We start from the raw sequence: 143,566 nt of genomic DNA, 5'->3' as shown, positions 1-143,566 counted from the left end.
AAAGTCTATAGGAGTCAATCCCAATCTCTTCTATTATGCATAAATCGCATTGTTCTTAACAAGGAAGTTTTTTACATTGAATATAAACATTAAAGGGTTTGTAAAGAGGTTTTATAAAAAAAATTTTATTTGTACAGGGAAGACTGATAGCATCGACCTGCACCATTCCAAGCTTCAATCAGATGTCTGTTGTTCCTGCAATTTAACTAAAACTAGGTGTTTGATGACGCAAATAAAGATAATATGCTTATCACTTTAGGTCTTTAGATTAGTGACGTCACCAAACACTTATTTCAATGGAATTGCAGGAACCGAAGGTCTGACTGAAAACCTGGCAAATTGATGCTATTAGTGTCCCCGATACACATAAAAAAAAAAAATAAAAATCCTCTTTACAATCCCTTTAAAATTAATGTCGAACATTGTAGTTCAGATAGGGACCTGAATTATTAAAAACTGTTAAAGTAGCCATCCTACATGGATAGCAAACTTACCACTTGGTTCTTGGCCAGACTTCTAGGCATCGATGTATACCAGTCTATCCTGAACATGTCGGTCGAGATCAGAACTCACCACCACAATTTGTTCAAGCAAATGTAACGCTCTAATCGCAGATTTCATGGCATAATTTCTCTTATCAAAATGGAACAATAGCGCATACAGAACTATCGTATTTTATCGGGTAGCAGATTGCTTGGTACAATGATAGTTTTCTGTGGTCAGAATAGGAATAGGGCATACCAAACTATCGTATCAACCTAGCTGTATACTAGATTGCTTGGTACAATGATAGTTTTCTGTGGTCAGAATAGGTCTATAGCATACCAAACTATCGTATCCAGCTAGCTAGTAGATTACTTGACATAATTTCAGTTTAATATGATCAGAATTTGATTAGTGTATCCGACAAGCTAACATTGCTCGAGCTTTTGTTAGAATTTGGTAGCCAACGTCAAAGTCACTGTGGGTCATAAATTCGCATTTTTTCTATCCGTCACGCCACCTTTAATTTGTTAATTTGCTGACACTAAACTGTCTTTATTTGTGTAATTTTTCATTAATTATCTATTAGATTTCTAAAACTGATTATGATAATAATTTATTGGCTATTGAATTTTTCCAGGGGTCGCCTTTTATTTTATTGAAGACCGACACAAATATTGGATCTAGACCTAAGAAAGTTATCATATTTTTTGAATGTATGCGTGGACAGGCTTTTACTTCATTGGTAACAATTCTAGAACAAGTTGTGAAAGTCCAGTTAGATCGGGACACTCTAAGAACTTATATAGACACAGCTTTCACTGGTTAAAGTTTTAAGCTGTATCTATATACCTTACTTACAATTACTAAATGCCATTCAAAGACTATAAGAAGTTGTTATATTCTTTTCGATTTTTGAAAAGTTTTGAAAGTGATGAAAAAATTAGACCGTTAGTTATTCAAGGACCACACGCGTAGATGGAATTGGACCCATAAAAGTTTTATATAATTTTTGTCAGTGATTGATTAAGGGTGATGGAGAAAACATATTTTATATCCGTTGTTTTGTTATTTATATATTTTATGGAAACAATCAACACAAACACGACTTTTTTAATTAAAAAATCAGAATTCGACAATAGAATAATACGAAAATTTGTCTTGGAGCAAGTGAATAACACAGAAACGGTGACCACTTGCGTATATCGTTGTGTTCGCGATCTGAACTGCGTGTCGTTTTTTTATAATCAAAACCAGAAAAGATGTCAGACGAATTCAGTGGGGTTCATCACCCCAGGGGACGGGGAAGAGGAAAGTGGAACCAAATATTACAGTCTTTATGAAGGTTTGTAATAATTTCTTGTTTAGCTTTCCAATGTTCTACAAAGGCGTAGTTTGTTTCTATTGACTAAAAGTAAACTCGACTTGAAAGGTAACACGACGACGTCATATCGAACGTCAAATAGTCTGCAACACTTCACGATGACGTCATATAGTTTGCGACACCTCACGATGACGTCATATCGGAGGTCAAATAGGTTCCAATACCCCACGCTGGTATCATATCAATTGCAATGCCCCACGATGACGTCATATATCGGACTTCATATCGTCTGCAAATCTTCACGTCATTTCCCTCACGGTGGTGTCATATCAATTGCAATGCCCAACGATGACGTCATATATCGGACTTCATATCGTCTGCAAATCTTCACGTCATTTCCCTCACGTTGGTGTTATATCAATTGCAATGCCCCACGATGATGTCGCATCGTCAATTGATTGAATTTTTATGGAAGTCATCAGCTTGATTATGTCAAATTATATATGTATATAATTAGGTCTTCGGTGTTGTGATTGACAGTTTAGGCCCGCCTTTTGCGTGTCAAATAGGCAGAATTATTTTGTGAATGTCCTGTATCTTTCAGAGGGTTGCCCTGCTGATTTTATCAGAAACAGAAATCTTGACTTATGCTATAAACCTTATATAGAAACGAAAGATGACGATTTTGGGGAAGCCAGGGACCTTTGTGTGGCTAATAGTTACGTTTTAGTACGAGGTAAAACGACGGAGGACTATAAACATATATCAGACCAACTTAGAGCATCGACAGGTAAGTTCAGTTAAATACTCTATCACCACCATCTTGATTTCTACGGAGGTCTTATCTACTATTCCTAAGAATACGAAACTACGTATGGTTCTTACATGGAAATAACACACACGAACGCAGTTTGAATCTCTTCCTCAAATTTTTAAAGAGGCTGCAATATTTCAACAAAGCCTTCAAATCACAATTACAGGCTCAGAATAGGCCCGACTTTGCTCACCACCCCCCCCCCCCCCCCCCCCCCCCTTTCCACTCCCCTCAAATAGTTATAATATAATAATAATATAATAGTTATAGAACGAAATGTCCCTGGGCACCCTCGTCCCCTTGACCTTTCTGTGGCCCAAAGTGAGTCCTCATGCATCTTGTCCATAGATCTGCGATTTAAACTTTTTTTTATTTTGTAGATTATGCATCCAAAAAATTTTGGATTGACGGAAGCGATTCCCAAGTTGAAGGAGTTTGGAAATTTGACAATGGACAAAAGATGACGGCGTTTTTTTGGGCGCAAGGAGAACCAGATAACACAACATCCGGGAAAGATAACGTGTATTTGAGGAAATCGAGTAACGGTGTATATGAAATGTCGGACACGCAATATTACCTAGATGCCTATCGTATTTGTCAAGTGTTGTAAGATTTACTTTTTTGGTTCTGCTTTTTGAGAAAATAGGCGTTTTTGTTAGAATTTTACACGTTTTGTTTTATGCAAAATGGTGTAATATATCGCTGTCAACGGAATCAAAATGGTTATTTAGTCTCAGAATGTATACATGCACAAGGGAAGCTATTGCTATTACTGTTATTGTTATTGCTTGACATTGCCGATATGGATCCAATAAACAGATTCTTCTTGTAACAAAAGCAATTGTCAGTTTTCTGTGTTCCAAATATATGGCCCGTGTTGCTGAATTTGTAATTTGGAGTGTCCACATATCCTATTTGTTATTATTGCAGACTGTGACATACAACAATGAAAATACAGATAAGACTAATATAACCAGTGACTATCAGCTGATCCTACTAAATGTCGAACAGATGACATCGTGACCTGAATTTAAAACATTTATTTTTTTTAAAGGGATTTGATCGTTCAATGGTTTGATTAAGCAGCTGATAAAGCTCCATTATTATCTCAGTTGGTTTTCGCATTTTTCGTATTCTACTCCACAAAAACATAGGTCTAACGTGTACCGGAAGTACCCCCTTATCGCACCCTTTGCGGTGACAGGCCCGTAGCCAGACTTGGTTGTTCGGATAGGCAAGTAATATAACCAGAGGGGCAATGGTGGATGGTGTTTAGTTGAAGTTATGGAATTGGTCTGTTGTCAGAATTCTTCAGGGGTATGGGGGCAATTTTTCGTATTCCTTCGCAGCCCTTCAGTGCATGACATCTGTGGTCTTCATGTCTAAAACATGTACAAAAGTAGGAAGTAAAACTCCATTCCATTTCTTCCTGTATTTAACGATTAGGTTATTTTGGTTCAGCTTTTTATTAAATTCAGCGGATCCATTAAGACCGGATATGTTCAGACCACGTTTACGATAAAATATTATCAACGCCACTCGACTTGAAGAGTTTGTTATCGTTTGTTTCGCAACTACTCTCTTTTCTAGCTAATAGATTCAAATCTAACTTGTCATACAGTTGCCTTTTGATATTACAAACCTATCGTTTAATCAACCATCTGGTGACTTCACACACTTATAATTTGTTTAATTTAGATCACAGATAAGAGACTAAAAAACCAAAACATTGTATAATACGACATCAAAATAAACGGACGTTTTTTTTCAAAATGGTACATTGCCGCTCAGTTTAAATGTCGAGGAAAACTATGTACCTACACATAGCCGTACTATTCGTTGCTTCTGCTTTTCCGTTAGTGGAGAAGGTGAACCACGAAGACGAACCTACACCCCAAGATGACCCGAAAACAAAGACGGAAAGGAGCGCAGACGTTGCTGGAATGGTGGTTCTTCATAACAAATTTAACTCCAGCGTCCTGAAGGCGTTTTTGGCAAAGAAAATCCAAGCTCAAAAGACCAAGGACGTGACAGCTGGAGGTATAAAGAAATTGGTTTCCTTTAAAAACAGCACTCACTCCGATCGTAAAGTAGATATTGCGGCAGACGATAACTTTGATGACGCACCAATTGATCCGTATTTAGATGACGCAGTAGGGAGTGATTGTCAACGAGTTTTTGGATTTAAATATACCGGAATTGTTAGTGTGCATTCGTGTCCAAAGAATTTCAAAAATATCAAACTTCGAGAACTGTGTACGTCAAGAACGACCAATCTGCACAACCCCAATGGTTACGATCTGGAGGTACTTCCGGTTCAATCGGAAGAAGGAATTGTATATAAAAACCGCTACTGCGCAATATGCAACAATGCCAGCAAGCCAAAACATTGGAATATAAACTTTCTGTGCGAGGCACCAACCAGCTTGCTTTTCCAGACGGATTTTTCAACTGTGAAAGTTTTAGAGGACTACCAAAATACAAGCACCTGCGACGTTCATATTAGCCCGCCATACGACAAACCCATAGAGGAGTGCAGCATGCGCGCCAAAAGAGACAGCTCGGCAAAATGGCGCCATGGAAAACCAGAAACTGATATGTACCCCATCTCATTCAGCTTGCTCATGAATTTCGGATTTGATGGCAAAACGCACGTTATGTTTAGCACTAACGACGAAATAACCGAATCGAAAAGTCATTCAAGATGTCATGAAAACGAAATTTTCGATCCGGATCAAAATAAGTGCAGAAGAGTTAGTTGTTCGTCTGGATATAGTTTGATGGATGACGAAACGTGTGTCAAGGACGGCAGCGCCATTATCTACAACGATACGGATATTCAGAATATTAAAGATGTCGATTCTTTGACCAACAACAATAGAGTCGCAATGGTGGCGCTCGAAGTCAACGTCACCTACGACGATCTGGGTTTCGTCTTGTATGCTATCGAATTCAAGCCCATCATCATTAAAAAGTTGGCTGATTTGCTCAATATCAATTCTGAACGGATTCAAAATTTCAGCATACATTTCCTGAACCAGTCGCAATTCTCGGGACAGAACATTCGAGTCGAAACGATGCCAAAAGATGAATTCGAAAAGCAGAACCAGAAAGTCGACGTCGGAGACTTTAATATTGCCGCAGACGAAGTCTTTCTCGATTCTCCCTCAATGTCGGATCAGCAAAATGAGTCCACATCAGAGTCTAATATTGTGACAAACGATGTCAACGTTACGGGTACGGCAACGGGAACGACTACAGTTGCGGAAATCGTCCGCAAAGATCATGTGATCCTAAATCCCCAGATACTGCAGCTGAGTTTTATTCTGTTACCATCGCACGTAGACAAGTCCAAGGAATCGGTGGCGGACATCATTTCTAGAATGAACGCTCTGAGGGAGAAGAACTCGTTCAAATTTGACATGAACGGTACAACGTTTAATATTGTCCACGTGGACAAAAAGGACCCTGAGCGGAAGAATACATTCTGTAAATTTGGAGTCATGGACATGTTTTTCAACAACGATTTCGAGATCGTAAAAGACATAAAAGCTGACGGAAGTTCGCCTGTGACGCGTGTGTACATTCCTTCAAGCAACGCCCTGTACGCACCCGGCGAATACGATTTGACCCTTCTTGTAGAGGGTAATCTAGGCTTCAAATCCAATCTCACTGGAGTTGCCGGTTACGTTTTTGTCTGCATCAACCCACGGATTGTTAACCGGAATTGCGCTCAGATTAAAATTTCTCCCGAGGAGTACAAACTATTCAAAAATAAGTCCATTTTGTTTAACGAGGAAACGTACAACATGACCCAATATTCCGTTCTAGATGAGCTTCGCGGAGACTTGGAAATATGCGTACCGGATGCATATTACAAAAATGAAGAACTTCGTCGACGCCATCATCGTTTTATTCAGAGCTGTCACGATGGTTTCAGGGATTTCACACAGGCTGAGGGATACATAACGGCTATAATTGGTAGGTTGTCAGTAGTCGCCTTGTGTTCCGTTCTGGTTACGTATTGGTTGTTCAAATCATTGAGGAATCTTCCAGGTATCAACACGATGAACCTCACCTTGGCCTTGCTGATTGGAGAAACCATGTTTATTGAGGGAGAGTCGTCTGCTATACCTTGGGTCTGCTCATTGGTCGCCATATCCGTACACTATTTCTTTCTTGCGTCCTTCTTTTGGATGAACGTTATGTCGTACGACGTTTACAAAACATTTGCGAACAAATGCATCTTGACGCGGATTAGAGGAACGAAAAAGTTTTTACCACGATATGCAATGTATGCTTGGGGTTCACCCGCCATCATCGTGGCGCTCTGTGTATTTATCGAATATGGAAATGTGTTCGGATCGTTTAAGATTGGTTACGGACAAAACATGGATATGGCGACCGGAAATGACAATGTAACGGAAGTGTACAGTAATGATACGAACGAGACTTATGGCGTGAATCACTATTCAGGGTGTTGGATTACTCGTCCGGTTGCTGCTCTGATAACGTTCGGGTTGCCCATCATGGTTATTTTTGTGATCAACACTGTGTTCTTTATACGAACTATTATTTGCATCCAAGCTACAGCCAAACTGGCTCATCATACAACGAGGCGAACATTTAGTCACATGACCGGAAAGAGTGACGTTATGTTGTATGTGCGCATGTCTACGGTCATGGGCTTCACGTGGATTTTTGGGCTGGCGTCGTCCATTATAAGCTCTATTTTTACCAAGCCTGATCAGACTGTGTGTATGGCCCTACGGATTTTAAGTATTCTTTTCACAGTGTTCAATTGTGGACAGGGATTGTTCATCTTTTTCGCTTTTATCTTTAAAAGACGGGTTTTTTATTTATACAAAGGATTGTTCAAACGAATAAAAACGTCCATAGCCAAACGGAAATTTAAAAAACTTTATGCATCGTCGTCCAATACCATCTCAACTGTGACGTCACATATCTGAGCGACACAACAATATTATTTTATATTTTTTCATATTTATTGGGGCAAACATTACGAGAAATGTGCACAGAACCCCGCTATAGCAAAATATGTAAATAAAAGGTGATTTGTAAATTATGTACATACTGACATCTGTAAAATAAAGAAAATATTAGCCAATGTCTTCCTATTATATGTAAGAATATCGCGCCGTATATGGCTGTCATAGTGAATGTAATGGCATATCTCGACGTGTTTGGACTCGAATATTGCGCCTTGTATGGGATTGAATTTAGAGCCATGCTTGAGACAGGAATATCGCGCAATGCTTGGAATTGGAATATCGCGCAGTGCTTGGGATTGAAATGTCGCGCCGTACGTGGGGTCTACAGCTACGATTTGTAAATTGGAAGGAGTTACGTCATGAAAATCTTCTGAAGATGTTTCCGATATCTTTAAAATCCGTATATACCGTCTATTATTCCGTCCAATTGTTGCAGAAAGACGTAAAACTCGATTTCATTTAGAATCTGCATAAGAAACATTTGACAACAGAAACATATCTGGTGGAAAACTGAAAGTACAAAAACTGCTAATGAGAATCCTGATGTGAAAGTATTTGAGATTTTGTATTGAAATTAAAAAATCTAATAGGAGACAATCCAGCTGCGTTCGCAAAGAAAGACGAAATTGTAAAAAAATCGAAAATTAAATTTGATAACGTTATATCCTAATCCACGAATTTACTTCCTCGAAAATGTATGATTTTACAGCGTATGTTATAACGTTAGGACACCCTTCCCCACAGTATCCCCTCACCGTTATCCCCCGGCACTAAAGGGAGGGAGGGGCGGTTTTGCTAGTATACCCAATAATCTGATCCATGCGCGGCAGTGAGATAACTCAGCCGATAGTGAGCTGGGTTGTCGTCTGCAAGGCGATTAGGTGCCGTGGGTTTGAGTCTCAAAGTAAGGAAAATTCGGCTAGTGCGACAAAGTGTCGGATTCAACCCGTATAACCTTATAGCTTCCTTTCGCCTATAGACTTATCTCCCCTTGCTATCAAGTTCTGAAACAAAACCACAAGTAAATTAAATTAGATATTCTATACCAATTTCAAGGCAAGGATGAAAAAAAGATACAAAAGAAATGTGAACTCACGAAAGGTGAAGAATGGAAGATCAGATTAAATTATATGACCCAACAAAAACGATACAAAGGGAATGCAAAACCACTAATTCTAAATAAAAAATGTCAAATAAAGGCTTAGAAAGGAAAAATAAATTCTAAACAAAATTAGTCAAATGAATATGTGAGGACCAGATATGATAATATGAATCACCTCGTATGGTTGTTTTAGTAGTTAGTTACTTGCCAAGAAACTCGGCAATGGAGACACCATGTTTTACGAATCTGCTTCAGTTCTTTCTGACATTTCTGATCATAAAACCGTCTAATTCGAAAATCATTAAATGGTCCTCTGATTTAAGCAAATTTCCGCATCCTCCGGAGTCGTTCGGGAATCTACGGGAATTGGCGAGTGAATTCCAAGGATGGGATCGACTAGCCGAGTTAAATGGTTGGAAAAAAGTTCCTGACAATTTCAGTGTTAATGGAACGGCATTGGAAGCAGATGTCGAGCCTTTGGAATGTGTTCTTCACTTCGAAGGTAACTCTTGCTTCAACTCGTGCGGTATGTTTCGAAGTTTTTTTTGCTCCTGCGACGAATTTTGCTACATTTACCACTCTTGCTGCAACGACTACGAACAGAATTGTCTGAATGAAAGTAAACGTAGCTTAGATCGTTATGGCAAGTTCATTGGAGTTCCTATAGATTGTATCTCTTTGAAAGTCGGTTATGACGTAATTTCCGGTTGTCCAGAAGCGGCAAACGTCACCCTGTCGCAAAGATGCAGGGAGGCGGGAGCAGAACCGCTGTCCGTAATCCACACTGGACTTCATTTTAAGAATATTTTTTGCATGCAATGTTTTGATGTGAACGAACCAGTAGAGAAGTGGAAGATCGCCGTTGGAATGGACAGACGAGGCAAACGTTCCGCAAAGTCTTTCGATCTCAGCATGCTGTTCCGTAATCAAATTACGCAAACGCACTCGTGGGAATTTACGTCCAAGTATCTGACTCGACAGTGTGTTCCTGGGGCGATCAGCAGGTGCCCGAAGAATACACCAATCAAAGAACAGAAACTTTGTGACTATGCTCGGCATCCTTTTAAACTTCAGTATCAAGGCAGCACGAATCTGGAACTGTACAATAACGCATTTTGTGCGGATTGTAATTCCCGTTTTCTCAAAAATGTTTCTCATTGTTCCTTCCTGGGTAACGAGTATTTCAGAACAAGTAACTCTCATCTGTTCAAAATTCTGATGTCTCTGGAATCGCCCGACAGCATCATTGTAACCACCATAGAAAAGACGGCCCTCTTTCCATGGTCGAAGATCAAGTGTAACAGTATTGTGGATGACGTACCAACAGGTTGTCACATAATGGACTGCAAGGACTCTTACGAATTCGTTAACGGCGAGTGCGTTAGAAAGAAGATCGAATATTCAGAGTGCTTTTTGTTGAATTTTTTATTAACGAAGGAACAAGCGGCCGATCCGAATTTCGAAAAATTTATCAATGACATTTTAGTGGTCACTGAAGACTTTCTGAAAGGGATGAATTTAACGATTCAGAATTACACCTTGGATTCCGCTCCGTTGCTAATGTCCGGAAACGTAAGGATCGTATTGCGCTACAACTTGGTGTGGAAATGGATTCCAGATATCAACGTCTTCATCTCCTACGTAGATTATTTGGAAAGCCGAAAGGAAATTTTTGATTTAAAGGGAGAATTAGGTATCTGTACTGGCTCTCCGGATATATTAATGTGTTCGATGGCCAATTGTTTTTTGCTGTCGCACAATAAGACCATTCGTTTAGGTGGCGATATTGAAATTAGCACTGCCATGGCCAGGTCCTCTGTCAGCTGGCATAATTTCGTTATGATTCTTTTTGTTGTGTTGGTAATTGAATAATAATAATTTAAGTGGACACGATTTTTCAATAATGAACTTGAAAGGAGATCCGTGACTGAAAAACCCATGTCTTCTTCGAAAGGGATGTCAATATTTTTCAAACCATTATCTATCTGAAAAGCCATATTGTATTTAATTTGTACCCAATTTGTTTCCTTTTAATAAATAAATTTATGGATCCCTGAGGAACTGAAATTGTGATTGCCTAATTTTATTATGTCGATTACAAAAACGTATAAAACTTTACATACATTGCATAATTACAATACAAGACGATACGTAGCAGCGTTATTAAGCATGTAACTTATAAGTTATAATTCTATATAATGTCCGCGTTGGGCTTCCGTATATAATAGATTTATATGGTGAGCTCCGCCGTTACTCTCGATTTTGCGGTATCTTCTGAGCATTTAAAAATTTCAAAATGCAAACTGTATGTGAGAGTAATTGAAGATATGCACGTAATATTTCCAACCCATAATGATAGGGAAAACGTAATTGTGGAAGGCCAACGCAGCCATTACGTATTCAATCATTAATCGAGAAATTGGACAGAATTAAAGAATAAGATCAAAAGTCATAACGTTTAAGAATAAAATCACAGCAGTATGTATATTTACATGAAAAAAAGAAGAACCATCCAATTCCTCAAATACGGCCAGGAACCACAGTAATAAAACGAAAGTAGTCCTACAAAAGGGGAGTAGTTCCAGACGGCAGTTTTAAATAACAGGTTGCTCCGATTGAATTTTCTCAGGAACATAACACGAATCTGGAATATGGTCTTGGTCTGAAACGATATAAGATTTTAATAAAAAGTTTTACGTCAATGCAACTCTTTCCCCACTGTCTCTGCTTGGTAAATAATTCAACCCCGACTGAGTTTCCTCATTGCTCACTTTACTCCATCCGATATTCAAGATGGGACACCTTATGGCTAAGCAGAGTCTTTCCTCAATGCCAGTCCTCCAAACAGCCCCGTCACCATGAATGAATTGGTGCTGGGGCTCAGATTTTGTGCTCAGAATTAAGAATTGGAGGTCTAGAGAACTAGTTTCTGACAATTTTGAGGTACCAAAAAGTCTAAGTCTATATCTTTTTAGTTTTGTACAGAGACACTGTAATTTGTAAAATGAATCAATAAATCGTCACACACGGACCCCACCCAAACGACGGGGCTGCCTCCAAAGCATACATTGTTTCGTCACTGTCCTTGCAAGGTATATAATTCAACTTCCGATGAGTTATCCCGAATTCCTCCTTTTCTCCAGATGATCTTAGGGTATCCTAGAAACAGTATTAGAAGTACCCTGGAATACGGGGCCTCAACTTATCCCCCGATGCTTACCATTTGGGATGTTGGTGTTCAAGATGGTTTCAGGGCACGATTTGGGGAAGTAGAAGACGCTGTGTACAGTCCACTGACTGATGGAAGACAGTGGATTACGGTGTAAGAATGAAACCACAGCGACTGTTACGGCTAACGTAGCGTTGATAATAGACACCATATAGATGATGGTCCTGACTATGTCTACGCCTATCATTTCTCTCTTTTCTTCTGCTACATACTTCCAAACTGGAATGAATGAATGAATGAATGGATGAATGAATGACCGCATTCACGAATGAGCGCATGAATGAATGAATGATCGAAAAACCAATCTGTCAATAGATTCGTTATAGTCGCCCAGCTGACGAAGCTGCGTTTCACCTCAAATTCAAAATCTGTATTACTTTAAAAGTCGACTCCGACGCAAGGTTTCACTAAAATTCAACAATAACTAATGCTTCAACTTTCCAATGTGCATCAAAAAAACACGCTGCTTTTCTTTGAATTTTGACCATGATAACTTCAGGGCCTTCTTGACTTGGAACAACAAAAGGCACAACCCAAACCAAAAAACCACCCCTCCTCTCAGTATACCTACAAGTGTGTCTCTTGCTCTCAACAGCAATGGCGAAATCGGAGTTGGTGAAATGGGATCGTGTCAGTCGGAGATGAAGTTCTTTGTTCTCCGAGCAGAATTCATCGTTTTCTGTCACCTCACTCATACAATTAAAAGTCTGAAAAAGACAATGAACTTTATGAAAGGAATTCCGAATTGAGAAAAATCATTGCTAAGTATCATTAGGTGTTCTGGAAGAGTAAGAATATCTTAAAGATACCTGCCGCAAGCGTACCCTTTCCTAATTTCCGACTGTCGAGGGATCTAATATGCAGAGACCCCCTCCCTTACTTAAATTTGTAATCATTGATTTCTTAAATTCCCAAATGCCCGGTTTTTCGCCACTGGCGATCAACTGTACATAAAGTCCTCTAATTTGTACCTCATTATGGTTCCAGTGTGGCTGAAGAAGATTCGTAACCACCACACTCATGTCACAATCCCTAATCGGCTTCACAAACCGTAAGCAAATTTCTTCATATTCGTCGGAGGCGGTAGAGAGGAACGTGACGTCACAGACGCCCGGAAGTTCTTTGGAAATGTGGGGTCGACGATGGGAAAATACCATCACTTTTTCTCCAGAGCCTAACTTATGTTGAACATCACAACTTAGCTTGGAATCCATGTAATCTGAAAAAAAAACAAGGGCAGTAATACAATTATTGTTCGGACTACAATTAAATAATGTAAATAAATTAAATTAAATAATTGATGCACTGCATGGCAGTACTGCTCAGGAGACCAATAGGATTTCAAACGACCCCTAGCTTCTGGTGCCATCTTTTAGAATCGCTGTATTAAATAGACCTTGACACACTGACATTCTGGTAACTGGCGAACACACTGTAGACATGCCCCAAAAGACCAGTTTTCAGTTGTATTCCTGAAATTGAGACATAGCTTTACGTCCCTATAGCCCGTAGTAGCAGTAGAGTACTTACATATTCGTCTTATATGTGATATAGGCACTGCCTGGACCTTCATCGAGAATTTCAAAGACGGGCCGTCAGGAGCGGACTGTTCCGTGAACTTGACTCTGACTGAAATTGTCACCAATGATTCTGATGTACACCATTCACCAGTTCTAGCATGGCGGTTGTCGATTTTCTGAAACGGAAATTAGATGAAGTTTTACGTCCCGGGGCTACTGTTTTTGCTTTGAATTGGGAAATGCCTCTGAATGGTCAATGGATACTTCATGAATTTTCTTGAGGCCTCGCCTCTCATACCTGCGTTTTTTTAGATACAGCCCTGAACAACCCCAAAGTATTCTACGTCCCCTCCAGCCTCTTACCTTATCAGGTTCATAAGTGTTGGTCTGAAAGAGTATCTCGACATCCTTGGACAGCGCTACGTCCATGACAGAGATACAGAGACCATGGTCGACCATACCAGTTATTACAGAGACCGAGCATTCTTCATGGCGTCTGAAATCAGAGTGGTCTATGTCGGTTGACTTTAGGTACAGATTGTCGTACAGGTCCACGTCTACTAGAACCCTCGGGCATCTTTTAGTCACACCCACATATACTGAAAGGAAATTTAATGAAGTTTTACGTCTTGCTGTTCTTTAAGTTACTAATGCATTTGATAAGATTTCTTTTCTTTTCTTTTCTGATACGCTATGGTAGACAACGCCAAGCAGTGTGCGATGGAACTGAAAGTTGAAATGTCATTCTGTAAAGCAATATGGAAGTTGATTAGCCATAAAATAATGAACAAACTTACTTGTGTGGTTATTCTGACAAAAAACAGCCGAAATATAAAACAAACAGTAGAATAATATCCCTGGAATAGTTAGAAAATCCATTTTAAATCTGGCTATCGTAAAATCTTGTGGAAGTTTGGCTGTAAGTTGTTGCTGCAAGTCCGTTAGTCCGTTCCGTCCTGCAACTCTGTTTGCTACAAATCCGGACAAACTCCAAGACGCTTATACTAATCCGTCTTGGAAATCTTGTATGCGTCGTTTTTCGGTTGCGTCCCGAAACACTGCTTCGGGTCGCCTATTCCGTTCCGTTCTGAATATTCCGCTACAAGTCCGTGTTTCCGTTCCGTCTGACTAGTGGCCAATAAAAGGAGAATCTGATTCTTTACAGAATTCCAATAAATCGAATCTTCTTCATTAAATCCATTGGCACTTCTCCAAAGTATTAAAGCGATTAGGTCTCAGGTATGTGATTGGTTGACAAGAATGGTGGGGGCAACAGTTAATCAACATTTAAACGCCACGCAAGCCGATAAGCTTCTTTAGGAATAGTTGATTTATCACTATCAGCAGGATTAGCTCCTCTATTCGTTTTTTTAGCAGTGATATAACCACTATTGTGGTATCTGTGGCTTTTATCTAGAATTGGTAAGCGAAATTATCGGGGGATAGTTGCTTTATATCCCGTGTGATACCAGTCCGTCAGCCACTTTGGTATCGCCACCATAGATATGAAGAGGGCAGTACAGGGTTGGCCGCTTTAAGCATACCTAATACGACAAATATTGGGCTATCTGTATGTTTATCTAAACATTGATTAGCATAATTAGCTCCTGTACTGTTTTCTTGTTATTGTAATGAGCAACTGAAATTTGACTGCTGGAATAATTTGTGTCAGATCGGAGACAGTAACAGTCGCTAATCAATATTCAATGAATAATAAACATTCCTTCTGATAGCTGGCTTATTTTCTCATTAACATTTGATCCTCTAGCTCGGCTAGTTCGATTTTACTGATATAAGAAATCGAATGTCTCCCATACTAGGAACTGAGATCTATGGAGTTTTACGTCCGACTGAAGATAATGGTTCAGAAAAATGACACGTCATACTTTTCTCGACCTGATTTGGCCAATGAAGACGGTCGACAAAAGGTATTATCTCAACATATGTCGGGATTTAACCCTGGACCTTCGGGTAAGCGGACAAGTACTACTGAACCACCGCCATCCTACCACCCACCAGGGAAAGATTCAATCTAGGGATAGGTTGAGATAGAACATTCGGAATTTTAACCCAGTCTCCACCTGGTAGACATGCTAGCTGCAGGGGTTGATTGTCGTTCATAAGAATCATTTGGTGGAATTTGGATTACCACATAACGGTCAAGTTCGAACTGACAGGCTTTTGGGAGAAAGGGGCAAATCCTGGATAGTGTGAATTCATGGAGCTCTTCCATCCCTACTCCTCACCCTTAACCCTCTTTATCCCGTAGAAACACCACTGTGACTGACAGAATATTAACGCCTCGGAGATCGGAGATAGGATATTTATTATAATAACATATATCATCTTTCTTAAGATCGCTGTGTCACTCTACGTCACTTCCGATTTCTATTTAAAAAGATATTCGTGTCCACTTGGACATCTAATTTCCGGGTCAAAACGGCTGTTATTTTTTTACTTAGTCATTTAAAACGTTTACGTATGTCCTTTCACAAGCCCTTCGATGCGGTCGTTGATTTTAAGGTGGGTGAAGTGTATTATCTCCATACCCGACCGGGATGTTATAGCTGACTAAATCAAGTAAATAGTTGCACATTGTCGGCGTTCGAAAGCATTGACCCACCACAGTTTAACCCAATTTACAAACTAGGCTACTGAACATTTATTATGGCAAGAGTGAGACACCCGAAAGAACTGGACGTGGATTTAGAAAAATCATTTCAGGTGATCGTCGTCTACCAAACGATATACATTGATGAAAATTCCGTAAATTCCCTAAGACTGTGTCATATCAAAAAAGAGGTTAGAGGTCTCAACGGCCCCGAAATAGCTCAATAAAAAATAACGATTCATCAGTAATAAATCACCATACCGTATTTCATAAGAAAATTAGGTCTATAATTCTTAGTAACCCCCTTTCCCATCCAACATAACGGTTTCTCTGTAAATATTAAGATATAAGCTTGGTATTTACAGAGAATAGCAATATCATGGCAAATCCACTAATTGTTCCGGACATGCTCGGTTATTTCCAATGAGTTATTTCTATTTCTGAAGGAGGAAGTGTAGGCGTGTTATATTTTGTATTGACTTGAGTCAAATAAACGGTAATTGTTTATTCAATGAAATATTAGAGGTATTTCTAGTATTGAACCCTTAGAACAACAAACCAATCTTTCCAAATTTTCATTCTCAGTGAAGCGTTTGTTCCATTCTAGGTCTGTAAGTTTGAGAGAATCAAACCTTATTTCCACGAAACACAATAGTTCCTTGTCCGACTTTCAGAGCCGAGGATGAAAGGGATTTTTAGGGCCCTTGGATATTATTAGCAACATTGGCGATAGTGACGTCATAAAACACTTAGTTTCAATGGAATTGCGAGAAGCACAGACGTCTGAATGAAAATTTGAATAATGGAAATCGATGCTATCAGTGTCACCGATACACATACATAATTTAGAGAACCTCTTACAGTCCCTTTAAGATTCTTCGCCCCCCCCCCCCCCCACCTCCTGTAGTTACGGGCCAAATGCTTATTTCTTTTATATAGCATATTCTATAATATATATAATATACATGCAGTACAGTATAAACAGTATATTCGATGACTATTATCCAGCTTTCGTGGAATTTTACCCGGGAAATAAAAGTATGGAAATAACATTCTTGTTAGTAAAACTGATTTTCCGAGAAAACCGGATACGTTCTAATCATTACAAACCTACTCATGGACCATAAGCATCCGGGTTATACGTCTGCTGACCATGAGAGGTATAAAACCGCGGGCTTTGTTCACGTCTGCTCATAGTTTAAAAAAATATACGCAGGTATAACGTAGTGGTATATAGAATAGTAACAGCGCGTGCTATTTTCGAACAGGTAAGTACGAATATAGTGACATTTTGTTTGAAATTTGGGATTTAAACAACGAATTAGCAATTGACTTTTTTATACAACAGGGCAGTTGAGCAAAGAATTGGATATTTACAAGAGTTAAGGGACAGATGTAGACAGTAACGGGTCATCTTTAGGCCAACATTCGGCTTCGATTTTTGTATGCTACAGTATTCATTTGTGACTACAATGAATTTGTGTTAATGTACGATTAGACTGTAGGGTACGTTTCGGCATTATCGAAAAGTAGCGAATCGTATCTGCACTGTGTCCGGGCTTGTACCTAATGTAGACCTAGTCGTTTCCTTTATTTTCTACTGTATCGATTATCCTGCATCGTACACGTCCATGGACACCGTACCTCGTCGATTCGCGGTTAGAGTCGGAAAAACGTAGGATCAAATCGGGTCTGCATCGTGTCTAGACCTGTACATCGTGTATTCGTTTCTTCCATTTTCGATAATCCCATACCGCACGCCACAGTGAACACTAGACCTCGCCCATTCGATTCAATATATAGGATTCGCGTATTTTCATGATATGAAATAGGGTTCTACGTCCTACACTAAGTCTTATGCTCCTTGTTGGTTTAACGCCATGCAGTGTTCAATAGGGAACTTTTGTCAAGACTGAGTTATTGACCTTGATTGTTTTTCCGTCATTAGCCTCGATTGTTTTTTGTTCATTAGCCTCGATTGATTTTCGATAACCATCGATCGACAGACCGTTAATGTCCAAAGACTAGCACAGTGCTGTTGGTATACTATTAGGGCCTTCATGGTCTTCTCAATGTGTCCAGTATAATAGTATTTTGAAGTATCTTCAAGTGAAAAAATTGATGATTTTAGTACCTTAAATGTTTCGTTTTGCGTTTTTCTAAGGGTTCCCACATACTCCATCCATGATCTGACAAAATTCTTCTCTTAAATCGTGTTCAAGAAAATTCTGTCATAATTTATGCTAGAAGTGCGCCCTATCCTCCCTCAAAACAGAAAAAAAAGTACTGTAAGAAAGTGCACAAGACGCCATCAAATACTTTCTGAAGGTCATGTGGACAAGAATTTGAAAAATGTGGCCGAAATAAAAAATCGGACAAGTGACATATTCTCACGATTGTCATAATGTAGCTAATTACTTCCGCCATCTTTGCCGCATATTTTGAGTTTTTACAGGTCACTATTTAAACTTCCGACATTTAAAAATAATCTTGACCTTCAGCGTTGACATGTTCACGTATCTTAAAGTGAACCCTTACATATTTTTAATGGTACGGGTCAAACTAACCAATGCAAACAACCATAAACAATGGTAACCAAACCATTTTTTGCTCTCTTGTTCGCTTTGTTAGCATTTTTAAGTCGCATCGTTTTGTACGTGACATTCTGTGCATCTTAATGATCCCCCAATGCACCTGTCTTGTCTTGTTAACCCAAGAATTAAACTACATACATAAATATTGTTCACTCTTTTTCTTCAGAAGACAAAAAAAAAGATGGCAGCCACAAAACCAGAAGGTGTCAAAGTTGAAATCGAGTCTGAACACGCTCAAGGAAAACTTCCAGCCATTCATTTTCACGACAAGAAAAACCCGAGTACCATTGGAGTGATTATCTTACAAGAATGGTGGGGAATAAACCAACAGATTCAAGACGAAGCCGCAGATATCGCCGCAAGAGGAGAATTTTCAGCCCTGTGTCCCGACCTTTATCGAGGTCAGGTGGCTACGGATAATGAAAATGCCGGTCACTTGATGAATAATTTGGACTGGCCCGGCGCCATTAAAGACATCCAAGCCTGTGCTAAGTTTCTTCTAAGTAATGGCTGTAAGAAAGTTGGGGTGACAGGATTCTGTATGGGAGGGGCTTTAAGTATGGCCGCAGCTGCCCTTGTTCCAGAAATAGGTGCTGCTGTCCCATTCTATGGAATTCCCAGTCCTGAATTAGCCGACCCCAGCACCATCAAAGTTCCATTACAGTGCCATTTTGGCGATTGTGATGAACAGAAAGGCTTCTCGGCACCAGAGGACCAAAGTAAACTCGTATCCAAATTGAAAGCAGGAAATGTTCCATATGAGTTCCACTCGTACAAGGGTGCCGGTCATGCCTTTACCAACACCACTGGTCCAAACTATAATGCCGAGTATTACGAAGAAGGACTCAGAAAAATGTGCGACTTCTTCAAAAAACATCTCTTATAGACATAAATTCTTTTAATCCTAAGACTTTTTATTATTATTTTACTGTTGGCTTATATTTGTATGTTTTTGTTCCCATAAAAAATGTTAAAATCAAAGTTTTGTTCTCAAAGTATTCTCTTTTAGGCCTCGTCTTGAATCCTGTCATTCCAGGTGAACATAAACAGATTATGAGTTATGACGTCAGTATCGCAAACACCATTTAAACCTGATAAAATTCTGATAAAGAAATGTTGATAAGCGTCAAGGGAAAGAGAGTGTCAGACCGACAAATTTGTCTCTAGCAGTCCCTCAGGTGTGATTTACTGATATGATTTAGTCACATGATATACGGATGTAATTTGGTCACGTGATGTACAGATGTAATTCCATCACCTGATATACGGATGTAATTTGGTCCCGTGATATGCGGATGTGATTTCGTCAAGGATGTGATTTCACCAGGCTCGTAATTCACGTCTGAGGAACCGGAAGGTATAGTTTTGTCGGGCTAGGTGCAAGAATAAACTAAATGCTTCGCTGATAAACAAACAAAGACTTTCTTCCAAATAGACAAGTTTACCGATTTGCGAAAATTCATTGCAATATTCATCAAACAAAATCCAAAGACATACAGTAAATTTTACAACTGACAAATATAATAAGCATCTAAGTCGTGGTGCGTGTCTGACATTTCATATACACCGTTACTCGATTTCCTCAAATACACAAACTCTTTGGCAGAAACATTATCTGGTTCTCCTTCCGCCCAAAAAAACGCCGTCATATTTTCTCCGTTGTTAAATTTCCAAACTCCCTCCACTTCGGCATCGTTTCCGTCAATCCAAAATTTCTTGGATGCATAATCTACAAAATATGACAAATGAATGTAAACCGCTGATGTGACAACAAGGCACATCAGGGCTATATTGATAATGATGATTGATAATGATGATGCTGATTAGAATCAATGATGGTTGGTAACGATGATGTTGGTAATGATTTGTAACGATGTTGAGGAAGATAAATACGATTATTGATGATTGTTGTTGATAATGTTTGTTGGAAACGATTCTTAATGTTTGATGGCGATTGATGATGATTGGTTACGACAATGGTTGTTGATGATGATCAATATTTGTTGAATGATCAATATTTGTTGAATGATGATTGTTAGTAACGATGATGGTTGGTAATAATGATGGTTGGTAACTATGATGGTTGATAACCATGATGGTTGGTAACTATAATGGTTAGTAACAATGATGGTTGGTAATGATGATGGTTGGTAACTATGATGGTTGGTAATTATGATGGTTGGTAACTATGATGGTTGATAACGATGATGGTTGGTAACTATGATTGTTAGTAACAATAATGGTTGGTAACTATGGTGGTTGATAACAATGATGGTTGATAACAATGATGGTTGGTAACTATAATTGTTAGTAACGATGATGGTTGGTAATGATGATGGTTGGTAACTATGATGGTTGGCAATGATGATAGTTGGTAATGATGATGGTTGGTAATGATGATGGTTGGTAATGTTGATGGTTGGTAATGATGATGGTTGGTAATGATGATGGTTGGTAATGATGATAGTTGGTAATGATGATGGTTGGTGATGATGATGGTTGGTGATGATGATGGTTGGTAACGATGATGGTTGGTAATGATGATGGTTGGTAACTATGATGGTTGGCAATGATGATAGTTGGTAATGATGATGGTTGGCAATGATGATAGTTGGTAATGATGATGGTTGATAATGTTGATGGTTGATCATGGTTGTTAATGATCTACGTTGAATGATGATGATGGTGCTGATTGGGGATCAATAATTTTGACGGAGTGAATCAGAAGGTTTTAATAAGGCTCTATCTATTGTTAGGCGAATATTTGGACTGTATTCTGTATTCATTGAGATCATTAGCTAAAAAACCATGTGGGTTTTAAATATTCATCATGTTGATCGATTTTGTGTAATTAATTGATTTGTTCTCTTTTGTTTCATAGAAAATTATTTTCGAAAAGTAGGGTATTGGTATTCAAATATTTGAGCAACAAAAAATATTCAGGTAACTGAACCACAAATCCAATACTATTAAAATATTATCTTGCTTTTCTATTTCTTAAAGACAATATACACTTTTCTAATAGATCTGATGTAATTTTTTTAAAACTTAAAGCGTTCATCCATTTAGACTTTTACCTTTAAACATAGACGTTGATATGCATGGGACAAATTGTTTCTTGATATCTTTGAATTAGTGCTTTGATTGTAGACAATCCTCTAGTTTTGAACTGTTTAACCTCGATAAAGGTGATCCAGTATAAAAAGGGGTTGTAAAGAGATTTTGTAAACTTTTTTATGTGTATTGAAGGCTGGGGGTCTGAGCTATTTTGGCACCTTTTAATGCACGTATCTCTTACTTTTATATTGCAATAACAACAAACGTCTGACCGGAAAATGAAATGGGGCAAATTGAAAAAAATCTTTTTACAGTCCCTTTAATTAAATTACCTGTTGATGCACTTAGTTGGTCTGATATATGTTTATAGTCCTCTGTCGTTTTACCTCGTACCAAAACGGAGCCATTAACCACACAAGAGTTTGTGGCTATCTCAAAATCTTCACAATATGTTTCTATATAAGGTTTATAGCATAAGTCAAGTTTCCTGTTTCTGATGAAGTCGACAGGACAACCCTCTGAAAGGTACAGGATATTCACCAATTACAGGCCTATATGACATGCAAAAGCCAGGGCCAAAGTTGTCAATCACAAAACGATTACATGGGCGGGGCCATGAGTGCCAGTCAACATATTCCTATACATTTGCAATAATGACAGTGATGTAACGTCGTCGTGAGGGTATTGCTGAACGTATGACGTCATCGTGAGATATTGCGGAACGTATGACGTCATCGTGAGATATTGTAGACGATTTCTGATTCTGATTTCTACGCGTTTCGAGTAACACTTTTCCACTAAACTTCGAATCATGCGTTTATGTGGAAAAATCAACTAGAATTGTTACAAACCTTCATAAAGACTGTAATATTTGGTTCCACTTTCCTCTTCCCCGTCCCCTGGGGTGATGAACTCCACTGAATTCGTCTGACATCTTTTCTGGTTTTGATTATAAAAAAACGACACGCAGTTCAGATCGCGAACACAACGATATACGCAAGTGGTCACCGTTTCTGTGTTATTCACTTGCTCCAAGACAAATTTTCGTATTATTTTATTGTCGAATTCTGATTTTTTGATTAAAAATGTCGTGTTTGTGTTGATTGTTTCCATAAAATATATAAATAACAAAACAACGGATATAAAATATGTTTTCTCCATCAACCTTAATCAATCACTGACAAAAATTATATAAAACTTTTATGCGTTCTAATTCCAACTACGCGGGTGGTCCTTGAATGACTAACGGTCTAATTTTTTCATCACTTTCAAAACTTTGGAAAATTGAAAAGAATATTATAACTTCTTATGAGGCCCGGATCAAACTCAACTTTTCACTATCATTGCTTCTATTTTTTCATCAATTTCATTGAAAACATTACTCCCGCAAAAATTCAACAAAAATGTTATAACTTTCTTGGGTCTGGATCCATTTTTACTTGTGGTAGCTATAGTCTCGGTCTTCCAACATCGTCAATCATCGATTTTGAAATAAGTTAAAGTGCGACCCCTAGAAAAAGTCGATAATTATTTTCTTTACCAGTCTTAGAAGTCTAAAGTTGGGAAATAGACGATGTCCGGTGCGGGATTATCGATACAGTAGAAAATAGTAAAAGCGAATCGTGTTCTGGCTCGTACCTTAACTTGTTGTTCCACTTGTTACATTTTCTACTGTATCGATAATCCGGCACCGGACACCGTACATCGTCTTCTCCTAGATTAAGAAAATTACATACTTAACAAATTATAGGTGGATAGAAAACGGATAGTTGCTCACTGGACAGTTGCTTACTGGACAGTTACTCACAGGACAGTTGCTTATTGGACAGTTGCTCACAGGACACTTGTTCACTGGACAGTTACTCACAAACAAGTTGCTTACTGGACAGTTGCTCACTGGACAGTTGCTCACAGGACAGTTACTTACCGGACAGTTGCTCGACGGACAGTTGTTACATATATATAACCAAATAACCTGAAAATACTCAATTGAGATCAAAGAAAATTACAAGAAACGTTTAAATAAAGGCTTTATAATCATTAAGAAATCTTAACTTGGTCTACTTAGTCCCATTTTTTTTTTCTTTCTGGGATGGCTACTTTAACAATTTGTAATAATCAAGTTATGAATCAAATTACAACACTTGATGTTTATATGCCACACTTTTTCTAATTACATGTACTCTATACAAGTTGAAACAATGCCTCCGTACTTAAAGGGGTAGTGCGCATTTTTTTTTGACCAATAATACTTTAGTCTCAGAAACGGGAATATTTTAGCTAAGCCAATCAGTAATACAATCCACAGCTCACTGTCAAAATTTGGGCCTTCAAATCCATGTGTGTTCAGAATTATCTGCGATTGAATGTTAAAATGGCGACTTGTCAATTTTGATACTTTGTGATATGTTTAAAAAACACATATAGAAATAGTTTGAAGAATTTTTAAAGGAGTTGTGATTTATGTAAGTGTCTAGTACTTCTGAAGACTATTTACATAATATTCACGACTAAAATCAACCCCATAAAATACCGGACCTGAAACCAGTAGGATGGGAGTACAAATAGGGGAAAGACTGACTCAACGTATACAAGTTATATTTTAATATTTGTTAAGAAATAAGGTGTGAGTACAAATAATCATTTTTCTAATTGACACCCCCACCCTTTCTGTACCCCAACTGGTGCCGCCATTGATTGAGTCAGATGGTAATTAATGCACTTGATAATCAAGTATCAATTAGGCTTTTGAGGCACTAAAGCAAACAGTCGATAAGTACAAAACTGGTTTTTGTAACAATGTCAAAATAACTTTTTCTTCTTCAACTATTCTAACAAAAGTAATAGTGTTTTCACTACAAGAACTGTAAACAGCTCCGAACGTCGCACCAGTCTTTTTCCAGTGGCATTTCGTACCTTTTGGGACTTAACACCAGTTGCATATCCCTCTTAAAAATTCTTTTAATCATCTGAACTCAAGAATCATTCGGCAGTCCACGGCAGTTTCCATGAAGCTGCATCTGTTACAGAGCAATAAGCGTAACTTTCACGGTAGACCGTTTGCTACAGAATTTAACAAGATACTGGATTTGTTTTATAATTTGAAAAGCTGTCCAGCATGTCACATATCATTTAATTGAGGATAAAGAGTACATTCTGATTATGAAAATCATATTTATGTGAGATGGATACATTGAAAGTTAAAATTTGAGCCATATTTGTTCATGCATTTTTGTGTAATCGTTATCAGAAGAAAAGGAGGTGAAGCTCATAGTTCAGGAGTCCGTCAATCGCCCAAGACGGGTAAAACTTTGTTTTTGTTTTTTAAAATCACATATACGTCCATTCTCTGTAAAGAATAGTGTGTCTTCTAGGGTGAGTATGTTTACTTCCGGCATTCCACATTTGTATGTCAAACGATAGTAATATTGCAATCTGGATATAGCTCTTAGCTTTATTGCCTGTTGGGAATAATTCTGACACAAAACTAAGTATTTAAAATTCCAATGTGACTATCAGCTTACCAATTATACATTCTATAATTATTTTGGATCCATTTCGTACGTTTTTTGATATTTGAATGACCAGAATCACGTGATTCCGTGACAATTAGGACATACTTCCATATTTACATAGGTAAATAATGGCTGCCATTGAAATGTTACACAGCTATAGCAGAACTTTCACGGTAGTTTTTTTATATACGTCGTACTCAACGGGATTCTAAAGACGTTTTCTAAAATTCTGATAGGATGATTTTCACAAATTTAATTTTCAGTCAATCAGACGTCTGTGGTTATTTAACATATACTAAACAAACCACCGTACAAAAGCCAATGAATTACTTATCTGAACTCTTCTACATAATTAATGAAATATCAATTAAACAAATAATAGATATTGTCAACGAGGGAAAAACTATCAAATGAATTGAATAAAGATGGCGTGCCAGATAGAATACGTCTAATTATTGATCAGCAGGAATTCTCAAAACTACTGGCTTGTAATACACAATTGTCTTAGTATGTACAACTCTGTCTTAGTATGCTACAGCAACTCTGACCACAGACCCGTAGCTACAGGCAATGCCCCTAAATACCATTGCCCCTGCGGATATATTACTCGCCCCTAACAACAATCAATTCTAGCTGTGGGCCCGAAACTGTCACGTACAGAGCAATCTGTTATATTTGCTCTTTCAAACCCGCAAGATAAACTTATTGGGGTTTTTTCTTAGTTGATGGAAATGCATACAATATTTCAGTATTCTATATATCATTTTGAATTTTGACAACCTTTCAATTCCATATTTAATATAATATTAAATCAGCTAACGTCTTTGTTTCTTTAGTTACGTTATGGTATGTTGTTTAAAGCAATGGTTACGAATTGTGCTCAAGGGTGGTAACTCTTACTTGTAAACATAGGTGTCGCTTTACTTCCGCCATTGATTTCTTCAGACACATCTGTCAAAAATTAGTAAAATTTTGTTTATATCGTTTGACAGTCAAATACAAGATATTGAAAGCTGTTTTTTAAGATGACATGCGAGGCACCGGGCATGTCATACATTACACTGTACCTCATATCGTTACATATTGTAAATACTAATTCGCGTAGCTCAAATCACCACCATTGGAAATTGAGTCCTGTTGATGGAAAAATTGTCCCAGCAAGTGACGGTTCCAGTGAGTCTGAAGATGAGGATTTGATGAATATTTTGACAAATAAAGTTATAAAAAATGGTGGTTGGAGAGTGGAATCGAAGTCCACTCATAAAATTCCATGTACAGGCACCCAGAAAAGTCCCAATACCAAGTAAGAATGACATTTCAATCATTATGATTCTCCTATCCTAAATCAGTAATTAAATATGTGCTTTTAGTTTGGTTTTATATATTTGTCATGTGCTGTGGGAGAGATTTGACCCAAAGCTAGTGAACATACAGTTGAAATAGACAGTCTGCAGTATTTATTAGATTTCCTTGTCAGTAGCCTAAGCTTATCAAGATGATTGTTTGAATGTCAATAGTCATATCATTTTAGTTTTTAACCAAATGTAATTGTAAAAATATCATCATATAATCTCAAAATTTTCAGATTTAACTATCTTTTTTTTTCAGAAATGAAGACTCAAAAAATAGAAAATCAACAAAAATTTTGTCTTGTGGCAAACTAGTGAATAAAACAGATTATGATCATTTATTGGGAATTGCTAATCGCCACAAACATCCACATATACCAGAGCCTGAAGTGGCTTTAATATTCCACAAAAAGGGCCGTAGAACATCAGAAATAGATCTGAATGATTTAGAACAAAAATTAATTAAAGCTAAAAATGAGGTAGGTTGGTGACATGACTTTTGAAGAGGAGATTATTTCATGTTCATTGAAAGCTTAACACATAAATTACTAAAAAAACAAAAGTCTAAAAATGGGGTGGGTTTGTAACTTTTCAGAAGCAAGGTCACTTTATTATGAATGCTTTCCTATTTGGGTTGTAATTTGTTATGCATAAATACTTGAGTTATCAAGGAAATCGCCCTATTTTATTTCTTACCAAATAACTATTGCTGAGTTTAAACGACGTAAAGCACATGATCAAATTCACCCTTCTAATGTGCCTTAACTAAATCATATGACCTATAAACTTGAAACTTATGAAGCTGAAATTCAAAGCACAAAATCTATGTATGATGTTAACTTTATTGATAAATTTTAGAGGGTTGACATGATTATTAAACGATTGTTAACTCCCTTAGACTTCTGATATTTTTATTTTCAGAAACCAGATTCCAGTGAAGTTTATAATCAGATTGGCAATTTCTGGAGAATCAAAGGAAACACACAATTATCTATAGAATGCTTCCTGAAAGCTCTGACATTATCTTCTCAAGAATCTGGAATTTTACTGAACTTGGCACGAGTTTTATTCAACCTACAATATTTGGAAGATGCAATTAAATTGACGCGAGAATCGTTGAAATATCAAGACGCAAATGAAAATTCCTGGTTACAACATTTTACGTTAGGTGAAATTCTTAAAGCTTATGAACTTTTTGACGAGGCGTCGTTCCATTTTAAGCAGTGTTTAGAACTTAATCCTGAATTCCAACCTGCTAAAGCAAATCTCCGCGAAATGGAAGCAACACCAAATCCATCAATTACACAATACACAGTTTTTATCATTTTATTTTTAGTTTTAGGTGTTTTATTTGGCGTTGTATCATCAATTGAGGCCAATTTTGAAGGAAGTTCTGAAACCACGAAGGCCCCACGTCATTTTAGTCGAGCAATGGCTATGCGATCAATAAAATTAAGAATAGATCCTTCACGCTTGATTCGGTTACGCAAATTAAATTGTTAATGTTTTGTCCAGTTGTCCCACTTGTTATTGGTTTTGTTACGGTTATTTTTAAATAATATCCCCCCGAAATATATATTAGCTATTTGTAGGAAGTTATATATTAATCCTACAGCTGAGCTGTAGATATTTTGTCTTGTGTATTTTCTGTGGGCAACTTCACTCATCTCATAGGAAGATCTAGAAACAGCATGTATACGAAGTCCAAACTGATATATCTATTGCATGAATAGAGCATGACAGGTTCTCAAAGGTTATATGGATTTTATCTGAATTCGAAATATATTCAGAATGAGTGAGTCAACCCACAGAAAATGAATGAAACGAAATAACTTCAACTTTATTTTAATTTGATCAGAATATCTTATTCTTTGTCAAATTTTTAAGCTAATGAAGTTATATATTAAGTGTGAGGTTTTAAGGCTTTATTAGAAAAGTGCTATTGGTAGTAATAATAAGTCATTGCACTTAGTTTAAGATCATTGCATTCAAGGCTGTCCATTCAGTCAACAGGCTTTCATATTTCGCCCTTTGTGTTCAATTATATATTATAACATTTTTTCTGTACCTAAGGTTACAGATATATTTAAAATGCATTTAACTCTTCCTCGTAAAGGAATATAGCCTTCTGATTATTTGCTTTATCATCAGATAGAGCTCATTGCCATCCAGGCTATCCATAACACTTTTGAAAGTGAAAATACAAAGAGTGGTTTGTCTGCAATCAAAGTTAAATATACAAGCGGAATTGAATTCTTTAAAATCATGACCTCACATTATAATGCTAATGACATGGACAGACGTTTGTCCCTTTTCATTAAATTGTAAACCAACCAGGTGTATGAATGTAAATCGTAATGGATGGCTCTATCGACTGGTAAAGCAAATAACTGGATTGCGATGTTTCATAAATACAGGAATTCATGTTACCCTACAGGAATTGAATTGTGTGGATACACAGTGATCCTCTCTATATCTATTTTTGGAGATCAAATATATGCTAGCAATATGTATGTACCGTTTTATCATTGTGGCACATTTCATATGTTATTCTGATATCTGGTGATGGTTTTAGACAACCATATTAGTGAATTTCTGTTCTAAACGTCAACAATTTTTAAATCCCACCTAGTTGGTTTGGTTACGATTTTAGTCACAAGTCTTCCCAGTTTATTAACTCAATAATTTTCAACCCAGTTTATTGTTTATGATCATTATTATACAATAAACCAGTGAATTTAGATAATATTTATCATGAGTCTTTGTCCACTTGTCTGTATGTCCATTGACAGAAGCAAACTGTAAGATTTAAACTTATCTGAACGTTGTCAATCCAGTAATAATCATCAATCCAAGGGTTATAATTCGGATGACTGACAATAAATCTGTGAATTTAGAGACTATTTTCTCTAAATTTTTGCATGTTCACAATCTGCCGAGTCTGCAACACTAGACTCATTTTACATTGAGAAATACCATTGTTATTTATTGTTAATTTTTATTATGAATCATTGTCTAGTCCTAATATGCAATAGGTTCAACTCTTCTGCACCTAGTGGGCTATCAATGTTGGGGCAACACCATGCTGTGAGCATTGAGGGAAATTTTGTCAATTCCAACTGCTGAGGGATCTTTTACGTGCATAGCCTATGGCACACAGGGCATCCGTTTATCTTCTCATAGGAACAACTGGACGCTTTTTTCCAGTCCATATTTTCTCCGCATCATGACAAAGGGAAACCAGGTTGAAAATTCTGAAAGTTCATCTGGATCTTTGCCGGGATATAACCCAGGACCTCCAGGCCAATGTCTAACCGAGCCACCGCGGCTTCTAACGCTCTCCAATGACCAAAAATAAAAACTAAGGTCTTGTCAAAATGTTCTGAGTTTATTTTCACTCTTCTATCGACTTTCAAATATCAATAAATATATAACAATTTTTAACCAGCTTGGAACTGTCTTAATATCTTAACGTAACATATTGGCCATAGGGTAATGCCAAACCACATACAATTTAGTTCAGCTTTTAAAGAAATGACAAGTTCTCATGCTATAGAGTATGGTCCATCAGTGTGCAATTAGGGAAATTCAATTGAATATCTGCTATCAGGCTTGGCATCTCCTTAAAATATTGAAATGAAAGGAATCAAACTTAAAACTGCATTTTTCCTTTTTCCCCCCATAATACTGATTAGTATTCCACCCATAGCCTTTTGATAAATGTGGTTGAAGCATTAGTTTTAGATGGCATTGGTTCCCAAAAGTCAGTAACATAACCAAAAAACAACATCCACAGATAGCAACAAATTCATTTAGAGCAGAACAAGGACATTTTCTGTTATAAAAGCAAACAAAAATATCCATCCAAAAATTAAATTTATTAGATCTGCTCAAATCCTTTCCCCCAGGAAGTTTGAAGGTAACTAATATTTCCAGAGATGTACTCGAAAACAAAGTTAATGTGGCTTAGAGTGGACTCTCCTCCAAATAAATATAAATTTCAGTAACGACAAATTTTAACAGTTTTTAACGGAATCTATTATAAAATGTTCACAAAATATCATCATCTTCACACATCAAGAGTTCAGATCACCTCGTTAACATGTTGATTAATTAGCTAATTACTATCCTCATTATTGAGTGATGCCTAGTTTCTTTTTGAGCGATTCTGGCATCTCTGGTGGTGGGGGTCTTGGCAATCTAAAGAAGACTTTGACACTATCATAGATAAACCATTGAAGAGCTGTTAAGGTACCAATCATGATAATTCTGGGCATTAATCCCTTCCACATACCTGAAGAAATAAAAGGTTTGTAGAACTTGAAATATGATTTTGATTATCGAGCGCAGAGACACTAGACTAATGGCCAATCTGTAGGTAAAATTTGCCTTAAAGGTGTTTACCTGTTCTCAAACAAGCAATGCTATTTGGGAGATTGTGCCAAGAAAGCAACATTGACATACTATGGTTCACCCTGTCTTAGCCCAAAAAAACGAGTTGTAGGTTAAGAAATGCTACAGAAGTACAGACATGTGACCTAAGAAATATACATATCACCAGCACTTACCCATAAAGCCTAATCTTTTAGCGATATCCATAAAGTTACTGCCCTTGTCTTGGTTTAATTTGGATACAATAGTATCAGCAGGATGGGAAACGATGGCACAGAAAACACCAGCTGAAAAAACAAGATGAAAATATTGATTCAAGGGATATAACTCAAATTTTCCTGAATTTGGATTTGTTCTAATAGTAAGTTATCTGTTCAGATACTATCCACAGAACAACTAGTCATGGATTTCATATATTTTACTGAATATTTTTTACTTAAATGTATCCATAGGAATTCATTTGCAATAAATTTATTAGAATCTTTGCCCTTTAATTCTGTTCCAAATCTGGCAAGATCCGCATCAAAGTTTACATTGAACTTCGTTTCTAGATTAGTGAAAGGTTTCTTACCAATATAACCAGCTGCGAATGTCACCACCAGTTGTTCCCCTTTGGTGCAGTCAGATCGGGGTTTGGGTACCACAAATTTGTATATAGCTTCTACTGTTCGTTCAAAGCAAGCAAACTTCATCATGGTGTATGGGATTTGTCGGCACCATAGTGGCACTAAACCTTTGTAGAAACTGAAATGAAAATAGAGTTTTATGACCAACCTTTCTGCACCAGATTGGACTACTGAATATAGCCATTCCATGCAGTGTGAAATGAGGGAAAGTCTGCAGAACAACAGCCTTTTGTAGAAGTGAAAAAATAATACAGTTCTTTAACAACATAGCCTGAACAAAGACTGAAGTTGAATTTTATGAGGCAGTGTGCAATGAGCGAATTTTGCCACATCTTCAAACTTTTTATGACTTAATTGTCAAGGGATCTTTAACATGTATAATCAGTCATCAACTGCTCTCCCTAAGGCTAAGTATTCTCCCCGGGGCCTCAGTATCCCTAAGGTTTAGTAAATGGGCATCATAAATAAAGCCAACCAGCCCTGGGCAACGAACTGATAGACATTCTGATGCAAGATCTTGGTTGAATTTATTACTCCTAAATTTGAGTGACATACTTTTGAATGAGTGAAGCAACCCACAGAATAGAATGAAACATAAAAACTTGGTGTAAATATCAGATTGAATAATAAATTCAAACATAATCTATTGAATTTGCGTCAATTATTATTGGTAACTTGAGCGAGTGCAACTCGATAGCTTTGAATGAGTGAAGCAACCCACAGAAAAAAGGGAAACAAACACAGAAAGTCTAAGCAGCTATCTTACCCAGTCATGCCCTCTTCTTGTAAAATTCTAGGGAAACCTTCTCGTAATGTGTTACTCCAGCCTGGTTGTGTTTGGATTCGTACTTTGATAGCCTCCATGGGACATAGTGCAATATCAGCGAAGAACTCGGCTGAGGCACTGGCCGCTAAATATAATGATGTTCTCCATAAGAAAGTATTTTCCTGGAATACACAAAAAAAACAGATTTTCAAATATATATTCCACATTAATAACCTTATTATGTGTATCAGGGACACTGATATTATCAAATTGCACCATTCCAAATTTCCAATGTTCAATCAGATCCTGCAAATTCACTAAAACTCAAGTGTTTGATGACGTCACCAATCGCAAAAGGGCCTTAAGTGATATGGCATATTTCGACTGATTTTTTTTCTTCTTTTTGCATAGTTCTGATTCAAAGTCCAAGTCTGGTGTCATGTTTTCCCTTGATGAAATATAATAAATGAAGTACAAACCTCTCCTAACATTTTAGAATAGACATCCTTAAAAACTTCATAAAACCCAAATTTACACAAGCCTTGCATGGAATAACCAATAAATGTTGGTGCCCATCCTTTTCCGAGAGCCCTAAACCCTTCTTCGGCTAGCGTCACTCTAAATCCATTTACAATATTCTTATATTTGCCAGCATCTACTTGAATACGGCATTTGACCAAGTCCAAGGGTACAACGGCAGTATGTGTAATACCACAACTTAAAACACCACCAAATGCACACAGGGCAAAATATTTCGTAGAACCAAATTCACAGCTGGTTTCATCTACAAAGAAAGAAAAACATGAACTGGTCAGATCTCCAAAAAGTTAAGACTAGGAGCAACAAGGGAAAATTGGGTCAAGACTTTGACAGCCACTGGCACAATTCCTAACGTATGCAAGGTAGAGATACAATTTTGACAGCAAACAGAAGTAAATTGTCACCCATTGACATTAGCTAAGGTTATTTTGTTATTAGGCCTAACTAAAAGCTAGTGAACTGTATTTTTTCACCATAATGACAGACTGTTCAAATCAAGATACTATGGTAGCGTTCAAACTTGTCATTTTAGTCTGTACCTGTACCAAATTATACACTATGTACAAATGAGACATTTTTCTGTTGTCTAGATTGCAATGTTCACCATATGAGCATATGAAAGGTTGTTCAGGTGTCTTTTTGTCTAACTACACCTTAGATTATTGGGCTTACCTGTGCCAGACGATTAAGTCAAATAGAACTCTGATCCATTTACACTTTTGACCTTGCTTGCCTTAACTACACAAAAAAAATGTCAAGCCAATGTCTGGACCAGAACCGCAGAAAAAACGTTCAATTAAGTCTTCATAAAACTTACCTGCAACAGCTGCTGCTTTGATTCTTCTTGCTGGATTTATCTCAAGTCCGTCAAGTTTGACAGATCCATCTTCATTTTTGCCGGCTTCACAAGTTGCCCGAAATGGATTCACAAACTGGCCATTTTTTGCCGAATTTAAGAACGTGGAATACATTGTCCTGCAATAAAAACGTACAGCAATGAGTGATCAAATTTCTACAAAAATTTCTAAGCGATCTGTTGGGTCATATTGAAATAATCGGTAAAAATTTCATAAAAATGTCCTTCTTACCCTTGAAGATGGCGTGCTCGTTCAAGAGAATGGCTGGTAGTCACGTGGCTTCTCGGCTTTTATTGGTTGAAATGTAATATTACGTCACAGGATTGTCCTTTCTACTAGCGTTCGTGCGTAGTCAACTTGTCAGTTTATTTGTTCGTGATGTGTACAGAAGCGTAACCAGAAGCAATGAAATGTGAATCAAAAATGGTGTTTTTGCAATGACCTATTAATCTGGAGATTGATCACACAATAGATTAATGAAATAATGATAAACAATTTTATTTTTTTAATGAGCATTCGTTTGTCGGAATCACGACGATTCGACCCAGGGTCAAAATTTCATCCCATGATATTTGGCCAATTATAGAATTAGTAATAAAGGACTACTTGGTGTAGGATTAGCGGATTAAGGGATTATCTTAATATCTTGATAGCCTTTTGATGACCCATCAAAAAACTGTTAAACGGGATTTAAAGAAGTTATCTACCTAAACAACATTATGTGTATCGGGATATAGATAGCATAGATTTGCTCATTCCAATTTCAGTCAGATGTCTTGAAATTCCATTAAAATTCATATAATTAATAAGTTTATCTAATGCTATGTGATCTAGGCCAGTGCTTCCATCTAGACTCTTCACAATACACCAATACTATAAAACTGGGCTTTTTTTTTTAAAGGAGGTTTAGTTTAGTTGAGTTGTTGAAATGAGGTGCACATTTTCTTGTAAATTTGAAGACTCTAAACAATCCCCCATTATACACCTAGCCTCTTTTACACTCAGTAAGAAGAAATCTGGGTGTCAAACACTAAGAATCTTGAATACATTCTTCCCATATTTCCCCTATTAGAGACTTGTCTTTAACTTGGATATTTTGTTTACTCGAAGTATACAGAGGGATGTAATTCATAATATATTCTGGTTTCTACACCCATTCGGATATTTTCAATTGATTCGTAGGCCAATAAGAGAAAACATTCAAAATGAAGTAAGGCTTTGTGTGTACGATTAGCCTCTACTTTCCCCTACTATTTTAACGTTGTCAAATTTCTATTGGCTAACAACCTGCCAGCACAGCGTTATGATATCGAGGCTACTGCCGATCACTGGAGGCGGCCATTAAAATTGTAAACATTGGAGATTTTTTAATCCGATTTCATCTGCATTATTGAATGAAAATGGCAACGCATTTTCGGTTGTGCGTTTTGGCCATTGTCTTAAATGTTGTCTGCAGTGCCAATCAGGATAGCATCAACAACGATTTGGTGAATTCCAAAGTGGAAAGGAAGATCGACATCTCCAGTCATATAGTAAAAATAACGACATCCATCACTATCGAAAACAAGGGTTCATCATCAGTGAAATCTTATTTATTTGTGTTAGACAATTCATTACAAAATAAACTTTCATTTATTGGAGCTGTTGTAAGTTCATTTCAATGTTTTCTCTTATTTTTGTTTATGAATGACGTGTACCAAGCCGGCATGATGGGCCTTTTCTACCTTCTTTGTAAGGTGTTTGAAGAGCTGTCTCTGAAAATGCCACTTTTTCAAATCATTCCCCCAAAAACTCAACAGTGATTATCATAAATATAACTGGCATCTATCGAATTTGAGTCTCTGGCCCTGGTCATGTAATTTCACATAGAAATTCTTTTTTAATAAAGTACTTGTGACTTCTAATCTTGTTGCCGTTGGTTGCTTTCTTGAAATCTGCTCCTGGGATAAATTCCACCTTCCAAGATAAATTTCTCTGCCAAGGGTGCACTTATTCTCTGCACAAGGGGTTGATAAACAATAAAAAATGGCTTTTAGGTGCTCAGGGTGAGTGAGCATGACAGTCTTAGATAACAACATCTGCCACATAACTTCATAAGTTACGAGCATCTTACATCTAAGAACTGCTTTGTGAAGTTGTCAGCCCCTTCTCACTCATGAAGATTTAGAAATTATTATTTTCTTTTTCAGTCTAAATCAAGAGATGAAGAGAAAAAATTAGATGTAAAATTAACATCAGTTGCTAATCAAAAGTAAGTCGTATATAGAAGCAGATTTATATATTGAGTGCATCTAAAGCATTACAATGATTTTTACTACTCTGTCAAAACACCAGCTGAAAATTGTACAGTTGTGAAACTTTTAAGCCTATTCCTAGTATTGTTTTTACTTTCAATTTCAGAGATAAATCATTTTATCGCATTGAGTTGAGCTCACCACTGGGAAGTGGAAAAACTACAACATTAGAAGTTGAGACAGTGTTTGCCCATGTTTTGACCCCTTACCCTGCTGAGATCACACAAGCTGAGAAACAATTTGTGGTGTTTAATGGCAACCTGTATTTCTTCTCTCCGTATAAAACTACCACTCAATCTACCAGTGTCACTACTACATCTTCAAATATTGAATCATACACTCGTACCAAGCCTGTCTCTGTCAGTGATAATGTTATTAAGTACGGACCATTTGAAGCCAGAGAACCTTTCACAGAGGTAATTACATATTTCAACCCAGTTTCCAGTGATGCAGGGGCATACATGGAAAGTCATCTAGTAATAAACTGAAGGCCCTTATGCTGCAGACTGTGCATGTTTGAGATCCCTCAACAGTTAGAAATCTGCATGGTGTTATTTAACGTCTATAATTAACCAAATTGGATTTTAAAAAGTTAGACGTATAAGTCCATTTCATTTCACAAGGGTTATTTACTGGATTTCTCCATCCCTTGAATAACAAGTATGCAAATCTCTTATTCATAGCACAAAAAGATAAAAACCCTGGATCATCAATATTCATTATAGAAGGCAAGTATCCTACTCACTGAGCCAAATGAGTAAATTCAGTGTTAAATCATCATTGATTCTATTTTCTAGGCTGAATTACGAGTTCATGAAGAAAATAACAGTCCATTCCTGACAGTGACCAGTATTGAGAGAATTATTGAGATATCTCACTGGGGAAACATTGCCGTCGAGGAACATATTGATATGAGACACAGTGGCGCCACCTTGAAGGGTCCTTTCTCAAGATTCGATTATCAGAGAAATAACGATGGTGTTTCTTCCATAAAATCATTCCGAGTAAGTAGAGAAAGCCTAATTCTGGGGACACGAACGTTTTTTGTCACCGACTTGTGTGATCGCACTTACATGACAAGACTATCGTGAGAATCATTATCCAATCAGATTCTTTTTCACCTCAATCACATGATCATCATATGATTGTCGATGGTAAACGACGAACTGGAGATTTTTCTGGTTCCTTGTGTGCTCACGGCAATCTCCAAGATATGGATTTTCAATTTATTATTCAGTTTTCTTCATCAGTTCATCTTTAAAATTTCAAAACCAAATTATTTCTATTTTAGACTCAGTTCCCTGCTGCAGCTCGTGATGTCTATTACCGAGACGAGATTGGCAACGTTTCCACAAGCAATTTACGAGAACTGGAAGATTCTGTCGAGATTGAGATCCGACCACGATTTCCATTGTTTGGTGGCTGGAAAACTCAGTATTATATTGGATACAATATACCCAGCTATGAATACCTGTTCAACAGAGGTAATGGTTATCATTCTAGCCCCTTTGACTTAAATAGATTGTAAAGAGGATTTTGAACCTGTATGTGTATATGAGACACTGAAAGCATCTGTTAATTCCAATAAAGCCCAGCATTTTATGGAGGCGCTGTTGCTATGGTACTTAGGATAATGAGGTCCTTCGGTGTTAAGCATTTCTATAATTACAGAATATGGGACTTAATTGATCGTGTCTATTTGTAGGTAACGAATATGGGTTAAAAATGAGACTTATTGATCATGTCTATGATGATATGGTAGTAGATGAAGTAACTGTTAGAATAATTCTTCCTGAAGGATCCAAGTAAGTTTTCTTTTACCATAAGCTTTTTACAACAAGTTTGTCATAGAAAATATTGGTGATATTCCTAACTTTAAGCGCCTATTTGGCAAGAATATGTTTGCTTTGCTCATACACTCAGTCTTATTTTTGAAACTTGCCTTGTCTTGATGTTAGGAAGCATGAGATGAGTTCAAGTCAAATAAGAGACATTTATTGAACACTTCAAATAAAATGAAAAAAAATTAAATTTGATGTCTTGATGACGATTTTGTATCCGAAACGTGTCCGCAGCATGAGTCAATAAGAGACATTGAGTTACCTTAAACTTTAAACATTTTGTCAAGTTTTGCAATACGTGGACATTTCGCACATTTCGATCTTCATTTAATTTCCCAATTTTATTTTGTAGAGATATAGTTGTAGATCCACCATATCCAGTTAAACGTGGCTCTAATGAGCTCCATCATACTTATCTTGATACTGTCGGCAGACCTGTTATAGTTCTATATAAAACTAATTTAGTAGAACAGCATATTCAAGATTTTACTGTAAGTACACTCAATGGGTTACAAGATAAATTTAAATCTGTTTCTGTGCCAAATTTGGCTCTTGTCTTAGTGAAAATTGGCAAAATATAGTGGAGATGATATCCCATATAAAACATCATTAAATGTCTAGCCCTGTAATTTTCAAGGAGTGTGCAGTCTCAGCGATTTGAATGCTTGCTAACCCGAAGGTCTTGGATTCAGTACCTACTCTATGTTGTCTTTTATTCCAATGAGGTTCAGAGAAGTAGGGCTTAAAAACTCAATTTCATTTCATGAATTAAGATTAGTGCTGTTAGATGTAAAACTTTATTTTATCTCTATTTTCAGGTTACCTATTCATTCCAAAAGATGTTGTTATTACAAGAACCATTGTTAGTGGTTGGAGCTTTCTATCTCTTGTTTCTTATTGTTATAGTGTATGTTAGGTTGGACTTCTCCATCACTAAGGTAATGATAGAAAATTCTAATCTAGACCACAGTCGAAAAGAAATATCCATTATAAATAAACCCAAGTTTGTGTGGATTCTTTCTACCAGCTGGTCAATGGCCAACCCTCTTGGCAATGATCGTGCGTAGATTTTCTGTAGACATTTATAGGAAAGCCAATTGGCTAGCCAACTTTAATGGGTAAACGAGTCAACCAATGTCTGAACATTTGTTTTCAGTAAAAAGATGTCACAAGCACCTCAATTAATCCAACTACAGTCCTCCCCAGCAGTAGTTCTATTACACATTTTATGAACAATATTTTGTTAATTGTAGGATGAAGCCAAAGAAAGCAAGTTGAGAATTTCTAGTTTGATTAATGAAGTACAGGACGCCCAGGATAAACGAAGCGCCCTCTATCAGAGTTACGATGATGCCATCAATAAATTTAAAAGCAGTAAAGATGCAACCACGTTTGGAAGCAGTCGTAAGAAGATCAATGCAGATTATGCTAATCTCACCCAGCAGATCAGCTCCATTCAAGCTCAGCTCAAAGCTGAAGCTTCTGATGCTGCTGAGAAGGTAAAAGCTTAAAAGTATTTCCATGTAGAGCTTGAGTCATAGACTTTTATTTGAAAGGTGGGGGTTGAGGGTGTGGGATGAACTCCTTAATTACCCTGAACATTTCAATTTTTTTTTTGCCTTAAATGGTCAGAAGCATTTCTAGCCAATTTTGAATCTAATGCTACAGTTCTGAGATTACTTTAGTTTAGGGTATGTAGTCCCAACTTTGTGGTTAATATCCATGCACAAACTCAAAATGGCTACCTTATTTCCTCTGAAAGCTTAATATCCATGGACAAACTTCAAAATGGCTACCTTTTTCCCTTGAAAAGCGCCTGGTTTGTACCTCGTAGTTACTTTCTTTGGCCAAGTCCAAAATGGCCGCCAATCATTTTCATATTTCTGTGGTTTTTATAAGATCTGTTTTATATTGTAGATTGCTGAACTTCAAAAACTGGATAGCCAGTATAAAGATTTAATAAATTCTGCTATAACTTCTGCCGAGAGGCTGATATCCAATAAACTAAATAAACAACAATATCTTGAAGCAGACGCAACCAACACAACCAAGCGAGAAGAAGCAGAATCGAAGATGGAGGCTCTACGTGCTATTTTTTAATTTCGTTCATTTTGTTTTTTTTTTTATATAACAGAAAGTGTTAGACAACTGAGTCTTTCTCCAGAAACAACAAAATGGAAATTGTTAATAAATTATTTTAAGAAACTTGGGAAAAAAAGAAGAAGGTGGGAACATCTCAACTTGCAAAGTAGATGGGATAATGAAAAATGGATGGAATACCATTGGGATATGGATACTGTGCACACATGGGAAAGGCATGAATGGATGTCTCTCTGGACTATTGTTCAGATTTTGTATGCTGTCTGTTTGCATCTTTGGGATTCCGTTACTACATATACCCAAGATTTCTTAGATGATAGTGGTATGACATGGTTTATTTTTTTTTTTGCAAGAATGTTAGGATTGTCTGCCCTTGTCCTGCATTCTTTATTGTATGCTTCATTTGCTGATTTCTAAAAAAATATCACAATACAATGTTTGTTGTTACATCTCTTTTATGAGAAATCCCTTAAAGCATAGTCAAGTTTTATTTCCCTCATTACACAATGCACAGTGTCCTGGTCTTCATTAGCTCATACTGGAGCAGGAAAGCAGAAATTTGATTGGCTGCAAACTCCAGTTTCAAACCATTAGACCCCAAATCGGGATCTGCTAGTTTGCGACCAATTCCATAGAGTATGGTAGAGTAATGGTTGGGCGTCTTGTTCCACATGTGAAGTCTCGACTCTTTAAGACGATTTTGCCCTGTGAAGAATTAAATACATTATCTCCCTTGAAATGTTCATGCCTTTGGTGCTTAGAGAGGAAAACCAAGCAGTACGGACCATTTGTTTATTGAACTTGAGAATTGTGGGGGTTTAAAACTCATTATTCATCTATCATACGAAAATTAAAGTTTTGTTGGAATTCGAAAGTTCGTGCTTGGTTGTGTTTTCGAAAGTCGCTTTAAAACTTTTTACCGGCCAATTATCCTGAGTATCTTGGTAACCCTGGAAGTATGAGCATTTTTTGCGCCCCAGCTTGCATAGCATGCTTTGGAGAAACATTAGGCCTAGTTTGGCTTATCGTTTACCGCCAAGCCGACATAAGTTGCTCATCCTACATCCATGCAAGAAGCCTAGCCCTGACGATGGATATTATGTCAAAAACTGTTGCAAAAGCCAACAACATCTAAGATGAGACCTTCTAAATTATAGTCGACTATTAAATCGGTGTTATAGAAAATGCTCTCTTATAGAAGCACTGGCCAAGGTATTTGGTGAGTGAGATGTGGTTGACGATAACTTCTGCTGCACGTCAGTTTTTTTCAACGTGTTCAGATGATTGGTTATATGAGGGATGATATCAGAGTAACAGATTGTAGTATATCTGAAACGCTATGTAATTGCCGTGACCTAGAAACTTCCTTTCGAGTATTTCGATATTTCTTTGTGCCCCATCTTTTCAAGTCCTGAGATTAGAAATTTCATTTTTCCAACATTTGTATTTATAAATTATCAACATCATTATATATATAGGCCTAAAGCTACAGCCAATGATATATTTTATACTCATGGCGTCAAAGCAGCCAAATCTGGTCTAGACTGTAGCCTTGAACATCAAGGGGATTCGAACCTACGACACTCAGCTCTACAACCATAGATTCGTCACTGCCACTAATGAAAAAGCAAATAGGAAAGTCGGACTATAAAAATGACTTTTCCCATAAATTATTACCAAAATAATTTGTACAAAATGTATCATAGGCTTTGTATTATGTATTATACGATTATATCACTTATAAATGCGTCGACAACATTTAAATATTTTCTTTCAGGGCACCATAAAATTCTGGCTTTTGATTTCAGATGGGGCTTTTTTCCTTTGCTGAAAGCATGGCCTCTTCTCTTGATAATTGTAGGTCTCTACTCATTGTAAATGTTTCAGTTTGAATCTACATTGTAATTGTGGATAGAGATATCGATTTCTTTTGAGAGAGTGTGATAACCTTTTATTTTAAAAACCCTGTAACTATTTCGGTAGATCCAGTTGTAAATGAGTATGGATAAAACAGAAAAAACGCGAACAAAAAGTTTCGGCACAACTGTGCCTTAAGGCCCAACAGAAACGATCCTCGAGAACCAATTTGCTAGGCACGATGTCCCACGAACCAATAAGGGCGATTTCCTTTAGAAGAAGATGCATGTAATGAGAATTGGTAGAATCCTACTCCCAAAGATTGCTGGTCATATTTTTTTTATTTCCAATTCCTAAAGGCACAAATTTCCACAAGATATATTTATTTTATCAAATTGTTATTTTGAACTGGTCCCCAAGATTTTTGGAATTAAGGCACCAATTTTGTCTATTGACCTTTATTAACATCATTCTAGTCATTTCCGGTAAAATTCAGTCCATTTGTAGCAATTGCGACTTAAAAATGGTTCAAAAGAGCACAATTTGACAACCTTGCCTCAGAACCACAAAAACTGCCGTGCATCAGTGTTATGTTACAGAAGTCGGTCGTTCAAATTTTGTCAAATTTACCTCAAATATAGAATGTCATATCTCTTAAAACTTCCAGAGAGACTAACTTTTCATTTTGCAATGATTCCACCCGACATTTTTCATGAGAAATGCTCCAAAGGCCAGTATTTCATGAAAACGTCAGAAAAGCGTCTGCTTGAAGCTGAAAAATCTACAAGAGTTATGTCCCTCGTCAAAACGCGCCATGTCGGCCAGAGCTAGGTGGCGTTGTTGTTGTTATTAGCAAGAAGGACGACAATTTGTAAATGTCGGGCAAAATTAGCCAAATTTAAAAGCATGGAATTCAGTCATTTGTTGGCTGAATTGAAAAATGCATCAGAAGAATATGGAAAAGATGCATCACAGAATTGGTCAGAAACATCACAATTTTGCCAAACCGTGTGCAAGGTGGGTAAAATGTCGAAATAATTAAGACAAATTTCGGTCAACAGCCCAACTGGAATAGCCATTGCAGTGTTCTTATTTATCACGCACGCACGCTTTACATTCCGACAACAGTAATAACAATCGTGAATGCATTTGCCAGTCGTTGAAATATCGTGTGGGTATTATTATTGAAATTTTGAAATCACCAATTTCAATTCATTCCTCCAAGCTGCACTTTTCGATTGTTGTAGCTTTGCGGCTTTGTTACTGAGAAGAGTTTACACGTTCATTTTGACATAATAATACTTCGGACGATTGACTGAGACACTGAGTTGTCATTGATTCACAACGGCGTCTGCTCTATTTATCTATATCAGCATTGATTGACAATGTAGCTTATCCCATATTAGATTAATAGGGGTCAATTAAACTCTTTAGTTCTACAGTTAGCCTACTAATAACCAAGACCCTCTCTTCAAATCTATTCTTCTTCTACTCTAGCCTGGCCTTTACCTATTAATCTCTCAGACTTAGACAAGTCATGTCATGTGGTGTCCTTTTTTATGTTTCAACTTATGATAAGTAAGCTTACAAAACACACAAAATAAATGCGTTATAATATATGAAAGATATTTTTGAGATGCCTGTAGGCATTCCCGTGACCAGCCCAATGTGTCAAGGAGGGGCGGTCGCATTTGCATGGGGTGGTTGATCGAGACTGATTTCAGCTTCAATTGAGAATTTGTTCGAATTTTGTAGGGGGGGGGCACTAGTAACGGGTCTGGCTGTAGGCCTAGTGGACAAAAGTTATGGGGTTATTTATTGTCAACTTGGCACCTAACCATAACTGAATCATTAGTCAAATTCAAATTCTTTCCCTGTTAATGATCAAGACATTCTCTTTTGTGTTTCAGGTTGCAGATAATCTAGAAAAGCACATCAAGAAATATGAAAACCAAATTATAGGATTATGGGTGATATACGGCTATGTGACAGAACTGTACCCGAAGCTAGAGAGGGGACAGTCTACCTTCACATTATGTCAAAAACTATTCAAGTAAGTTACATTTACTTTGAAATGGTAGTGGCCAATAAGAGCTACTGGGTAGGTATCCAATTCTCTATTATGTTCTATCTTAAGCTAAAGGGACAAATGTGCCATTTTCTTAAACAATCATACCTTAGTCTTAGAAACAGGATTTTTTTAGCTAATCTAATAAGTTAATGTGTCTAGAAATATGCACGTTTGAAAGTAAACAGGATGGAGTCATCCTTTCTTGAGACACCGCTACATAGAAATGACATCTATAGTTTTGAAGGAATTATGGGATTTTTGTACATTTTTAGTACTTCTGAAGACTATTTACATACATTCAAGACTCAAATCAAAATGGTGCATCTGGCCCTTTAAGTAAGAGTGTGTCAGCTCAGATAAAACAAGACTTAAAACTAAACCCTTTTTCATTGTGTTCAACAAAACAATACATGAGTTTCTGTTAATATTGTGAAGCCATTCTTGATATCAACCCTCTCTTTCAGTGTCAGTGCTCAGATTGTCCTGGATGTGCAGTTCGGACAACTAGACGAAGATCAGCCTTACAAAAACAATTTCCGAAACACCCTGACAGCTTTCCACCAGGTTGTGTCGGAGAGGGAAGGGTCCAGTCGATTCAGTGTGATACTATCGTTAATGGAGACCCATTGGAGTCACCCTGTCCTGGGTCAGGTCATGTCAAATGATGAAGATGATGAAGAAGGCTCAGGTATAGTTTTTTTTGTTATGGACAGTGATTCTATTCTTGATCTGAGGCCTTATTCATGAAAAATTAACTTGTATAATATCCAGATTTTGAGAAAAACAGTAAGCTGATTGGATAATTGAACTGAATTTAATATCCTAATTATTGATTGACCAATCAAATGGCTAGAACATTAAGTTAGATTATCAAGAATAAGACTTGCGGCATGTGAAAGTGGGGCCATTTAAGATGCCTGTTTCAAAAAAAAGGAAAGAAATGTATTTTATCAATTCATTGGTGAATTGTTACAGACAGTTTCACTAAAATTGCAATAGATATGAGCAAAAATATTTGCTAATGTTTTATGAAGAACTAGCGAGTATATAGGATCCCCGAGAACCCATAATGTTTGCAAATTATTTCATGTTTTGCACTATGCAAGAGGCCTTAAGTTGGAGTTTTAAAAGAGTTAAAACTTGACACCACTAAGGCTTCTTTAGGTTATACCCTCATTCATTTGTAGGACTGGAATACATTACAAGTGAAGATCCAGATATATTAAGATTGCGAGTAGAAATGATGTTGCAACAGAACTGTGAAGAGTTCGCTCTCAATCTATGTACCTGGTGTTTGAAGCATCCAGCGTTAAAATCTGACCTGGATATTCGACAGATCCAGTTAACACTGATGAACAAACTACATGATTTGGATAGACTACAGGAAGAGGTTTGTACCTGACAATACTAATAATAACATTACTTTAGAAGCTATTTTGACTCTCTGTGGCAGGCAGCTGCGGTGGCTCAATGAGTAAAACGCTAGCTCGCTAACTTGAAGGTCAAGGGTTCAATCCCAGCATTGGTTGAGATAATATCTTTGGAAAGAGATGCAGAGTTCCCAATTTATTATATGAAAATAACATTAGCTGTGTTACTCTCAAAAAATTATGTTGAGTTAGAAATCCAGAAATTTTCAAGGGGGTGCTGATATCACAAATTCAGTTCTGGAGTGATATCGCTAATTCATATTTATTGGTCTTTATATCATTCTTCACTTTCTTTCATTTTCTTTCATTTTCCTCTGTAGGCTGAAACCATATCTCTGAAAGAGTGTGTAGCTCTTGTTCAAAGATTTATGGAACTTCCAAAAAACCAGAAAGTTTGTACAGTTTTGACGCAGACATTTCTCGTTCAGAATTGGATTAAAGAAGGGGATGATGAGGAAACAATAGTAAGTAGAAAAAAACTCCAGTGCTTCTCTTGTACTGCCAATGCATGTTTCGGTTACGAAATTGTCACCAGGATAGGTTACTAAACTGAAGAGACTGGCATATTGCCCCACTGTATTGCCCACAATATCACCAGTCTTATGGCAAGTTGTATCTATCAGAACTATTATTATTAAAGTGAATTCCCATTAGAAACACTGGCATAGGTCATAGTATTTTTTTTCCAAAGCAACCACCATCCACCAAGAAGAAGAAGAAGTAATTGTACCACACTTTTGAAAAGGTCTTTTTCTTGCATTACAGGAGTTATTCAAGCTATGGATCAAACATCAGTATATGGTAGATGAGGAAGAGGATAAGTTCATCAGTAATTTGTGGGCAATAGCTAAATTATCTCGGACCACAGAACAGATTGTACTTATTATAGACCTCATTAGAGAAAAGGTAAGTTAGTAATGTTTTAAACTTACTTCCATTTTTGTTACCTAGAGGAGATTTGAACCGTTGGCAGTTAAATGCCTGGTAGATGACAATCCAACTCGCTACCGACTGAGCTATTTCACTGCCACTAATTTAATATAATGATCATTTTAGCTGTGAACTCGTATCACAATTTTTCTTTATGGATATTATCTTATTAGAGACAGTTTTGTGACTTTGGATTTTACTTTCTGTTTATCTAATATTTTGTAAATTATTTTGTCATTTCAGTGTGGGGATTCCCTACTACAGTTTTATACGGATATGTGTATATATGCTATTAACATTGACAAAAGTGTGTTGGAAAAAAGTATGCAAAATGGTGAAATGTCAGAAATACAAACTCATCAGCAAGATATGTCGTTGACGTGTTGCAAATTAGCCGATATATTTCGTTACAATAAATTAAAAACGGCAAGATACAGCATAGTGACTGCGTTTTCGTTAAATCCGTCGTATTCCAGTTTAACGAAAGTGGAATCGTTCTATAAATCAGATAATCCAGCTTTATTGGTCGATACTGGACAACATATAGTGGCCAAATGTTGTGGTAATTGTACATATAATCGTGGTGTATGTACTCAAAAAAATAAGGACGAAAAAGACAAAATCAATCCTGCGACTGTCTATGAGGTCGAAAGACTATTGAATATGTTGAGGCCCTATCATTTAAAACCAGAACTATCATGGAAAGAGTTAGGGCCTGCTTGTACGAAATATCTTCAAGAAAGGGAGAGAATTCTCGCTCTAATGGCCGAGGCGGAGGCCAAAAAGAAAGCACAACCTAATCAGTTAAGCCATCAACAATTGGCAGCGAGTTTACGTGAAAAACTTTTTGTGGCTGCAGCAGCACCAGTCGAACCCAAACCTTCCCCTAAGCCAGTGCCTGTCCCAGTTGCGACAGTGGAAGCATCAACAGAAACCAAATCTTATGCAAGCAATCTTCAGCAAGTTGTAGAAAATCTTCAGAAAAGACTTGGAAAAGCTCCAGCTAGTGCTCATGGAAAAGTTCGTCCCAGAACTGGACAAAGCATAAATTTAGCGAAAAATTCTGGAAATATTGTGAATAGTTATTCTATGAACAGTGCAAATCAGTTGCCTACAGCAAGCCAGATACTCGCCCAAAAGAAATCAGATGCTGAATCGATTCGTCAAAGGACTACTCAGCAAATTGCTGCAACAATTCAACAGACTTTTTTAAGGCAACATGAGCCGGAGAAACCAAATTTCATGGTGCGTGTGCATAATACAAATCCAAACCAGGTGCCTACGAATACATCCATAAGACAAACTTTCATTAATCCTCCGAATCAGCCACCTCAAAGGTTTCTGTCCAGACCCCAAGAAATCACTAAACAGTACTTAATTCAGCTCCAGCAACGACAGCAAGCATCTAAAGTTCGGATGGTGAAACCTCAACAAGTCCAGTCTCCCCATGTGCAACAAACTTTGAAAAGTCCACAGCAAATTATTCACAGCACGGTGGACTCTCTAAAGCAGTTTTCTAACCCGAGTCCTCAAAAAATCGTTCATCAGAAAATCTCCCCCAGTGGACATACATATTCAACAATTCAGGTGAAGAAAGGGCAAATGGTCCACGGTTATCAGCAGTTACAAAATCCAGTATCCCAAAGAACAAATCAAGGGATTGTATCAGTAGGATATCAAAACACCAGACCACAATTAATGAAGCAAACTGTCCAGCCTTCGAGCCAGTTTCAGCAGCGAGTACAAACAACCCAGATTCGCTCTCAGAATCCACAGCAACTTATCTCCTCAGTGTCGACTGTTCAATCCATGAAAACAGCCCAAACTGTTGTTAATAGAATCACAATTCCTTCAGCTCAGTATACACAGGGACAGAAGCAACCAACATCTCAAGAAGTAATCCAACAGGCCAAAAATCAGCTGTACACCCTCTCTCAGAAAAAAAATCCATCACATCCTTTGATGAGAGTTAATCAACCACCTGATGCTCAGAGAATGCCCACCACGAATACATCAACTCAGTTTATTGATCCAGGTTCCAATGTCTATTCAACCTCACAAGGAGTTCTGCAGATGCCATCAGCAGTCATAACTACAGCGCAATTTCAACAAGCACAGCAGTTGTTGCAGACACAGTCTTTGAATCAAGGTGACGTAAAACCCACAAAGGTGCGTGGATTACCAATATCAAGCTCTTCAGCTCATCAAGCTACTTTGGCTCTGGCTGATAAAAGTAAAATAATCAAGAAAAGACCAGTAACAGCTTCTCAAAATCAGCTGCTGGCCAAGGCAGAAGCTCAAGGTTACGCCTCTGGGAAAGCGGTAGTGAAGATCCTTCAATCACAAGGATTGAATATGAACAGTCCAACTAGTCCAGGATCATCTCAAGTAATACAAGCTGCACCAAAGCTTCATCCAGCCCCAGGGAACACTCAGCAGCTGATCAATGTGAGTCCTCAGCCGTTTGGTTCTCGAATTGTCACCCTTAATCAGCCCCAACAGATGATACAGAAAACTGTCATACAGTCCCCTACTGCTCTGCCTACAACATCCATCCAGCATGTAGTCTCCAATCAGCCAGTATACCAACAGCATGTTTTGTCAGCTCCATTGAACCCTGTCCAAACAGATTTGAACACTCTTCTTACGGTGGCTTCGGCAAACACTAGAACAAATTCTTCCCAACCCATTGCAGTAATGCCGACGACCATGAATGTATACAGAACAATGCAACAAAATGTTTTAAATCCCACAGTTCTTTCAGTCCAGTCTGACTTGAGCTCCATAACGCCAACCATTCCTCAGTTGGACTCTCAGCAGTTTCGTCAGCTACAGAATCAAGTCACAGCCAGTCAGGCCCAGCATACCATTCCAACTCCAAACCTCTCAGCTAAACAGCTGCAAGAAGAACTGAACAAAATCAATCGGCATTCTCAACAAAATGTGTCCTCCAATCCAGACATGACCATAACTGTAAAGCCTTCCCAACATGTAGTATCATCAAATCTTCAGAAGCTTCAACCAAATCTGCTGAGACCAAAGATTCCCTCACAGAGTGTTGCATTTGTCCCTAAGGTGGCTCCCAGACCTGCCAGCAGTATTGCTTATTCACCAAATCAGCAAGTTATCACACAAAAAAGTTCCCCTTTAAGCAGCTCAGCTCCTCAACTTCATAGAATGTTAGTTCAGCAAGAGTCTTCTCAAATTTCAAAGCCAGTCACAGTCTCATCAGGGTTAGGAAACCAGAGTTTGTCAGTTTATGGTAATACAATCCCAAAATCTGGAAATGTAGTAGTTACATCAAGCCAGCAATTTGTTCCTGGAGTGGTGAAAACAGAAGTAGTCCAACAAGAGGGAAATGAAGTGGAACCCCCACCACCAGAGCAACAGTCAACAGTAGAAAGCGTCAACTCTGACAAATATGCTGAAGAGCAAAAAAACATTTTTGTAAAGAGTCTCTTGAACGCCAGTGATGAAATTTTAGAAACACTATCAGCTTTACCTGACCCCTCTTTAATCACCGATTTATTCAAGAATGCAAATCCTGGGGATGAACTACATATTGCTCTGTCCGACAATATTGAAGATTTGGGAATAGATGATATGTCTTCCTTGATCATTCCAGAAACGAATGCAGAGTCCACAGCTGTCCAACAAGGTGACAACAATGTTGCTGAACATGTTCAGCAAACAAATGCTGAAGAATATGTACCAGTGGAGTTGGATCCTGCCGCCCAAAGTCTACGAGATGTCCAAGGAATACACATTCCAGATTACAATGAACAATATCAAGTGAATTCTGACAGTTCATCCCAGCAAAACATGCAGTTCACCATGTTGAATCCATCTTCTCATCAAATTAACGAAGCGTATGGAGTTAAAGCTGAAAGCAATGAAGGAGATCCCAACAATATGCCTGGAAAAGCGTCCATGATGTCCAAAAAATGTGGTTCGGTGTTTAAATGCATTATTTGTAGTTCTGTCTTTTCGACGTTAGAATCCTTGCAATTCCACGTCCAACGAGTTTGCAAGCCAGATGATTCACCCACCAATATCCATGATACCTTAAAGTTACCAGACAGCAAATCTGGGGGAATCAATGCCAAGACAATTTACCAATGTGTCAAATGTAGCAGCATCTGCATTTCAGAGAAGGAAATGCAGCTTCACACAAAAAACTGCCCAAAGGATAATTCTCACTTGTTTGGGGTGAAAAAATCAGAGCACACGTCAGTCCTTCCTTCAGCTAACAAAGAATACCAAAGTGTCAAGAGATTGGTAGAAAAGCAGCAAATGGAAATCCAAAGAGAAAAAGAGATGATCAAGGCAAAGAAAGAAAAAGAGCAGCAGCTTAAGAAGATCCAAGCACAAAAAGTTCTGCAGAAACAGAAAGAATTAAAATTGAAAAGAGAAGCAGCGAAGTTAGCCAAAGCCCCACCACCACCAAGATTTAAAGAAATGACGAGTTCCTCTGGGAAAACCTTTTATAAATGTGATCTTTGTGGCCAGACATTCTGCTCTCCGGAAGGTGTACATGATCATTGGTTGCCATGTTTGAAGAAGAATCCCATCACTAAACGAATTAGACGACCAAACGTAGAAAAACAAAAACTTTTGGAGAATCCAGAAAAGTTTACAAAAATGATGTCCACAATTTTTGATTCTGTGGTTGGTCCAGTTGATTCGAAAATTGATGCTCCAAAGGAAACTGGAAGTGACGAAGACAATAAAGATGCTAAAGACTCTGAAGAGGTCACTGAAGATGAAAAGTCTGAAACTGCTGAGGATCAGAAATCTTCTAAAGATGAACAAGTTAATGGTGAATCTGAGGATCAGAAATCTGCCAAAACTGATCAAGAGACGAAAGAAGATGAGGAGTCTGCAGAAGACAAACAGGAACATGATGGTAAAAGTGATGAGGATGCAGAGAAAGATAAAAGTAGTCAAGATGATGAAGGAGAAGGATCTGAAGATGCTCAATCCACCATCAGCACTGGTACTGACATCAGCGAATCTGACAGAAGTCTTCGAAAGAGAAGACCAATCCGAACACCAAGGTACTTCTTTTCCTCTGATAGTGATGAAGACATGAAAAAAGCCAAGAAATTGTCACAAATAGAGTCTTCAAAAAACCAAATTTTCCCAGAAGTTGAGCTGGCGCGATTGAAGAAGAATTCAACCTGCTGTTTGTGCTCAACAAAATTAAAAGACATGACTATTAAACTTCAGCATTTTGCAGTGAAACATTTAAAGATCCATACCATTATCAAGAGTTGGAAAGGCCACTTCTTCAAGTGCCACCTCTGCAACGTCAAGTTCAACGTTTACACCAAATATGTCTTCCATCTGAAAGATCATGAAACTGAAATTTTAATGAAAATTTCTAAAATGTTGGGAAAAGATGGATCCAGTAAAACTGGTGCAGTACGTCCACAGACAACAGATATGAAACTCAGCCTAATGGCAGCCAGGAAATCAGTAAAGAAGCACCTGTCACCTCTTAAAAAACCAACACCAATTAATCATAGTCGAAAACTTGGCAGACCAGCCAGTAAAGAGAAGACTGTGGGACTTAAAAAGCACAGAAAAGACAATAAATCAGACTCTGATCAGCGCTCACAGAGGCGGAATGTACGTGCTGCGCATACGCAAGCTCTTAGCAAGATTAAAAACAATGCTAATGGTTTTGACATTCTGAACACTCTTCCCCATTTCAATGTTGATGTGTCTTCAAGTGGACATTCCAGAAGTTGCAGCCCAGAACCAATGACAACCAGAAGACAGACCAGATCCAGAAGGACTACCTTGATTCGTAAGCCAACCAGAGAAACCGATGAGGAATCATCTCAACCTGATATGTCAGAAAAAGAAATGGATTTATCAGACAAGGAAACAGAAAATAGTCAAGAGAGCATGGGAAGCCGTGACACAGAAGTGAAGTTGTCTGATTTAGAAGCTGAAGAAGAAGCTACCTCGGAGACCAATGACAGTCAGGATAAAGACACAACAGACCAAGATTCGGTTTATAAACCCTCCACCAGTGATGATTCACAAACATCAGATCACAGTTCCAATTTGGAAGCCAAAGGCCAATCTTTCTTGTCCTCCTTCATGGACTTCATCGGAGAAGAAACGAAGGAGGAAGAAGTCACGAATGAAAATGTACAGACTTCATCAAGTTGTTCCAGTTTATTGGGATACAGAGCCGATCCAACCCTACATCGGCATCTATACAAAAATATTGGGAAGTATAAAGGAACTGTTATCCAAGAACCAAAGAAAATTCAGCGAGGTAGGAGATCAGTTGCTGCTCTTGATACTGAAGCTTCAAAGGAGAAACCAAAAGGAAGATCCAGACGATTGTCCGACAGTGATCTACTGACAAAGCACAAACATCTGTTGAGCAGTTCACAATTGAGAATAGTCCTTCAGAAGCTCCCAGAACACTTGACTGATCAGACGCCAGGCAAAGTTGAAAGTGGACGTACATCCACCAGTGACGATACTATTATAGAGCGAGGGTTGTCTGAAGAACGTAGACTTGATTCTCCAGCTGTGAATTCTCCATCTGAAGAACGTAGATTTGATTCTCCAGTCGTAAATTCACCATTTGAAGAACATACATTTGATTCTCCATCTGTTAATTCACCAGCGATATCAGAAGTTTCATCAAGAGCCAGATCAGAAGAGGTAGAAGTTATAATGATGGCAGACACTTCTCCTTCGCAAGTCATTTCATGCTTGCTGGGATCAAATACTGGATCGCCTCCCTTGGCAGTTGTTGGTAATGGCAATATTATGAAAGCCCAAAAGTCAAGCGAAATAGTTAAATTGGATAATGAAGAGGATGACATCATTTTGATCGAAAAGAATTCAGATGACGAGGAAGAGGTTGAAGATGCTGATGACAATACTGGAGGTGGAGATCCTGTAACAGTTGGAGCTTCATTAACCACGTGTATGGTGGTCAAAGCAGATACTCCAACAGAAGGAGTAAAGACATCTTCACCTGATTTGATAATTATCGAAAACAGAAGCCAACCAGTTAATGTTTATCCAAACACTGCCAAAAATGAAGTGATGCCAGAGACCAAAGTGGAAATTAGTCAAAATAATGCCACTGAAATACATGTAGTGAAGGGTGCTAAAATATCTTTATTAGCAGATTCAGAGAAGCTTCCAATATCTGAGGACAAAAGCGGATCATCCAATAGTCAGACTGCTGATTCCAAAATTGACAGCCAAGCCAATCTCATTGACAGTAGCACAAGTAAAGAGCCGTCAAATACAGAACCATTAACCACCATTTTCGATTCATCTAAAACACCATCCTCAAACTCAAAGTCATCGGTTTTAAGGATGGAGTCAAAACCAGAGTCACCCATACCAGCAATCACTTCCTCGGAATCACAAGATCTTGTGCCCATGAATCCATCCTCACTTCCTCAACCAGAATCTCCAATACCTGCTATTAATTTACCAGGTTCCACAGAATTAGAAAATACCGAGAACCAATCAGACTCACCTATTCCTGCCATAGATTCCAAAACACCAACAGTGATGTCTACTAATCCAAAGTCTGAAGAACAACTACCTCAACAGTTAGTTCCGCCAGAGGAAATTCCTGAAATGAAGTCTAAGACAGAGACACAGGTTCCAATGATGGAGTCGAAATCAGAACCGACAACCCAAAAGATTCAACTGGATTCTGCCAGTCCTGCAGTTACCCCAAATACAGAGTCTCCAATTCCAGGTGTTGAATTAAGCTCTGAGTCACTTACCATTGATGCTGATTCCAAATTGGAGTTTCAAGATGGAGTCAAGGCTACTATTGAATCACCAATACCTGCTGACAATTCCAAATTAAAGACGTTAGCTTCTAATGATAAAGCTTATTCTAAGTCACCAAGTACTTCAGCCAGCACTGAGCGGTCCATTCCAGCTGTTGAATCAGTATCTGATTTAGAAGTTCCAGCAGCTGATGTATCATTAGATGCAGCTCCATCACATCCACAGAGTTCCAAATCAGAATCTCCCATTCCTGCATTGAGCTTAGACTCAAAATCGTCAGTTGTCGAGATCCAATCCAAAACAGAAACCGCTTCATCATCATCAGAACCATCACCAGATTCTCCCATTCCTGGAGTATTCTTATCAGATGCCACACAGACCTCCATCAGCCCAGCTGCTGATGATTTAGGACCAGCATCAGTAACCACTGAAGAAAAGTTGAACAAGCTTTCAAGCAAATTATTTGAAGCATTGACCAAAGATCTTCCTCAATATATAGATATGAAAATCATCCACAACTCAAATGATGGAGAGTCAGCCAGATGCATCCAATAGTTCTGATGCTGTGCTACAAACTGTAGCTTCAAGAGATACACTGCCTAAAGCCGACATTAGTGATTCCAAACCAGAAAGTCAAGTTAAAAATCAATCAGAATGCGAAGCAAACCCCATAACTGAAGACGTACCCAATCCTAAAGAAGTTTCAACTGAGAAAAGTGCTAACCTTGATGAAGAGATCTCTGAAGCCTGTAGAGACGAGACAGTTGCTGAAGGAACTGAACTAGCAGTATCCACTGAGCAACTTTCTTCTGTCAGTGCTGAGAATAACAAAGAAGAACATATTGCAGAACCTCCAACATCCATGGGTGATGGTCATGACAAAATGCGAGCAGAAGAAAAACACAGCTCACATATCGACAATAAGGAATCTCAAGAAATGGATCCAGCTGATCCACTTAACATGAATTCTGAAGAAAAGGCAATTGAGAATTCCAACCTTACAAATGAAGGCGACGAAGAACTCCCTGAGACAGCATCAAAAGACCAACTGGAAGAAAAATTGTCCCCTGATATTGAAGCTGATGAGTCACCCAAGGAGGATGTAGATCTAACTATGGTTTTTGAGGATTTATCCAAAAAGGAAACAGATCTTAAAATGATACCTGGTGTCCGAACAGAGGTTGAAGGTGAAGACACTGGCTCTCAACCAACACCAAAGTCTTGTGATACCTCAGAGGATGAAATCAAACAGGAAACTGCAGATAAGGATCAAGAGTTACCCCAAAAGGAAGATTCTTCATCAAAGAGACTCGATACTCAAGCTGATACCGTATCTAGCGATTCCAAGGAGCTACCAAAGAATTCTGAAGAATGTATTGGCAATATTTCTGTGACAACACAGGATAGCAAAGTTGAAGAATTACCACCTTCAAAAGAGGATCAAGCTGGGAATGACTCAAAAGGAATTCCTGAAGAAGTCAGAATAGGAAGAGATAGTAATGATGAAGAAAAAGCCAAAGCTTCCAAAGATCCACTAAATCCTGAATCCCAAAGAACCTCTGACTATACTGACCCCAATGTTCAAGCTAAAAATGGTGATTTAAATGATCATCAATCCAAAAGTATCACTGAAAGTAAAAACTTTGATGTGAAAGAAATAGAAAGTGGCTCTAGAGAATCCTTGACAGATACCAAGAAAGTGGTGAAACCCAGACAATCCATATCTGTGACTGATACACGCTTTGTACGAAGCGTTGCTCACAGTATCAAGCTTCTGAATTCCAACAAGTCTGCTTTACTGAAGATTGTGGATTATTCAGAGTCTGATAGTGAAATAGACAGTGAGGCAATGGACAGTCGTCAGATGGTTTTCGACTCCAACGCAGATCAGCAATCCACAGATCCAGTAATAGAGGCTTCAACTGACGAACCTAGCTCTGGATCCACAGTAACATCCAGTAATGATGCTGTTGCTGATCCTACATCCTCAAAATCAGTTGATGAATATGTTGAAGAAGATGCTCCTAAAGAAGAATCCAAGACAGTTACAGAGTCAGAGAAGAAACCCAGAGAAGCTCATTTCAAGAGTGGTGAACTCCTGACTTCCATTGCCTCAAAAGACTTTTCTTCCAAAGATTTACCAATGAGCGTTGCTGATAACTTGAGCAAGATGCCTAAAATTGGTTCGACAGTCATTACAAAAAGTGGCAACAAACATAAGATTTTGGACGTGAAGATCACACAGCCGGAAAAACCAACAGAAGAAGAGATACCCGAAGCTGGTAAAAGATCTGGGCTGATACAGTCACTCCGCGAACAAATTACAGTTGAACCTTTCAAATGGGACGAGGAAGACGAGGATTCCCAGAAGAAGGAGAAGAATGAACGATCGCGGCAAGCTGTCCGAAATCAATCAGGGAATGTGACCCCTTTTACTTGGGATGTGTCCGAAAGCGAGCAATCTTCAGGTGGAGAATCTCCTACAAAACAGGCTCAAGCTGTTCGAGAAGATGCGGATTCTAAGAAAGAAATATCAACCACAAATTTGACAAAAGAAACAGAGAAGAAAGCTCTTGAAGTAACTGCTCTAAAAGATATAAGACGTCCACAAAACAGTTACAAGCTAGATCATCAACAAAATAGTTCCAAAATTGAGTCAAAAGATCCAAAGCCTCAAAATTCTGCACTGAAAGATGGTCACATCAAAAGGTCGGGAAGTATTTCCAAAATTGACACAAAAGATCCAAAAGAAGAATTCCATGCAAAGGCAGGCCGTATTGACATCATACAATTGAAAGGACAAACAAGGAACAAAGAAGACCCAGTTCCAAAACCCACAGCGAACAGTTTCAAAACGGATTCAAAACAACAGCATAATAACTCTCTAACAGAAGACCATTCCCGGAAAGATAGTGTTAAAACCAAATCATCCACAACAGAACTTAAACGAAAAAAATCGGTAGATGCAGATGATTGTTCCAAGCAGAAATCTTCAGAGTCTTCCACGAGACCTGTATCTTCAGCTTCTAGCGCTCCAAACAAATCCTCGGAACCCGCACAGTCTTCGTCTTCTACAAACTCTCTAAGCAAATCTTTGGAGTCAACACAGTCCACGAGGCAATCATCTTCTGTGAACTCACAGAGTAAACCTTCAGATTCTATACAGTCCACGAGGCATTCTTCGTCTGTCAACACTCCAGGAAGATCTGTACGAGGGAAAGAACCGTCTAAAAGTAACTTTAATGATGATACAGGTAAATGTTCAACAAGATCATCTACTAAACCGTTTGTACGAACCAGCGAGCGACAGAGACTTCGTCAACTTTCCCCCAACAAGTTCACTAGATACAGCCCGTCCAAAAGTCTATCACCCTTAAAGAAATCTCTAAATCATTTGAGATATCGTGACAAAAATGGCAAAAATATCAGAAAATCTCCAATACGAATTAGTCATCATTTGGAAAAAAATTCGAGGAGAAACTCTGAGAAAAGTGAGGAGGACCGTAATCCAAAATCTGCGACAAATAACGATAAGCCCAATAAAGATTTATTTCTTGTGTCTTCGTCGCATCGTGATAGTGATAAACATACGCGAACACTCAAAAGAGAAAATTCCGACTACGACTTGCATAATAATGAGAAAAAACTAAAAAGTGCCGTGGAAACATCCTCGACTAGTAGCGAAACGAGCAATTCAGACAATCCTAGTCCGGTACGGAGAAGTAAGCGGCGTTTAGAACGATTGCATCGGAAACTGTGCTGCGATGAAGACCATGAAGGGGACAAAAAACGTAAATTGGATGACGCTACGAACTGTAGACATGGTCCGACCTCGACTTGTAGTTCTTGTGTAGGGAAAAAAGTTGACACCCCTTTACCGGCTGTGGTGCGTCGGTCATCAAACTATCGACGCCATTCTTACCATCATAATAATATTCAGGAAATCAAAAAGGTGAAGCATTCTTCCACACCTCCAACGCGAAATGTGACAATGGTGCGTGTGGAATGCGATAGTCCGATCAAGGATCCTCGCGGACATCAACGGTCGTTAAGTGATCGGGACCGGAAACAATCGGACCAGGATAATAAATGGAAGTTCCGACCACGAAATAAGAACAAGAAGTATCCATACACATACACTCGTGCTCGTGAAAAGGAGTGAATTTTCAGATTTTTGTTAAAATTTAGTGCTATTGAAAAAAATCACGTCAACCAAATTACATGGAGAAGGGGGTATACATGTAATCATTTGATCTACCAGCTGATAGAATTCCAGATCATTTTCATCTCAAGGTTACAATCTTTGATTCGGTTAGTCTTTAAATTCAATGAAACTGAATTCGTACGCCCACCCAAGTAATCGGTAACAGCCTATGAGAGCCCTATCAGCTGGTAAACCAGATAATTATAGGACTATATCCTTTGCAATTGGCTTCAACATGTGCATTATTTGAATATCATTATACGATTGATTATATTGTATACAAAGTAACTGGAATCAATTTCATTTTGAGCATAAACCGCTCGAGATACTTAGGGTCCTTTTTTCTGATCTTTCAATTCTTCGAAAGTTAATCTTTATTGTTTGCTACATTTTTACTGGGAAGTTTCAAAGCTATGTTATCGTTATGCAAATTCTGATAATGTCATAGGATGACTTAGCTAATCTAAGCTGCCAATGATAGGCTATTCGTTCCGATAGAGCTAAACATTTTGTGTATTGTATTTCTTTCAAATCATGTATCAAAATCAATATGGACTTGTGCCTGAAAGCATCCTAACTTCTGACATTTTAAGACATATCATTGGTTCAGGAGATATCTACTGAAACACTGACCAATCAGGTATTATAAAATTATTGATTTCGGATGCTTTTGGTTGCAGGTCCCAAAATATTCAAGAAAAGTGCTAATAGATTATGTATTTGTAATTGTTTGAATGTGGTCGTTATATAAGATGTATCTTAAAAAAAATCCTCGGATGTCCCTAGTAGAGTTCTATTGCATACATTCATTTATTAAACATAGAAAATGAATGCGGGTTTTTCTGGATAATACCAATTGACTCACAGGGTGTATACTAGGTCAAAATGTTTATGCACATGCTTTTATCAATCATAAAAAACTAACATGAATAGTAAGTCGAGCAGGGATGTTTATTCATATCCGTGTTGAGAACAGTCCACTTTATTTTGAGGTAGTTTAGGTAGTCTCAGACATATTACACAGTCTTTATATAGTATTCATAACCATTCACTCTGATATAAATACTCAAAGACAACTTGTCCTGCCTTGAAATAATGGACTGTTCCTGATCGTATATGGACGTGCATTAATATCTATGACCTGCTTAACTATTGGATGATTGTGGTGTTTTTATTGAACTGTATGAATGAGAAGCAATATATTATGTATATACTAAGTTTGTACAAATGTTTTTCTACCATTGCCTTTTTGTTAAGAACAAATTAAGTTACTATGTGTTCATATTTTTTAGCCAAATGTCCATCCAGTCTGGTCATGAGTATGACCCAGTGATGCCAGTTACTCACTTATAAGTGATGCTTGCTGTCCATGACTCAGTGATGCTCATGACTCAATGATTTTACTGGCTCATGACTCAGTAAACATACTGGCTCATGACTCTGTCATTATACTGACTCGTGACTCAATGTGTATATTCTGATCATTACTCAGTGATTATACTGGCTCGTGATTCAGTTATCACACTGGCTCGTGACTCAGTTATTATACTGGCTCATGACTAGGTGATCATACTGGCTCATGACTCTGTGATTATACTGACTCGTGACTCAATGTGTATATTCCGATCATGACTCAGTGATTATACTGGCTCGTGATTCAGTTATCATACTGGCTCATGACTCTGTAATTATACTGACTCGTGACTCAGTTATTATACTGGCTCATGACTCGGTGATTCTATTGATTCATGACTCGGTGATTATACTGGCTCATATCTCGGTGATTATATTGGCTCGCAACTCAATGATTCTATATCTTCACGATTCGATGATTATACTGGCTCATGACTCAGTGATAATACTGAATCATGACTCAATCGCCTAAAATCGTTGGCTCGTGAGTCACTTGTAGCATTAATTAGACAGCATAGCCGAGTCACTACCATCACTGATTCATGAGTCATTATCAAGTAGCATCACTGGGTCGTGAATCACTACAATCGTCGAGTCACTAGCATAAATGAGTCACTAGTCTTAATGAGTCACTCCCACCCATGACACAAGACCGCATCAGTGAGTCACTAACATCACTGAGTCGCGAGTCACTACCATTACTATGAGTAGACAGCATCAGTGAGTCACTACCATTACTGATTCATAAGATCACAAGTCATCAGGAAGCATCACTTTTGAGTCACTAGCATCAGTGAGTCACTGCCATCGTTGAGTCACTATGATTAATCAGTCACTGACTCACGGGTAGACATCACCGAGTCACTAGCATGAATGAGTCACTAACTGTTATGAAGGTAGTATTAATGAGCCGCTAGCATCAATGAGTCACTATCGCCAATGACTCATAATAAGACATCTTCAGTGAGTCACTAGCATCACTGAGTCGTGAGTCACTACCGTCGTTGAGTCACTAGCATTCATGAGTTACTGACTTACGACATCAATGAGTCACTATCACCAATGACTCATAATGAAACATCTTCAGTGAGTCACTAGCATCACTTCGTCGCGAGTCACTACCATCGTTGAGACACTATAATTAATGAGTCACTTACTCATGAGTAGACATCACCGAGTCACTAGCATTAATGAGTCACTATCTCTTATGAAAGTAGTATTAATGAGTCACTATCAACAATGACTCATAATAAGACACCTTCAGTGAGTGACTGGCATCACTGAGTTGTGAGTCATAACCGTCGTTGAGTCACTAGCATTCATGAGTCACTGACTTACGAGTAAACAGTATCACCGAGTCACTAGCATTAATGAGTCACTATCTCTTATGAAAGTAGTATTAATGAGTCACTATCAACAATGACTCATTATAAGACACCTTCAGTGAGTCACTAGCATAAATGAGTCACTGTTATGAAGGTAGTACTAATGAGCCGCTAACATCATTGAGTCACTAGCATCACTGAGTCGTGAGTCACTACCGTCGTTGAGTCACTAGCATTCATGAGTCACTGACTTACGAGTAGACGTAACCGAGTCACTATCAACAATGACTCATAATAAGACACCTTCAGTGAGTCACTAGCATCACTGAGTCGTGAGTCACTACCATCGTCGGGTCACTAGCATTCACGAGTCACAAACATTCATGAGTCACAGTATTAATGAGTAATCAGTGAGTCACTAGCATTAATGAGTCATTAACCCTTATGAAAGTAGAATTGATGAACCGCTTACATCAATGAGTCACTATCACCAATGACTCATAAAAAACATCTCCAATGAGTCACTAGCATCACTTCGTCGCGAGTCACTACCATCGTTGAGTCACTATAATTAATGAGTCACTTACTCATAAGTAGACATCACCGAGTCACTAGCATGAATGAGTCACTATCTCTTATGAAAGTAGTATTAATGAGTCACTATCATAAATGAGTCACTAACTGTTATGAAGGTGGTACTAATGAGCCCCTAACATTATTGAGTCACTAGCATCACTGAGTCGTGAGACACTACCGTCGTTGAGTCACTAGCATTCATGAGACACTGACTTACGAGTAGTCAGTATCACCGAGTCACTAGAATTAATGAGTCACTGACTCACGAGTAGACGTCACTATCAACAATGACTCATAATAAGACACTTTCAGTGAGTCACTAGCATCACTGAGTCGTGAGTCACTACCATCGTTGAGTCACTTGCATTCACGAGTCACTAACATTCATGAGTCACAGTATTAATGAGTAATCAGTGAGTCACTAGCATCACCGAGTCGTGATTCACTAGCACCATGAGTCACTTCCATCAATGAGTCAGTGACATTAATGAGTCACTGACTTACGAGCAGACAGTATCACTGAGTCACTAGCATTAATGAGTTACTAACCCTTAGGAAGGTTGTATTAATGAGTCACTATCAACAATGACTCATAATAAGACACCTTCAGTGAGTGACTGGCATCACTGAGTTGTGAGTCATTACCGTCGTTGAGTCACTAGCATTCATGAGTCACTGACTTACGAGTAAACAGTATCACCGAGTCACTAGCATTAATGAGTCACTATCTCTTATGAAAGTAGTATTAATGAGTCACTATCAACAATGACTCATAATAAGACACCTTCAGTGAGTCACTAGCATTAATGAGTCACTAACCCTTATGAAGGTAGAATTGATGAACCGCTAACATCAATGAGTCACTATCACCACTGACTCATAATAAAACATGTTCAGTGAGTCACTAGCAACACTGAGTCACTACCATCGTTGAGTCACTAGCTTTCATGAGTCACAGTATAAATGACTCAGTCATGCTAGCAGACTCAGTCATGCTACCTACATTTGAGTCAGTGATGATAGTGGCCCACGCCATTAGCATTACTGCTCTCATTAACCCGTTAACTGATAGAATCGCTGAATGGTTAGCAGATAAAACTACTGTACCAAGTCGTAAGGATGTATCACTGATAGAACTACGGAGTTGTGAGTGGATAGAGTCGTGTCCAAACCACTCCCCTAGTCGTTATACTTAATAAGACCATGTCAAAACCCTTATTCGTGATACGATGGGTGGATAGATTCTTTGAGTAGTGAGGTGGCGGCAGCATCACCGAGTCAAGAATGTTGAAAACGGGAAGAACTACAGACTTAGGAGCAGGTGACAGGTCGATTTAAGGTTACGAGTAGTCAGTATCACCGAGTTACTAGCATTAATGAGTCACTAACTCTTATGAAGATAGTATTAATGAGCCGCTAACATCAATGAGTCACTATCACCTATGGCTCATAATAAGACATTTTCATTGAGTCACTAGCATCACCGAGTCACTAGCATTAATGAGTCACTAACCCTTATGAAGATACTATTGATGACCTGCTAACATCAATGAGTCACTATCACCAATGACTCATAATAAGACATTTTCAGTGAGTCACTAGCATCACCGAGTCACTAGAATTAATGAGTCACTGACTCACGAGTAGACGTAACCGAGTCACTATCAACAATGACTCATAATAAGACACCTTCCGTGAGTCACTAGCATCACTGAGTCGTGAGTCACTACCATCGTTGAGTCACTAGCATTCATTAGTCACAGTATTAATGAGTAACTATCACCAATGACTCATAATAAACAGAATCAGTGAGTCACTAGCATCACCGAGTCGTGATTCACTAGCACTTAATGAGTCACTGACTTACGAGTAGACAGTATCACTGAGTCACTAGCATTAATGAGTCACTAACCCTTATAAAGGTAGTATTAAACAGTCACTATCAACAATGACTCATAATAAGACACCTTCAGTGAGTCACTAGCATCACTGAGTCGTGAGTCACTACCGTCGTCGAGTCACTAGCATTCATGAGTCATTGACTTACGTGTAGACAGTATCACCGAGTCACTAGCATTTATGAGTCACTATCTCTTTTGAAAGTAGTATTAATGAGTCACTATCAACAATGACTCACAATAAGACACCCTCAGTGAGTCACTAGCATGAATGAGTCACTAACTGTTATGAAGGTAATATTGGTGACCCACTAACATCAATGAGTCACTATCACCAATGACTCGTAATAAGACATCTTCAGTGAGTCACTAGCATCACTGAGTCGTGAGTCAATACCGTCGTTGAGTCACTAGCATTCATGAGTCACTGACTTACGTGTAGACAGTATCACCGAGTCACTAGCATTAATGAGTCACTATCTCTTATGAAAGTAGTATTAATGAGTCACTATCAACAATGACTCATAATAAGACACCTTCAGTGAGTCACTAGCATGAATGAGTCACTAACTGTTATGAAGGTAATATTGATGACTCGCTAACATCAATGAGTCACCATCACCAATGACTCATAATAAGACATCTTCAGTGAGTCACTAGCATCACTGAGTCGTGAGTCACTATCGTCGTTGAGTCACTAGCATTCATGTGTCACTGACTTACGAGTAGTCAGCATCACCGGTCATTAGAATAAATGAGTCACTAACTTACGTGTAGACATCACCGAGTCACTATCAAGAATGACTCATAATAAGATACCTTAAGTGAGTCACTATTATCACTGAGTCGTGAGTCACTACCGTCGTTAAGTCACTGACTCACGAGAAGACATCACCAAGTCACTAGCATTAATGAGTCACTTAATCTTTTGAAGGTAGTATAAATGATTCACTATCACGAATGACTCATAATAAGACATCTTCTTATGAAAGTAGTATTAATGAGTCACTATCGCCAATGACTCATAATAAGACATCTTCAGTGAGTCACTACCGTCGTTGAGTCACTAGCATTCCTGAGTCACTGCCATCAACTAGGTCCCTAGCATTAATGAGTCACTAACTCTTATGAAGGTAGTATTGATACGACGCCAACATTAATTAGTCACTATCACCAATGACTCATAATAAAACATCTTCAGTGAGTCACTAGCATTACAGAGTTGTGAGTCACTACCATCGTTGAGTCACTATAATCAATGAGTCACTGACTCACGAGTAAACATAACAAAGTAACTAGCATTGATGAGTCACTAACTGTTATGAAAGTAGTATTAATGAGTCACTATCACCAATGACTCATAATAAGACATCTTCAGTGAGTCACTAGTCGTGATTCATTGCCGTCGTTGAGTAACTAGCATTCCCGTGTCACTGTCATCACCTAGTCACTAGCATTAATGAGTCACTGACTCACGAGTAGACATCACCGAGTCACTAGCATTAATGAGTCACTAACTCTTATAAAGGTAATAATGATGAGCCGCTAACCTTAATGACTCACCAATGACTCATAATAAAACATTTTCAGTAAGTCACTAGCATCACTGAGTCGTGGGCCATTACCGTCGTGGAGTCACTAGCATTCATTTGATACTTACTCACGAGTACACATCACCGAGTCACTAGCATTAATGAGCCACTAATTCTGATGAAGGCAGTATTAATGAGCCGCATCAATAAGTCACTATCATCGATGACTCATAAGACAATACCAGTGAGTCACTAGCATTCGTGTCACATCCATCACCTAGTCACCAGCATTAATGAGTCACTGACTTAGGAGTAGACAGTATCACCGAGTCATTAGCATTAATGCGTCACTAACTCTTATGAAGGTAGTATTAATGAGCCGCTAACATCAATGAGTCACTTACACCAATGACTCATAAGAAAGCATCAGTGAGTCACTAGCATCACTAAGTCTTGAGTCACTACGGTCGTTGAGTCACTTCCATCACCTAGTCACTAGCATTCATGAGTCACTAACTCTTATGAAGGCCATATAAATGAGCCGCTAACATCAATGAGTCACTATCACCAATGGCTCATAATAAGATAGCATCAGTGAGTCACTAGCATCATTGAGTCGTGAGTCACTTCCATCACCGAGTCAGTAACATTGATGAGTCACTGGCTTACGAGTAGACAGTATCACCGAGTCACTATCATTAATGAGTCTCTAGCATCAGTGAGTCAATAACGAGTCATTAGCATCAGTGAGTCGTGAGTCGCTACCATTACTGACTCATGTGTAAACAGCATCACTGAGTCACAACCATCAGTTATTATCATTACAGAGTCGTGAGTCACTAACATCACGAGTCGCGGGTCACAGATTCATGAGAATCTAGCATTAATGAGTCGATTGCATAATTGTCACCGTAAAGCTACCTGCTCATGACTTTGTCATGCTAGCGACTCAGTCATGCTACCTACATTTGAGTCAGTGATGATAGTGACCCACGCCATTAGCATTACTGCTCTCATTAACCCGTTAACCGATAGAATCACTGAATGGTTAGCAGATAAAACTACTGTACCAAGTCGTAAGGATGCATCACTGATAGAACCACTGAGTTGCGGGTAGATAGCATCTTTGAGTAGCGAGGTGACGGCAAAATCACTGAGTCAAGAGTGTTAAAAACGGGAAGAACTACAGACTTATGAGCAGGTAGCAGGTCGATTTAAGGTTCTGCTCATGACTCAGTGATGCTACCAGCTCACAACTCAATGATGCATTCAGTACCATGACTCAGCGATGCTCGCTATGTACAACCCAGTGATGCCAACTGCTCGCAATTCCAATTGATGCATTCAGTACCATGACTCATTGATGCTATAGTCTCAAGGCTCAGTGATGCTATTGACTCAGTGATGCTAACTGTTTACAATCCAGTGATGCTAGCTATTCAAAACTCTGTAAAGCTAGCTGCTCACAACTCGGTGATGCGTTAAATACTATAACTCAGCGATGCTCGTTATCGACAACTCAGTGATGCCAACTGCTCACAACTCAGTGATGCATTTAGTACCATGACCCATTGATGCTATAGTCTCCAGGCTATGTGATGCTATTGACTCAGTGATGCTAACTGCTCACAACTCAGTGATGCTAGCTATTCAAAACTCAGTAAAGCTTGATGCTCACAGCTCAGTGATGCTAGCTACTCCTGACTCAGTGATGCAAGCTATTTACGACTCGGTGATGCTAGCTATTCACAACTCAGTGATGCTAGCTATTTACAACTCAGTAATGCCAGCTATTCACAACTCAGTGATGCCAGCTATTCACACGTCATTGATGCTATAGACTGAGTGAAGCTAGCAGCTCGTGACACAGTGATGCTAGCTATTAACAACTCAGTGATGCTCAATATTCACAGATCAATGATGCTATAGTCTCACAACTCAGCTATAATCTCACAACTCAGTGATGCTTAATATTCACAGCTCAATGATGCTAGTCTCACAGCTCAGTGATGCTAGCTATTTACAACACAGTGATGCTAGCTATTCAAAACTCAGTGAAGCTTGATGCTCACAACTCAGTGATGCTAGCTACTCCTGACTCAGTGATGCAAGCTATTCACGACTCGGTGATGCCAGCTATTCACACGTCATTGATGCTATAGGCTGAGTGAAGCTAGCAGCTCGTGACACAGTGATGCTAGCTATTAACAACTCAGTGATGCTTAATATTCACAGATCAATGATGCTATAGTCTCACAACTCAGCTATAGTCTCAAAACTCAGTGATGCTTAATATTCACAGCTCAATGATGCTAGTCTCACAACTCAGTGATGCTATAGTCTCACAACTCAGTGATGCTAGCTATTTATAACACAGTGATGCCAGCTATTCACAAGTCATTGATGCTATAGGCTGAGTGAAGCGAGCAGCTCGTGACACAGTGATGCTAGCTATTAACAGCTCAATGATGCTATAGTCTCACAACTCAGTGATGCTTAATATTCACAGCTCAATGATGCTAGCCTCACAGTGATGCTAGCTGTTCACGACTTAGTGATGCTATAGTCTCACAACTCGGTGATGATAGCTGCAAAAGACTCAGTGAAGCTAGCTGCAACACAACTCAGCGATGCTAACTATTTACAACGATGCCAGCTATTAACTCAGTGATGCTAACTGTTCAAGGCTCAGTGAAGCTAGCAGCTCGTGACACAGTGATGCTTGCTATTTACAACTCAGTGATGCTTACTATTCACAGCTCAATGATACTATAGTCTCACAACTCAGTGATGCTAGCTGCTAAAAATGCAGTGCTGCTAGCTGTTCACGACTTAGTGATGCTAGCTATTCACAACTCAGTGATGCAAGCTGTTCACCATTCAGTGATGCTAGCTATTCACAACTCAGTGATGCTAGCTGCTCAAGGCTCGGTGATGCTATCTGCTCAAAACTCAGTGATGCTAGTTGCTCAAGGTTCGGTGATGCTAGTTATTTACAACCCAGTGAAGCTAGCTGCTCACAACTCAGTGATACTAGCAATTCACAACTCAGTGATGCTATAGTCTCACAACTCGGTGATGCTAGCTATTTATAACACAGTGATGCTAGCTATTCACAACTCAGTGATGTTAGTAGCTGTCCATGACTCAGTGATGCTCTAGTCATAGCTCATCAGTGATAGGATAGCTATTCACGACTCAGTGATGCTAGTTATTTACAACTCAGTGATGCTAGCTATTCATAACACAGTGATGTTAGCAGCTCACAACTCAGTGACACTAACTGTCAACATTTCGAGCAATTAAGTGAAGAACACCCAAGTTTAAAACTTCCCCATTTTCCACAATATTTAATATTCATTTTATAATAAATTGTTCACAAAACAAGAGAAGCTATAGCGCATATCAATTTACAATTGATCAATAAATATAATGAAGAAACTGAACCAGTTTCTCACAAAATCATTTCTAATAATCTGATTGGTCAATTACCAAATAGATTCAAGACAAAACAATGAAATAAAATAATAAAGAGCAAACTAATTGACTGAATTTATGAATTAAACATTGTATTTGTGACTTTTGACAACATAAAATTTTGGCAATGCACGCATTCCAAATACAACAAATACATATTCTTGTTCGTTATATTTTGGCAAAAATAAAATTTTAAATAACAAAATAATATTGCTAAAGACAAACACAAAAAACTTAACAAAATCTCTTGAAATACACTTTAAAAACAACAAAATAATAATAAATAGCTATAATTCTGTGTTTACCATACAACTTAGAGCGTAATATGAATATTTGCAGCCAGGAAAAAGGCAGGAGTATGAGAGAAGTCATCTTCAAAATGTCAAGGTATTAGAAACTTCGTACTGATACCTTGACTTCAATAGCCACCTTTCTTCTAAATGAAGCAATTTGATTGGATTGTACACCAGCTTATACAACCAATTAGAGACCTCAACAGAAAGTCTGTGAACACAAAGCCACAATGTTTACAGCCTTTTGTCATTGGCTGTATTCACTGGCGTACAATCCAATCAAATCTCTGCATTCCATGATAAAAGAAAGGCGTCTATTGTAATCAAGGTATTAGACGAAGTTCATAATAGCTTGTGAAGATGGAGAGAAGTGAGCACTATAGTTCAACCATCTTTTAAGTATTTTTTAAGAGTAATCTTTAGTGGAATATATTTGTCAAGGTATGCATATATCTAAGACTTGAGTTTTTAAGTATATTTTGAGAGTGAAAAGTGTGAGCATTATATTCGCAATGATACAGTATATGTAATAACAAAAATATGCTTTGAGTCTTGATTTATATTTCATTACATCTTCATAATATCAAGCTATTACCAACTGTATCTAATACCTTGACTTCATTGAGCTTTTTTCTTGTGTCACAGAATGCTGCGATTTGATTGGATTGTGCTTCCTATATACAGCATCCACAGATAGCCTATAGACACAAAGCCATTATGTTTACAGCCTTTCTGCAAGGGCATTGATTAGCTGTATTCAGTAGAGCACAATCCAATTAAATCACTGCATACTTCCATAATGCAAAAAAAGAACCTAATGAAGTCAAGGTATTAGACACAGTTTGTAATAGCTTGACATTGTGAAGATGAGAGCCTTATCTGTAGGTATATTTGATCAAATGAGCTGATACCATTGTATTTATATCCTTGGACCACTTTTATCCACTGTTTTTGTCTTCTTTAATCCTCCTTTACTAAACGATGATATAGAACTTAATAAAGCCCCTCGTCCCTCTGTATTTCCTCCAGCTGGCGCTGACACTGATCTCATTGGGGGTCCAGGTGGGGGTGGGGGCGGAGGTGCTGCAGCTACTGCTGGTGGAGAAGGAGGTACAGGGGCAGCCACAGGTGGTGGTGGTGGTGGTGGAACAGGAGATGCTGAAAAATAAAATCATATAAAAATTACTCTTTGAGCTCTATCAGCTAGGAAGTAAATATCTGGACAAATATACAAATATTCGAGCTCAATTTTTGTTCATAGCACTTATCAGAATTAGAATATGAAGTTGAATGATCCTGCAATCCAACAGAATCATACTGAGTTATTCTAGACCATCAACGCTTCTACAAAGGTATTTGCACTCTTGCATGCTTACTGGAAGTTTAGGCTATTGTCACTTTTATTACAGTATGACCACAATTGAGTATCAGCTGGTCAAGTTAGTATAAGGATGACTTAATGCCTTTGATGGAGTCAAAATTTACATAAATATAAGTGCTTGAATGATATAAATTTGCTTTTCATTAGAGGCACCATGTTAAAATAAACTGTAAACTTAATAGGAATTAGAAATTATTATTGAAACAGGTAAGTATTTTCTGGAGGTGAAGTAAGAAAGTCATCTAAATATTGCATTTCATAGCTGTAAAAGTTCAGGTGTAGATCCTGCATCGCTTTTCAGCACGAAAAATTATTTTTCCTGATTTAAAAGGGAAGAAATAGATGCAGGATGCCTATCTTCCTTCAGAACGCATATTTAATTAGAACACAAACATACAATTTAAGGCAAGGCATGCTAAAACAGATTTAGGCATAGCACAAAGTTTTCATATCTGCTTTCTTTAAGCCAAATCGCTTTAGGCAAATAAAAAATCTAACATTCTCTAACCCACATCGCTTTAGGCAAATAATATTTTTTATCATGCTCAAATCCATATCCTTAGCTTTAGCTGAATCATAATATACCAATAACACACAGTAATATCAGTTTCCCCAATAATATACACCAATACAAGAGAAAATTTCCAATAGTTCAAGATAGATAACTCTTAAGGTCTGTGTCAAAAAAACATTCTGAAAATCAAGTTCCATAACTCTTCAAGGGATCTAGGCAGCCCCAAACCCCTGACTAAATTATTGTCTCCTTCATAGCTTATACATATTTATGGCCCTGGATTAATGGAACGCTTTACGTCTATTCTTAATAGAATAGCTCGGTCTTAATTAGACATCAAGAAAAAGATAAAATTGATTACGAACAACAATATTACATATTTAGAAAAAACGAACAAGACACATACCAGAGAGTTACAGCCAGAAATAATACAACAGTTCATATCTACAAATTTAGGAGAATTTGACATACACTCACAGCCTAGATGGAAGCATTTTAACAAGGATAACAACTTAGATTCACAAGGATCCTTTCTACCAGATCTTGGTTTGATCTTTTCCAGATTATCAGTACCCATTTACAGCTGGGTCATCTGAGAACACTGTGGTAAGATGACACCCAACTGAGATAAGAACCCAAAAACACCATTTATTCGACCTAAATAAGCAAATGACATCATTCCATAGCCAGCAAAAAGCTTACCAAGCAATTTCTAGCCAGTGACATGCAATTTCTATAATCCATATCCACACACTTTCAATGCAGGGGTAAAATACTGCGCACTATATTCGCAAATGTACAGTATGTGAATTCTCCTAAATTTGTGAGTTAGAAATTAAGACCTATAAGATATATTCAGAGACTCAACTAACATACTGGTTGAACCAAATCCACATGCCCCACATCTCTAAGGGGACCTCCCAGAAAAAGTGCAACAGAGCGTGTTAAAAAATATTACCTGGGGAGGGTCACCAAGCCACTTAAATAAACCACCCCCCGGGCCATTTATCTAGTTGAGGCACTGAATATATCTAATAGAAATACACTGGCTAAATTAATATAGATCTTACTTGATACAAACACACTGTTAATCTAATTAGCTGTAGACCACAAAAAATATATCAAAATCACTGTATTAGTTATGTGGACACTCTAAAATTATGGCAAGTTGATAAACCCAGGCACAAAATTATGTTAAGGTTTTTGGACTATTCAATACAATGGAAAATTTATGAACCCAAATACCAAAATAAACATGAATTATTTTGAATATCTCAGAAAATTATATTGACTTGACAAATCCGATGTCATAGTGGTACCAGGTGCTACAGAGTGGACAGTGGGCATAGCCTGACACTTACAGACACCAAAGAAACATCATTGTCAACCATAACCACTCCATCAAACACATCATTACAAAATTTGTGCTAATAGAGAATCAGTAAACCATACACCTTAATACTTGTGCCCTTATTCATCAAAAATATCTACCATAGACATTCATGTAAATTTAAACCCCGTTTCTTAAGAAATCTTACAACAAAAATTGTCTAATGTGAGAAAATTTACATGGAGGAATACAAAACTTCGCGAAATTTTTTGAGAAACAGGGCCAAAATTTTACCAATGTCAATTCATTTTTTTTACTTGATCATAGAATTTTAAATTAAGGAGTGCTCTGGTGTGGGATAGAAATTAGTTAGGCATATCTAAGTAAGCAAAGCGGTAAGACACAAGTACAAACCTGGTCCAGTACTGCTTGGTGTTGTTGTCTTTGATGAAGAGGGTGGTGCAGTTGGAGAAGTTGGAGAAGTTGGACTTTGTACTTCTAAAGTACCGTTTTCTAATGCTTTCTGAAAAAAAAGGGCAGCATCCAATGTCAAAATGCTGAGAAATCAACCGTTCTAAGATCCTGATGCTGAATTCATATCAGAAACATGGTATCCTCCCAGATGTAATCATTGTGATTAGTAAAAGTTAACTGTCTGTATACTATGATTATTGTAGACAAACTAGATGTCAAATTTTCATTCTTAAAAGTACTTTAGACAGCTAATATAGAGCTTCATCAACCAAGGAAACTAATATTTATATGTATATATCCCTTTAATTTCTATCAGCTGGTAAAGCTAATATTTAGAGGACTATATCACTTAAAGGGATTGTAAAGAGGTCTAAACTAATCATTTTATGATGTCAATAAGGCATAAAATCTGATTGTAAATTGATGCTATCAGTGTTCTTGATACACATAAAAATTAAGAAAACCTCTTTACAATCCCTTTAAGTTTCTTGAAAATAAGCCCTTGATTTTAGAATTCATTGTTCAGTCCTACCTTTCTTGACTTTCTACGTTTTTTCTTCTCTTCTTCTGACATGTGGAATTCCTTGGCCTTCGACAATCTCTTAATCTTACTGATCTAGTAAAACACAGAAATAGAATGGGATATCACTCATAATTACTTACTTTGAGTACAAGCCTTAAAGGCCCTTGTTCGCCACATTCAGAGGTCGATTTGGGCCTTGAATATATGAAGATAGTCTTCAGGAGTACAAAACTCAACAAAAATCGCACAATTCCTTCAAAAATCATTCATTTTAAGACAAATAATTCAGGATAAACATGGCTAAGAAGGCTCAAATTTTGATGGGTACCTGTGAACACTATTACTGATTAGCCAAGCAACAAAATTCCAGTTTCTGAGACTAGGGTACAACTGGTCCAATGGATGGTCCCTTTAACTCACTTTTTTTTGTTCTTCATGCAGTCTGTCTTCGAACTGGGATTTGGCTGTTTTTAAAACATCTTTTAATTTATGTGGTATTTTTAGTTGTGGTTTGTCTTTAACTTGCTGGCCGACATCCGAAAACAACCTGAAATAGATAAACCCTTACCACACTCAGATTTACATAATAAAATGTCATATACCAACTACTTTTCTGTACAGGCAATGAGGGAAATTTGCCAGGACTGCGACAATAGCCTACAGCTTTTCAATTTCCAAGGGATTTTTAAATGTGCACAGCTTGAATAGCACACAGGGCCTCCCATAGGAAAGGCTAGACGCTTTTTCATGCCAGTCCCTAGGGTGGGGAACCAGGTTGAAAAATCCAAATTAACCAAGTTAATAAACAATGAATATTCACATAAGATGCAAATTTCAATTTGAAATCTTCATCTAAATACGGAAATACACAAAAAAATATTAAAAACCTAAACTTACGGATGCATGAATAAGTCAGCCAGTGCTGGAATGCCATTTTTACAAGCTTCTGTCGTTAAGATAGATTCTAGTACAGACCCTGTTAAAAAAAGACCGAAAACAAATTTAAATATGAGCAGGACACCAGGGAAGGATAACCCTTTAACAAGCAACGCAACACCTCTTACTACACACATGATTGATGATCCCTACCCCCAAGGATTCAGAAAGGGTAAACCATACTTATTGATTTAAGCAAGACACTCTGAGGCTGACCTCTTACACTACCAAAACTTGTCCCCACCCCCCACTTTCTCAAGCTTGGTGACCCTTTTTGTCTACTACAGATTCCAATGAACCCTAGTTATACTTACTACTTTGAGCAGGCCACTTGTGGGGGCAGGGGTGGGGAAATCATCACAATATCCCCTTAACACACAACCCTGCCACTTCACTACCCGAATACACTGGAATACCTGAGACCTAAATATCTCACAGATTTGAGCTGGTCAGTGGTCACTCTTTGGGAAAATTATTGTAGGAGGGTGACACCTTACACTACCCACATGCTTTCTGACCTCCCCTTCCCACCCCCCCAAAAAGGGGGTATTAACTCTACAGACGTAGGCCATTCTGGTACAATATATCATAGGTAGAGCCACCCAAGCAATACTTACTGATTTGAGCGGGACACTCAGGGGGGAAGTTATCACAGGAAGGTGTATTAAGTTGGGTACCAAACGTCATTTCATACAGAACATGACCAAAACAATAAACATCTATTAACTCTACAGTCTGTAATATAAATAGTACCGGTATACAATGTCTATTAACTCTACAGTCTGTAATATAAATAGTACCGGTATACAATGTCTATTAACTCTACAGTCTGTAATATAAATAGTACCAGTATACAATGTCTATTAACTCTACAGTCTGTAATATAAATAATACCGGTATACAATGTCTATTAACTCTACAGTCTGTAATATAAATAGTACCGGTATACAATATCTATTAACTCTACAGCCTGTAATATAAATAGTATTGGTATACAATGTCTATTAACTCTACAGTCTGTAATATAAATAGTACCGGTATACAATGTCTATTAACTCTACAGTCTGTAATATAAATAGTACCGGTATACAATGTCTATTAACTCTACAGTCTGTCATATAAATAGTACCGGTATACAATGTCTATTAACTCTACAGTCTGTAATATAAATAATACCGGTATACAATGTCTATTAACTCTACAGTCTGTAATATAAATAGTACCGGTATACAATGTCTATTAACTCTACAGTCTGTAATATAAATAGTACCGGTATACAATGTCTATTAACTCTACAGTCTGTAATATAAATAGTACCAGTATACAATGTCTATTAACTCTACAGTCTGTAATATAAATAGTACCGGTATACAATGTCTATTAACTCTACAGTCTGTAATATAAATAGTACCGGTATACAATGTCTATTAACTCTACAGTCTGTAATATAAATAGTACCGGTATACAATGTCTATTAACTCTACAGTCTGTAATATAAATATTACCGGTATACAATGTCTATTAACTCTACAGACGTAGGCCATTCTAGTTAATATTATGGTGTCTGTGTTATGCCAACCTGTCAGGACAGGGCGTCTGACAGAATTTACCAGATATACATGGTGTGCATCATATTCGCTATTATACTTTACCTGTATTTTTTTATATTGAGTATAAAAGGGTCTATAATAAGAAGGTAAACCCAGTAAACTATTATGTATATCAGTTAGATAACAAACATCATTATCAAGTATAATATTACCAGTATGTAGATGACCTGCAAATACAAAACACAGTGTGCAAATATTTACATCTTACAGAGTATATTTTAAAACATTTTTTAATATCATAGTTGAGAGTGGAAGATAAAGACTTCAGGGGAAAAAACCACATGCATTCATACAACCCCCCATTGTAATAGATCATATCAAGTAAACCTTTAGTGCTTAACAAGTAGGCATAGGAGGTCATAATCCCATAGAAAGTGAAGGCTATGATCTCACTTACCCTGAGCTTAATGCTAGCTGTCAATCAAAATGTCATGTGACTGTCAAATTCTTAACAATTAAGTAAGCCACTGAATAGAATATTTACCCTACAGTGATTGGATGGAGAAGTGGGTTCTAAATGATGACAAAACATAGTCGGATTAGTGTAAATAAAAACCATAATTGCCTACAATACCAATTCCTGCTATAAGTGCCCAAGATACACATAAAAAAGGCCAGAAAACCTCTTTACAATCCCTTTAACAAAATGCAAAAATCTACTCACCATGTGGAATGTGTTTCTCCTGTAAAAATTTCAATGTTTCCAAAATCTGTTTTCCGTATAATTTGATCGCTCTCATATCTAGAGGAGAACACAGTTTTGGGTTGGAGTATTTTTTAATGTAATGTCCTTTTGGTTTACATTTACACAAATAATCACGTAACGTTCCTTTCTCGCAATAACTAGATATCACAAGTCCTCCATTTTCATTGGACGTAGAAAACACCGGGGTTAAAATATGAGGATGCTGTAACGAAACAAAACAAATCAGATAAAAAAATTTCAAATTCATAAAAATTATATAAGTTTAATTACTGCAAGTTTGATACTAAAAAATCATGAAATAATAAGCTGGCTAACTGAAATCTTTAAGTTCTACGACCAATGTATGTCCTATTTTCTGCTGGGAATTGGGCTTATGAAGATGAGCAAAGCCGTGCAGTATGCAATGATGGGCATTTTGCCACGATCATAGCTGCATTAGCCACTTTCTTTGATTTCAAAACGTCAATGATCTTTAGCAACTGGTCTTATGCGAGTAACCATAAGTTCCTATCCCCGTCGACCTGAATCAAGATTTATCCGATTTGAAAAGTCAACTTGAAACGGGACAGACAGGTGGACACATGAAGATGACAATGCCGTCATTAAGGAGAAATTACACCAACCTGTATACTTGATAATAAAGTCATTATGGCTGTCAATTCTCTCTCTCCTATATACTGATACAGTCCAAAATCACTCTGGAATAAAATTAAATAAAGACATATACTGTATAATGGTGAATATATTGCACATCTCTTTAAACCCTACAATAATGAGAAATTATGTTTATGTGCTCCCTTTCCTTTGATAAATCTGGAGAAATCTGCAATGGTAAATAATACGTACCTCATATGGGCAAAATTAATTTTAATACCTACCCAAGATAAAATCTGTTTTATTTTTGGTTGACCAATAGGTTTCACCATGATATAATGCTTTCTTATTCTTGTACCTGAAATAAAAAAAAACCTGTTAGAAACACAAGAGCTTTGGTTCAATCTGAACCAATATGTGACATACCTGCATTCACTAACAGGGGGAAATCACCTAAAAATAAATCTGCATAAGTGACGGAGAAAGCAAGGATGAAACTAAAGGTATCATTTCAACTCATAGCTTAACTAACTTTTTAAGGTGCTCCTGCCTTTCGACCTGCTTCACTGACGTAGAAAATGAAAATGAAAATATAAAGGCACTTATATATGCTCACCTATATCTACAAGAGGTTCTATGACATCCCATTTCGGTTCCGATCGGAAGATCATTGAGACATGTTGTAATGCTACTTCTGAAAATATACAAAAAAAGGAATAAGTGTACAAAAATTTTAAATGTGGAGCTTACCTGAAACTAAGTGTAAATATTACTTAGTTTTAGTGCCTACCTGGGAAATTAGTAGAATATGTTTTAGGATCCAGGAATCTTTTAACACATAAAGACTGACTCAGAAAATGGTTGGATAAAACTGAATCCAGAAAATCCTGAAAAGATAAAATACAATCGTTTATAAGAAAGAGAATCACAAAGTTGAAAATATCAATCAAAGATTATATCAGTTAAACCTTTCAACACAAGCAACCACTCTTCTAACAAGCAAAATCCTCTAGCCATAGGACTCTGTAACCCTGACCCGAAAATTTGAGTAGGCCCTAGCCCTGCTTACCTGTAACCCTTTCTGTCTCACAGCAATGAATTCTCTTTCAAAATTTCCAAACACTTTCTTAGGAGGTAGTTTAAACTCAATATTTGAGATGCGTAACTGTGATTCTAAATTATCAAAATCGCTGTATCGCTTTGTCAGTTGCCAAGTGTTCTCTTTCCCTGCTCCTCTCTGGACCTTTAAAATATACTCCTGCAAAAAAAGATATAGTACTGGTACAATAGTACTTAGGGTTTTTGTTCGAAATTACACCAATTTTCATCTTGATTACACAATTTAGTACAACAGTGGACATCACTCTAGTATATAACTTAGCTAGTTGAAGTACAACAGTGGACATCACTCTAGTATATAACTTAGCTAGTTGAAGTACAACAGTGGACATCACTCTAGTATATAACTTAGCTAGTTGAAGTACAACAGTGGACATCACTCTAGTATATAACTTAGCTAGTTGAAGTACAACAGTGGACATCACTCTAGTATATAACTTAGCTAGTTGAAGTACAACAGTGGACATCACTCTAGTATATAACTTAGCTAGTTGAAGTACAACAGTGGACATCACTCTAGTATATAACTTAGCTAGTTGAAGTACAACAGTGGACATCACTCTAGTATATAACTTAGCTAGTTGAAGTACAACAGTGGACATCACTCTAGTATATAACTTAGCTAGTTGAAGTACAACAGTGAACCATGCTCTAGAATATTACCCAGAGTTAGGTGATGTCTGGTGTTTCCATAAGCTGACAATAGTACAACAGTGGACCACATTCTAGAATATAACACAGAATTAGTTGATGTCTGATGTTTCTATAAACAGGCCACTCTCTAGAATGTAACCAAAAGTTAGGTGATGTCTGGTGTTTCTATAAACAGACAATAGTACAGTTGACCACTCTCAAGAATATAACCCAAAGGTGATGTCTGGTGTTAGGTCTACTAAAAACAGACATTAGTGGTTCACCATTCAGAATTTAACCTAGAGTTCATGATGTCTGTTGTTTCTGTGAAAAAGATTAAAATGTCATTATTCAGGTTGTGACTTACATCCTGCTAGACTAATCCTACATTACATCCATACTATCGTGTCGCAGACATAAGTCGTAAAATACGGAACTTACGATATGGTCGCCTGTTTTTTGAGCTGTTTCAATGTAAGCCGACAAAACCTCCGTGTCATCTATTTGAGCTTTCGATGAAGATGTTTTCTCAAACAAAGCCATCTTTGAAAATCACCAAAACGATGTCTATTTAAAGAAATATTAGACATTCGCTTGTGATTTTGAAGTTTTGTGTTGACATTTTGAGAAGGGGGCGTTCCATATGGCCGTTAATCGGTCTCGAATATACCTTATGATGATTGTCGTAAAATGTCAATGTCGTTATTGCACTTTATTTTAAATATACAACCAACTAAAATTTGCTTTTATTTTAGGGAACGAGAACTAAATGGCTTGATTGAACTACACTAATCGTTATCTTTACAAATTAGTGGATTAGTGAATCATGATATCTAGTGTAATCTTGTCGAAACGTTGCATAAAATTACCACCAATACTTCAGATATGATAATGATATTCACGACCCTGAACATGATTTATCAAGATCAAACGATGTGATATCAGTATAGTCCGAAACAGGGCCAAGATTTAATTACATAGGACCTAGGCCTAATATTGGTCATATATACCAAGAATAGGCCTATCGATGTGCCGTATTTAGTAGCGGCGCAAGTTGAATTTTTACTTTTGATGGTGGCATAGCGTAATAACGCAAAAACTATGTCTTTTTACATTAATGTAAACAAAGACCGTCTCTACCCTTTAAAATTTCAGATTGAAAAAAGTTCAGATGCTCGGACTATCGTCGGCTGACAGTAGATAATAATCCAATATGTCGCGGAGTTGTGAGCGTTTACAAGAATTTCACGACCAAATCTCGACTGATTTGAAAAGGACTGTTAAATTTTGGGTGGAAAATTCGCACGATTTAGAGAAAGAGTAAGCAGATTTTCATTCTTTTCAAAGCAGAGATCTTCATCTCACCTATGACAAAACTTCCCTCATTGCACACTGTTTGACACTTCATAAACCAATGCAGAAAAGAATGACACAAAACTCTATGTGATTCTGTTTCTAACCGATAACATAAGAGGCCACGTACTTTTCGGAGCCGACTTCGGGTTAGTCTTGCAGTAAACTAGGTAGCCTACGTAGGTTCGTAAACTATTGACACTTGAAGTAATTTTTAAACGACTAGGCTAGGTCCCTATTTGTGTACATGTATATAGCCATTGGTTTCTTTTATTTTTTCAGTGGATTTTTCAACTGCCTGGGAAAAGATGGAAAAGTTTACGATACAACCAAAAATACTTGGCTACAAGGACGGCAGGTTTGTGAGTTATTCTATACCATATGTTAGTTTTAAGATTGATTCGGGATATGGCATTATTTTGGACACCAATACTACTCTACACATCCAAGCTCGACATCATTGTACAAACCTTATATATGAGTAATAGTTTCTGACGACTTGTCTTAAAGAGATGATTTCTGTATTGTTTATATATTTCAGATTTGGACTTACAGCACGCTGATAAGACATGTACCTGAGGTTTTTGGCACTGAAAAAGATAAAATTCTAGATTTTGTAGAGAAAAGTAGGTCCTTGTTTATTACATTGTTATAATGATTAAAAAATCTCTCAGCAAAAATTTCTGATTTTATGAGTAATATGACGCCCATTCTTATACTTGGACCATATTTATTATTAAATCGCAGCGAACCTAAAGTAAGAAATTAAATCTAAAAAGAGTTATGCATAACTGATTTTTTTACACTTTCAGATGAAGATCGGTGAAATTAGATGACCAAATCCCTTTAAATTATGACCCTTGGTTTATTTTTACTATTGAAGGTGCCAAGTTTCTAATTTATAAAGTGAAAGACCGCGAGACTAACAGGTGCCCGTTCAGTACCACACCAACAGGACTGGCCATCAAATACCAGAGAAGCATCTATACCGAGATCTTCTTTACAATGGCCATGATAGAGCTTTATTCTGTTACCAATAACGATCTTTATAAGGTATATGCTTACCAAAAAACAATTTTAGCTATGTAGACACACGCAAACGCAAACGAGTTGGATTGTCGTCTGCTTGGTGATTAGGTCCTATAGATTCAACCTCTGTCGCAAAGCACCACCAATATCCAAAGACATATTAAATTGTTTTGTTTCTAGGAAGAAGGGTTGAAGATGTTAGACAAGATTATCTACTGGACACAAGAAGATGACACCGAATTGGGCAGAACTGTCTTACCAGGGACAACTCCGATCCAAACTCTGGCAGTACCAATGGTAGTTCTCTCCCTTGGCCTTTTACCTTTGCCAGGTAAAACCATTAATCTTATTGAAAGGGGTGCTTTCGAACACTAGGGTTGATCCTATCATTCTCTGTGGGATTGAGAGAAAAGAGTTCTAAAAGCACTGTCTGGCCCCGAAGAGCGGCATTTTGGGTCTCGTAATCATAACCCGTTCCCATCTGGTTTGCCTATAACAAAGACTTCTTGATCCCTACGTTTAAGCCTAGGCCCCTTATTGTCACTGGAAAACTACTTTCTCTATCATTGGTACTATAACTGGAGAAGATCATGAATCCATTTTCTGTTTCTTTACAGAGGACAGAATGACAAAATACAGAGAAATAGAAGAAAAATGTGTGAAAGACATTATGAAACATATACAGGTGGGATTTGACAATAACTAAATTTCAAAATGAATGTTAGAGAGTTAAAAAGCCTTAATAATGTGGACGTATATCATTTCTATGTCCATGTAAGCTAAAGAGATCTGTTATAAACCTGGATCTAATGCGAAATGAAAACTTGGACATTTGTCTTTATGTTTCAGAGGAATGGTAAAGTTATTTTGGAGAATGTTTCTCCTGATGGAACCGAGTTGCCAGGAAGCATTGGCCGACTCATGAATCCAGGTAAAATGCCCCAAGAACTCAACACGCACGAGGTATCAATCTCGATATGAAGCTGAACAGTGGGTTTGGTTTGAGCTTTAAATCTTACCTTCAAGAAGTGAATTCTGTTCATCATCATCACCATCATCGTTATCAGAAGCTTCAGCGCCCATCAACACATCACTATGACCATTAACACAATCGACATGATCAATGTCATCATGGACTAAATCTCCACCATTTCGTCAACATCGCCATTACCATCACAATCTTCATCAAGCATCATTCGCTACAAGCCTGCAAATATCAACTTTGTATCTGTTTCAGGTCATGCTATAGAATGTGGTTGGTTTCTGCTGGAATACGCCAAGAAGTCCGGTAACTCTGAACTAAAACAGATTGCTTTAGACAAATTTATAATGGGCGCTTTTGAAAGTAAGTTACTCGGATTAACCTTCTAATAGTTTGTGCAAAAACAAAAACGGAAAAGAAAAATGCTAAGAAGAACGGTGGTAAAGATTCAAATGAAATACTTAGTAGGTCCTCACTGACACGAGAGTCGAAAATCCATAGGTTTCATCTCAATCCTATCCAGAATTCCGGTTATATAAAATAATATTACACATAGCTACCAAATATTTCTAATAAGCAACTGCCCTATGTCTAAACAAAATATAAAATTCCTACCAAGAACGATGAAGTCCGTCCATCCACCAACCAGTGTTCACGAGACAAAAAAATGAACAAAGACAGAGAGAGACAGTGGTAAATATTAATCAAGGGTGATAAGTATTAAATGAATTTAATAAAGGTTGAAAAGAACTACTTTCTGCTACTGTGTCTAATTAAAACGGTTGATTAACCCTTCGGCAAATCCCGACAGTTTCCGTAAACCCGAGCGTTCAACGGTTGATCGTTTGGATGGATACTTTATCATCTGATAAAGCAAATATATGGACGACTATATATCTTAAAGTTAATGTACTTGTACAGTACGATAATCTGCAAACAATAACTCATGCTTACTGATGCTCGTATTTCAATTTTGGAAAGTGTTACAGATGGCTGAAATTGACCTCTATTATAGATTGTGCAGCAAATATTTAGACGATTATATCACTTTAAGTACTGACTTGTATTTGGTAATCTGTAGACGATAACTCATGCTTACGTTTACTGGGACACCTTTATCCCTTGTACAATACAATTATCCATATTACTTAAGCTTACACTTACTGATGCACTTTTTCCCTTTCTTCAGGTGGTTGGGATGCGAAACATCAGGGGTTGTTTTATTTTCTGGACGTGGACGGCTGGAGTCCGACACAACTAGAATGGGATATGAAATTATGGTGGCCCCACACAGAAGCTTTGATAGCATTCCTAATGGCCTACGATCAGACCCAAGATAAAAAATATCTGGATTTATTTGAGAAGGTTTTTGATTATTGCTACCAGCATGTAAGTTAATAATAAAAATGAAAGGTGATACAGTATCTACAGAGCTGAAGAAGAGCAATTAGGAAATTCCGCATTGATAGAAATGAATCTTTAGTCTTGCAGCACATGCTATGTAGTGTACAATGGGCTAAATTTTACTCTTTTCGTCGAGGAGATTCTGGTTGGATCAACCTCCATGGCATACATTGTGTGTCCCATTCGATAGGTCAGACGCTTTTTCTGCTAGTTGCATGTGTTCATAATTACAAAACAAAACGTAGTGTTGATTGGCCAGTTTGAAAATCACGTGACATGATTTTTTGTTTGTTCTAGTTTGTGGATAAAGAAAATGGAGAATGGTTTGGTTACCTGAACCGACAAGGTGATGTGACGCATACCTTTAAAGGTGGACCATGGAAAGGTAAACCCTATTCCTAGATCATGCGAAAAGGTTCCACAGGTTCGAATCGCTCAAAACCATACAGTTGACGATGTCAGGTTTAGCACTTCTAAAAGTCGATCATATGGTGCGACAACTCGTCACGTGACTGCATTATGCCTAAAGCGCATGTACGAAAACTTCAAAGCACGTTTTACTTCCGCTCGTGAGTTCTATGGTATACGTCAGGCGTAGAGAGAATGGTTGCCGTAGATACGATTGTGATATGACGAAGGACCATATCATTCGGAAATTCTCGACAGTTTTGTAAAGGCGGTCAGGGCCCAGATCTCCATTTCATTTCATTTTCAACGAGTTGTGTATTTCAGGATGTTTTCATGTTCCCAGATGTCTGATGATGTGTCAGCTGATCCTAAAGAAATTACTGAAGAAAGAGACCGACACATAATATACAATTTTGAATAAATTCCCTTACATTTACTGTAGTTTTCTAACACTTTTTATGTGAATTGGGGAACTGATAGCATCGATTTTCACCATTCAAATTTAGAAGTCTGAAGCCTTTATGTCGTGCAATTCCACTTTAACTAAATTTCTCATGAAATTGTAGACGAACCATCCGTCGTTTGACCACAGAAAACTGCCATTGTTATCAAATGGACATCGTCATTTGGATAAGGTCTGAAAGAAAAGATACTTCTATAGAAGCACCGGCCAATAAATTAGTATTTAATAGTGAATACACAAGACCATAATGGATAGAGAGGGAGGTTATTCATCTACCAGTCCTCCGATGACCAACGACATTATTAGATCGAGATAACTTATGTAAAATCGTGCGCCTTAATATTAATACCAGAAATGAAACCGTGACTTATCTATTGGTTAAAACCATTTCTGATGCAACAAAGAATATAAATACTCGCACATGATTGGTTAATATCTCCACCGAAATCACGATGGCCAATAGAAAACTGGAACGACCATGATGAAAGCATCTCTCAAGCCCAGTTCACATCAAAGTTTCACAAGCAGCGACTTGTTAATTACGATTTAGGATTTTACTCCAAAATACAATTAATTAAAATTAATAATTAATTAATCAATAACTAATTATTACTCAAAACCGCCACCACCGGCACTGATTGGCTGAAACTGGAAGTGATATTCACTGTCCCTACCTGGCCTCAAAAATCAAAACAAACATTCTATCATGCTAGAATCCTGCCATACGACCAGGACAAAATTGGATCAACATTAGTGTGAAGGGGACTTAACTATGATAAAATCAAAATATTACCATTTATTATTCAGTCCCACGTTTTACGAAAGTTAACCGGCTGAATTCAAGTCTAATCTACAATACTGTAATACAAATAAAGTGTTTGTCATCTTTGTAATAGTCTGTTTTGGAGAGCAGTCCATCTGATCATGGCGCCCGATGCGAAACCCGGGTTGCCCAAACTCATCATGCCGACAATAGGTAGGTCAAAACTCTTTCCTTGCCCTGGCCATCTTTATTGTCCAGGTGCTGAAACGTACGACGTAAAACTTCATTTCCTTTGCTAGAGCATTGGTAGATTTTACTCTTGGCCACCTTTTTGATGGTATTTCGAGTGTCAAATCAGCTGATTGGTTCGCTGCAATAGTCCTTACCACCGAAAAGGTTCTGAAAGGAATACAGATAAAATACAGCAAAGTGTTTCATACGTTCACTCTCAGACATTGAAATTGTCACGAGGCTTCTAATGATTCTAACGTGGTGTTCGCTGATGCCATCATACCGCCAATGGCGAATAAGTTACAGCCCACCTCAAAATGGAGCAGTTTCTTGGATACATCCCCTGGTTTGCTCTATTTCTACCAAGTTATCACGACGACTATATTATAGCCCATCTTCAAATCATATTGGGAGGTTTCTGGGATTATCAAATAATAATCTGAAAATTTGTTTTGATTTCCAGGAACTAATAGAACTGCAGGAGAAGCACCAGAAAGTATCAAACAAAACGGTGTGCATGAAAATGCTTCCAGTAAACCAACCAACACGGAATCTAAGAACTCCCAGGATGCTTCCACCTCCAGGCTTCAAACTTTTAAAGAGAAATTTTTTTCTTGGCGTTGGAGACTAGCAGGCATTGTCTGCTTAGGAAACTTTGTGGTGATGACGTTACGTGGTTCTATGGCTATTGCTATAGTGTGTATGGCGGGCCCTGGGGGACAGCCTAGGTCAAACAATTTTACAACGCGAGGAATCAGTCTGTTAAAAAACGATACAAGTCAAACATCAATGGTAAGATTAATACTATTTCGTTTAAGTTCATATACATGTAATTGAAGAAATACACATATACGTGTTTGATGACGTCACTAATCGTAAAATTTGCTTTATCACAAAAAACCCTTCGCGATTAGTGATCTCATGAAGCACTTAATTTTAGTGGAATAGCAGGAACAGCAGACGTCTGACTAAACGTAGGAATGGTGCAAACTGATGCTATCAGTGTCTCCAGTACACATAATTTTTATTTTGTAAAAAAACCTCTTTACAATCCCTTTAAAGCAAGTGAATTAGGGCATCAATGTATAATGGCAAAATGATAGTTTTCTGTGATCAGATGCCACATTGCAGGAACATCAAATACATCATTGCAGGCGAAAGAGTATGAATTTAGCTGGGATGAAGATATCAGAGCTATGGCTCTGTCAGCGACCATGTATAGTGGATTTTTCATGCCGTTCGTGGGTGGAATCTTGTCTCAGAGATTTGGTGCCAAAAACTTTATAGTTGTTACTTTAATTTCTGCTGGAATCTCCTTCCTGTTAATACCGGAAATGACGAGGCTACATGTCTATGCTGTGATTGTATTGAGATTTTGTGTCGGGCTGTTCACAGTAGGTATATATCCTAGTGGATCTCATTCGCTTAAAATTTTAAGGGAGAGAGGATGTCTGCTTCATACAGTGGCTCAACTATTGAGTGGGGGTCCGTGGATTCACGTGAGTTGGGACCCCGCCCCTGGGCAACTTTGTTTCAACATATCGCATAGTGATTTGAAGCTAAGAAGTCCTGTATCTGTATCCTGGATGACAAACTTTGATCTCTATGTGAAAGTGATGCAGAGTCTCGCTGATTTCTGCAAATCATTTCAAATCCAAAAACTTCCATTAGAGTCATAATAGTACATATATAGATATTTGATTATGGTCTCAATTCTTCTATAGGTAGGCTACATGTCAGCTTTACAAGATATCTGGGCCAAATGGGCACCACAGTTTGAAAAAGTTTCATTAGTATCCATCAGCATAGCAGGTATGTCGTTACACTCAACAACCCACTTTCAACACTGAATGAATTGCCAATATCCACATGGCAAATCTAATAATAAAAAATACATTCAATTTATTGAATGTTTATCTCATTTTGTGCTATCGGTGCATGGCAAACGAAAACCAAGATCGACGTCTGATTGATTTGCAAGATAAAATCAACACAAAATCTCCACTTAAGGTAGGCCTTAGGCACCATGAATGTTGGATCATGTGTATTTAATTGAGGCATTTAAATCATATGAAATGAAAGAAGTTTACGTCCTTCTTTCCTGCACCTGTTCATGCTAATGAAGAAGAGCGCTGTCGGGTAGTGTGCAGTGAGGGAAAATTTGCAAGGAAAACGATATAATTATTCTTATCGACTTCAATTCACGATGGATCTTCATCGTGCACAATTGGAGGCATTGAAAGCCTGATCATCTTCCATTCAGCTTTTTTTTTATCCACTTCCCGAATTGATATTTGGTTTATTATCAATTTAGGCATCAATCTGGCCAATATGTTCGCCTCTCTGATTTGTGGTTATCTGTGTACAATCGAAGTGGACAATGGCTGGCCTTTCATCTTCTACATTTTCGGTGAGTAGTCTGTAAGACACCTATTTTGTTACAATCTGATAAGGGCTGTACATATATGTATATATATTTCTTGGTAATGATAAAATTAATTGATGTGTTTTATGGGGAATTTGTCTGATGTACCGTATTCATGATTCTTTCGTAGGCAACCACCTTCAGTAGGCGACTAGCATTCTCATGACCGCTTGCTTAATTCAGAATGTGTTTCCAATTCAAGGTTCACTGTGTGTACTGTGGTGTTGTTTGTGGTTCGGTACTGTGTCCAACTCACCAGACGAACATATGTTTATAACGGAGGAAGAACAGAAATATATAAAAGATAACAGAATTGGCATGTCAGGCAAAAAGGTTTGAGATTTAGCCAGCATTTTAGGATTATCGATAGCCAGCTTAGTAATCTGGACTCATGAGTTAAGATGCTTCATATTCACACGGCGACCTAGTTAAGAACCCACGACTTTCGATATCATGTATAGATGTATTGACCTAGCTGATAATGCTACTGTTACTATTACTGTTAATGTCACATTTTTTTCTATTTTACCAGAAAGCGAAAACACCATGGAAGAAAATATTAACATGCAAGCCGGTATGGGCGTATATAGTTACTCAGTCCTGTAATATGTGGTGTGCTGTCACCCTTTTTTTATTTCTCCCACTTTATTTTAGTAGTATATTGGAATTTTCTATAGAAATAGTGAGTATTCATGGTCATAATTAATCCCCGTCGATGGTTGTTTGCCCAAAATGTGCATCTATTCTTGTGTCAACATACCAACGACTGGAAATGGCAAGGTGTCCCAAATGTAGAAGCTACAAACCATCCATGGATCTCTTTGTTGAACACAGAATCATAAACTCCAAATTTTAAGATACCTGCCAAAACCCGCATCGTACATCTAATGGAAAATACCTATTTGAAATTCTTAAAATTCAACAAGGTTTTGAAACATACTGAAAGGTAACTATTGTCTGTGGGAGCTATATCATAATTCAAGAGATGTAGTCCAGACAAAATCTCATTTCTCCGTCATGCATACATAATCACACAACTGGAAACCTTTAAACAAAAATAACTCTAGTTTCAGGATTTCAAATAGTTCAATTGCTTTTTTTCAGACTGGAGCCCTCCTTTCCGTTCCATTCTTCTTCCGTTTTCTTGGTTCATTATTTTGGGGATTTCTCTCAGACATCTTACTACGAAAAACTAATTTAGGAGTTACAAAAATACGAAAACTTATTCAAGGCATAGGCAAGTTTCTTATTGTATTTCATCAGAAATTCAGCAATTTGGTCAATATCTGTTTGCTGGATGGATATTTTAGTGTTAATCTGAGATGTGTTAATGGCATACAGGTATTTTATTTCATCCAAATCTTAAATCAAAAACGATTTCCTTGGGCTCAATACCAATTATGTATACAGTAATTGTTGTTTTGAATTTCAGGCTTCACTGTGAGCGCCTTGTCCTCAACGTTAGTAACGTTTGTACCATTCCAGTATCGAGCAGCAACTGTGGCCATTGTGGCAGTATTGTTATTTTTTCAATCATCAGCAATGGCTTCATCTGCCATTACACCTTTAGATGTGGCTCCGAGGTGAGCTATTTATGAATACAATTATGCAAATATTCTTCTACAAGATATCCCTTTTTCTTGACGTTCCTCCCAAGTTAGTAGGTGATATAGGTGATGACATATAACGTAACATAAGTGGTTATTCTTCTGTACATAAAATGGAAAAGTGTTGCTTTAACATGCATATATTCATGTAGTTCAGTTTCTGTGGACTGGCTTGAGCTGAAACCAAAATATAATCCCGTTTATTCCTTCCACACTTCACTCTTGGGTAGAATCGCGGGGTGTGACACTAACATTCTATTCCATTTGATTTCATTCACACTGTGTTTATCGCCCTCATGATAAGGTTTAAATTAAAATCAAAAATTTAAAACACATGTACTAAATTCATTGTAGGTTTGCTGGTATTTTAACTGGTCTCTGTTTGGTGGTGTCAACAAGTTTAAGTGTCATCGTACCCTTTGTGGTGTCTTCAATAACCTTCGGGGTAATATTCTTTAGCTCATTAACCAGTGGCGGAGCCAAGTTTACGACCGAGGGGGGAGGGGGGGCGAAATACCTGAAGTTGCCCGAATTTCTAACCTAGTTATGAGATGCCCGGGCAACTCCCTACCCCTCCTTTGGCTCCGCCACTGTCATTAACCAAGGGTAAAACTAATCTGTCTCACGACGGTCTAAACCCAGCTCACGTTCCCTGTTGGTGGGTGAACAATCCAACGCTTGGCGAATTCTGCTTCGCAATGATAGGAAGGGCCGAGATCGAAGGATAAAAAAGCAATATCGCTAAGAACTCTTGGCTGCAAAACATTGAATTGCAAACGATAAAGAATTGAGCACTCAATGTAGACACTCGAAAAGAGATATATGTTGACATATCTAATTACAGAGTGTTGTCAGGTGTTCAGGCATAAATATAAGTGCGTCTGTCTTTATTTGTGACACCTACCACATTACGTGTTGATGTGGAAACAGCACTTTTCTTGGCATTAAAATCCAATATAAAGCCAGTGGATCAACTATCATAGGGACTTGAACCAAGTCTACGGACCCCAACCTCGAGGGCATCACACTCCCAGTCTGAGAATTCAGGAGAGCATAAATTGTAAACAAAGTTCCCAGGGGAGAAGCCCCACTAAAGTCACTGAGTTAAGCCACCATTTAAAGCATATCTTTAATGGGAGCAGAGCTAATTTTTTCGATTGATGTACATTACTTAAGAAATTTGTCCCCTTTCTTGTAGGGAAGACGAGAAGTCGAATGGAGATTTGTATTCTGTATGTTGACTGGCGTTTATATGTTTGGAGTTTTTGCTTTTCTGTTATTTGGCAGTTCTGAATTACAATCATGGGCGACAGATTCAGAGGAGAAAGATGTGCCCCCGGATGCAGACAATACAGTTGATGAAGGCGGAATTGACAATTTAATATTTGAAATTGAAACTCCGAACCAAAACAGTCCTGGTGTGGTGTCAAATAATACTGTCACACGTCGGAATAGAACTGTTAGCTCAGGTGTAGAAAGTATTCCGAGGACACCCGTTGAAATATCGGTAGCGTTAGTTCAACCATCAGAAATCGGAACTCCGGAGTTAGTGATGAAGTTCCCAAAGAGAATAAACGTTCCAAGAAGTCCTGGTACAAATTCAGATGCACACAGAGGAAAAGGTGGTAGTCCAACGTCGCCTAACACGCCATGCAAGCTTCATTCGAAGTCCCCGTTAGCGAATGAATCAAAGCAAGACACGAAACAGGTATGATATCAGCTTAGATTGAATGGTCGAAAATAATCATCGTCGTTTTCGTCTTTGCATCATCATCATCGGCATCGGCATCATCATCATCATCATCATCCTTATCATCATCATCAGTTAATTGTTACTTTTCTTTTTTCAGATTAAAACTGAAGATAGATCAACTTCAGACAAGAATCAGTCCATAGAGGTATTGACATCAGTGGTTCCATTTAACAAAGACCAGAACAGTGTGTGTGAACGGCTATAAAACAAATCACTGTTCAATCGTGTTTTGAACGAAGTAATAAGACAGATATTTAAAGGCTTTACTCTCCTAATTTTCAACTAAAATAAAATCCAGATTTTTTGCAAATACATTGATCTAATTGGTTGATGAAACAAAATTTAAGAAATTTACCAATCAGACGAAATAAATAAAAAAAATCAACTGAAAGGGATTGTAAAGAGGTTTTCTTTTATGTGTATCGGGACATTGATAGCATCAATTTGCACCATTCCAATTTTCTATCAGATGTCTGTGGTTCCTGCAAGTCCACTAAAACTAAATGTTCGATGACGTCACTAATCGCAAAATATACTTTATCACATGAGGCCATCCGATATCAGTGACAGTTGGAATGGTGCAAATTGATACTATCAGTGTCCCCGATACACATACAAAATTTAGAAAACCTTTTTACAACCCCTTTAAGTTACGTTTTCGGGAAAACCACTCAGCACTAGAAAAATAATATATTCTTAAATCATTGTACATTTATTAGTTTAAAAAATCTGTACATGCATGATTAATCCATTCATCAAAATCCCGTCCAAAGATTGGCAAAATCCAGAGAAAAAGTTGTATAGTGGTCAACTCCTCCAAAGAAAAGTACCATCAGGTGTTTCGAGAAGAGTAAGCATGGTCTGCTCCTTGCGCGACACCCACCACTACTATATAGGTCAACATCATGAAATACAACCAATTCAATTTATGCCCAAACAAACAAAAAAATCATAAATAAATAAAAAAAAAAATTATTAATAAACCATTTGCTATATAATTTTAATTAGTTCACTAATTACATAGATTTAGTTAGGTGTACAACAGTGAGACGCAAAAATCCATTAAATTTGAGTGCCAATATTCTCTATTCCATGCCAAAAAACTAGATAATATATATGTTATGTTTGACACTATAACTGCCAAAAGCCGGTCGTCAAATCAAGAGAAATAACGATTCTAGAATTACAAGAAATCTCCACTGAAAGAATTCATTGTGTCTTAAAATAAATTCAAGTCTATGACATAAAATCCTTACAAAACTTGAAGCTTTCGGCTGACTTTACAACGCTCATTATTGGAGATGTCTATGGAGACCAGGTTTTAAAGAGACGGTTGCGTCATTTTATGACCAATCATACCTCACTCTCAGAGACGAGAATTTTTTGAGTTAAACTAATCAGCAATAGTGTTCAAAATTTGAGACTTCAAATCCACGTGTGTCCAGAATTATCCGCGTTTGGAAATTAAAGACGAGTCGTCTTTTCTTAAGAATATACCATCTATAGAAAAGACATCTATAGAATAGGAAAAGAAATTTCTAGTTTAAGATATTTTTGAAGGAATTCTGCGATTTTCGTACATTTCTAGTTCTTCTGAAGACAATTTGTCTATATTCAAGACTCACCCACCCCTCAAATGGCGCATCTGCCACTTTAATAAAGAAAAACAACAAAACTGTCTGATATAAGCATCAAAAATTAATATTGATTAGTGAAAAGTGAAAGGATATAAATTTTCTTTCTATCTGTCTAGCTGAACTATTGGATGATTTTTTATCTTTACAAAATCCTAATTCCTTAGAATCAGGTGGCGTATTCTCAAAACGATAGTAGCGCTAGGATGCCCTAGTTTCTCATCTTTTAACATTGATGCTAGGATGTCCTAGGTTCTCATCTTTTAACATTGATTCTAGGACATCCTAGCACCTAGATCATTTCGAGAATTCATGGCCTGGTTTGTTCAATCCCTCAGAACATTCCAATCTATAACTCTCGATATAATTGTCATGTTTTCAATAATTACACTCGCGCGTTTGGAGAAGTTGGAAATTCGCATAAAGGGATACAGCTAGAGGTACATGAAGTACTATAAAGATTTCTATGAACAACTATACCACAGTGTTCATCTGGATCAAATGAATGTCGTGTTATAATATTAGTAACTTTGACTCCGTTAAACCAATTCCACGTATTAGGATGATTTACATCTGTTGTACCAACACAAACATCAGCAAAAAGAAGTAAAGCTGAAAAAAGAAATAATCATTTTGAAATAGTGGACAAAACGGGATATTGAATTGTTTTAGTCCAAGCAGAGCAATTTGACAGAATCTTTGGATTTCGCTGCCCCACAGTTTTGTCACTGTTATCAAGAAACTGGCCCTGCATTACACGATTTGTTCGCCATTTTCGGTGGTTGACTTTCGTCTTGAATATAAGTAACTAGTCTTCAGAAGGACCAGAACTGTACTATGCGAAAATAAATCCTTTTTCTATTTATTTAGTACACAAGATTATCTTCTCTCTGAAAATTGGAGTATCCTAAAATTGTCCGTCTTGTTGATAGAGTCTCTGAAAATAGTTCGCAGGATTCTTATTCTGAAAATTTCTACTGAGAGCTGAAATTGGGTTTTGCTCAGATGACAAACAAACTTTCGAGAATTTTTTGTCCCTTAGGTTATTTACCTTGCTGTTCCCAAAAGTGTTCTTTCTCGCTCGTATCCATCATGAACAAAACTCCACCTTTACTTTCACAGAATTCTCTTGACTCATTCCATGGTTTTCTTTCAGATGGGTAGAATTCATAACACAAATTGAAACTGCGTTCGTACAACTTGTCCCCCGAACATTCATCTGAAATATAAAGTATTTCTTCAAACAAAACTTAGGCCGAATCTCAAACTCAGTTGCCGAGAGGCTTAAAGGGATTGTTAACAGTATTTTTTTAAATCTAAATGTAAATTGGAATGGTGCAAATTGATTCTATCAGTGTGCCCGATGGACAGAACACATTTTAGAAAAACTTTTTACAATCCCTTTAATATTTCAGAGACTCAACTCAAAAATTTATCATTTTTTCAAGTCTGATAAATATGCGGATTTAGATGGTTCGTTTTTTTCAGTGCTCGAGAAGAGTTAATATACCCACAGAAAAATACGAAACGAACACCCCCCATCTCTTACCTTCAACTTTCCAGTAATGGACGACAGGTAATTGTGTGTTATTTTCCAACTTATTGCCCATGCCATACCAAACTCTGATATCATATAAATAACATTCCAATGTCATCTCCCGATATCCAAATGATTGGCATCCTGGAGTTCCAGCACATTCGGAACCACAGCTTCTAACACTATCAGTGGTTGCTTGAAGCAACACGGGATATTTCAGTAGGTTGGTGATGTTAACGAATTGAAAAATTCCAGTTGGACATTCTGTTTTAACGATGCCAAAAATGGCAAAAATGATCATCAAAATCATATCGCGATTGTGTTTTCGTAAAGGATAAAAGGAACAATACTGAAACGTTATAAGTCCATGTCAATTATAAAATCTCAAATCAAACATAATACGTCACAGTATAATATTATTGTATTTAAAACATGGCTTATTATATAACAATATCGAAAGAACAAAATACTGGAACATCAAACGGCCTACCCATTCGGCAATCCTCGGCAGTTTCCGTAAGCTGAATCTGACTCGGTAATGAATGGTGAATTTCGTTGTGTCTTTTTGGGCGAGACTCTTTACTTCCGGTATTTAACAGTGATTTTTCATGTGATAGGAATATTCAAATCTAAATATAGTCCATAAATTTTGAGACTTTACTCGTGTATTTCATGCTATTGGCTCACCAATATATATTTCAATCTTTGATGGCCTACCGTGAAAAATACGCTTGACGGAAATTGTCGAGAATTGACGAATGCAAGAACAACGTGACTTTATAATGAAAGTTAAATGTAATCCGAAATTTTCTGAAAAAATCTAGTCACTATGCCAATGAGATAAATTGGCTGCGAAGCTTCAGTAACGTTGAATAAACCTTTCCTGTTTCACAGAATGCAGCGATTGGATTGGATTGTACGCTTGTTAATACAGTCAATCAGAGACCTCGATATAAAGACAGTAAACATTATATGTCTTATGGTGTACAGACTTCCTGTTGAGGGCTCTGATTGGCTGTATTCGTTAGAATACACCCAATCAAATAGGTGCATTGACAAACCTTCATGATACAAGAAAAGTGGTTATTGCAATCAATAAGACGAAGTTCGTAATAGTTTGACAATATGAAGGTGGAATGATATTACAATCTTCTAATTATCAAAGGAATACTACCTGTTAGCATGGACATAAAATATAAAGTTTCAAACTGCGCCAAAAAGTGTATATATTCATCGGTTGGACTTAGCAGGTGCCATGACTAACGAATAGAACCTCTATTATAAGACAATATATCCATTACACTAAGTAATTGTTGAAAAACGCTTCTAAGCTTGTTTCAAAATTTAATTTTAATTTAATATCATTACTTAGTTTTATGGATTGATTAGATTATAGAACGATTCTGACGTCACACCTGTAAAGTCCACTGATGAACAAAGACTTATTTTAACTAAGTTTAAAACTTTCAATTTTGGGTCATCCTTAGAGGTAGAATAACCTTTAAAAGGTTTATATCCCTTTACAAGAAGTTTTTTTTTAATATCGCTATCACATTTCTCGTTTCATAATTGATAAAGCGCCAATGTTACCGAGTAAGTTTGATCGATTCACATTGATGCTTATTTTTTTATTATAATTTTCAAAAGATTCAATTAATATAAATCGATATTACGTAGTCAAACGAGGCAGATAAAATCGAATCAAACGGCAGTGATTTACTGAAAGTCGGAAGCTTTCGGCTCAAAGTTTAACTAATTCAACTCTCTCGTGGCATATTGCAATCTTCGTAGCGCAACCTTTTGCGTTGCTTTTTATGGACTACTACAGGTTTGCCTCACTCGAGGAACAAAATTAATGTCCGCTGATTGCAGAAAAAGTATGACCCGATTTGACATAGAAGCGCTGGAAGATCTTTACTACCTTACAACGGAAGTAAACAATAATAATGGCGTATAAAAATTTTCTAAAGAAGAAATAACTAAATTTTTGGTAAATTAACTAAACAATTAAAAACTCTTTTATATGGGGCTGACAGAAATAAATAACTTCTGTTCTTTACTAAGCTATTATGGATTCAGTAGAAAATGTCGGCTCTTTGAAGTTCTTTGCTAGCAATACTAGGCCTAATGAATGTTTATTTGCTTCAAACAAAATGTTAAGAAAATAGCGGAAGGAACAGTTACAATTTGTGTATAGCTTCCATGTAAAATCAATTTGAGAAAGCTGTTATCTTTTTATTCAATAGACAAGCCAGTCCTAACACAAGACAAGAGGCGAAGTTCAAGTCATCAAGTAAATTCAATAGAGTGTTTGAAGCTGTCAAGATGTGGCATTATTTTTTCTCCCATTTTGTCTATCATCTCATAAGATGGTTTCCTAAACATGCTGCCAATAGAATTATTATGTAAGTCTTTATTGGATACCCTAAGTTCCTGACCTCAAAATACTTCCAACAGAGAAGTTGCATATATACAAATGGAAGTTATTATTTCCCTATAAACATTTAAGTTAACTACCTCTTAGAATGAGCATGAAACTATGGCAAATAAAAGTAATATCTACTACATATTGATCTCACTTCCATGTTAAATCAATGTCACAAGGCTATCTTGTCTTTTTTTAACAGACTAGCCTAAACAGCAGAGTCAGAGGTCAAGCTAAAGTAGAAGCCACTAAGTAATTCCAATCAGTGTTCAGTACTGTCAAGATATGGCATGATATTTGTCATATAGTTGTCTATTATCTCATAAGATGGTGATTAAGCATTTTGAAGAATTAGTATCTATAGGCATTCCCTTTTTTTATATTTGTAGATTGGTCCTATTAATGGTGATTATGCTGGGTCTACTGGTAGCTCAAATTTACGTATTAACTTTGGATCATTCTAAAAGATGGTGTGCTCAACCTTTGTTTGATTTTCTAATAGTTTCTATCATAGAGACTTTATTTATGATTGGTAAGTACTGAACTTTTTTCAGTCCATGCGGGTACACAGGTACCGTAGTGATAGAACTACAAAGAACTGAGCACTGGTCTATCCAGGGACATATCTAGGACCTCAGTGATCTGCCCCCTGTTTGTACCTCCAGTCCATAAAGCTAGCACCGCCACTGAAGTTTGTAAAGGCTTTCTCAGACTAGCCTCATGGACAGACATAATCTATTTTTGATTTTTGGAATGGTTTCAGGGTTTTCGTTCCTGTTTATGATAATGTCTCCAGTGCCAGACCTAGTCAAGAAAGTCTACCATGTTTTTGGTTTCATCAATTTGGTGATCGGACTTGCCTCTGTGATAATCACATCAAATTCTGGAGATTGTGTAAGTTGAAGATCCTATATTTTAAATTTTAAACAGGGAAGCCATTTAAAAAAAGGGAGAACCATATTTTACAAAGATAACAACATAGATATCGCAAAAGCTGATATTGCAAAACTAATTACAACTTCATGAGGGTCCTTTCTACCAGCTGGTCCTTAGCCAAACCTCTTGGCATTGATCTTTACCAGATTTCTGTTTTCATTTACAGCTGGGTCATTTGGAATAATAAGGAAAGCTGACTTATTCATGATTATCAGACTTTCACAAACTGACCAATATTAGAACCCATGATCACTATTTGATAGATTTAACACACCTATTGACCTCATGTAAAATTTCCAGAGCTCTTGTGTTCACCCATAGATGTGCATAAATAACTGATCCACTATATTCACGGGTACATCATTTTTTTTACAGAGCAACAGCACAGAAGTATTGCATATTTTGTCAGTTATATTGGCTGTTTTCTCTGCTTGTGCTATTGGTAAGATTTTTTTTTATCAACTTAGGTTCTCAAGGATCCTTTCTACCTGCCGGTCCTTGGCCAAGCCACTAAGCAATGATTTTACAACAACTTAGGTTCTCTAGGATCCTTTCTACCTGCTGGTCCGTGGCCAAGCCACTAAGCAATGATTTAACAACAACTTAGGTTCTCTAGGATCCTTTCTACCAGCTGGTTCTTGGCCAAGCCACTAAGCAATGATTTTACAACAACTTAGGTTCTCTAGGATCCTTTCTACCTGCTGGTCCTTGGCCAAGCCACTAAGCAATGATTTAACAACAACTTAGGTTCTCTAGGATCCTTTCTACCTGCTGGTCCTTGGCCAAGCCACTAACCAATGATTTTACAACTTAGGTTCACAAGGATCCTTTCTGCCAGCTGGTCTTTGGGCAAACTTTTTGGCATTGACCTTTCCAGATAATTTACAACAGGATTGACTGGAATACTGAGGACAGATGACTTTATCAAGGTCACCAGACTTTTACGCGATGCCAGAGATTAGAACCCACGATCACTACTTGTTTGACATAACCAACCAATCATTATTCCAACAATCTAACAGATTACATTTCATCCCATACTCAAACACTATATACAAATTACATCATGTACAGATTTCAACACTTTAACAGACCGTGCTACATCCGCTCTCAAAGTAAGCTTAAATTCAATATTTCTTTCTATATTTTTCAGGTTTCTACACCATTCTCCTACCATTTTGGATCATGAACAGAATCTGGCCAAGGTCAGTGATTGACCCCTACAGTAGGACAGGAGTTTGTTATGAACCAGTCAAATGTTGTTCATGTCTTTGGCACATTTAATTTGAAATTCCACGAATTCATTACTCCAAGACTTTATGATCAGAACATTTTTCCTGACAATGCCACATAACTATGTAAGGAAGAGATTGCCTTCATTTCAAAGTTTCAAAAGTGATTCAGAACTGTTTGCGTCAAAGGAATGGTAAGCCTTATGATAACTTCATGACATTTCTGGTGAGAACCCATTAGAAAAAAGTTTGTGATGCATAACAAAGACAGTGTTTAATAATTGACAGAATTCCATCTTCTTTTGCACAAGCATTATGTGATATTCCAAGTTTTTTGCACGTTTGATGAATTTCTATTACCTTCTATTTTATTTGCAATATTTATATTGAATGATACAGGTCTTTATATTTAAGTCTCGTAATTTCTCAACATTTCCGTCCATTTTGCAATATTTTTGTATAAATATATTTTTGCAATAAATTTCCCTATATTTATGGTTTCATTTGGAATAAAGGGGAAACAACTGTCTATCAAATGTGATTTGCACCGTTTGGGCTAATGAAGACTAATTTGAGGAAATCTTGACTGCATAATAGCAGTGCTTGGCATGGCAACAGTACTCAGGCTTCCCCAATATTGCATAGCAACAGTATTTATGCTTCCCCAATATTGCATGGCAACAGTAAGTGTGCTTCCCAAATACTACATGGCAATAGTAATTGCCAACTGCTTTTGGAAACCCATTTAAGCTTAGCATATATAATAGTAATCTCAATACATCTTCATAATGCTCTCTACTTCATTCAACTATAATAACTAATAGCAAGATAGACATCACAACAGCAGGACAGCAGCATACTTATCTTCATATCTTTAACATATCTGTAACACACAGGGCTTTAGTTTATTGTCCTTTGATATAAGAAAAAAAAAACTCAGAAATAATTGGCATGGGTTTTATTTATGCACATTTTCTTCACAAAGCCTTGAAAAAATAAGTTGGAAAACTTCCAAAAATCAAAAAATAGCAAATCAAATTCCATTAAATGAAGGGATCCTCCAATTCATTACATTTGTTAAAAGAATTCATGAAAAAATGTACAGAAACGAACCAGTTTTCAATTTTTTTTGCGACCAATTTAGACTTCAAATGGCCATTAATACTTTATCAAAATTTATCAAAATTAGGAAAACCATGGCAGTAGAAATTTTTACATAGCATCTTGCATAGATTGTCTCTTTTTCCTTTCCAGCGTACAAACATTCAAAAACATCCACGAAATATAAAGTTTTTATAAATCCTATTTCAATCTCAATGATGATAATTTTTATGTAATTTTTGTCCAGAATATAGTAATAAAAGTTGGAACCTAGCATCCGAAATTGGAAAGTTTCTCGCAAGAAAAGTTGAAACTTCAAGAAAAGTTGCAAGCAAAGTTGGAACTTTGGATCCAAAGACAGTTATCCGCCTGAGAATTTGAAATAGAATGTATAAAAGCTGATATCACGGAGATTCCAGGTTCTGCAGATATTAGGTAAACTAAGCATTGTTATTCTACAATCTAGATGAATAAAGATGACGACAGTTGTTAGGCGTTGGATTCTCCCTCTTCCTTGTTGTCATGGGAAACTTCCTCGTTTCGTTCCTCATGATCTCCATCTTCATCCTGAAAAAAATACTTTAAATTCAGACTTGCATCAAAAAAAAAAAAAATTTTTATTTACAATTTTGTTCCATTGCAATCTAACAACTTTTCTACAACAGTTCTGTTCTAATGAATTCAAAATTTAATTTTTAACCAATCAATTCGTGTAATTTAGAACATGTCACTTGCCAACAATGAAGAATTGTTACTAATAAAAGTAAGAACAGTTACCATTCCAACATAGTTAGGCAGATGCAGGCCAATATTGGAAAAAGTTATCCCCATTTCCAAATAAAGCCGTCCTGATGAGGATTATGTATCCGAAACAAACCTAGTGTCAATGAGTATCAGTATGTATCAATAAGTTTTCATTCTAACTTAGATTATAAGTAAGAATAGCGACATATTGAAATTATTTTAGCACAGTAATAATCATCTACCTTATTTTAATCACAACATAGATGTCAGATTGTGCAGAGACCATTTCAGGAAATTTCAGATTTCAACAGCTAAAAACTGCAAACTACTGATTGATTTCTGTTTGCTGTCTGTGGTAATTGTAAGTATACAGCTGTAGTTTGTTTCTTCTGCATAAGATTATTATTGAAATTTTTCACAGTCTTATTTTAGATGTTGAAAATAAAAGAAGAGTTACATACCTTTCTTTGAGGACGTCTTCTGCGTCGAGGTGGGCCTCGTGGAGGGCCGTTATAGTAACCCCGTCGTGGAGCTTGATCGTAGTAGCGTCGTGGTGGTTGGTAGAATCGTCTGTAAAATGGTCGTCGTCTCATACCCCCATCCCCTTCATCATACTCTCGGTTATTGTAGTTCCTAGGGGGACCACCTCGTCTTGGACCATTGTAGTATCGTCTGTTACCCCAGTAGGGTCGTCTTCCAGATGGGCCTCGATATTGAGGTCTTCTACCTCCTTCCTCATCCCCTTCATCGCCTTCCCCCTCTCCATCTTCATCATCATCTCTCTGGGGCTAAAATTTAAAAAAAATATCCTCAAATTGAAGTTTGCAAGGATTTAATTGTCATGTTTTGAATTACTATAATACAGTAGAAGTAAATCAACATATATTTTGATGAAGATTCAAAATTTTGACTTTCTTTGAGCAAGTTATGACCGAATGAACTTCATAAAACACATGGTAAATAATGTTTTGAGATGTCTTATGATGCCATCACTATAGAGATTACCAGTTGCGACTAATGAAAGTGGTCATGAGTACAGATTGTAGCTAACAACTCAGTTGCATGAGAGTTTCGTTCGAACCTATGACCAAACTGGTGATCGCCACTTAAATTCTAGGTTTAAACATTACATTTTCAGTTCATAATTGTTTATGGATAAAAATAAAACAAAGACTCACTCTAGGTCTGCCGACGCCTCGTCCTCTGCCCCTGTATCGTGGATACCAGCCACCTCGTTGATATCGTCTTCGTTCAGCTGCATACTTGCTTCCTTGGACAGCTGATCCTTCTGGACCAGTTACATTTGCAGCTTCGAATCCCTATAAAAAACAAATTAACGTTAACTACAACAGTTTAATATTGCCAACACATAACTTAATGCCTTATTCTTCCAAAACTATTCGAGATGATTTCAGTGCTCCAGTCAACTGATTGGCCTATCTCTCCTAAATAGAGTTTGTCATCCAATCAAATCACTCGAAAATAACACGTTATAAAATGAACACGGAATTCAAGATAGATAACCTTATCTACATAACTTAAGATGCACTATCAAGCAAATTACACATCGTACAAAAATAAATAAATCGGAACTTACCTTTTCGCCTTCAACAACGTCAAATTCAACTTGTTCTCCATCTCCTACACTTCTCAAATATTTTCTTGGATTATTCTTTTTGATTGCTGTCTAAAATAACAAAACAACTAACATCAATAGTCATTTAATAGTGAGAGAATTCCTGCATTTTCCCTTAAAATCAGGTCATAGTCAAATCAACCCATTGGTAGCCATAAGTAGCATAATTTTTTTATCAATTTGACTGGATTTTATTTCTTTTTAAAGGGGAACAGTCAACATTTTTGGGGATTGATTTCAGTCTTAAGAGGGTACTAAAAATTCCTGTTTCTGAAAATAAGGTATGATTGGTCCAACTGATAATGAAGGTGCTCCTTTTAGTCATTTTGTGTTTTGGATTAAAAGTTAATTTATCAGGTTGTAAAGGAATTCTGTTGTAGGGGATTCTGTCGTGGGTCAAGTATCATCATGTATTGGCATGTATCAATAAGTTTTCATTCCAACTTAGATTATAAGTAAGAATAGCGACATATTGAAATTATTTTAGCACAGTTTTTATCATCTATTTTATTTTAATCACAGAATAGATGTCAGATTGTGCAAAAATTGAATAACTTTAATTCCAATGTCTATGAGTCTTTGTACTAACTTAGTATAAATTTCCATCCCATCATGTTCATGGAATATTTGCAAAATGGAAATGCAGTGTATCACTGGTTGGACAGTCAAATGTTTTCTAGTAGAAATCCACAGGACTGTAAACAATATGGTTGTGTATGTAAGCTCTAGTCTCTGTCACCTATCTTAAGAGGCATTTTGCATACTAACACTAACAGGGCATTACAATGACTATATTTTTAACTCCATAAGCTACATAAAAGTTGTAGAAGAAAGTTGCCTAATGACAACTTATTGGCCTAGACAGAGTTCTGTTTGACACAGTGAAGAGAACATACCTGGTGAACAAATACATCTTCTTTAGTATCATCTCTGAAAAAACAAAAAAAAGTTTGTTTAATTCTTCATTGAAAATCATTATCAATTCACTTCTTTAAAAACCATTATTTATGCAACCTACATTCGCTCATTAGCTCATCCTTTGTTGACATTTTTCCAGTTGGCTGGTTACCACTTTATACTAACCCTTACGTCTGTATCTAAAGCCAAATTGCTTTAATTATTGCCTGATAATAGCCTGCTAATTAGGTTTATTTTAATTACCTGTTAATAAAGCCATACCCACTCTTTACATTAAACCATTTTACTGTTCCTGTTATCTTTGAGGCTGCAAATAAAATTCAACATGGCTTCTTTTCCTTTCTTTTCAAACAACTCACAAACATGAATGTCATAAATAATTCATAAATAAAATTTTCTTTCTTGGCAACTCCTTCCATGGGTCTTGGATCAATGCTTATTAAAAGCTTTCTAAGAGGACATAATAACAGTCTAATTTGGCTGTCAACCAATTAAAAAATTGGCCTAATAATGCATGTATGGACTGATTTATTCAGTTTGATCATGCTCCTTATTCAAACTATTGTGAAATTTCAATACATTTCGCCAATACTCAATGTCTGTTAAAATGATCACAGAATCCTGTCCTGTGGTGAGCAGATAAGGAAATGATTAATTTAGTGTTTGATCATTCCATTTATCTCAAGAAACCTGTGAAACAATCACGATCAGTAGATTACAAATAATATACCAAAAAGAACTTGACAGTGGCACTGTCAATCGGGATCAAGCAAAGGTGGGCGGGGCATCCATTGTTTTGTCGTTGGCTTGCAGGAAAACAAATATCACACAACCGAAACTAACACTTCCTTCAATGTTCTCTCGCTTTTTGAAAGCGATCAGAGATTAAAATGTGTGAAGACCTTATCACCCAATAATAGCCTGATGCATTAGCCATTGTTTGCGCTTTCCAAATCGCCTGACAATGGATTTAACATTGTTAGTTTCAGCTTCCGGCAGCATGGCTGGCGATTGCATTTGCAGACACAACACGAGGTTTGCCGGTTGATAGGTTACAAAATTTGAATTTTACCCAAGATCTTCTTCTCTGACACCTCAACTTGTTCTTCTTGACTGTCCTCCTGATGTTTCTCGGAGTCGGACATGGCTCCTGATGTTATTTGAGGTGTATCAGATGTCCGGATGGTAAATTGGACTCAGTCTTCGTTTTCTTTGTTACTGTCTCTAAGATGGCTACCACATGCCTGCACGGCTGCACGCTAAATCATTCTGAGTTTTGATTGGTCAGCTGACTATGACGTAAAAGAAATCCGTCGCCTTCGATTGGTCAGCACGCTGTGACGTAGTAGAGTCGCTGGTTTCTGATTGGTTAGAATCGGAATATCCCCGAACATGATTCATCTTGCACTTTACTATGAAACTACAACTAGGAACACTCATTATGATTTCAGAGAACAAAGACGCATGTGCGTGCATGTTTTTCGTTTGGGTCAGCCATCATTCAGATCTACTGCGCATTCATTTGGTCATTATACACATGCAGAAGTAATTTCATTTGACATTTGCTTTCTAGCGAGCCTTTTGGCTGGCAAGGTCGTACGTGTAAAGCTGTATGTCAAAGAATGTCTAAACATAAGCTTAGTTAGACGTAACCTGAGCATTCTGCTTTAGGATAGCATTTATTCTAGCTTGCTAGGATATAGGTTTATCTAGATTGCTGCTCTTGATAGCTATAGAGTAGGATATAGGTTTATCTAGATTGTTACTCTAGCTTGCAATGGAGTGGGATATAGGTTTATCTCGATTGTTACTCTAGCTTGCTACAGAGTAGGATATAGGTTTATCTAGATTGTTACTCTAGCTTGCTATAGAGTAGGATATAGGTTTATCTAGATTGTTACTCCAGTTTGCTATAGAGTAGGATATTGGTTTATCTAGATTGTTACTCTAGCTTGCTATAGAGTAGGATACAGGTTTATCTAGAATGTTACTCTAGCTTGCTATAGAGTAGGATATAGGTTTATCTAGATTGTTACTCTAGATTGCTATAGAGTAGGATACAGGTTTATCTAGATTGTTACTCCAGCTTGCTATAGAGTAGGATACAGGTTTATCTAGATTGTTACTCTAGCTTGCTATAGAGTAGGATATAGCTTTATCTAAATAGCTATAGAGGATATAGGCCTATCTAGATTGTTACTCTAGCTTGCTATAGAGTAGGATATAGCTTTATCTAGATTGTTACTCTAGTTTGCAATAGAGTAGGATATAGGTTTATCTAGATTGTTACTCCAGCTTGCTATAGAGTAGGATATAGCTTTATCTAGATTGTTACTCTAGTTTGCAATAGAGTAGGATATAGGTTTATCTAAATAGCTATAGAGGATATAGGTCTATCTAGATTGTTACTCTAGCTTGCTATAGAGTAGGATATAGCTTTATCTAGATTGTTACTCTAGTTTGCAATAGAGTAGGATATAGGTTTATCTAAATAGCTATAGAGGATATAGGTCTATCTAGATTGTTACTCTAGCTTGCTATAGAGTAGGATATAGCTTTATCTAGATTGTTACTCTAGCTTGCTATAGAGTATATAGGTTTATCTAGATTGTTACTCTAGTTTGCAATAAGAGTATGATATAGGTTTATCTAGATTGTACATCCAGATCTTCTGTGAACCATTACATATGAATGAAATCACTTGGGTCCATTTCCAAAGCTTGGAATAAATGTGACAGTAAGGTTCTTTTTCGGCAGTTTAAAGACATAAGATGTTTTACTACCGAAAACAACACTACATTACCGCATACAATTAAGGCTTTGCACATCAAGTAATTTTTGCAGTCATTGCTGTATGTCAAAAAGAATTGTGTATCAACAGATTTTTCTTCTTGAAATCCATTATTTGAACCCTCTATTCAGGTGTGTGGATGGGAAAATAATCAAGGCCCTGTGTACTACAGACTGCTACTGGGCAGTTCATGCAACCCACCCCAATATGGCAAAAGTTTTCTTGAGAAATGGCAGGGACGAAAAAACACAAGGAGCATCAGAAGAAACAATAGGTGTATTTGAAAAAAGAAAAAAAAAACATTGTAATTCGAAAAAACAGCAGAAATACAGTCAAACACAAAAACAAATTTATCTTTCAATTGTGGGTCAAATATTTAACAAGGCCAAGCTGGGGGTAACAGTAAGGCAATGTCCTAAATTTCCTTGGGGTTGACTAATTTTTTGAAATTTTGAAAACAAAGTGAGACCCATCCCCTTACCTAGCATAAATAGAGCACTAAAATGAGTGAGCATATATTCAAAATCTGATTAAATAACTTTAGCGTTTAGTTTACAAAAAAGCATGTGTTATCTCCAAAATTAAGCGAAGTTTATACATGTCTATAAATTGATATAAGGTGGCCAATTTCTTTTTTTACTACATAACCCAAATAAAATCAACTTTTAAAATCAAAAATAATTTTAGAAACAAATTCAAAATTTTAGAACAAGTATACCACAGAATTTGTACATATGATTTAATTTTATCAACACCTTTTTCGAAATTCAAAATACAAATAAATTGATTAAAAAGAAATAATACACATTATTATTTCCAAAATTTATTACAGCACTATTATTGGAATATACATTGGAAATTCATCACTTGCGTTTTTTTCTCGCAATTTTTTTTTTTTTTTTTCAACTTTTCATAAATCCTTTATCTTTTAATTTGAAATTGTATTGTATTGTATCAAATTTTGAATTCATCAGAGCAAGAATTATTGCAAATTGAACAGTTTAAAATTTGCGAAATAAAAAACTTAGAAAAATAATGAATTTCCAATGAATTTGGTCAATTATTTTTTTTGCATCATTTGTTATATTTATGATAAATTAAAACTACCATTTTTCCGTGTAATTTCCTGATTTATAGCCAAGTTTAAGTTAAGTTTTTCACATTTTCTCTCCTCAAATTATCCAACCCAATCATTTATCATATAATATAATTATAAAAGATTGCATGGCTTTAACTCGTTATTTAATCTACCATTTTCTTAAAAGCATGGATGTTTTCTTCTCCCATGGCAGATATAACACTGACCTGAAAAATATAACATAAAAGACACATGAACATCCTCAAAATGAAACTCAAAATCCAACATATGTGTAATTCATTGAACACCTTAGTTTTAGTGGAATTGCAGGAACCACAGACATCAGAATAAAAATTAAAATGGTGCAATTTGATGCTATCAGTGTTTCCCCGATACATATAAAGTTTATATAACCTCTTTACAATCCCTTTAAAGGGAAGGAAATAGTTTTTATGTCCTAATTGTCTGCACCATATGTTGGGTGCAATGAAGGAAATTCTGTCAGGGCAGGACAGTGGCATCAGACTGCTCTTCTCTGATTTTCAACTGTACAGGGATTTTCCGCAAGCAGTCTTTAGCACAAGGGGTCTTAGTTTACGGTCCCTTCCAAACACTACATGCTTTTTCAATGCCCCCCTTCTGAACTGCATCACTGACATAGGTGAAACAAACGTGTTTAATATAAACAATAACGAAAACCCCAACAGGGCCCTTATACTTACAACAAGGGAATCACCGTTATCGAAAGCTTTTCTTATATTTTCACCTAAATCACCATCTGGTAGTTTCAGGTCATCTCGAGTCACTCCACTATCGTCCATCAGGGATACATAATCATCATCTTGAATATCAGCCAACTACACAATAAATAGGGATACATTGTCAGTTATAATTCTTGAAAATCAGCTAACTATGAAATAAACCATAGATTGGGATACACTGTCATAAATGGGGATACATTGTCATAAATAGAGATACATTTTCAAAAATTGGGATACATTGTCATCAATGGGAATGCATTGTCATAAATGGAGAAACATTGTTAAATAAATAAGGATACATACATGGTCATAATTAGGGATTCAGATACAAAACAGATTGTCGTAAAATGGGATACAGTCATAATAGGGAACCATTTTCATAAAATTGAGATACACTGTCATAAAATTGAGATACACTGTCATAAATAGTGATACACTGTCATAAATAGGGATACATTGTCAAAAATTGGGGATTCTCATTAATTGGGATACATAACAGGCCCTACATAGTGCTTTGATTGGTTAAAAAATATCATTAGAACATAACTGTGGCAGAAAATTTATCAGATTACAATGGGGATCTAACCTGAATTAGATTAGTAGGACACAGGGCCTCGATTTATTTCCGAAATTCTCACCTGATAATCTAAACGTTTGACATGTGGTACGTCAATATTATGAGTTGATGGACAAATATCTTCATATTTCTTTCCATTAAAAATATCTATACCAGTTAGATGTACCTGAAATTATTTACACTTGCACTTAATTCTAGTTTCACATTTTGAGAGAAAACAAGAGCATTTATTTGTGCCTCAGGGACAGATCAAATAGACAATAATGCTTCTACTTACCACTTTCAGCCATTTGAGGATCAAGGGTGCCACCTCTGATACAATGAGTTAACTACAAGCAAGCAGTCACAGCCCCTCAATGGACATAATTGTTCCATCCTGAATCAATACATACCTTAGCATGACCGTGTTTACCAGTTTTGGAAGTTGTCATCTCCACAATTTTAACTGGTCTCTTTTTAATAAGACAATACTCATTTTTACGCAGAGCTGAACACTGTTTTGGGTAGGTCAAGGATGCCCCAGATTCAGCTTTTTCAAAAGTAATATCAGCAGCATCTCCCATTTTATTAGATCTGAAATAAAACGGTAAAAAAATCAGCTTTTCGTTGGAAAATATTGAGCTGGGCGATCTTTGTTCAAGTGGACATCACAAATCTATCTTCAAAGTATCCTAATGCATCCTGTAATGTTTTAATACCCGTAATAGAAATTATAACAAAAACAATTTAAACATCACAATTTTGGTCACTATAGTATTAATAAATCAATATTTGAGAGTTCAAAATAGACCTTAATTCGCCACACGGAAAAAGTCGTCAAAGTAGATAATACCATCCTTGTAACATTATGACATGACGCCTTTCTTGTTTTAAGTGGAAGAAATTGAAGCCATGTGGCAAGCACAGATGTTGAAAGGGATGAACAATATCTTTAAATTGTGAATCAAAACCAACGTGGTCAGAGACAGGGGACTCATTTACATTTAGTTGAAAAGTCAACATTATCAGAATTAACCAAATTTAATTGAATTGGAACTTAGAAATTGGCACATGTTTATAAAATGATCTGATATCTAATATTTAAAATGATCAAAGTATGAAAAGAAAATGTTCCATTTTCACAATTAATTAGTCTCAAAAGAATGGACACACGAAGTAGGCTAACTGGCCTACATTTATCTACCTACACAATCACCCATCAAGAACGACACAACGTGTTGCGAATGTTGGCATGGCAAATAAAAAATGTTAAACTAAACTTCAATATTCACAACACCTTCATGAAAACACTACGAATTTCATTACATCATAAAACACAAGCCAATTTTTAAAGGGATAAGTGTAAGGGCTTTAACCGATCGTCTCCAGGACAAAATCTTTTAAAGTGTTTACACCTCACACTTTTTGGATCGAAAATAATAAAATATGGCGACCGTTCTATTTTAAGAAAATGATTTTCACTTTTAACTCGAAATCGGTCAACTTCCAACTAATCCTGTCTCCATATCTAGTCCTATCATAGAATCGGACATTTAGAAAAATAAAAATTAGAAAAGAAAAAGCGTAATTTAAAGACGAAAAAGAAATTTTGAGATGGGCTGAATACTCACGTGTCAGTAGTCTCTGCTCTATGGCCTAAGGAAAAGGGTGTCTAGGCATGCGCCAGGTTGAGGAACCAATGAAATGATAGGATTGAAACATTTGCGCCATTACCTAGATATTAAATGGAGTTATCTCCCTTGCACCATAAATCCCAAATTTAAAGGGATTCTGCAGCCTAATTTTGTTATTTTACAGAAAGTCATTCTGCCCTCGAAAATTGTTAAAATCAGCAAAAATATGTAAGAAAAACATCGAATTGACGAGTTCTGTAGTAATGATAGGTGAGTGTAATAAAAAATACATAACCGACATTCACAAAAGGCTGCGGTTTGAATGACGTCACTATTCCCACACTAAAGATGGAAATTAACTATGTAAATCAATATAATAACCGATTAACTGTTAATTGATTCTTTTGAAGGACTCTGGTCAAGTTCAACCAATCATACGTTTTCCAGTTCTCATTTGATCACGATTTGAAATCGAGTTTTTTCCTTATAAGGAATTGAGAATAATATGAATACTGAGTATATAAAAATAGATCTTTATGTAATATATACAGAACCAATCAATAAATTTGCTTGGCCGACTGTTATCAACAAATTTCCGAAAGTTGTGCAATCCGACCCATTTTTACTCTTTATAAGACTGTGGTATAGTTTTAACAATATTCACTGGGTTTTCCTTATGTCATATCGTGATAGCATACTTTGGAATAGTTTTTCAATCATTCGCTATGAAAAATAGGTAAGATTTTTCTTTTTTTGAGATCGAAACGAATGCTTAGCCATGCTAAGCTATAGGCTATGTTTTTAATATTTGAAGAAAAATCTTTTCTTGGAAAAGTAATTTGCCTACGAAATAAGATTTTTAAGTATGCAAATGTAGAACATTTTTTGATCGATTTAGCAGATATTGCAGAAATCACAGGGATCTCCAAATATTCATGTCAATTTCATCAATTCAGGTCAGGCCCATATTTGTTTTAATTCCGCGTTTTTGTCTTTCCGATTGAACTAAAATTAAAAGGCTATGTAGATGTTATACGCAAAGTTCTTTGGCCTTTTAGGCCTATGCTACACAAAGAAGAATCATCCGCTGGATTAGGTTGATTTTTATTTACAGAAACGCTACAATGGCAGATGCTGCCGACATCACTTTTGAGAAGGTTGAATCTGGTGCCTCGGATACTTATCCTAAACAGTGCTCGGCTCTGAGGAAAAACGAACATTGTCTTATTAAGGGGAGGCCAGTAAAAATCGTGGAAATGACAACTTCCAAAACTGGAAAACATGGCCATGCCAAAGTAAGTTTAGTTTATTTGGATTTTTATCAAGGTATTCCCGAAGGCTATAAAATATACATAATACTTTAAGATAAGCGATGCAGTTACCTGCTGTCTGTAGTCTTTAGCTGGAGTTTTCTCCCCTTATGTGTATTTGCTCCCATGCATCAATAATTATGCTTAAAGTATTTAGTTTTGAACTGGATATAAATAAAGATCTTTGATTAAACAAATCTTAATTCCACCTCAAGTCGCCACACTGTCGTCTCTACGGGGATCGCCGACTTTTCTCCACTCTTAAATTTCTCATAAAGTTCTTGAAAAGGCCTTGTTCTGTGAGCTCCCACTGACATCGCACGATCGGACCCCATCTAATGATTCATGAAAACGCAACTGAGTTGAAGCAGCTAGGTTCAACCCTCCATCTTACGAAATTAAACTAGTTGGCAACTGTGCTTGGCATATAGGCAGTTTTCTGTGGTCATCTTTGTCCCCTTCTTTAGAATTAGGTCAAATCATGCACTGCACGTGTAAATAATTACAGGTACATCTAACTGGTATAGATATTTTTAATGGAAAGAAATATGAAGATATTTGTCCTTCAACTCATAACATGAATGTTCCAAATATCAAGAAAGCTGAATACCAGGTAGGCATAAATATTAGGCGGCGCTTCTTTTAAGAAGGCACTCAGGTGCAAAAATAAAACCCAAAAACATAGCTTAAGAGCTCTTCATAACATTCTTCCAACTAACAGCCCTTCCCAACATGTCTGATATCAGCTTTAGTTGGAAGCTGTCATTAACTTGTATCTACCAAGCAAGCAAGCAAGCACCCAAGCAAGCAAGCAAGCAAGCACCCCTTTAAGTAGGCTAACATTTAACATTGATTGTAATTTCAGTTAGTGGATATAGGTCGTGATAATTTTCTCTCTCTGCTAAGCGATCATGGAATAATACGAAGTGATTTGAGGCTACCCGAGGGAGAGATGGGACAGAACATGAAAAAGATGTTCGAAGCTGATGATTCTATTGCTGTAAGTACCATCTCTAATTGCAAATTCGACAAGGGCAGTAACTCAAAAGCTACATGCTTAAATATGTATTGATTCCGTTACATGTTAAACAAAACTGATATAGTTTAAGCTCTTATAGTAATCGTATTCGAATCCCGACGTAATTCTGATCCGTGTTTATTACAGGTAACGGTGATTGAAGCTATGGGTGAAGAAGTCGTTAACAGTTTAAAGAAACTGTCTGACTAAATAAACCCATAAGTTAAAATTACAGAAAATAAATTCATCGTATGAACAACTGCAATAGAACCAAACCGGAATCCAGTTTCATTCTACATCAAGAGTTGGAGAAGATCCTTGCTAGGTTTTGACGTTGTGAAGCCTAGGCTTTGATACAGTAAGGCCCGTAATGCCGTGACTCATCTGGTGTGATGCCATCGAGGGGCAACGAACGACTTCGGAGACTGAAGACCTGCCAAATGGAAAGCAGCATTATGCGAAAAAACCCATGCACTAACAAGAGAGAAGGAAGGTATTGAAAAATAGCTCCCACAATGGTGGGCAACAGACGACGAATAAGAAAGGGACCAAGCGAAGACCTCAGGAAAATAAACTCTATGGACTATGTCCACAGTAGAGAGTAACACCCCCGGAAGAAGGAAGGGTCTGAAAGCTAGCTCCAAAATGGTGTAGAAACACAACCCCTATAGAAATTTCTTACATTTTCAAATTTTGTATTTGTATTTCTGTAAATATACATGCATGAATTTATATCTTGATTGTTTGGTTCCTGAACCAGAGTAACCCCCTTCCCTTTTCCGAGTGATTCTGGGTTTTTCAACCAGTGCACATCAGAGAGACAACCTAGGACCTGTGTGCTGAAGGCTGTGCAGGCTAAAGCCACTGTCCTTACACGATTGTTTTCACTGCACACTGCATAGCATTGCCCTCAAGAGGAAAGGGTGGTTTCACAAGGACACCCTGCTTTGTTTTGGTCCAATATAATAGATATTGATATAAATTTATTTAATAAAATGACTGAGAAAATAAAATTTATAATAAATAAATGATTAAAGGAATCACATTGAATATTAACACACACTGAATTTAAAAATGGAAATAATAGAGGCACACAGTTAAGTCCTTTTTTAAAAAAAAAAAATCTCAATTTTATCCTCATGAGATATATTGTGTCTTGCCAAATAACAATGGCAGTTTTGACAGTGACACTAGAAAACAGACTTTGAAAAAATTTGAAAAAAATTCAGAGTATTTCACGGTGGTAGAGTAATTACAAAGAATTTATGGAATTGGAGCCCCACTAAAGCCAGTACTGTGGTGGGTGTCACTAGAAAGGCAGGGTGTGCTTACTCATATGAAACACCTTATGCCATTCCATGAGTGGGACATCCCTTTCACAGAGTCCACATAGCTAATGTTGCTTATTTGGTATGTTTATTAGAGGCAAAAATTCTAAAAACTTCAAATGGTTGTTAAAATCTGAAGATTTTCTTAAAATATTATTTAATTGTTTTTTTTTTTGGTCTATTCTAAGAGGTAATATTCCTTTAATGTGTATTAACTTTAGCATGAAAATTTTCACGATATTTGACATTTCCCTGAGCCTTTGTTAATATATGGATTATTAAAGGCATTGTATCTTCTAATAATGTCACAGACAAAACTAAGACAGTACCTGATATTTTTTTTTTTATAATAACAAAGAAATGCCATTTTTGTCTTAATAAATTTTTGAAATGTATGAAATTTTAGAGGATAATATATTACAAATGTTAAAATGTAGAAAATCAAAGATAATTATAATTTTTTACTAAAAATGTGCTGCACATGATCAATATAATTCAAGCATGTTTATTAAGTACTTAATTAAGATTCTGTGTAACAATTCCATTAATTGTTAAAATAATTTCCGGAATTGGCATCAAGACACGTGTCAGCAGCATGAAATAAGCTTTGAGCTCTGAGCTTTACAAACACATGATTTCACTGAGATATCCTAGTCACTTTAAGCCAACCGTATCACTTTTAAGAATAAAAATTTAACTTCTGGCTCAACTGCAATTAAAGTTAATGTACCACAAACGTGTGTCAGCAGCATTAAATGAACTCTGAGATTTATAAATAACCCAAATACATAGAAAAAAGTAATCTTATCATTTACCAGATCATAAACCCTAATTTCAAGTAGCAATACAGCTTTTTTAGAATCAAATTAAAGTTTTCAGTTTGTCTGCAATTAAAGCTATTGCAACAGCTGTGTTGACAGTCTACTATTCAGTTACCTTATTAAATTAAATCAGCCAAAAGTACCTAAAATCAATGGTTTAAAAGAGACTAAAAACCTAAATTTTTAAAAATATTTTGATATTTAAAATTATACTCTGTAAAAAATATTTAAGCACATTTAGTCCAGACTGACATAAAACATAGAGTTCACTTCATTGTGAAAAAGAGACAATCAAAATGGATATCAAGTTAAAAACATAAGGTTAGTTAAGTGATGCCAAATCGTTGTTGACCATCACTAGAATTCCATTTCATTTGTCATAAGAATAAAAATTCGTTAAGATGAAGAGTTTTCACATATTCTTCTCCATTTGTAACAAAAATCAAAAATTCCTGAAGCCACCTTCACGAGACTGTAAGCCGTTTCCATAAAATCAGCAGCTGGTCCTTTATCCGAAGCCAAAAAACAAAGTTTATCATTCACAGCCACCATCTATGAAATTTTCAAAGTTGGTGGAATTCTTCCTTACACATTCTGTGCCAATTTCAACAGACAAGTTGCACACTTGACAAGGTGGCGATTTAGGTCTTGTTGCTACAAGAACTACAACAGCTCCTTGCTATCATTAGTAAAATGAGTGAACAAACTTCACTCGAGACTGGTCACTTGAACATCTTCACTGCCTATATCATTCATCTAGAACTATCACTGCTTTTTGCTGCCATAAGTGCAACAAAGAGCACAACCTCTACTAGAGACTGGCCACTTGAACATCTTCATTGCCACCATAATGTCATAAGAACTACAACAGCTCTGTGCCACTTTCACACAAGACTGGCAACTGTCATGATTTCATTGTCAACGAAACTGCATCAGTTCTTTCCCATCACCATCACATTGGGTGTGCCACCTTCAAAAAAGACTGACCACTTTAAAGTTTTCATGGTCATTAATATTATGCCACAAGCATGTCTTCTTTGCCACCATTACCACAACTTTTTTGGTCATCAACATCACAAAAGTTCTCTTAGCAACTAAAAAAACGTCGCGGGAATGTCTTCTTTGCCACAATTACCACATCCTTAGCAACTTGAGACTTTACTGCCATCAACTAAAAACTGTCTGCAGCAAATGTCTCCATAGCAACTGACAAAATGCCACAAGCACGTCTTCTTTGCCACCAACAGAAAAATGAAGAGAATTAACTTCAGACATTTCGTGTTAACCACAACCAGAATACACACTAATTGATGACATCATCAAGTTTTGAGCACAGATTGCAAGTCAGAAGGTAGAGAAGACACTATAGTATCCATATGATTCTGTAATTTCATCAAGCTATCCTTACTCACTACAATATGATGGGCTGTAGCAAATGCCTGGAAAGATGGAAATTTTGAAACTCACTTAGACAAAGAAAAGGATTTTTGGAAGACATGGAACATCTGTGTTGATAAGGAGTGACTCAATCAAAATCACAAGTAATTGACAAGATGAAATGGAGCTCCATGGCTGAAGGAGGACAATGTCATGCCATGCTGTGGGCAATGAGAACAATTTGCCATGGTTACATGGTTCATAGCCTGTATCACACTGAACCTCCGTTAATGGTCCCATCCGAATGGTTAAACGCTTTTTCTGCCAGACCCTTACTCCTTCATCACCCACAAGGTGAAACTGTGTTGAAAATCTTAAGGTAAAAACTAGACTTACCAGTTTTTCTTGAATTCTTAATTGTCCCATCTGAATGACGAGAGGCTTTTTCCAAGTCATTCTCTCTCATTTACATCTCTGACAAGGGGAAACATGGTTGAAAATCCAAAAGTATTATCTTGAACTATGCTAAGATAAGATGTATTACTAAACTTACCAGTTTTTCTCGAATTCTTAAAATCAGATCTACTATTTCTACCTCTTCTTTACCCACAATCCAATCTGATAAATTCTATAATACAGATAAACAAATATACCATAACATAAATATCTAAGATGGTCTACAGATTAAACAACATGGTGTTCGTGCCACATCGAGTAGTGAATTGTGCACTTACTAATAACTAAAGTTATCTACAAAGGTCATCCTTTAGCGACATTTAGTAAACATGACGTTTCAACAATCTACATTGTCATCTTCAGGTGAAGTGACAATGTAAATTATTGAAACGTTGTGTGTAATAAAACTAAGGAGTACTATACCATAAAATTGTGTTCCGTTATTTAATCTACAAAGGTATATTTAGCTAATATAAAATAACTTACAGCACCACATAAAGCCTCCATATGTAAAGTCTGTAGTTTCTGATTGGCTTCTCGTTGTTTTTCATGGTACCAGCCTTCAAAGTTCGGACTTCGGAAAAAACGTCTGAAAAATACAGAAATAAATCATTTAAACATTTCGAGAAATATAAACCACTAAAACTAAGAAATTTATGATGTCACAAAAGCTGTTAATAATATCTAAGGGCCTTTGCGATATCTACGTCATTATATAGTTTAAGTTGAATTTGCAGGAATCACAGACATCTGGTTGAAAACTGAAATGGTGCAATTGGGTGCTTTCAATGTCCTGATTCACATATAAAATTTAGAAAACCTCTTTACAATCCCTTTAATAATTGAAGCATCAGGATCTTACGCTAACCTACCTATATAAGCCTTCCCAATCTCCTTTAGCTACAGGTGTCAACTGTGGACCACTATGTTCTATTGTTTTCAAAAATCCATCAGGATCAAATGGTCTTAATCGAGGTGGACCCTGCAAAAATCAAACATTGATTAGAGTTGTCTACCTTGAACTAATATAGGTGGAGCTAGATTTGTGAGTACTGCTTGTTGAGGATTTATGGATTCTGGTTCCAAACTGTTTGATTGGAAGCAATAGAATCTATGAATTCCAAGAGTTCTTATCATGACTGGAAGGATCAATCATATACCTCGGTAAACAACATAATAGAAGTATGAAAACTGGTGCATAAAATTCTTTAAGCCTACCTTGTGTGGAGATATATTTTTCTGTAGAGGCATCAAACTACCAATGTATCTTTCCTGTAAACAAACAAAACATTAAGTATATATTTTTTGAATACCTGATAGGGAAACTGGCAATGCAGTGGGCAATGGGGGAAATATTGTCAGGAAGGAGGCAATAGCCTATTATTTTGTGATTTCCAACTATATATAGACTCCTTAGTTAATTGTCTAAGCAACGACATGACACTTTTTCATCCCAGCCCTTCCGACTTGCAGATCGAATCCCAGTTGAAAACAATCTCGATCTTAGCAAGTAGTTAACCCTGGACCTATGGGTAAGCTTAACTGACCAAACCCTAACCGCCAGTGGGTGGTGTAGTGAAAACAGCAAGACAAAGAAACAAAATTTCTTACCAACGGAATCATAAAACTTTGAGTTAATTCTAGAAAATGGCGTCTCAATATTGCGTTCTGAGCTTCTACAGGTCTTTTGATTTGAACACCCTAAAATAATATTTAATATTCAAATTTTAAAATAACATGTCAAAAAGTTCTTTTTTTTTAAAGATCTTATTGGAAGCATGAGATGAACTCTAGTCAATTAGAAATAAAAGACTTTGTCCTTTGCAATGTTGGGCGAAAAGGAAGTCAGGAATGAACTGTATCACTTAATATCAAGGAAAACGTTAAACAAGTATACATTTACAAATGGTAAAGAATTTTTGTACGTACCTTCAGCAAGCGTTTAAGTATTGTTTTATCTTTTGATAAGTAAGATTTATACCTTGTATATACACCTGGAACAACAGTAAAATATATCATATCATCTTATGACTGTATCATATTCAGAATGGTGCAAATTCAGTATATTGGGGTGTATATGCCACAGTTCTTTTACTTTTTAATGGGGGTAGACAATGACTTCTACAGAAATTCATTTTTCTAGCATAAGCATGTGCAATATTATCTTATCAAGTCCTTTAGGAGTTACAGGAACCACAGACATCTAAGAAGAAATCAGAAAGGAGATCAGAAAGTCTCCCTGATACACATACAAAAGGGGAGTTAACCTCTTATGAAGCCAATTGATGCTTTATGTCTCTCCGATACAATGGATAGAAAAATTCTGTTGAATATTTGAAAATGTCAGAGAAGAGTCCAATATCCAGGTTAACTTACCGGGTTTGGAATCTAATGTTTTTAAACTAGCAGCTTTCTTTAATTTATTCAATGGCTTTGGTGAACTAGCTGGAAATAGAGAGAGGTAACATTCATGTATTTAAATATTGAGGTTTAGCAATAAAAAAAAAGAATTTTCTCAAGTTGCTGCTTTTAAGACAACACTTTTCATTGGCCAAAATATCTTCATGATGTCTTAAAGAATCCAATGTGTCAAGATAGTAGGCATAAGAATCAACCCGCGAAAGGCCTGGCTGTGGTATGAGAAATATTTTTCTGCCTTGATGGAAATCAAACCTATGGTCTATAATGACAATATGATTTTGATTACAGAGAGTAGTATTTGTTATACGTATAAAGCAAGCTTACCTGCCCCTGTCATTTCTCCTATTCTTATAATATGAGGCCAGTGTTGTAAAGTTTTGGCAAAAAATGGATTGGTGACACCAAGAATAATTGGTGGTCTGAAATAAACAATGATGACATATTTAATAGAATTTTATGAACCTGATTGGACAAACAATGATATCTAGAGTGCAATGACGACAATTTGCACATAAAGTAGCAAAAACCTTCCATTTTTTCACTTCCAGCTGTAAAAGGATCTTATTGAAGCACATAGGACTCCATTTAATCTCCTTGCCCATCTTCTGTTCAGAGAAAATTTATCTCTTTATTTCCAAAACTAGATGTCCTGATGAGGATCATATATCAGAAACAAGTGTCAGTAGAATAAGATTAGTTCTTGTCAATAAAGGTTGATAATCAAATCTAGAGATTACTTACGGTGCCTGAACTTTGGTGGTATATTCTTTGAACTCACTGTCATGAATTGTAAAATATGGCCGGAAATCTGAACAGTATCTAAGAGGAGCTATTAAACTGTAATGTAAAATTAAAATATCAGATTGCAAGAACATCATAGAAATATCTATGTATATTAAACTGTAATTAAAATAAAAATAACCTTTATCAGGTTACAGGAATTGAGATCAAATAAGAGTTGATGTCCTACTGCACCTGATTGGGCCAATACAGACATGCAATGCCATGCAGTGCGCAACGAGGAAAATTTTCATTTGCCTTATCAGGAGCAAGTCAATCTATGCTTCGATTGAACCCAGGACCTTCATGTTAACAAGGAAATGTACATCTCTTATTTAAGAGAAGGGGAGATAACTTACTTGACTAGAGATTGAACAGTGGTGGAGGTGACAGTCGGAGAGGCAGCCATGACAGCTATCGGCTACAAAAAGAGAAATTCAAAAGGCGTAATTAAAACAATAAGAAACGATAAATCATGAATATATATACTGTATAATAGCGAATATAACGCACACCTCTTTCAACCATTGAGTGAATATGGTCAAATCTCTATAATGCTAATCAAATGGAGATTTATGTCCTACTATTCTGCTAATTGGGCTAAGGAAAACAGGCCCTGCCATGCAAAATTCATAAAATCTTTTGCGCTGTTTGAAAAGAAACCTCACTTACCTCCCCTAGGAGAACCAGTTCCCATAGCAACTGTATATGAGGTAGAATACTTTGAAATGAACTAAAAAAAAAAGATTTTTTAATTATACATTTTATTACATTATAAGTACAAATTCAATTTTGTACCTCAATAAAGTTAAAGTAACATTTGCTAAGTTGAAAAAAATCTTGGTTGATGGGAAATGTATAATACATTGGTATCACTCTGTTAACATTCACTGTGAAATTTTTACCACTGAGAGGCCAAATTTGAGCTAGTATAGGGGTGTGGGTGAGGGGAAGGGATGTCTGGAAGGGGCAAGGAAATGGGAGGGGGTTAATATAAATTGACACACCTGTAAATATCAACTTCAAATAAAGAAGGCAGTATTGTATGTGCAGGTAACGTATGCTGAAAGGAAAATTAACCATGATTTTAACCCTCTATTCACCACTTTTAATATCTATTGTTACATAAGAAGAATATGCTAAAATTAATGCTATGCTATGCTATGCTAATTCTAAATATTTGATAAACTGAATATTAACTGAAGCATAAGCAATTAAAAAAATAATTCAAATATTTTTGAAAACGAAATCTGAAATTATAAAAATCATAATATGAAATAAGAAAACAAAAGTGACAGTATAAAAAAATGAAAATTTATAAAATTGATACTCAAAAAATTGAAATTAAATTCATTTTCTAAGAGAGAAACCAAAAACCAGGGAGAAAAAAGGACATACCGAAAATTTAGCACCATTCACAGAACTTGAGCTAGATTTATCAGTTTGTCGACAAGGAATTTTAACCTGGGCAAAAACACACAGCACAAAATAAAACAAACATAAATAAATAAAGGTAACTATAAACTAATAATATAACTTTAACTATCAAATAATTATAGTATATTTAGTATTTTATATTTCAAATAAGTATTTTATATTTCAAATAAGTTTGAATAAGCATTTTCTATTTCAAATAAGCATCTTATATTTATATTTCAAATAAGCATTTCATATTTCAAATTAGATTGAATAAGCATTTTATATTACAAATATAAAAGCATTTTATACTTAAAACAAGCATTTATATAAAGCATTTTATATATCTGTAACTTATACATAACTCAAAGCAAAGTTCAAGCAAAAATTCTAGAAAACCACAGAATGTAAACAAAAACAATGGAATGTAAACATAAAAAAACAATGAATGTAATTTTAAATGAACTTCAGAGGTGAATGGTTCAACTTTCAACACCTTATTCATACAAGTGAGCTCAAACTCAGACTTCTGACTGGCAGAATTGGAGAGCAACAATGTTTAAGACTGCTAGCAACTAGTGGCATCTGGGAGAAACTGATGTATTGTGGGATTTAGTCGATATGAGTGCAGTGCTGCAGAGACACTGAAAGAATCAATATAAAAATATGTCTACCTGCAGGACGTTACCCATTAAAGGTAAGTTGAGAGTATCACCAGGTATTGGTGGTAGCCATTGATCTATATCATGACAAGCTGAAATAAAGTTAAGAATAAGATTGACGTATCCTTTATCTTAATTTCTTTATTTGAACATGTTACCATTGATTCAGAATACCCATGGGGTTGGGTTCTCAGGGGGAGCTCAGTTCTGGGCATTATAGAGAGAAAATCCATTTCTAAACACTCAACACATTTAAGCATTCTTTTATTCAATTGTGTCATGTAGATGATGACAAATTGTTGGGAAGCAAAACCAAAGAATGTGTACTTTAGATTACATTTTCCCAAATTTTGTCATCGTTATCAAAAAAGCAGGTTCTGCATTATGAAACAGTTTGATTGGTTTAAAAATAACATCATTAGAACATGAATTAGGTAGAAAACTAGTAAGATTACAATGAAGATGAAAAAAATCAGGAGAAAAGCAACAAAATTTTAGTCTTATGTTAACTTGAGTTTTTTGAACACTAAAATGTACTAACCTGCCTCTAAACTGGGTTCCCCATTCTCAAAGAATTCAGGGGCTATAATACTGACTAGTTGATTAAATAATGCTATAAACGGTAACTTGCTTATTAACACTAGAGACTAAAATATAAACACAGACATAGACAATTAACCTTGTGCACTCTCTGAAAGTCATAACATAAGTTTAAAAATGACGACTTTCAGCCTCTTCAGTTCAGTTGTTTGCCAAGTTCAATGCCAACTGAGTCAATATCATACAATTGAAGTATTAAGCTCATTTGGTATATAAACAACTTTTCTACAGCAATTTTGAAATATCAAAGTCCAAAAAATTTCACTTACTTTTTGAAAATATCCTCTTCTGATAGATCTATCTTTAGTTTGACGGAAATATACAAAACCATAATAATACGCATTTTCACACTGAAAAATACAAGTGATTTCTGTTGGTTTTGAATTCCACTAAGCTTTTTTCCTGGAATTGCAGGAACCACATCTGATTGAAAATTGGTGCAAATAAATGCTATCAGTGTTTCCTGATACACATAAAAAGTTAAGCATACAGTTTAGAATTTTCTGTATTTCATGTTCATTCTAAGAGGTAGTAAACCTTTAACCTTACTTGTAAAGAAACAGGACATTCTCTATTATATTGGTTATGACTTCTAACTATTGGTTTCCGTCCAGGACACTGTCGTATCCGAAAATGAAACTGAGTATTTCCCATACAACCTGCAGCAAAAAATGTTTAATTAATACACCTTGTTCGAATGAATCAAAATTAGGTTTGCATAATAAATAATTTCAAAGAATTTTTAAGAAATGTTTAACTTTTACATAACATTTTTATAATTGAATTACTTTTAAAATTCGAACATTGATTTCTAAATAAAGGTCTCATGGAAAGAATTGTGTTTGCTATTACAGAGTTACCACTGGATAATTGTCACTATATGACTAGGCTGATTTAAGTCAATTAGGATACCAGAAAAAATTATCAAGGTGGAATCTCAATCTATCTAAATTTTAATTGAACATTGAAATACTGTTTTACATAACCAACCTGAATTAGAGTCTGGAAATGACAGGTAACAAATATTCATTTTCTGGAAAAAAAAAAACAAAAAAAATATTCAGTGATTATATATCTAATGCAAAAAAACTTTGAATGTTTGCTGGGGCTTTGGTTCATATAGCTGACACCAAGTGGCCTTTGGAAGCATTGGCTACTGAGCTATTCCACTTCCATAATAGTCAGTGTTCCAAGCCAGCATTAGAGGGAAATACACTGCCCTTGTGTACATGTAGTTAGACATGGATAACTGATGAGATGAAATTCTGAATTCTGTTGAAGTTTGGTTGCGGGAACAACACACTTACCTCTTTTTCTGTAAGTTTGATATGACTGGGGTACATTAACTGAAATACAAAAGAAACAGACAAACATCAAAATGGTTAAATTGTCAAAGATCTGTTAAAGGAAATGTGTAGAAATGCATTGCATTTTAAGTTTCGACACAGGAAAAAATGAAAAAGATTAATTTGAATCTTTTTCATTTTTTCCTGTATTGAAACTTAAAAGTAAAACAAGGAATTTTGCAAAGAATAAGGTTTCAATTAGGAAGTAGGTTCAAGTGGAAATATCAAAATGTCATCTTTGCTGGTCCCTTTAATTCCTTCATTTCCTGTCCATTATTTTAAAAACTTCGAAGAAACATTTTAGCATGGTGTTTGAAAGCTGTACTAATTGGTAAAATAAAAAAGTTTTGAAGCCATAACTAAACAAATTTATATCTTCAATTGTCAAACTCTGTTAATCAAACATCAGACGATCAAATTCCACACTTGACATTTGACAAGTTCACTGACTTGACATCTTTTCTATTTCTGAACTGCTATTGAAAATATAAAAAAAATCTGAGATGGAATTACCTCCATCGCCTGACCCAATTCCAAATCAAAAGTCACAACGCAGGCACAATGGAGCCAGTTTGAGAACCGATCCCATGGCAATACCGTCGGGGATATCGCCATATTTTCGTCGGGAATTTTAACAGGTGCTCGTTCACTGTTTTGGTCCACCTCCATTTTCTTGTAGACGACCTTGACCCTGCCTCGACAGGTTTGTTTTCATTGTCAAAACTTTGCTTTCCTTGGATTATTTCTGGAAATTTTGACACACAAATTATTTTAAATAAAAGAAAGTATCTAGGAATTCTAAATCATGACTTTCTAATTTAGAATTTTCGCCTTTTCGGCATCAACAACATTTTGTTTGGAGGCTATATTTCGTAAGGATTTTCAACATGGCCGTCTCTTGAAAGGAGTTCTGAAAGATGTAGGGAAGAAATGGTTTGTTTACTTTGTTTCTAACCCGTGTATGCCTCTTATCATGACCATTCCTTCTTAAGAAATTATTTTTCTTTCCTGATCACAAATTGTTTAAAATATTTATGGCGATCGGCAACCGAAATTCTCGTTTGCTAATGTCAGTCAATGTCAAATTTTATGAAGTGTGAAGAAACTATGGAATTCGAGATCCTATTTATTTTCTTCCTATTTCAAAACTTTGCTTCCTAGTGCGATATCATTTCTTGTAAATGTTGAAGGAAGTAGTTTTGATCAGAAATTTCCATTTCAATGTTTTTTTTTGTCCTAAATACAGATTCCGATAACAAAAATGGCTATTTTGATTGCAGGTGGAAGGTGAGATCAACCTGAATCCAACCATGGCAGCCTTAGCTATTTTAACTTGTCGACCAAACTCTCACCCATTCCAAGAACGTCATATATCATTAACGGAACCAATCAAAGTCGGGCGTTCTGTCGCTCGAGCACGTCCTGCTGTAAACAATGGAATATTCGATTGTAAAGTTTTGTCTAGAAATCATGCCCTTTTATGGTATGAAAACGGACAGGTAAATGGAACTCTTTTTTAATTCTCTTTTGAAACTGCCAATAAACTTAGTGGATCTCAAGTCTATTTTGATTAATAGGTTCAATAGCTTCTGTATAAATTTGTTGATAGGATTAAGAAAGTAAGAAAACAAACTTGTGGCTTGGAAAAACTAAACTACAACTTTGAATCCTGTATTGCTTGGAGCAATGCCAAATTTACAATGTCTGAGCACATTAACTATATTGTTAGGTAGTTTAAGGATTTATAAGAGATACTCTCTTATAGAAGCATTGACTCTCTTATAGAAGCACTGGCCTAGGTCTCAAGAAGTGTTTTAATTTCAAACAGACCCTAATTTTGCACAAGGATAATTTTTTATAATCAATGGTGCTTTACTGTTTTTTTTTTCAGTTTTATCTACAAGACACTAAAAGTAGTAATGGAACATTTGTAAATAATCAGAGATTATGTAAGGGAGGGGAGGAAAGCACAGCCCGAGATATATTCTCTGGGGATCTCATTCAGTTCGGGGTAGATGTCATGGAAAATAATCGCAGGGGAGACAAAAGTAAGTACCGGTATAGCTTTCTTTGTTATGCACATATAAATAAAAAAAGAGGGGATGAAAATAGACATTGCAAACATGAAATTGAAAAGTGTTGAAAATTAGAGTGATGTTTATCAGATATAAGGCTAAGGCTTCTTGCTGTACCTAACTTTATTGTCATATACTTTGCTGTGTAAAGTAGGAATTAAATATTGTTTAAACCAAAACTAAAAAGCACTAAGCTTATGCATTGAAAATGAATGTTGTTCAAAGTATAGTGAAATACAGTAACCAAAAAAAAAACCTCAAAGACCTATGACTGTCTGGGTGTTAAGACCAATTAACAATTGTTCAATAAAATCAGATCAGGATTAAATGATTTAATGAGATTAAGGTTACAAGATGTGATCCTGTGGGTTGAGGGCAAACACCTAATTTGTTTAGCCATTGTGACTCCAAATCTATCAAAGGATTTGAGGGAAAACACCTAACTTGTTTAGCAATTGTATTAAAAAGGTTTAGGGCAAATACCCAAATAGTTGAGTCATTATAACACTTGGTGTAGAAAGTGTTGAGCCTTTGTTCTCTTAAGGTGATGAAAATTAGTAAACCATTTGAAAATAAAAAAGCCAAGGCTTCAAGCGTATTAATAGGGTATTTTCTCATTGATAAGTATTGTTACTCTGTAAACTATATCTAAGATAATGTCTAAGATGGGTGTTGGGAAATCTTATTAGTTATTTTTATTGTATGATTAATTAACCAATCATGAATATAAGGCTGCTAAGTAATCTACATCCCTGATATAAAATATTTCTGTTTTTTATTTCAGTAACTCATGGTTGTATAATATCCACTATCACACTCTATCATCCAGACGGGAGAGAAGCCAAACCGACGTAAGTTATTTTAATTTGATTTCTTATCTTATTACTCATTTAGTTCAATAGGTACGGTACTATATTTTGTCTGGATTTTTGAATTTTTCTATTTATTGTTTATATTACCTTGATAAAATATAATCCATTCACTTTTCGTTTTAAAAACTCTAGAATCTAATTAAATTAGGCTAATACATAAGCTTACACTTAAAATGATCTCATATTAAAATACTATAGCTCTCTCAGTTTTTGAAGAATTTTCATATGGAATGTAAGTAAATGACGAAAAAATGAAAATCAAGTAAACAAGTTTATTATACCAATAACCACTAGCGGTAGTGGGCGTATTAGGACCAGAACCAGTATCTTTAATTACCATAGTTTACTGCCAATTAATAGAAATATTAGTCATATCACCTTATCTCAAGACCTGTGCCAAATTTAGAAAGAACACACCATAATCTTGAATACAGATGTAAGATGTAAAATTATACTTAAAAATTTACTAATTGCTTTTTTATTGAAATAATTAGACTAAAAATAAATCTATAATTTTGACATGATATAACTGATACTAGTTATTAGACCAAAAATATCACAAAATAGCACAAAAATATCACAAAAAAATCACTAAATAGTTATTAGACTAAAAATATCACAAAATAGTTCTTAAACCAAAAAAACCCCGATAATAACAAGGTTTTTCACTCTAAGATTAGTGCTCAATGCACAGAACATTATAGATATTTAAAACAGAACCTGAAACATGTTATTCTAGAGGTTCACACAAAGTGAGTTTCATGCTGTACAATCTTCAGTGTTTTGTGCTTTGCAATCATCAGACGCGATAGCATAGCATGAAATTTTGAGTAAATAGCAAATTTCAGGTTCTGTTTTGATATTTTGAAGACCAAAATGGAATATCTAGGACTACTGTATTAGTACTGGTAGTCTTTTTGTCAATAAATCAAATTTTACTTAGTCATTTGGATGGGACAATAAACTGAGGCCTCGTGTCCTATATGCTGTGCACGTTAAAGATCCCTCGACAATTGGAAATGGAAAAAAAGCAGGCTAATGCCAATGTCCTGGCAAAATTTCCCTTATTGCAACCTGCATGGTGTTGCCTGTCATCATTAGCCCAGATGGTGCAGAAAAGTAGGACTTAAAACTCCATTCATTTCATTTTTTCAAATTTTACTGCATTTTGTCACCTGAAAAGAAATATCAGCTATATATAAATAAGTAAAATAATGATTATTAGTCATGACTGGGTCACTGTGTTTCTATATTCCATACTATTATTATTTAATAGTCACTTTATTATATCATTATAGTATTATTCAAATTAGGTCGCTGTGGTTTTTGTCGTCTGCTAGGTTTTCTTTTGCTGTCAAACAAGTTTCAATTCTGTTAGAATGGCACCGCAAGAAAAGGGGAAGGGGGTAATGTTTTGTTTTGAGAGTAATATGGTGTCTGCAAGGACGTCAGTTTGTATTGTTTTAAATGAGTTGTTATGTAAATTTCTGGTTGGGATCATCAAGTGAAGAAGGGGGTGGGGACAGTGAAAGCTACTAGGATATCTAATGTTTCTAATGAGTTGCAAAGCAGTCTGTTGAAGGGGGGTCGAGATCAGGGATAATAACAATCAACTTTGCCCTGCAATCTTAACCCTTTGAACTCTGAATGTAAATGAAATATAACATCATATACCCTGAACTCCAAGTAATAAAAGTAAAAGTGTATGACGTTAACTCTGTATGACGTTAACGCTGTATGACGTCACTTAGTAACAACTGGTATACCAGCTGCTCGGGTATATATTGCGTTAGTGTGCGGTAAGCTGGTCGCTTGGGTTGAAAGGGTTAAAGATCCCAATTATTTCATTATCAAAATTAGAATGAGCTCATTTCTGTCAGGAAAATTTCCTTCATTGCATACTGCATTAGAATTCATGAGCTCAGCTAGTGCATAAATTAGAATGTAAAACTCCACTTTAATTCTGATAGTCTGGCAAAAACAGTCAGACAACAACCTCTGTTGATATTAACATTACCTAAACTTTTTGTACTGTTGAAAGGCTATGTAAATTATCGGTGCCCTTTACATGTAATAGTTAAATTGGTCTGATTTTGGTGGTAGATTGTGATATGAATATTTATTATATACTATATATAATATACAATTGTTGGTAGAATGGAATGTAATATAGAATTATTAGAATATTATTGGAATTTGTGGTTGTGGAAATTTTGTCATGCGTTTGCTTCATTGCATATTGCTGCTTGCTTCAAATATGTGAAAAATTGATCTGATTTGCTGGTAGATTGTGATATGAATATTCATTATTTTTAATTTACATACATTATTGAGAGAATGGAATATCATTAGAATTATAAGAATATTATTTGTGATTGTATAAATTGTGTCATGGCTTTGCAACGTTGGATCTTTTGCTGAATTTGAAATGTTTGACTCATCGAAGTATTTTTAAAGGAATTATGTGATTTTTGTACATTTTTAGTACTTCTGAAGACTATTTACCTATATTCATGACTAAAATCAACCCCACAAAATGGCATCTCTCTCTTTAAAATATGTCGAACTTGTTGATATTTATTTTGTTTCACATGGTTGGATAGTGAATTTTGAATTTTATAGTGGATGAAATTCTTATTAGATGTTAAACTTCAACTGAGAATATTATATTTTGTAGTGTTGATTTATCAATATTTATTCTGTTTCAAACTAAGTTAAAATGTGTTGGAATAGGTGTATCATTTCCCATCATTTCTGATTCAAATTGGATGTTCATTCGTTGGATTTAATGATTTTGTTTTATTCTCACTGTTGGATATGTGATTTTAAATGCATCAAATTTTGATTTTGAAAACAGTCTAAAGACCCTTCCATTATTGTGGAATCTTTCTATTATTTTAAGGGGTCATAAAGAGGTATTTAGGGCATGTATCCGTCTATTTGCATCATTCAAAAGTTTCCATCAGATATCTGTGGTTCTGTAATTATTAAGTGCTGTATATATGATATCACTATTGCTAAAGCTGGTAAAGAGCCTTGTAATAGCTATGTCATAAAATGCTTAGTTTTTCATAGAACTGTAAGACTCAAAGACATCTGATTGTAAATTGGAATGATGCAAATTGATGCTATGGGTGTCCTCAATACAAATAAAATCTCTTTATTTTCCCTTTAATGATAATTTGGGTGTATAACATTGTGCCATCAAGATGGCTACACACTGGAAAAGTTTTAAAACAATAATAATTCTGAATGAAAGTAGTGAACTATGTGATTATGTGGATTAAGAGATAATATAACAGAATGGGGTGTCTATTTACCAAAGTCTGCCATGAGTGGCCAGATGAAAGGTAATAGTTTGAAATAAAAATCTGAATAAACAACACAGCGGAAAAATTACATATTTTTACTATTTCTACCATGTTATTTCTTTGATTAGGAGCATGATTTAAAAAAAACAATACACAGACAAACGTAGAGGGTTTCAAAACTTTCTTCGTACGAATTTCATTGATATTGATGAGATTGTAAAGAGAAAGTGACCATTTTGCAAGGGTAGTTCATTCCCATAATGCACCATTCGAAAACTTGTCCGAAATCTAACTAGTCCTCCCTCAAAACCTGTCAAATTGAGCTCCTAACCTGAGGAGATAAAAATGTAAGAACATTGGTGTATGCTATTATATTTTTGATAGTCTTAAATTATAAATAATTGGCATTAGAAATATTTTTTTAGTCATAAAAATACATACGAGCAAGACAATTCCGTTAATCAAAATCTCGTCCAAAGTATGGCAAAATCGTGAGTAAAAGTTGTATAGCAGTGGACTCCTCCAAAGAGAAGTACCATCAGATGTTTTTGAAAACTATTTTAACAGAGTTTATATTATATTATTATAGTTTACTATATAGTATATTCAGGAAGTGAGATTTAGAACCGGTTTACTTATCTTGTTCTACTATCAGTAATAATATATTTATATTATAGTTTAAAAAACAGGTGTAAGTTTACCCTGTTTTAATCGTTTATATTACTAACTCCAGTCAGTTAGTCTTTAGTGAGTGATACAGACCAGACCAGGCAAAGCTGGCAGTATCTTATGTTGAAATTCCTTGAGGGAAGTGTGTTTTTATTCAACTTTTCAAAATTTATATGTTATAAATGCAAAGTCATTCTATAGTCAGATGTTGGGTTTAGAAAATTCTTATGCTGTTGGCTGAAGTTTTGGATGTACAATCTTCAGCAGGATTACTGGTTTTGCTAAAGGCTACATTCTGATCTTTGGACTAGCGACATACTCATCTTGTGTTGTTGACAGTGTTTCAGATATACAACCCTCCTCAGGGCGGCTAGTTTAGATATAATATTAGTTAAAAGTAAAAGACTAATTCGATGTACTTATAGTAGAGTGCAGAGATAATGTGGTGTATATAGAATATGATAAGAGATATTCTCTTACAGAAGCACTGGCCTAGGTCATGTGTCAAATACAAAAAATTTCTGAATGTTTCTTAACTGATAATAATATAAGAATGAGATAAGGTGTAAGTTGTGTAATTTTTGGGTGTATTGTATTTAAACAATGACTGTATGTACATAATAGTAGTGGGCTGTATCAACTGTTTTAACTGAAAAGTTGAATTTTTGGAGCATATTTATATAAAGTCACTGTTTGTCAAGGTAGAGAATGTCAATTTTAAAGTGTTTGGATTTATAATTTTTGGAGTTAGTTTTTTTGTGAAATTTTTTGACTTTCATTACATTTTAGCCCTCTTTCTCAAAAATCTTTTGATCAAATTTGGTGCAAATTGAAAATATTTTTCTGTTGTTGAGTTTGACATTTTGGACAAATTATACTTTATATATTTCTTTATCAAATCTATCATTGCATAAGTTAAATAAATATGTGAATAATTATGCGAAATAGAACAGTTGTATAAAGTTATGATTGATAGGGGTGCATAAAGCCTAGGGCAGGTTTTACTAGTTTAGGTGATCAAATATATATTTAGATATGTTTATTACTTGTCTTACAAGTAGACGATATTATTTGTGTCCCAGTTAATTTTATTAATTGTTTAGTAGTCATGTTTCGTTAGTGAGGTAATTGTAAAGGGCAAAAGTGGACAAAAATTGTTTATTTTTGTTGAAAATTTGGTGTAGTGACCAAAATCGCAACAAGGGAACAGAAAAGGATTTCCAATTGCAAACCCATAACCAAATTAGTTTAGATCTGGAATTGTCGATTTGACAAACGAATAACAATATTAACAATCTCTCGTAAATGTTTTGACCTTGACAAAATCAAAACTGAATATTCGATATCTGGGCGCTTTGACAGGCCAAAACTCTCTGAAAGGGAAGCAGAGTAAATTCCATATAAATCCTTAATGCTTACTATCAAACAAAGGTTGTACTATTGAAAATAATTATGTTTTGTATAATTTCAGTCCATTTCTGAACACACCTAATCTACCAGGTATCACAATACAATCACAAGATCTTTATCAACTAGCTCAATATCTACAGGTAAATATTCTCTTCTTCCCTCTCCTGTTCAGTGAGTCCTATTCTTGGAAATCATGTTGAGTTTGAACTAGACAAAAAGTGAATCATGTTCAGATCTTAATCAGACCTATACTGAGTGTATTCACTTCTTCTATTGTCTACTGTATCTATGATTCTGAACAGTTTACAGCAAGCAACCCAGCGCTCAACCAACACTGTCTCTTGTAATAATATTCTAGTGCACATAAAACCACAACAGTGTCCCTGTTACACCTACTTGGCTAGAAAATCTTTATTTCGCTCCTTTAAGTGAACGGTGATGTCAATTATGATATATTATTTTGTGTGTTGCAGGAAGCGTTACACAGAGAGAAGATGTTGGAACAGAAATTACTCACGTTGCAACAGTTAGTCCATAATACACAGGAGGCCTCCGAGAGTGGCTGGCAGGTACGGAATGACATGTTATTAATCCAGATGAAATGTGACTATCTGTTGTTTTGGACTATATTCTGAATGTAGCAGTATTGGTGTTAAAACCAGCTGAGAAAGATAACCTCTTAGAATTAGTAGTGTCTGCATTGATACCATTATTAAGATATTACACAGCTGTGAACCTTTCTCTTATTATATTCTTTTATTCCTATGATGATCTATATGTTTCTCATCTATCTACAGGCATTAATAGATGAAGATAAATTGTTATCGAGATTAGAAGTTTTAGAAAATCAACTACATATTTATTCTAAGGTAAGATTTGTAGTATCAATCCAAACTCAAGAGGGTCTATCAGAATAATCAACCTCCTGTGTGTGTCTATTTCAAAAATTTGAATCGAAAAGCATTGAAATGACTATTTTATAGATGTTCTTGTATTTTGTTCATTGGTGAATGTTGAAGTTCATATTTTTCTTATATTTTTCTAGAACCACAGTGAAGACACAGTAAGACAAGAATGTGTTACTCTCCAAGAAGAAAAACTACAATATGAAACAACAGCTAAGGTAAGTTCTGTTTATAATTCCAGAAAGAGAGAAAGATAAAACATCCAAATTTACAAGGTTTACATACTTGTCTACTATGATACCAATTCTGGGATAATCTATATCCATTAACAGCTAATTCGAGGTCAACAAGAATAATGAAGAATGAAAACATTTTTTTTTAGGAATCTTTAAGAAGAGTTTTACAGGAGAAACTAGATGCTGTGACTAAGCTCTCAGATTTGGAGGTAAATAAGATATATAGATTCAATACCAATCATTGATTTTGAGTCGGTTTTCATCCCAAAATACCATATTTGGTAAAGTTTTAATGCTCTGTTTTGTTATTGTAGCGTTCACATTATTTTATTGTAGCGTTCACATATATAGTAGCGTTCGTATTCTTTTTTTCTAGCGTTCATTAAGTAATTCTGAAGAAGAGTGTGGTCATGTGAAAGAAATGTGTGAGCATGCCCAGAATGAACTCCATCAGCTGGCTGAGAAATACCAGGAACAATTGGCGGCAGAGAAAGAACTCAAAGATAAACTTCAGGTATATTTCTTTGCTAATTCTCGTGGGAACTTGGAACTAACCGAGACCATGATTGTATCCATAAGGGTACTGAAATTGGCCTCTTAATAAACCAAGGCCCCCTGTGCTACAGGCTGTGCATGTTACGGATCCCTTGACAGTTGGAAATTTAAAAAGAGTGGGCTATTGCAGCTGTCCTGACAAAATTTCCATAATTGCATACTGCTTTGCTTTAAATTTGGTTCAGAACAGAAGAATACTCCGTTTCATTTCATTAGCTCCATAAGAAAAAGAGAGCTATTAGAATTTGGAAATCAAAGAAATTGTTACTATTTATAGGAAGCTGAACAGAAATTAACAGAAGAAACAGATAAAGCTGAACAAGAGAAACATGAATTAACAGAAAAACTGGAACAAATGTTACAGCAGGAACAGTCTTTATCAACCAAGGTAAAGCCTGGCTCTTTGACAAGTTTGTAATTTGACTCAAATGACAAAAAGTGAGGTCTTTGTCTTCAGGCTACTGTGAGTTTGCCATCTGTTCGTATCAGTAATAGCATTCACAGTTTACCGTCGAAATTTGAGCTTTCTAATCCATGTGTGTCCAGAATTATCCATGTTTATATATATCACTGTACAATTTCAGATGGAGTCCCTACAAGCTGATAATGATTTCTCTAAGGAACAGTTGGCGGCCATGAAAGGTAAAAAATACAATTTTGAAATAATTTCTAAAGCATAATTTTCACCATGACATTTTCTGTCTGTAAAATATTACAATTTCGGTAAAGTAAAATATGTTTACAATGAAATTTACAAATAGGTGAAATATGTTAGCTATGAAATTTACAAATAGATGAAATATGTTAGCTATGAAATTTACAAATAGATGAAATATGTTAGCTATGAAATTTACAAATAGGTGAAATATGTTAGCTATGAAATTTACAAATAGGTGAAATATGTTAGCTATGAAATTTACAAATAGATGAAATATGTTAGCTATGAAATTTACAAATAGGTGAAATATGTTAGCTATGAAATTTACAAATAGGTGAAATATGTTAGCTATGAAATTTACAAATAGGTGAAATATGTTAGCTATGAAATTTTTCAAAATAGATATTTTTCTAATGATTCTGAAATATGTTTACTATGAAGGTTACTGAAGTGAAATATGTTTTGTTTGTAGCTAAATTAGAGTCTATTAAAGAATTAAATGATGATGATAAAATCAGTCTCAATGATACAGAAGGTATGCGTGGTTTTTTTATCCAATATCTGTGATAACTGTAATTCTTAATCATCAACAGATGTCTTTGTCATTTGAGCTGCCATATTGGAAATGTCTGGCAAAATGAGTCAAATCAACAATCCTCATTATAATGACCTTATATAGATAATGCACATTTTGATTCAGGTGACAAATGGGTAATATGTCTAGTTGGTATTTCATTATAAATTTATGAAAAATATATCTTTGGTTTTTTTTAGTATCGTGCCCTGATATTATTCCATTAAATTCTAAAGAAATACTGGAACCATCATCATCATCATTAGAAGGTAGGTCATGCTACTATTCAAGCATGTGCAGAAGGCAGGGCTTAATGTGTCAATCAAAATGCTGACTCCACCCTTTCACTTCATTTTCCGTTCACATTTCTTTAGTAAAAAATAGAGAAAAGAGCAGGATAATAATAAAATGAATTCATCTTTGAAATATTTCAGAGAAATTAAAAGAAACTCAGCAACAAATAGAGAAATATAAGGCTCAGATTACTGAGTCTGATATAAAACTGAATGAAAAAACAGACAAGGTGGAAGAACTTCAAAGTAAGTTGATTTTCTATATCAGAACCTGATCCTCGTCATCAACAATTTGGGTATATGATAATCTTCTTGAGGGGTTAACAACTTTGAACATAGTAAACGCCAATGATAATAATTATGCAGCTGGGTTGGAACACTGGTTGTTGAATAGCTCGGTCTGTAGAGCAAATAGATTGTCGTCTGCTAAGAAACGAAGTGTCGTTGGCTCTAATCCCTATATTTTTGGCTTTATATATAACAAAGCATGCTTACTGTTATTGTTGTTGATATTTTAGGAGAATTGGAGCAGACACAACTTGATAATAAGCAATACATCGCCAAGATTTCCGCTCTTGAAGGTAGGGTGGCCATTTTGATTTTTATACAGTATATTTCAGTCTTCAATTCTCTCCATTTTGAAGTTTGCGATGTTGAAATTTGACCAGCTTAGAAAAATTAACAAGAAAAATATTAATTGAAATTTAATTATGTTTACCTTAATTGATTATTTGTAATTTTTTCCAATTTCTGATCTCATTTGGAATTTTATTTGAATTTTTTTTGGTGCTTTTGAATATAGTTTTTAGAGTTCTTTGCCATTTTCAATTCTTACACAAAATTGAGTTATTGAAAATTGAAATATCATTCTTTGTTTCTAAGTCTGTATGAATGTTTTCAAATAAAATTATTTTTTATTTTGAAAGATGAAGATGAAAATTTAACAAATGAATATTAATTAAAAAAGTCGTTAATGATTAAAGTAATTAGTGGAAAAGTTGTAATGAAATTTTTGAATATGTGCTGTTTCTCTTTGTCATGTTTTGTCTTGCTTGCCTCTTGTTTTTATTTGCACTGTTATTTTCACTGTTTATATTTCATTTTTCTGCCATTTAAATCCAATGGAAATATCGAAAGAAAATTCAATAATTATTATATCATTCCCTGATGATTTTCTTAATATTTACTCAAATTGAAGATTTATAATTAATGAAAAAACACATTTTTGAGTTTCAAGCATATTTGATCTGTCAAAAATACGCAATAAATATTTTATTATGGACGTTTTGAAATAGCCTCAAGGTGGCAGCACATGATAATCACACATAATAAAAAATATAAGAATGACTGAAAAAAAATATTGGTTTTAGATGGCAGTTTAGTTCTTAATTCATTTTCCTTGAGTTAATCCTTGTTTTATTGCTCCGATTTTAATTTTTTGGTCTTTTGTCTAATGAAATCATGAGTGTTTTGATTTTTTTCATCACACAGAAAAATATTCCGTGTCCGATTTACACATGAACCAAATGATGGAAAACGCCTTGGCCGATTTGAAACGTAAGTCACTTTGACAGCAGTCTGAATTGAAATTTGGCTTTTGGTATTTCGTTTTGTTCATTTCTGTGGACTGCTTCAGTCATTCTGGTGACATTTACACGAAAGGTGCCAATTCAGTTATCAAATATATCTGTTTTACACTGGATATTTTGGTAGTCGTAGGTCTAACTACATTTATAAGAAAATTGTATTCCCAAATTTAACCAATCAAAGACTGAGCATTGATTTTGCACACTGACTTTTTACTCACTGTACATGTTGAAGAAGAGCTTGTTCACAATGTAATTAATTCTTTTGGGTCCCACTGATAACTTGACTCTCTCTTAATCTGAGAACATGTAAAAGAATGGCGTGTTCATCAAAACAACCTATGAAATTCTCTGCTTAGAAAGAGCTTAAAGGAGGATGTTGTCAGAATAAGTGATGTAACCCACAGAAAAAAAAAAACTAAATATCTAAGCATTATTTTAATCAGATTGTGTCAACACTATATTTTGTTCCCTCCAAGACTGAAAATAATGTGTTTGTCAATTTGACACCCCTTTATCTTTAAATGAACTCTTTCAAACATGCATGAGTATGATACAGTGTAATGTATGTGAGGAAGAGTCCATAAAAAAAAACAGGGGTGATTCATATAAACTGCCAAATTATTTTCAGTCTCGGCACTCCCTTTCATTTTTCATTTGATTTAAGTTGGAATGAGAATTTTATGGCTTTTGTCCTGTAACATGTTGTGTTTTTGGCTGGTTGTAAGAGTCAGCTTTTTGTCCTGAAATTGTCCCAAAAAACATTGCACTGAAATCAGAATATTTATCTTAGAAAATGCGTCACCATTGCAAATTTGATTATTAAGAATCGTAATATTTTTGGGATTTGAATTTTTTTTTGAAATATTCTAAAATTTCTTGCGTCCACAAATCATTTCCATTTTTGAAACGGACAGATTAATCTCATGAATTTCATTATGTTTGTGGGGAAAAGGGTTAACAGAAATGCATCGTGAAATGGTCTTCTTTGGATTGGGTCACAGCTCTTTAAATTATGCACAAGAAATGTTTGAAAATCTTGCACTATTGCATTAACCTTTGCACTGAATTCTTGTTCCTCCAGGAAGATTCTTCCTTTGCACCCTTTCATGGAACTTGAACTTTTAGATCCCAGGATGTGCAAGGGAGCTTATTGCCCAAAACAGTAATATCAGTAAAATTGCCCAGAAAAGGGTCATGTTAAGGAGCCAGTTAGCAAAGCAAAACCATCCCCAGGAATGAATTGGTGCTGGGGCTCAGATTTTGTAATCAGAAAATTTGAAGAGTTAAAGGCCCAGAGAACTCATTTCTGACAATTTTGAGTTGCCAAAAACATATCTAAATCTATATCTTTTTGATACGAAAGACACTGTAAATGAATCAATCTCTGCTAAACTGATGAAGGTTTTGCTGGGGCATAATACTCACTTGCTCCAGCCCCTATGGACACCACCCTAACTACAGTGCTTTTAGAAAAACCTCGTAAAGAATTATTGCCCAAGAAAGAAAACTATTTCTTCTTTTGATCAAGGGTGACACATGTAGCAAAGCCAATGAGGGATGATGTTCCCAATTTCAAACACATAGTCAGGACATGATGTACTTTGTGCCAGTTTTTGCCTCATATTCCCAATATTTATGTATTTTATTTTCAGTTCAATTAAATGAATCTCGTAAACAGTGTGATAGCAGTAATAATCTAATCATATCATTACAAGGTAAATATACTTGGTTTTCATGTCTGACAGTTATTAGAAGGATACTCAAAGTTTAACCCTTTGAATACTGAGTGTATATGAAATGTAAGGTCATATATCATGAATACAATTAATATAAATTATATTATATGTGATGTCACTGGACATGTATTCAAGACTAAAATCAACCCTCTAAAATGTCTCTAATAATGGATTTTGTTTACGTCAAGATAATTTTGGATTTCATTGGGTGATCATATTAATATTAGATTTAAACCAGGAAATTTTGGACAAAATAGAGCCAGATGGTAGACACATGCCTTTAGTTCCTCAACAAACAGAAAGTTCATTAAGATTTATTGCCCCGTTTCATGCATTTGCAAAATTTTGAATTTCAGAACAAATCAAGAGTCTAGAAGATGAATTATCGACGTATAGAATACCTCAACACGAAGAAGAAAGATTAACCCAGACGTTAGTTAGGAGTTCAAATCGTGATTATTCTACCATCCCTACTGTTAACACTGCAATAAATACCTCAATTTCGTCAGTTACTACTGATCTCTTGGATGAACAGAGTTTTAAAGGTAAGGGTCAAATGTCAAGGTCAGGGATAAAGGCTAATAATGTAAGGGGTCAAGGCTATTGAATATGTGGGTCAAGGCTATTGAATATGTGGGCCAAGGCTATTGAATGTCAGGGGTCAAGGCTATTGAATGTCAGGGGTCAAGGCTAATAATGTAAGGGGTCAAGGATATTGAATATCAGGGTCAAGGCTTTTGAATGTCAGGGGTCAAGGCTATTGAATATGTGGGTCAAGGCTATTGAATGTCAGGGTCAAGGCTTTTGTAAGGTCAGGAGTTCAAATCTACTGATACCACAATTAATGCCTTTATCAATTTTTCTGATTCTTTAGATTTATTAGAAGAAGCTCGGCAAGCCCAGGACACTGCTGAGAAAGAATTACAGAAGAACAAGAAAGAATTGGTGACAGTGAAGACTGAAGCTGATAAATCCAGTAAAGAAATGACTGATATAAAATCACAGTTAGCTGATAGTCAGAAAATAGCCAAGGAAAAGAGTGACCAAGTTGCCATATTGCAGGGTAAGTTTGGTTCGAGCTTTCATTGTTGTGAAATTGTGTGAAATTGGAAGATCCTTGCCTAGGTTGATATGATATCTCCAGATATCTAACTTGCTTTTCCTTGATGTGCACTTCAGAGTGGCTGGCATGGGAAAAGCATCTAGTCATTAGGTTTAGACAGTGAAGCAAGGCTCCATGTGCCTCAACTGAGTTTTCCCTCATTGCACACCACAGGATGTTGACGTTCTTTATCAGCCAAATCAGGTGCAGAAAAAATTTGTTTAACTACTTTTATATCAGTTTGTGATTTTGTCTTCTATTCAGACCAAGTAGATAAGGCAGAAGCAGCAACGAAAGAAGTGAAACAACAGATACTAGATCTAAGAGGTTTGTACCTACTTTACTGCAGTGTGATACATTTTATACCCCCTCCCCTCCCTACCTCCCCCTCCCTTACTTCTCTTTCCCTTACTTTATATTAATTATCTTCTACAATAGCATTTCTGTTTCAAGTTATTGGACATTTGCCTTGATTTTTGGTCTAAGCTCGGAATTTGCTTTAAAATATTTAGGTAGAAAGTTTAATTGGTGTTCATTTATTGGAAATTTGACCTCAATTATCAAAATTAACTCTCCTGATGAGGATTATGTATCCAAAACACATGTGTTGGCAACATGAGATTTGATTTAGTCGGTTAAATCTTTAGACTTTGAAGATATATTTGTTCATTTTGAAACAGAAACCTCATTATTTTATTTTGTTTAATGGCACTATTTATTTTAAGTTAATTCATAAAATATTAATTCTTTAACAAAAGAGCATGTGAACCTCCTTAATCCCTTGAAATTATATTTGAATCATATTAAAGACGTGCATATCATTTTCCTTGAGTCATTTTGATCTAAAACAGGCTGTGGTTATATTTCCAATTTTGTTTTTGGTACACAGATTTATTTTTCATTTCAAATTGCAAATTTCCAGGCACTATTTGCGATCACTAATTTTGCGATTTATCTGAAGCCACTAAGTGTCACGACAAGGCACTGCAAGTGCACCATTTTGGAACACCTAGCAATACTCTGTATCAGGGTTTAACCAATTATAGTGATGCATATTGCTTGTATTTAAATTTGTAATAGTAGAGAAAAGATATTTATTCAAATAATAAACTTGACTAGTCTACTGTATATTTAGGTAGGATAAGTAGTAATAAACACAATGTAAGTCTGGTTTATATAGTGATTGTTACTACTTATCCTACCTGAAACAAAATAGACTGTTCTTGTTGATGTTTTGAGCCATGCATAAATATCTTTGCTGGACTTTAACCTAGTTCTATACACTATTTATTATTTTATTATCTCCCTTTGTCTCTCACCGTCCTGCATGTTATATTCCATCCACATTATTTCACTAACAGATAGCATGCTAGAAGATCAATCTGACCTCTATCAACCTTCTACCACTGAAGATCTTAGAAGTAAGTCACCTGTTATTCCATGTCAGGCCTATATGTCTTGTATTTACATACTTCCAATTTTCCGTCAGATGTCTGTGGTTCCTTTAATTAAAGAAATTTTTAACTGTATATGTAGTCACTATTGTATAAGCTGAAAATATCCATTGCACTTTCAAATACAAATGTCTAAAATTTACTAAAGACAAGACCACATTATTATCGAAAACTGAGTTTGAATTGTCTTTTGGGTCTTGTATAAACAAATTTTGTTATTTCCTTTTTGTTGTTTTTCAGGTCAATTGGACGGTGAAAAGTTGAAACATAAACAATCTCAAACAGAACTAGAAGATAGTAAACGTATGTTTCTTTTATTTTTCTCCTGGAAATGGCCAAAACTTATGCTAATTTCAAATTTTAAACCTTGGTTACAGGTTAATTTATCAATTTGGATCTGATATTTGCGATGATTCATATTCCAAGAGGGATTGTACAGAGGTTTTAAATTAATGTCACAGATGTTTGATTGAAAATGATAAATCCATGCTATTAGTTTCCCTGATACACGTAAAAAATTTAGAAAACCTCTTTACAATCCCTTTAAGGTAATGACCAATATTTTTGTCATCTTCTGATAAACAAGGTTTTGTCTTTTATAAAAGAATGAATAATTTATATCAATTTTTTTAGACTCTCTTTTTAATTTAGAAGTTACACATTCATCTTATAATTGTGGAGCTTTATGGGACTTAAATTTTATCTTATAAAAGAATTGTACAAAGCTAGTGCTATTTTTCTGGCATTTTTATATTTTTTCTATCTTTTAATGCACCGTAACAGGTCAGCTTGTAGTTGCTCAGCAACACGCCAAACAAAGCCAAAACGAGGCTGATCAATATAAAAGTAAGACTGGGTTTAGTTTTTCTCCACGGCATGAAACCCTAATGATTCTCAAGCTGCTTTCAGGTCTACGGATTTCTCTTCAAGCTTTTATGAACTCTGTCGTATACCTTTGGCTGTAAATGCAGCAATGTGATTGAATAATAATCAGCCAATCAGAGCCTTCAACATAAAAATTGTAAAGTGTTGTCTGTGTGTGTAATTACACGTCAATGCCATTTCTTCAATTTTGCTCTAACGAGGCATTTGATTTGATGTATACTCTCAAAAGGAGATAAAAAAAGATTATAAACATACATTATCGGGTGAAAAGAGATCAAATTACCATCTTAATTAGGGGATTAATTAATCAGGCAATGATAATATTATTATGTGATGAGATTAATGCGTGTTACGGGCAATCAAGATACAAGTAATGATAGATATTTTGTTGTTTTATGGTAAAGACTTTGAACATTGAAAATGGTAAGTCACGTGAAAATTTGATCAGGAAAAAAACCAAAAATCGGTAGAATTGGATATCCTGTCGGTAGAGCGGTAGACAACATGCATAAGCGGTAGAAACCCGACAACATCGATAGATTACACATGTATGATTATAAAGCTTGTCTACAACTTTCAAACTTCAAAAGTGCCTAATGATATCAAGGTATTAGACAGAGCTTGTATGAGCTTGACGAGATAACACTGGTATGGGAATTGTTCTGCTTTGAGGTGGTTACCCATTCTATTCATCTTGACCTGCCAAGATTTAAAACTGATTCTGCTGATAGTTATCAGATTTAAGGCATATAGTTGTTTGAATACTAGTTAGAACTCAATTTCAGCCATGTGTATCACTTAGCAGAATGCAAATCTGACATGAGGTTTGTCAGCAATTAAAAAGAAACTTTCTTCCTGAAAGCAGCTGAAAATTTCCTTACTAATAAACAATTCATTTTTTTAGACAAGCCTTATTATTTTGTGTGCAAAAAACAAACCACGATAATTTTTTTTTTAAATATTTAAGTTTTTATAACATAGACATTAGTTTCTGTAGCTGAGTAGTGATAGATAACTGCATTTCCTTTGCTAGTACATAGATTCTCCATCTTGTTAAAAGCTTTGTTATTTGGATACTATCTTTGCTTGTGATAAAACTACCATTTTGTTTACATTTTGATTGCCCCTTAGTCCATTTTCCAAACTAGAAAACCTCTTTACAATGCTGAAACTACCATTATTGCTTGCATTTGAATTGGCCTCAATTTTCCAAATAGTAAAATTACAAGAAATATTATAGTTTATGCATAATTTTGCATGTGATTTGCTCATTAGCACTGCAGCACAAATATTTGAGATTTTCATGTGGCTTTTTTTTTATCATCTTCACAATGTCAAGCTATTTCAAACTTTGTCTTATACCTTGACTGCAATAGCCACCATTCTTATATCATGAAATGAAGTGATTTGATTGGATTGTTCGCCAGCGAATACAGCCAATCAGAGCCCTTGACAAAAAGACTGTAAACATTTTGGCTTATTGTTAACAGACTTTCTGTTGAGGCCTCTGATTGATTGTATTCCTTTGCATGCAATCCAGTGAAATGTCTGCATCTACAAACCTCCATGACACAAGAAAGCTGGCTATTGCAGTCAAGGTATAAGATGAAGTTTGTAATACCTTGACATTATGAAGATTACTTTACGAGTATAATGATAGTCT

The 143,566-nt window shown here is 36.2% G+C and overlaps 23 protein-coding genes across 23 annotated transcripts; 15 read left to right on the top strand and 8 right to left on the bottom strand.

Annotated features, from left to right (window-relative positions):
• Positions 1–1,518: 1,518 nt before the first annotated feature.
• On the top strand, positions 1,519–3,231 carry LOTGIDRAFT_168802 (hypothetical protein; the record flags this gene model as incomplete). Its single annotated transcript, XM_009066716.1, has 3 exons — positions 1,519–1,828; positions 2,412–2,597; positions 3,002–3,231. The coding sequence occupies 3 exons, from the start codon at positions 1,519–1,521 to the stop codon at positions 3,229–3,231; spliced, it is 726 nt and encodes a 241-aa protein (XP_009064964.1).
• A 3,355-nt stretch (positions 3,232–6,586) lies between these two features.
• Positions 6,587–7,489, top strand: LOTGIDRAFT_75274 (hypothetical protein; the record flags this gene model as incomplete). Its single annotated transcript, XM_009066659.1, has 2 exons — positions 6,587–6,978; positions 7,057–7,489. Coding segments are annotated over 2 exons (825 nt in total), but the record flags the coding sequence as incomplete, so codon positions are not given.
• A 1,468-nt stretch (positions 7,490–8,957) lies between these two features.
• Positions 8,958–10,607, top strand: LOTGIDRAFT_168800 (hypothetical protein; the record flags this gene model as incomplete). Its single annotated transcript, XM_009066715.1, has 1 exon — positions 8,958–10,607. One exon carries the CDS (start codon positions 8,958–8,960, stop codon positions 10,605–10,607), a length of 1,650 nt encoding a protein of 549 aa, XP_009064963.1.
• A 199-nt stretch (positions 10,608–10,806) lies between these two features.
• On the bottom strand, positions 10,807–14,560 carry LOTGIDRAFT_236315 (hypothetical protein). The gene is made up of 7 exons (XM_009066714.1): positions 14,282–14,560; positions 13,848–14,083; positions 13,495–13,660; positions 12,936–13,183; positions 12,536–12,671; positions 11,956–12,183; positions 10,807–11,397 (listed from the first exon to the last, which is right to left on the bottom strand). The coding sequence occupies exons 1-7, from the start codon at positions 14,361–14,363 to the stop codon at positions 11,330–11,332; spliced, it is 1,164 nt and encodes a 387-aa protein (XP_009064962.1). The 5' UTR covers positions 14,364–14,560; the 3' UTR covers positions 10,807–11,329.
• A 783-nt stretch (positions 14,561–15,343) lies between these two features.
• Positions 15,344–16,750, top strand: LOTGIDRAFT_168798 (hypothetical protein; the record flags this gene model as incomplete). Its single annotated transcript, XM_009066713.1, has 3 exons — positions 15,344–15,455; positions 15,841–16,007; positions 16,703–16,750. 3 exons carry the CDS (start codon positions 15,344–15,346, stop codon positions 16,748–16,750), a joined length of 327 nt encoding a protein of 108 aa, XP_009064961.1.
• A 2,228-nt stretch (positions 16,751–18,978) lies between these two features.
• On the top strand, positions 18,979–19,491 carry LOTGIDRAFT_67491 (hypothetical protein; the record flags this gene model as incomplete). The annotated part of the gene is made up of 1 exon (XM_009066655.1): positions 18,979–19,491. A coding segment is annotated over one exon (513 nt), but the record flags the coding sequence as incomplete, so codon positions are not given.
• Positions 19,492–20,506: 1,015 nt separating this feature from the next.
• On the bottom strand, positions 20,507–21,752 carry LOTGIDRAFT_236313 (hypothetical protein). Its single transcript, XM_009066712.1, has one exon. The coding sequence runs from the start codon at positions 21,338–21,340 to the stop codon at positions 20,876–20,878; it is 465 nt and encodes a 154-aa protein (XP_009064960.1). The 5' UTR covers positions 21,341–21,752; the 3' UTR covers positions 20,507–20,875.
• Positions 21,753–26,903: 5,151 nt separating this feature from the next.
• Positions 26,904–28,113, top strand: LOTGIDRAFT_132288 (hypothetical protein; the record flags this gene model as incomplete). The annotated part of the gene is made up of 2 exons (XM_009066711.1): positions 26,904–27,089; positions 27,532–28,113. Coding segments are annotated over 2 exons (768 nt in total), but the record flags the coding sequence as incomplete, so codon positions are not given.
• Positions 28,114–29,978: 1,865 nt separating this feature from the next.
• Positions 29,979–34,119, bottom strand: LOTGIDRAFT_222194 (hypothetical protein). The gene is made up of 7 exons (XM_009066710.1): positions 34,023–34,119; positions 33,752–33,909; positions 32,874–33,178; positions 32,395–32,576; positions 31,574–31,746; positions 31,179–31,289; positions 29,979–30,904 (listed from the first exon to the last, which is right to left on the bottom strand). The coding sequence occupies exons 2-7, from the start codon at positions 33,903–33,905 to the stop codon at positions 30,744–30,746; spliced, it is 1,086 nt and encodes a 361-aa protein (XP_009064958.1). The 5' UTR covers positions 33,906–33,909; positions 34,023–34,119; the 3' UTR covers positions 29,979–30,743.
• Positions 34,120–35,098: 979 nt separating this feature from the next.
• Positions 35,099–40,465, top strand: LOTGIDRAFT_196756 (hypothetical protein). Its single transcript, XM_009066709.1, has 10 exons — positions 35,099–35,437; positions 35,981–36,042; positions 36,192–36,501; positions 36,883–37,089; positions 37,377–37,569; positions 37,791–37,890; positions 38,279–38,417; positions 38,745–38,864; positions 39,180–39,425; positions 39,844–40,465. The coding sequence occupies exons 1-10, from the start codon at positions 35,186–35,188 to the stop codon at positions 40,024–40,026; spliced, it is 1,812 nt and encodes a 603-aa protein (XP_009064957.1). The 5' UTR covers positions 35,099–35,185; the 3' UTR covers positions 40,027–40,465.
• A 2,324-nt stretch (positions 40,466–42,789) lies between these two features.
• Positions 42,790–54,660, top strand: LOTGIDRAFT_168791 (hypothetical protein; the record flags this gene model as incomplete). The annotated part of the gene is made up of 8 exons (XM_009066708.1): positions 42,790–42,900; positions 43,794–43,936; positions 44,419–44,642; positions 45,142–45,344; positions 45,705–45,848; positions 46,150–46,290; positions 46,558–50,982; positions 51,544–54,660. The coding sequence occupies 8 exons, from the start codon at positions 42,790–42,792 to the stop codon at positions 54,658–54,660; spliced, it is 8,508 nt and encodes a 2,835-aa protein (XP_009064956.1).
• A 328-nt stretch (positions 54,661–54,988) lies between these two features.
• LOTGIDRAFT_168790 (hypothetical protein) lies at positions 54,989–58,267 on the top strand (the record flags this gene model as incomplete). Its single annotated transcript, XM_009066707.1, has 1 exon — positions 54,989–58,267. One exon carries the CDS (start codon positions 54,989–54,991, stop codon positions 58,265–58,267), a length of 3,279 nt encoding a protein of 1,092 aa, XP_009064955.1.
• Positions 58,268–66,659: 8,392 nt separating this feature from the next.
• Positions 66,660–68,116, top strand: LOTGIDRAFT_132262 (hypothetical protein; the record flags this gene model as incomplete). The annotated part of the gene is made up of 3 exons (XM_009066706.1): positions 66,660–66,877; positions 67,056–67,179; positions 67,829–68,116. Coding segments are annotated over 3 exons (630 nt in total), but the record flags the coding sequence as incomplete, so codon positions are not given.
• A 1,626-nt stretch (positions 68,117–69,742) lies between these two features.
• On the bottom strand, positions 69,743–79,269 carry LOTGIDRAFT_207280 (hypothetical protein; the record flags this gene model as incomplete). The annotated part of the gene is made up of 14 exons (XM_009066705.1): positions 79,085–79,269; positions 77,961–78,149; positions 77,682–77,778; positions 77,508–77,585; positions 77,176–77,249; positions 76,921–76,995; positions 76,256–76,499; positions 75,634–75,758; positions 74,599–74,716; positions 73,943–74,021; positions 73,466–73,592; positions 73,055–73,138; positions 70,717–70,720; positions 69,743–69,981 (listed from the first exon to the last, which is right to left on the bottom strand). The coding sequence occupies exons 1-14, from the start codon at positions 79,184–79,186 to the stop codon at positions 69,743–69,745; spliced, it is 1,635 nt and encodes a 544-aa protein (XP_009064953.1). The 5' UTR covers positions 79,187–79,269.
• An 88-nt stretch (positions 79,270–79,357) lies between these two features.
• Positions 79,358–84,254, top strand: LOTGIDRAFT_236307 (hypothetical protein). The gene is made up of 11 exons (XM_009066704.1): positions 79,358–79,963; positions 80,279–80,354; positions 80,538–80,622; positions 80,880–81,049; positions 81,206–81,356; positions 81,643–81,710; positions 81,875–81,956; positions 82,263–82,370; positions 83,197–83,396; positions 83,709–83,796; positions 84,144–84,254. The coding sequence occupies exons 1-11, from the start codon at positions 79,857–79,859 to the stop codon at positions 84,221–84,223; spliced, it is 1,215 nt and encodes a 404-aa protein (XP_009064952.1). The 5' UTR covers positions 79,358–79,856; the 3' UTR covers positions 84,224–84,254.
• Positions 84,255–85,879: 1,625 nt separating this feature from the next.
• LOTGIDRAFT_53412 (hypothetical protein) lies at positions 85,880–90,623 on the top strand (the record flags this gene model as incomplete). Its single annotated transcript, XM_009066649.1, has 10 exons — positions 85,880–86,054; positions 86,408–86,674; positions 87,005–87,088; positions 87,591–87,686; positions 87,904–88,034; positions 88,234–88,383; positions 88,806–88,942; positions 89,147–89,284; positions 89,663–89,778; positions 90,520–90,623. Coding segments are annotated over 10 exons (1,398 nt in total), but the record flags the coding sequence as incomplete, so codon positions are not given.
• Positions 90,624–93,080: 2,457 nt separating this feature from the next.
• Positions 93,081–94,350, bottom strand: LOTGIDRAFT_168786 (hypothetical protein; the record flags this gene model as incomplete). Its single annotated transcript, XM_009066703.1, has 3 exons — positions 93,081–93,307; positions 93,747–93,914; positions 94,245–94,350. The coding sequence occupies 3 exons, from the start codon at positions 94,348–94,350 to the stop codon at positions 93,081–93,083; spliced, it is 501 nt and encodes a 166-aa protein (XP_009064951.1).
• Positions 94,351–96,167: 1,817 nt separating this feature from the next.
• Positions 96,168–100,495, top strand: LOTGIDRAFT_236306 (hypothetical protein). Its single transcript, XM_009066702.1, has 7 exons — positions 96,168–96,222; positions 96,479–96,637; positions 97,047–97,189; positions 97,421–97,551; positions 97,969–98,035; positions 98,747–98,798; positions 100,080–100,495. The coding sequence occupies exons 2-7, from the start codon at positions 96,558–96,560 to the stop codon at positions 100,111–100,113; spliced, it is 507 nt and encodes a 168-aa protein (XP_009064950.1). The 5' UTR covers positions 96,168–96,222; positions 96,479–96,557; the 3' UTR covers positions 100,114–100,495.
• Positions 100,496–101,884: 1,389 nt separating this feature from the next.
• LOTGIDRAFT_78612 (hypothetical protein) lies at positions 101,885–103,541 on the bottom strand (the record flags this gene model as incomplete). Its single annotated transcript, XM_009066660.1, has 4 exons — positions 101,885–101,989; positions 102,268–102,357; positions 103,203–103,236; positions 103,468–103,541. Coding segments are annotated over 4 exons (303 nt in total), but the record flags the coding sequence as incomplete, so codon positions are not given.
• A 2,695-nt stretch (positions 103,542–106,236) lies between these two features.
• On the bottom strand, positions 106,237–110,005 carry LOTGIDRAFT_236304 (hypothetical protein). Its single transcript, XM_009066701.1, has 5 exons — positions 109,690–110,005; positions 108,824–109,004; positions 108,493–108,597; positions 107,816–107,950; positions 106,237–107,320 (listed from the first exon to the last, which is right to left on the bottom strand). Exons 2-5 carry the CDS (start codon positions 108,992–108,994, stop codon positions 107,258–107,260), a joined length of 474 nt encoding a protein of 157 aa, XP_009064949.1. The 5' UTR covers positions 108,995–109,004; positions 109,690–110,005; the 3' UTR covers positions 106,237–107,257.
• Positions 110,006–111,168: 1,163 nt separating this feature from the next.
• LOTGIDRAFT_132342 (hypothetical protein) lies at positions 111,169–112,582 on the top strand (the record flags this gene model as incomplete). The annotated part of the gene is made up of 4 exons (XM_009066700.1): positions 111,169–111,339; positions 111,863–111,967; positions 112,220–112,354; positions 112,520–112,582. The coding sequence occupies 4 exons, from the start codon at positions 111,169–111,171 to the stop codon at positions 112,580–112,582; spliced, it is 474 nt and encodes a 157-aa protein (XP_009064948.1).
• A 3,258-nt stretch (positions 112,583–115,840) lies between these two features.
• On the bottom strand, positions 115,841–124,194 carry LOTGIDRAFT_132429 (hypothetical protein; the record flags this gene model as incomplete). Its single annotated transcript, XM_009066699.1, has 21 exons — positions 115,841–115,960; positions 116,452–116,526; positions 116,841–116,943; positions 117,227–117,336; positions 117,573–117,626; positions 117,966–118,055; positions 118,284–118,348; positions 118,731–118,799; positions 119,100–119,194; positions 119,517–119,612; positions 119,915–119,976; positions 120,228–120,288; positions 120,563–120,618; positions 120,954–121,019; positions 121,646–121,725; positions 122,175–122,280; positions 122,503–122,583; positions 122,783–122,892; positions 123,224–123,266; positions 123,541–123,579; positions 124,093–124,194. 21 exons carry the CDS (start codon positions 124,192–124,194, stop codon positions 115,841–115,843), a joined length of 1,683 nt encoding a protein of 560 aa, XP_009064947.1.
• Positions 124,195–124,889: 695 nt separating this feature from the next.
• LOTGIDRAFT_132475 (hypothetical protein) lies at positions 124,890–134,030 on the top strand (the record flags this gene model as incomplete). The annotated part of the gene is made up of 10 exons (XM_009066698.1): positions 124,890–125,078; positions 125,471–125,627; positions 126,439–126,505; positions 131,978–132,056; positions 132,390–132,485; positions 132,714–132,785; positions 132,962–133,039; positions 133,204–133,266; positions 133,434–133,571; positions 133,890–134,030. 10 exons carry the CDS (start codon positions 124,890–124,892, stop codon positions 134,028–134,030), a joined length of 1,080 nt encoding a protein of 359 aa, XP_009064946.1.
• Positions 134,031–143,566: the final 9,536 nt, after the last annotated feature.

This window comes from Lottia gigantea, assembly GCF_000327385.1.
Source record: "Lottia gigantea unplaced genomic scaffold LOTGIsca_79, whole genome shotgun sequence".
NCBI classification, from domain to species: domain Eukaryota; kingdom Metazoa; phylum Mollusca; class Gastropoda; family Lottiidae; genus Lottia; species Lottia gigantea.
The sequence above is the reverse complement of the archived record's forward strand: the minus strand, read 5'-3'. Positions and strand labels throughout refer to the sequence as shown.

Coding starts and splice junctions, on each gene's coding strand:
- LOTGIDRAFT_196756 (XM_009066709.1), top strand. CDS start 35,186: ATGAAAATGGCAACGCATTTTCGGTTGTGCGTTTTGGCCATTGTCTTA. Junction 36,502..36,882: donor CCAGAGAACCTTTCACAGAG/GTAATTACATAT, acceptor TCTATTTTCTAG/GCTGAATTACGAGTTCATGA. Junction 38,865..39,179: donor TGGACTTCTCCATCACTAAG/GTAATGATAGAA, acceptor TGTTAATTGTAG/GATGAAGCCAAAGAAAGCAA.
- LOTGIDRAFT_236313 (XM_009066712.1), bottom strand. CDS start 21,340: ATGATCAACCATCAACATTATCAACCATCATCATTACCAACTATCATC.
- LOTGIDRAFT_236306 (XM_009066702.1), top strand. CDS start 96,558: ATGTGGCATTATTTTTTCTCCCATTTTGTCTATCATCTCATAAGATGG. Junction 97,190..97,420: donor AGAGACTTTATTTATGATTG/GTAAGTACTGAA, acceptor GAATGGTTTCAG/GGTTTTCGTTCCTGTTTATG. Junction 98,036..98,746: donor TTTCTCTGCTTGTGCTATTG/GTAAGATTTTTT, acceptor TATATTTTTCAG/GTTTCTACACCATTCTCCTA.
- LOTGIDRAFT_236307 (XM_009066704.1), top strand. CDS start 79,857: ATGTCGCGGAGTTGTGAGCGTTTACAAGAATTTCACGACCAAATCTCG. Junction 79,964..80,278: donor TCGCACGATTTAGAGAAAGA/GTAAGCAGATTT, acceptor TTATTTTTTCAG/TGGATTTTTCAACTGCCTGG. Junction 81,357..81,642: donor TGGCCTTTTACCTTTGCCAG/GTAAAACCATTA, acceptor GTTTCTTTACAG/AGGACAGAATGACAAAATAC.
- LOTGIDRAFT_236304 (XM_009066701.1), bottom strand. CDS start 108,994: ATGGGAGATGCTGCTGATATTACTTTTGAAAAAGCTGAATCTGGGGCA. Junction 108,598..108,823: donor GTAAACACGGTCATGCTAAG/GTATGTATTGAT, acceptor AAATAATTTCAG/GTACATCTAACTGGTATAGA. Junction 107,321..107,815: donor ATAACGGTGATTCCCTTGTT/GTAAGTATAAGG, acceptor TATATTTTTCAG/GTCAGTGTTATATCTGCCAT.
- LOTGIDRAFT_236315 (XM_009066714.1), bottom strand. CDS start 14,363: ATGGATTTTCTAACTATTCCAGGGATATTATTCTACTGTTTGTTTTAT. Junction 14,084..14,281: donor TTGTCAGAATAACCACACAA/GTAAGTTTGTTC, acceptor ATTTCCTTTCAG/TATATGTGGGTGTGACTAAA. Junction 13,184..13,494: donor ATCACATATAAGACGAATAT/GTAAGTACTCTA, acceptor TTTTTTTTTCAG/ATTACATGGATTCCAAGCTA.
- LOTGIDRAFT_222194 (XM_009066710.1), bottom strand. CDS start 33,905: ATGTATTCCACGTTCTTAAATTCGGCAAAAAATGGCCAGTTTGTGAAT. Junction 33,179..33,751: donor CAAAGCAGCAGCTGTTGCAG/GTAAGTTTTATG, acceptor CTTTCTTTGTAG/ATGAAACCAGCTGTGAATTT. Junction 32,577..32,873: donor ATTCTAAAATGTTAGGAGAG/GTTTGTACTTCA, acceptor TGTGTATTCCAG/GAAAATACTTTCTTATGGAG.